Genomic DNA, 139,727 nt, shown 5'->3' on the forward strand with positions numbered 1-139,727 from the left:
CTTAATCCCTCCCTCACCCCAAGACTTCTAGGCTTCTAGGGTCCATTGACATCGTGTTTACATCAAAGACTAAATAAAAAAGGATTGTTGAATTTTGTGAGTCCTGAATAATTGTCTAAGCCCAGCCTCCACCTTGAGGGTGTTTACTAGTGCAGTCAGCGAATATTTCCGGAGAGCTTAGTGTATGCTGAGACTGAATTCGGAGGAAGTCAGGGTTCTAGGGAGAAAGCACACAGACCTTGTATGGTGACAGATGGGGGGGCGGGGAGGCTCTATGAGAACAGTACACATTGAAGGCTGCCTGGAGCCTTTCCCTCCAGGGAGAGTAACTCCATATCTGACAGGAGAAGGCGTGAGGGTGGCAAGGGTGAGAGGGGTCCTGGCCAGATCCTGACAGACACGGAGACTGGCATGAGTGGAGATATGCCAAGCTAAGCCAACACACCCAACACTCTCTGGACAGGGCCATAGAGCTGGGGTGGGGAGAAACTTAATATCCATACAAGGGACCGGTCTGAAGTTTGTGGGTCCACTCCAGACTCCTCCCCCTGAACCCCATTGCCCCAGCTGTGAAGCCTTTCTGTCCCCCATTGTCCCTACCCCATCCCAAGTCTGGATATAGTAAGTCACCCCTTTACACCCAGCCCTTGCCTCCTTGGGGACAGATTGGGACTGGCTGGACTGGAAGGAATGACAGCTGCCTGGCCGCAGGAGCTTGGGCTAGGCAGCAGGGGCTAATTTTACTCGCTGGGAGCAGAGAGAGTAATCCTCCACCCCCACGCTCGCCCTGCCTGGCTGCCTCAGCAGGATTGGCTCAGTCAGGTTCAGTCCCCAAGGTGGGGGCATTGGGGACACAGGGAGGAGAGGGCAGTGGGCTGGGGGAGCGAGGGGAAGGAGGGGTGTCAGGGAAAGCCATGGAGCCGTCCTCACCCCAGGACGAGGGCCCAAGGAAGAAGCAGCCTAAGAAACCTGTTCCTGAGATTCTGCCTAGGCCACCCCGGGCCTTGTTCTGTTTGACTCTCCAGAACCCTCTGAGGAAGGCCTGCATCAGCATTGTGGAATGGAAGTATCCTTTTTAGTGCTTGAGCAAGATGGAGCAGGGAGGGTATGGGAGGCAGGGGTGGGAGGTATGGGGTTGTCACAAAGCTCAGACTTTTAGCATCAGGATGACCCAGGCTCTTGGAAAAGGAGTGAACCTACCCCAGACCAGCATAAGGAACTTTGTGAAAGCAGGAAGGGGGGTCTTTGCCACAATTGAAAGGGGCTTCTTGGAGCCTGGGAACACTTGGGTCATAGGTGACAGCCATTGAGCATCTTGGGGAGGGCCTGTGTTCACAGGAGCCTTTTTAAGTGTATTCTGGTCTCTATCATCATGGGGTTACCACCGAAGGCTTTGAAAAGATGAAGGACGTAGCAGGTCCTGAAGAAATCCTCCACAGAGGGAGGGTGGAGAAGGAGTGACAGTCCAGGGACAACTTCCACTGGCTCAAGTCCCAGTTACAAATGGAAGTGGGGACACGGATTTAAGGGAAGGCTGGCTCTTTTTGGCTCTTGGACGCTGGGGAGCAAACTTGGGTGTTTTAGCCCAGAAGTAGTGCCCTCAGTCTCTCTCTGTGTTTGTTCTGGTAACAACGACAATATCTGGGTTATTTTGGGGGAAAGGAGGGGTTGCAGAGAGGAAGGCCGGTGTTGAGTGGGTTCTGTGAGAGTCGGGAATATTTGAAATATTTTTGACGTGCTCTGGAAGAATAGGATTCCATCAGCTGTTCCTTGGGGGAAAAGGAACAGGGAGTAGCCGGAAGGGTAAGGGAGCCTTGGAGCCATGGAGAGACAGTGGGTCTGGGGGCAGACCTGTTCCTTATTGCTACAGTGTGCTAGGCCTCATCACCTCCAGCCTCCTTCCTCCTTGCCGTTTCCAGAGAGAGCAGTTTCCCCCGGACAGGGTCTCCCTTTTCTCTACTTTCCTGAGCCCACACTCCCCACAGAGCTATCCCATGCCAACCCTGGCCTCTGTCTCTCTTTAAACCCTGAAGGCTTCTGGGAAGAAAACGAGGTTTTCATCTCGATCTATCTACATAGCATGCCTTTGGCTCCCCACCCGACCTGTACACCAAGGACTCTGTCTGGCTGTCCCTCCTCACATTTGCTTTCTAAATGACCAGCCAGGCAGGAAGGGTGGATCCCACAGTGCCCTCTAGAAATGGCTGCTGGGGGGCAAGGAGGGGTAGGCAGGTATATCTGAGAATACAAGCTTGCACATGAGTGTCACATAGCTTTTCTCTCCATTTCCCCTTTCCCAGTCCTATTCATCCTGAACACAATCAAACTCCAGCACCAACACCCCTGAGCCATTTTTGGGTGCAAGCCCCTCCGCAAATCATTGTGTGACCTGACTATCTCTTAGCGTCATAGCGATTGTTCAGTCTGGCCTTTAGGAATTTCTTGCCCTCAGCCCCAGGAATCCTGAGGCTCACTGAGGGCTCTCCTTAACCCTGGTACCAGGCCCTTCGAGACCATCATCTTGTTCACCATCTTTGCCAACTGTGTGGCCCTGGCAGTGTACCTGCCCATGCCAGAGGATGACAACAACACCCTGAACCTTGGCCTGGTAAGAAAGCCTGCCCACCCCCCCAGCCTGGGAGTCACCTTGCACTTGGTTTTGATGGGAGATGCTGCTGTCATGGCTCCCTCGCTGTGCAGACTGCCGAGCTACTAAGTGGCCCTGATGCTTGCCAGACTAAATGTGTTCAGCCCCATTCCATGGTACCTGTCAGGCAGTATTCACCATGCCAAGCGCCCAACAGGTGTAAACTCAGGGAACTTTCTCAGTAACACCCAGACGTAGTACCAAGACAGATGTGGAAGCTGGACCTCAGCAGTAAGAACCAGGGACGCTGAGCACTAACCTCCTTCCCTGGATAGAATCCAGAAGGTTGCCTACATTGAGCTGTTAGCTGCATATGGTATAGAAAGCTGCAGAAAGGGCATCACAGGCCTACTGTGCCACGCTCTCCTGCTCCTCCACCAGCAACACCACAAATTCTGCAGTGAGTGGCTTTCATCTTTGAATGGTTGAATCTTTACAGTGATTTCCGTGGTATAATATTAGATCTCTGAAAAGAAATGATAGATAGATAGATAGATAGATAGATAGATAGATAGATAGATAAAAATAAAATAAAACCCCACCTGAAACCCTCAAGGATTGGAGTCTAGTTGCAGGGTAGCACCCATGTAAGCTTCCAACAGGGCCTCATACCCCGGTCTTACTGTCTTTGGAACTGATTCTTATGTGTATTTTAAAAATATTTTTATTTATTCTTTGTATACATGTGTGACTTTGAGTGGGCACTTATAATGTCCTCAGAGGCTAGAAGATGGCATTGGATCCCCTGGAGCTGGAGTTAAAGGCAGTTATGAGCTTTCCAACATGGGTGCTAGGAACTGAACTCAGGTTCCTTGCAAGAACATTACTCATTCTTAACCACTGAGCCTTCTCTCCAGCCCCTGGACTTTGACCTGTTAGATGCATCCACAGGGTGGCAAACTTCTAGAGAAATCCACTGAGAAACAATGAGCTGACAGGGGATATGACTCAAGGGTAAGATACTTGCTCAGCATCCAGGAGGCCTCAGCTATCTCTCTACTAACACACACACACACACACACACACACACACACACACACACACACACACACACCAGGACAGGACAATGGAGTCCCATTCTCCAGGGCTTTTCTCTGCACTGAAACCACAGAGTTTGGAGAGAGGAGGCCCATCTGCATGTATCCAGGACCAGAGTGTGTATCTCGGCCTCGTCTCAGGCTTGTTTCCATGGTAATCTATTCTGAATTGGGTAGAAGCTGGGTGCTAAATGTGTACTTGCTGGGTATGGAAATAACCGAGTCTTGGCATGGAAGGGGAGTGTGGCTCCACAAAGACAGGGTCAGTGCAGCTTCTGCTGCCAGAGATGCTGCTGTGTGCAACTGGGGCCTTCTACAAAATAGGCTCAGTTACCCATGTCCATGCATTCAGGGAGAACTTGATTCCATGCGTACTTTAAGAAACTGAATGCTTTTGGTATTCTGTGCTTATGATCTTACCCCTGGGAAGGTAGGGACCAAAGGATGTCCAGGGCTCACTGGCCAGCTTTTCCAATGGGATCAGTGAACCCAAGCGCCCAGAGAGAGACTCTAGCTCCAAAAAGAAGGTAGACAGCTCCTGGACAACCTCAGGTTGTCCTGCACAGGCATGTACACACATGTACACATGCACCTACACACACATGCATACACACACACATGCACACACACACACACACACACACACACACACACACACACAGACTCGAAGTTCAGTATTTTGCAAGGAGCTGATTGCTTTTAAGGATATCAAATCACAGCTCAGTAATTATATGGTCTTCCAACTTGAAACCAAAATGGTTTGCTGAGTAGTACTGTGGTGTTTCCCTTTAGTCTGTGGACTGGAGCTGCAGAGCTTCAGTCAAATCTGGAGCTCAGAGACACAACATAGTGAGAGGCCTAGAGAGCAAGCTAGCCAGCATCACCCGGCAAGTCAGCACTCCAGGAGACACTAACTACCTGGGAAGAACTCTAATCTGACCCTGTATTGTTAAGTCCCAAGAGAACTGCCCACACCCAGGATCAAAGGCTGCTTCTGCCTAAAACCCCCTCAGCATCCTGAGGCCTCATCAGCATCCTGGGCCCCCCATAGCATCCTGGGACCCCCTTAGCATCCTGGGGCTCCCACGGCATCCTGAGGCCTCTTCAGCATCCTGGGGCTCCCACAGCATCCTGAGGCCTCTTCAGCATCCTGAGGCCCCCTCAACATCCTGGGGTGTCCTCAGCATCCTAAGCACCACTTGTCCATCATAGTTATCTCCCCAGTACCCAGAAGAGGACGATGAGCAGGGACAGAGCAAAAGGAAAGTAGATTAACCATTTATCTCTCCTTCATCTTTACGGTTACTTTGAACCTACAGAAAATTAGCAATGTTCCAGTTGTCTACAACACTTTTTTTTTTTAAAGGAGAGACACTAGGATAAAGTTTGAATTCGTTTTCTTGTTAATTTTATAAATATTCAGTGCCTGGAACTTCTCCCCAGATGTCATTGTGAACCAAGAGGACAGTTCCCATTTTCACAGAGCTTAATTAATTAAGCCAATTAAGCAACTAATTACAACTTAAGCAGTTAAATGTGTACTTAAAAATGAAATGAGCAACATCTGAGGCCTCAGGAAGAGAATCTAAACTAGTCTTGGGGTGAGAGAGGCTCTCCAAAGGTCAGAAAATTTAACCCAAGGCCTGAAGGGCGCAGGCAGGACCAGTCTGTGACTATGTATCTGCTCAGAGTACCAGTCCTTGGAATGAATGCTCTGGGTTGAAATTTTCTTTTCACCTTTGAATTTGTGTTTTGTAAGTAGAGTCCCCTAGGACAGTGACCCTGGCAGCTTAGAGACTCAACCTTCACAAGTCTTAAATTCTGCCACCTTCTGACTCTAAGCACAGGCTCTTAGATTTTTCCCTCCCTAGGGCCCTGGGCTCCCTGGCAGAAGAAACCTAGGAGTGGGAAGAATGGGCGTGGTTGTAGATGACCCCACCATGGTCTACCATAGCCCACACAGTGAGCTGCTCTGTAGAGCTGAGCCTAAGGAGTGTCTCCTGGAGTGGAGGGCTAGATGCCCTTAGATTTTGCTTGCTCACCATGGTTTGCAATTGCAGGTTTGTGTGATAGAGAAGTGCCTGGCTCCCCTTCTTTATGTCTCTAGTGGGGGTCACAGGATGATGACTGTTGGTGGTGAGGATGGTAGGGGAGGTATTAGCAGAAAGTCTGGCCTTACCCATACAATAGTCCAGTGACAGGTAAAGCCATAGCCATGTCCATTAGAGATGATGTGGGAAAAGATAAATAGATTCTGTTTTGTTTCAGCACCTTTGTGAGGGGGGATTTCCGACTTTTTGAAAAAAAGAACATCTTTCATTTTTATATAAATGGAGTCCCAACCCGTTCCCACTCCCAGTGGTACCTCAGGTGCTTGGTGGGGGGTGAAGGGTGGAGTGGGAGAGTGCGTTCATGGCACTATAGGAAGGCTCAGCAGAAAGAGGGTTTAGGTTGAAGGAACTACATGGGTAAAGGGGTTTTGCATTTTTAAAAATGCATTTATTTTTAATGGTGGTCAGCAGCCATGTGGATGCTGAGAATTGAACCCAGGTCTTCTAGAAGAACAGCCAGTGCTGTTAACCGCTGAGCCATTTCTCCAGCCCGTCAGGGTAGTATTTTCAAAAGCTTTTCAGGCCCTCACGTGGGGTAGGATGGGATCTAGGAAAGGCACACAGCACTGCCCCTGCAGGAACTGTAGCAGGCCCTAGGGATGGAGGTGAATAAGAGGGAGGCCTTGAGAAAGATTTATGGATGACTAACTGAAAGAGAGTAAAGACTGAGCTTGGAGAAGGCAAAATGGCGCTGCGGTTTCAGAGCAGGGGACAGACAGGGGATAGTGTCACTCAGAAAGGCAGCTTGAGGAGTAAGGTACGTTCATAATCAACCATTTGGGTTACAGGTGCCTTGGACACTTGGCTCTGCAGGGTAGAGTGTTTGGTGACAAAACTCTCCTGCTGTAGCATGTGCCAGACAGGCTAGGATGTGGAGCAGGCAAAAATGGCTTCCTGTTAGCGCCTTGCACAAGCTAAGTCTGAGTGTTAGTTAGACCATGGCTGTGACTGAGTGCCTGGGTACTTGCCTGAGGGGCTGGGCTCCATAGACTGTCTGCTTCAAGGTATGGGAGTTATGGGAATACACAATAGGCCAAAGGGTAGCAAGATGAGGACCAGACTGTATGGACAGCCTTATGACCCAGGGATGGATGAGGGTGTGGAGGAGCAGTAAAGCATGGTGGTTAGGGCAATGAATCTGGACTAGAATGGATGCTCTTGATGGTCCCTTCATGGAGATGTGCTCTTGGACATATTGTATAATCTCCATGTTTTCTCAATATCCTTGTTTGTGGTGGAATAACCTTGCATTGCACCTTATATGTCAACAATAGGAACTTTCATGTTGAGGGTCTCTATGTTCCGCAGAATGGATAACCCAGCCACGCAGGCCCTGGTCACTAGATCCCTAGGTTATTCTAGAATCCAAGAATATAATCCCCAGTGGCTGTGCCAAATGGTTATTTCAGATTAAAAAAAAAAATCTTTCCTTCTATTGAGGGAATGTAGTTCAATGGCAATATGCTTGACCAGCATTCATAAGGTCCTAGGTTCGATCCCTGGTAATGGGGGTAAACAAATCCCTCTCTATCCAATCCACCATCCATACCTGTTCACCTCAGCCCTTTGTCTCTCTTTGAGACCCTAGTATGTCTGGCCAGCCTTCCTAATTCCCCACTGTCATCTTGGACAACAGCAACACTGAGTGTTTGCGGAAGGCTCCATTCTATCATTCCATACAGTATAGTTCATATGCTGCTTAGTTTAGTTAGCATCACCCCAGGCAGATACAAAGAGGTTAAATCACGCCTGGCTTCGGACCGTGCCTGTGCCCTTTGCAGACCAGTCAGCACTGAAAGAGAGGGCAGGGGAGAAAGCAATCAGAGCTCTGGCCTCTCACAGTATTCCGGCTTCCCCCGACTGTGAAACTGTTGTTCAGGCCGGAGGAGATGCTTGGAGTGTCTGGTCTGGCCTCCAGGACTGACTTGCCCAGGAGAGAACCTTGATGTGCCTCGGTGCAGAGTGGGGACTGAGAGTCGTGGCTAGTGCAGCCCTGCTCCGCATTCTCCAGGGACAATGCAGACAGAGGGAGAGACCCCGAAGGAATGCCATTGTCAGGGAAGTGAAAAGATGGCACAGACCCTGAGCTGTCCTAACAAGGAAAGCAACACACCTCATGCACCTGAGAAGCAAGATGAATGAATGCCCAGCGTCTGAACCCCAGCCCCAGACTCCTGTCCTGCCCCAAACCCAAGCTTTGAAAGGAGGTCTGCTCCCGGCCTGATTTCAAAGGCACTTTTCCAGAGGGCCATGGCTGTACTTTTGGCCAACCTTAGGGGCTCCATGAGAACCATCTATGATGATCGGAGTCCCTAATTACCAACTACAGACAGATTGCTTTTGCTATAATCTCTTTTTTTCAAAGCAGTCCCGGGTCAAAGTATGACGTTCACAGAGTGAGTAACTGGTTAAGACAGAGAAAGAGCATGTGTCAGCAATGAACCCACTCAGGAGGATGAGCGGGGCGGGGAGGCTGGTTCATGGACAAGTGGAGGAAGGCGGTGAGTGACAGTGGAGAAAGGACACACCAGGACTAGTGGTGTAGCTAATGGGCACGAAAGCCAACCCCTGGGGCTATGCCTCAACGTAGCCCATCTCTATGTAGCCCATCTCTATGGTGAGAATGAAACAGGAACGTTCCTCAAGGCAGTGGTCTCCAAAGGATGGACAAAAGGAGCGTCCCTGCCATCAAGGGACACTTGCAATGTCTAGACCTATGGAGTAGAGGAACAGACACATGTACAGGTAAACATGTACTCATGGTACAAGACAGCCACTGTCTCCATCTTACCCCACTGTCAGTTAGGGCTGAGGTTGAGAGACCCTGCCTTAGACGGTTAAATCACTTATAAAATATTCCATTGTGGGTCTGGCCAGATGGCTCAGTGGGTAGAGGCGCCTGCCACCAGGCATGATGCCCTGAGTCAGATGCCCAGGTCCCATATGGTGAAAGGAGAGAATTAATTCCCACAAGTCATCCTTTGGCCTCTACAATCATATAATGACACACTCACCCTCCTCCAACGAGTAAACAAACTAACAAAATAATAAACGTTAAGAAAAAAAATTAGTAAAATTCCACCTTGACATTTCAGTGGTCTGGCACCATACTTGTAAATTCTGGATGGTTTTTCCTAACAATTTTAGGAGATATTACCTTCTACACGGACACTGTGAGTTACTTTCCATACGGCTATTCAGTCCCTTCTCAGCTCCAGAGCAGCCAATCCTAAGCCATCATAGGACGCTTCAGGCTTCTACCACATTCCTGGGGTTCAGGTTGCTACCCAGCATCCTCCGCTGGCTGGAGGCTAAGCCTGTGGCAGCCAGGGTATTTGTCTTTTTATAGGGTCCAGAATATCCTGCTGATGCCTGCAGCCAGTGGCTTACTCTGCTTCACCATCGGGGAAGCTGGACCTTCGGCAGGGCTCCGCTCTGGCCTTGCTTTCAGAGGGTCAAAACCAGGTTGTTCTAGAACAATCTGGGGATCTAGTGACTAGGTTACTTGGCTGGGTCACCCACTCTGAGGAACAGAGGGGTCTTCAGCACAAAGCTCCCAGTGTTGATGTTTAAGAGAGCTCCCAATAAGGAGCTGTGGAAATAAGACAGACTCCTGGTGTTTGCCCCACCCCAGAACTTTCTCTCTCTCTCTCTCTCTCTCTCTCTCTCTCTCTCTCTCTCTCTCTCTCTCTCTCTCTCCAAGTTAAGGGCTCATGTCCCTTTCTGGACACTCTGTTTCCTGCCAAGTTTGTCTCTCTCCTACCAACACACCAGATGGGGCTGAACAATAAAGCCTTGGGAGAGTCTCTGGGATGCGCCATGCTCGGGAGCCTTTACGGGGCACTAGGGGAAACCAAAGAGATTCCAAGTCAGACAAACCTACACCGTTGTTAGCACATCCCTAAACTGTCTCCATTGCCCCTCTGGTGAGCAAAGGCCATTACCTCCCCTTTCAGAACTGCTAGGTCTCTGTGAAGTGACCTCACACACAACCTGGTACTTAGGTATTGTGCAATGAGTTCATTCCTTCCCTCCTCTGCCATTCCAGCCCTGATAGCTCATAGCCAAAGTCATACTGTGACCAGGCCTTCAGGGACAATGTAGCGCTATGGACAGGATCCAACAAATGTATGCAGTCGTCTCTCCCTCCCCACTGCGACACAGTGGTTGAGACTATGGGGTCCTCGTTTAGACACATACTCATCTACACACGTTTCAGCTCTGCCACTGTGATTCTAGAAAGCAGTGCAACCACTCTGTGCTTTGGCTTACTCATCTGCAGTATGTGAGGGCTCTTACTGCTCAGGGCTTCCATTACTGAAGATCTGTGTGTGTGTGTGTGTGTGTGTGTGTGTGTGTGTGTGTGTGTCTAGAACAGGTCCTGGCATAGACCTGCTACTTACCAGGTTTCATTGTTATCCTCATTATAACACAAGACAGTCCCTTCCCCAGCCCTTCTAGGTTAGGCCTGATGCTTTCCCCACCTTCCCTCCTGTCACTCAGCCCTGTCTCCATAGCTACATGGTCCCAACATATTTGCCCACTTGGCCTGAAGAAGTGGAGGAGGATGAAGACCCACCCTCTCATGTAGCCTGACACAAGTGACCCATCTATGTCATGGCCATTTGAGCAAGGGTTTATCAGGCTAAATATAGCAACTTCCCTCATCTCTCAGCTGGTCATTGTCCATAGCCTCCAGAATCAGGGAGATTCCAGGGCCAGATGTCAGTGGACAGGGTGGCTGAGCCACAGCCCAGCAGGCTGGCTCACCAAAGAAGTGTTGGCAAGGGATGGGGTTGGGGGGAGAAAAGAACCCAGTGCCCCCAGCAAAACTTCTCGTTGCCTCTCTTCTTCCTAAGGGGAAGCAAGAATCTATCTTGCGTCTCTCATACAGGAAATATGGTGACTGCATCCGGACCCAGCCCAAGTTCACACTCTCGTTTCCCTGTGAGCTCCTTTGGGAACCTCCAATTGAATTCTGAGCCCACTCCATGCCTCTCCTGAGCCTGGAGTAGAGAAAGCTCTAGTTACAATTGTTCCTGGTGATTGTGACCCCCTGACTCCCTGTCCGTTCTGAGTTGTGCCTTTTCCAGTGCTAAAGTCACAAGGGTTATGGACATTCTATACTTTTATTGGTGCAGGAACCAGAAAAAAAAACTGAATGGACCCCACTTTCAGGAGCCCTAGGGCCTTCAGACCTTTGTCATTGTGAATCCCACTCTGTGGACCTCTCATCCTGGGTGGATCTCCAGCCATAAGAAACAAATGCAGGACACCATGCCATAGACGTCCCCAACAATAAGCAGGCCTCTCCTGATGTCTACTCCTAAGAGCAAGAAAGAGGGTGAAGTCAGGAGACGGCAGCCATTACTACTGTAGAAGTGTCTTGTGTTGTTTTCAAGTACCTGCTTGGAGAACCCAGGTGGAAAGAGATGTGGGGGGTCACCCAGCTGACCCCCGCTGCACCCTCAGCCTAAGTTCTGCCTGGTACCAAATTCCCATGAAATGATTTCTTTGGCCTCCCAGAAGCAAACAGTGAGTGAACCCTGTAAGTCTAGCACCTCTGGCTCCTATATGCTTCATGTTTGTGCAGATCGCATGCCTGCCCCCTGAGGAAGGAACCCTCTACACCTGAGGCTGCATCTTAGCATCTCCCTGGAAGCTCCACTGGAGTTCTTGTAGAGAACTCTGTTGACGCCAGAGCCCTTCGTGGGGGACATGAAACGCCCCCAGACAGGAGTGCAGGCCACACCATGGTGCTTCAGGTGGGACAAGGGAAGGAGAGATGGAGACAGCTGGCCCTGTGGCAAGTCCCTTTGCAGAGGGGTCTGGCTGGCTGCCAGCATCTTCCCTCAAAGCCCCAAGCATGCCTGGGTGGGAGTCACTGGGCAATGGGGATAGAGGCAGTGCAAATGTTGTGCGTCGAGAGCACTTTGGGCAGGCCTGGCTCTAGCATAACTTGGCACAAATGCAAGGCCTGTGCTCAGAGCTCCATTAGAGGCTTCTCTGTGCGAAGAGAAGACCCTCTTGCCTTTGGTATCTGGTGATAAAGGCCTTTGTAGGTGGGGCCATCTGGATTTCTACCTCACAGGCAGCTTCTTAGTCTTCCCAAAGAGCTCAGGAAGGCAGGAAGGCAAAAAGGCTGACCCAGGATCAAAGACTATCTCCCCTAGTCTGATATCAGAGCCCATTTGTTGCTTATAACTTCCAATCTGCTCTGCTGTGTGACGTCACTTCACTTGTGCCCCATGGACCTTGCTGTGTGACTGAAAACCCACCGCTGTCATGTGACAGCTAGAAGCTGAGCATTGTGGGCTTTTCACAAAGCTTCCCCAAAGCCTGTTGATCTCATCTTGCCTTCGTGGTATCACCTGAGCCCATACTTTGTCTCTTAGGCAGGAGGGCCTCATACTGTCCAAAAACACACATGGGAGGTGACATAGCAGAAAACTGAGCAAACAGCCCTATATTCACATCAAGGGACAGTCAAGTAGATAAACAGGTAGCTGGCAAATTAAGTCTTGAAATCTGCTAAAACAACAATGACAAAACAAAAGCAAAGTAACGTGTCATCAGATACACAGAAGGGATCAATCATAACCTAGGGCCAGAGAGAAATAAAACAGTGAGCCTCAGGAACAGCATTCCAGAAAAGAGGAATGGCAAGGGTCTAGGCCCTGAGCCAAAACTTCTAACTAGGGGAAGTTAGCACCAGCAACCAGTAGGAGTATGCAGTCTTCAAACCCTGCCTTTCCCGGTTCCTAGAACTCACCCTGAGAAGTCCTCTAATAAGGGACCCTAGCATCTTACCCAAATCCTGTTCCAATGGGCAACGTTCCCTCTTGACTGTTTTTGGAGCCACAACCCCTGGACCTCCTACAGTCAGTATACAAAGGAAGATGACATGGGCCCTAGGAGACTGTAACTCAGCAGAGTCACTAGAAAGCAAGCAGGGTCACAGGGAACACAGAGGACATCCCAGGCAGATTCTCCTGGGAGGCAGGCAGAGAAATGAGATCATAGGTAAGTGAAAACTCAGAATCCAAGTTATACAGACAATCTGAAAAACCATCCTGCTTGGCAAGCCAGTGCCCTGCGGGACAATGGTGAGGCCAGCAGTCAAGGTCAGAGGGGTCATTTTGTAAGGGACTACCTCCTCTATGGTTTACCGGATAAACTGCATTGTTGTAGGGGACCAGGAGTAGCTGAAGTGGCCAGTGAAGTGGGAGTAGGGGATCGGGGAGCAGGAAGGGAGCAAGGTGACTGCAGATCAGGGAGTATGAGCAGGCTGCGCCGCAGGCAGGAGCAGCTCCAATGGATGTGAGATGTAGGAATCAGGCATGAGCAACAGAAATGTCTGAATCTGGGTGGGACCCAAGGCCAGAATGACCCCTGCCTTGAGTAAATGGACACCATTGGCCAAGACAGGGACTTACAAGGAAGAACTATTCAAGTGGAAGAGAGGTTCAGGCTCAAACATGTTGAGTTCTTGATTGAATGGAACCACGCCCTGATGTGCCAGTCACTGATGTAGCCCTACCCAGCCCCTCCATGAAGACCAAGAAAGGATGATGAATGCCGTGGTGCAAGCAGAAAGACCCCTCCATAAAGAGCCAGGCATGTAGAAGACCTGTGACCCACCGAGGTATGGGACACCCCCTCTTACAGGATGCCATTAAATTCTCAGTACAGCTCTTTGGAGGAGGAGGGTCAATTAGATCAGTTTTTTAAAAGTATTTATTTTATTTTTACGTATACAGGCATTTAACCTGCACATGTATATGTGTGAACAGTGCCCACTGAGGCCAGAAGAGGGCATTAGATCCCGGAACTTGGGTTATAGGTGATTGTAAGCCACCATAGGGGTGCTAGGTATTAAACTGGGGTTCTCTGGAAGAATAGTCAGTGCTCTTAAATGTTGAATTAGCTCACTTTTACAAACACAAGGAAACTGAAGTTCCTAGAGGAACTTGAGTAAAGAAACAGCCAGTGGGAGTGTGCACCATGCGTCTCCTGCTGTCCGTGATCGACAGCGGGGTCTTCTCCACACACAGTGACAGAAATGATTTAGAGAAGCTATACCTTTGATTACAGGATGCCAGACAGTCTGTGTCTAGGGCTTTAGCCTCAAGCTTAATAATAAATACCTGGGGAGTGAACAGCCCTTGTTCCTCTGTAGGTAACACTGATAACACTGTCCCTATGGAGCAGGAATGGAAATATCTCTGGTCCATGACTATACAGCAAGGGCTGTGTGCTCTCCAGGATTAGGTTGCAGAGTGGTAAACAGAAAGAACTGGTACTTGGAGCTGGTAGGCTATGAGTCCCAAGTGGCTCCCACCTGAGGCCCACGGCCCCTACAAGCTTGCTCTGTGGCCAAGAGATAGACAGACAGGAGCAGGTGTAGGCAGTTCTCTGGTATACATGGCCAGCCGCCCAGCCTATGAGCACCACAACTATTTTGAGTCCTGGTTTTCCTTCCCTCAACAAAACTTCTCTTGTCTGTCCCCTGGGAATTGAATCAGCCTAAAAATTTACATGCTGACTTAACTTCCCTCTCATTATATGGACCTCCCTCTGAGATGAGCTTGATTCTCAGATGCTTACTACACAAAAAGAAGAGTGCTCAGCTGATTTCTAGGAGACCCTCCACAATGTCTTCACCCACCACCACTCTCAGTGGGGATGATATACAGACTGCCCTTGGCACCTCTCTTGGAGAGAGGCAAGATTTGTCTCATAATCCTCCTACCCCATGATACTCAACCTGGGCCTTAACAACAACCCTGTTAACGGAATAGTATGGAGGTTCCATTTAATTGTACACTATAGTTTTGGAAGGAGAAAGCTTTGGGATTCCAGACTGAGGAGCAATTGAGGACAAGACTGAAAAGAAGAGGTCTAGCTCACATATGCCTCTGTTTCTCTTTCTACATCTTCCAAGTCATTCCTGCGGTGACTTGTACCCCACCTGACTGTGCCCACAGTTAAGGAGCAGGAATCATAATAATCACAGGACTAGTGAGCTATGGGTACAGAGCCCTGCTTGTTTAGAACAACTTTATATGCGCCAGTTAAACCACCTGCTGCAAGAGTACAGCCCTGATTCTCCATCAGGAGGCTAGGACGGAGTGAGGAGCCTGGAGATACTCAGGCCTATTGGATGCAGATGGCTGCAAGCAAAGCCATTTTATCCTGGGGCTCAGCCAGGCGGGAACTGTTTTCTCAGTTAGAAATAGCTCTTGCCTGGGCTCTGAGTAGGAAAAGGGTGACCTGGGCAGGCTCAGGGTGACCCAGAGGATCAGGCTACAGAGCAGGGTATGGAAGACTCAGCAAGGCCATCTTCAGGGTGAGGCTGAAACCTTGGCCCTTCACCGGCAGGGCGCCCTCTTACACAGGGTACTGTTTTCTCGGGCCCCTGCCTGGATGTAGCTGTCTGTAGACAGCTGTGTTGGGTGTGAAAAGGGAGATGCCAAAAAAATAAACAAGAACAAAGGACCCTGATTATCAAGAGAGGGTCAATTGGGGTGCTAAATTCACCCTAATTTCTACTATTAGTCCACCGGGTGTCGGGAGAGGGAAAATGTCCGCACTGAAAGCTCCCTGGGATCTTAGTTGGGGGGTTTCTATTGCTGTGAGAAAACACTACCACCAAAAGGGATGTGGAGAAGAAATGGTTCCTCTTTCATCTTACAATGGTCAGATTGTACTCTGTCACTGAAGGAAGTCAATGAAGGACCTTAGAGTGAGATCTCAGGGGCAGGAAGCCATGGAGGAACACTGTTTATCACGTTGCTCCTCATGGCTTGCTCAGCCTACTGTCTTACACATCTCAGGCCCGCCTACTCACAGTTGGCACCACCCACAGTGTGCTGGGCTCTCCCACATTCGTCAAGAAAATGCCTGCTAAGACTGGCCAGACTGTCAGGCATATTCTTTGTTGAGAGTCCCTTTCACCAGATGATTCTAGCTTGTGTCAAGTTGACAATAAAAACTAGCTAGCATATGATCATTTATTCACTCATCCAATTCAAGGTCCTGGAAGCTGGGGGCAAAGGGGAGAATGGGCAGAAATTCCACCCTGCTGTGGAGTTTATATTCTGGTGAGAAAAAGAGTTAAAGAACACGATAGAAGTATACATGTGCTCTTTAGCTGGATGCGAAAAAGACAGAAGGGCTGAAAGGTTGGAAATGGCTTAAACTGTATTCAGTTGCCAGGGAAGACCTTATTGAGGGGGAAAGATTATGGATGAGTTGTTAAAGGAAGTAGGGAGCTGTCAGCGAGGGGGAGCATCTAGGAGTGGCAGAAGCTGGTGGCTGGAGGGCAGATCAAGGCTGGAGCAAGGGGACACTGGGAGTGTACACCACGTTTGACACCACCTTTTCCCCTCCAGGAAAAACTGGAGTACTTCTTCCTCATTGTCTTCTCCGTTGAGGCCGCCATGAAGATTATAGCCTATGGCTTCCTATTCCATCAGGATGCCTACCTGCGAAGTGGCTGGAATGTGTTGGACTTCATCATTGTCTTTCTAGGGTAAGAGCTGGCTGGGGGCTGGGGGCTGGGTTGGGAGCTAAGCACCAGAGTCAGATCTTTCTTGAGGACTCTACCCACAGGCACTACCAGCAGCCCAGAGGCAAGATGAGACCTCAGCATTGTGTTAACCATCCTGGGATGTGGTCAGTGTTGGTGGGAAATGAACCAGTGACCCTAATACCCGTCTGCAGGTCACAAACCTCATCACCACTCAGACACTATAAATTTCTTCATCTTCCCCTGCTGCAGGCAAGAGGCCATATGAATGGCTCCAGTGGTCACCTTTGTCACTTGTACATCAGTTCCACAGATCTAGACAATATACACAATATGGACATCTAGTGCCCTATGTAAATGAGCTGGGATGGCCATCAGACTCTGCAGGCTGGAGGCTTACACAATGCCCAAGAGTTAAAATGTGGGCTGATGTCCCCAGGTCTCTCCCTTTGGCTGTACCTGGCCACCTTCTCCCTGTGTCTTTTTGAACTTCCAGATTTCCCGTATATAAAGCATACCTAGCAAATCGATTGCAGCCCACCTTGATAATCTCATTTTAATAGTGCCATGCCCAGGGCTACTGAGTTCCTGGGTGTCAGAATTTCAAGAAATGAATTTTTGGTAGCCTGTGACATTCTCACTTTATTAACCAAAGCTCATTATAGCAGCCACACATAGCGAGGACTTACTATGTGTTCTACATATAACACTCTTCCACCGCCTCCATTCCATGGGTGGAGAGATTAAGATACAGAGAACTGAGCAACCAGCCCGAAGCCACACAGTGAACAGGATACAAACGGAAGCATCCTTGGCTCCAAGGGCCACATAGTTACCCATTAACTACACGATCCTTCAGCCCAATAACATCATGTTGGTTACCTGCTGGTCCTTCATCACTTCTCTCGCCGCAATCGGGAAAACTGAAGCGTTCCCAGACTCAGCGTGGTCCTTGTGAGGTGCTCGGGTTGGAAATCATGCAGATGAATAGAGCATCAGAGAGCAACATCACTGTGTCACAGAGCGCCATTGTTCTGCAGTGAACTCGGGGTCATTGAGGATGTTCGTAGAAGAGAGTTGAATGGGCTTCGGAGCTGTAAGGGGGTGGGGAGGAGAGCAGGGGCAGATCCAGTGTTGGGAGGAAAACCTAGCAGAGAATTCACACACACACACACACACACACACACACACACACACACACACACACACACACACACACACACTCCGGTCACCAAATGGTTGAGGAGCCATCCTGCAGCTTCCTGTTATGCACTCTGACTTAGGGCCAGGGACTGTGACCGTGACATGCTTGCATCTCCACCTGAAACCTCCCTTTCTGTACTCGGTACCATTCATCACCAATAGAGCAAAGCTGAACTTGGCCTCAGAAACCTAGGTGAAATAAAAATTCTCCAGCACTAACAGTTGGGAGAGCTACATGTGCTCTCTACCCTCACGTGGGAAACAAGGTCTCAGAGCACTGGGGCTGATCTGACTGCTGATCCCTCTTCCCTGCCTCTCTCTGCCTCCAGTGTCTTCACTGTGATTCTGGAACAAGTGAACATTATTCAAACCAACACAGCCCCCATGAGCAGCAAAGGAGCCGGCTTGGACGTGAAGGCCCTGAGAGCTTTCCGCGTGCTCAGACCCCTGCGGCTGGTGTCAGGGGTGCCTAGTGGGTGACAGTGTCTCTTCTCCCAAGCCCTCCTTTTGCCCCTTCGGACATGGGTGTCTGACTGTTCATACAGGGAAGGTCATGAGACAATGGAAAGACAATGACTCCTTTCCCCTCCTTGCTGTTTGCCCAGGCCTTCAGGTAGTACTCAACTCCATCTTCAAGGCCATGCTTCCCCTGTTCCACATCGCCCTGCTCGTCCTCTTCATGGTCATCATTTACGCCATCATTGGGCTGGAGCTCTTCAAGGGCAAGATGCACAAGACTTGCTACTTCATCGGGACAGGTGAGCTGTGTAGGCCTATGGAGGGGAAGAGGTCCCAATTCAACTCTATATGGGGCCATTGCAGCTAATAAAGAAGCCCAGGGTCAAAGCTCCCCTCCTCACGATGCACCTTAGAAACATCTCCTGGGCTCATGAGAGAGGAAGTAATGACACCTCCACCAGGATCAGGGATGAGAGGCCAGCCTTGGCCTAAGCTTGTTCCACCCACCTATACAATTTGGTATGTTCCAGGCTCCCTGAGTCAGATGTGAATTGAAGCATAGGCCTGGGTTTCTCTTCCTACTTCCCTTGTGACCATAGTTTACTTTAGTCAGACCTGTCTCCTAAGTCAGGCCAACAGGATATGTGCTGAATGAGGCTCAGAGGGGACACTCTGTGGGTGTCATAAGCAGCCCACACTGAGGTCCACACAGTTTTCCTAAAGCAGAAGTTCTCACCTGTCTGGTTGTAGGACCCCTTTATATCCTCACAAGGCAACGAAGACAGGGAGAGCGTGGTCTGTATAGGTCTGACCCACTGATAGCCAGGCAGAGACTGGACAAAAATAATGATATCCATTCATTTCTAAGAGCAGCAATAAGCAGATGACATAAAAACAGGGGCTCATTGTTATCAAAACGAATACATTCTCCCAAACAAGATCCCCTTAGTGAGAAGAGCTGCGCTGTGTGGCATTTCCGGTCAGGCTCTTTAATACCTGGCTTTAAGCAAGTGGGCTGGAGTTCACACCTGCTCTGCAGGTGGCTGTTGCTGCATCACATGTCATGTGACTGTTGGACAACTCCACTCTGCATCGAGAGGATGGGAGGCCAAGCGTCCAGCAACATCTTAGCATTGCCACGAAGAGAGTTTGGAGGAGGCAGATGACTCAGAAGGCTCTCTGGCTTTTGCCCTGAACCTTGCTGCTTTACAGATGAATTCTTGGGACCTTCTAAATGTGGCCTATTTCAAGGTCTTCAGTGCAGGGAGGATGAGATGACACAGAGGACAGGCCCTCAGATATTGGAGTCACCAGACTCTGTGCTCAATGCATCTTGGGGAGAGGCTACTTGCTTTCCCAGTCCCATGGGCAACAAGGGTCTGACAATGCAGGATCAAGCCTCACTTCTAAGCATGGGCTCTGATGTGGCTTCAGGGAGCAGCTTTCCTGTCCTCGTCCACAGGAGCCTCTTCCATGGTCAGAAATGTCCGCACCCTGTAACCAACATCAGCATCTTCCACTGCCCTGACTTTCCGTATACTCTAATTAGCACTGTTAGGCAGATGGCAGGGACCATCTAGCATGAGCTTTGGGACAAATTTGGAGGTGCCAAGCCATTAACAAATGATGAGCGGCAACATTTAAATGCCCCTGTCAGGTCAGAGGGACCAGCTTCAGAGAGCCAGGGACCCCAAGCTGACCATCGCTGTCCTCCCTGCCCACGGTTAGAGCTCTGAGCTGACATCACAAGTGTGGTAAGGTAGGGAGCACTGTGTTCAAAGGATAACCTCATCTCAGAACACAACAGGAGGCTGTAAAACATCCTAAGATAAAAGTGCTTTTTTTCCCCCCAAATCAAATCAAAACTGGGGGATTTGAGTGGCTGGAGACATAGTCGGATGGGCAAAATGCTTATTATAGAAGCATGAAGACCCGAGTTTGGGTCCCCAGAGCTAATGTAAAAGCCAGGTGCAGCAGTGGCAAACGGTGAAACCCAGTAGTGAGGATGGAGACACGCAGATCCTACGGGCTTGCCGGGCAGCCAGCACAGCCAAATCACCTACCTCTGCCTTCAGCCAGAGACCCTGCCTCAAAATATAAAGTGGAGGGCAACTGGAGAAGACTCTTAATATAGACCTTTGGCCTTTACCTGCACATGCAGTAGCGCAAGCACACACACACACACACACACACACAGATCTGGCTCTGTGTGCTCCGTGACTTGCACAGCTCAGCTTAGTGGTGCTGGAACAGCTCCACATTGACTCCCTAGATTAAACTTCATGTCAGAACACACACACCCCTGTCCCCAAAACACCCCAGATGAACAATGGCGTCCTCTTTAAATCTCAAAAGTATAGAGGCCCCTCTGGTTGTTCATGCAGCATGAGTTGAGCTTCAAGGGACAGCTCATCTTCAAAGTAGTCCTTCCGAGGTTTTAGTTCTTCGGAACACAGCTGCCGCCATCTGTAGGTGCCGACTACCAGTCTCGGTCCGGGGTTCTTCTCCATGTCCATTACTCTGTCCTTTCAAGTGGCCCTTGAACAGCTTGTCTCCGGTTAGTGTCCACTTGTCTAATGCTACATCTTTCTGCCTCCAGACATCGTGGCCACAGTAGAGAATGAGAAGCCATCACCCTGTGCTAGAACTGGCTCCGGGCGCCCCTGCACCATCAATGGCAGTGAGTGCAGAGGAGGCTGGCCGGGACCCAACCATGGCATCACCCACTTCGACAATTTTGGCTTCTCTATGGTCACTGTGTACCAATGCATCTCCATGGAGGGGTGGACTGATGTCCTTTACTGGGTGAGTCTGGGCTTCTGAAACATCCCTCTCTCCTAAAGGCTTGTAGCGGGGCAGGAAGAAAGGGCTTGTAAGCCCTGCCATTGTCTAGTATTTCCTGGGGCAAGTCCCATGGTGCAAGGTCTACAAGACCCAAGATGGGAGTGAGGGATGGATACTAGGAGCTCCATGAGTTCTAGTCTCCAATGCCTGCATTTTCTCTAGAATTTCAGTGACTCTTAACCAGTGTCCTGTGTCTCGGACACTTGAGGGATGAGGAGCCCTTTAGGGGTTTTTCTTTGTCAGTTGGCAATGGGCTTTCTTAAGTAAATATCACAAGCATCATCACTCTTCTCATCTCTAGAGATAATACCACTTACACCATAGAGCTTACGTTAGAGCTAGGGAGAGAACTAGCAGGACTTCCGGTATGTAATCACCATTGTAGAGGCTTTCTTATGAGAGCAAATTCCTTGTTAGGTCTTTTTTTTTTTTTTTTTAAAGCTCTGTTGCATTTTTTTTTTTTTTTATTTAATGCTCCAACAACAAACAGCATCGGTCCTATTTTACAGGTAAAGAAATCAAGGCTCAGAGAGGTCATCTAACTGTGTCCATGAATCTAATGAGCCACTGAGCCAAGAATTGAGCTCTCACCCATGTGACTCCAATCCAGAACTCTTGAGAACAATGTGGTGCTGCCTAGGATGGCTGTGGGTGGTTGTAAAACTGTTAATGCTTTGCAAACATCAAGGATTAGTATGAACATTTCTCTCAGGCTCACATTAGGGAAGCAGATGATTAAACATGTCAAAGGAATGTCACACATGCTATTTCACCTCTGCGACAAGTCTAGGAGGAGAGAGCGCATATCATATCTTTACTAGAGATGTGGAAAAAGTACCCAGAGATGTCAGGACACCCTGCTAGGGTCGAGGAGGATTGCCACTTTGAAAAGTTTGGCTGTGAAAAACTGACTGTCGATAGGGTCTGAGAGGCAGGTTAGAGACACCCTTGACAGGATGGGCAATGGATCTGCCGAGCTTGGCAGATGGACAGACAGAGCGGCAGACAGAAATTATCCTGCAGGTCAGAGTACTGGACTCATACTTTTGTCTGGACCAGGTCAATGATGCCATCGGGAATGAGTGGCCCTGGATCTACTTTGTCACCCTCATTCTACTGGGCTCCTTCTTCATCCTCAACCTGGTGCTGGGTGTCCTGAGCGGGTAAGGAGGAATGGCAGCTGGTGGGGGTGGGGAGAAATAAGTTGATCCCGATCGATCCTCAGCTCATCTCTCAGCCCTGCCAGGCCAGGCCCACTTCTTCCTGTTTAGCTAAGAAGGCAGAATGCATCCTTCAAGCTCCCTTCAAGCCTTCTCCCCATCCCTCCCTGCCTCCTCCTTTCCTCCAGCATCCACGCTCCTGTGTGAGCCTGTAAGCCCCAGACTCCAGCCCTGGGCGTGTGTTGGCAACGAGAGCAGACCGCCTGTCTGACCCCTGAACTGCTTACTGCTTAGTGTCTTCGAGACGCTGCCTAAATCCCTAACCTCTCAGGGCCTCAGTGTTCTTATCTGTCAAAAGTAGCTCCAGGACCTGCTTCCTATAGATGTTGTGAAAGTTAGATGGGTTTAAAGTACTTAGAACAGGGCCCAGCACATGCAAATCCCTACCATTAATGAGTGCTGTTCTCAGCAGAGTGGCGCTGCTGACTGACATCCACTTCAGCCACAATGGCAGGAATAGCTCTAGCCTCAGCTCCCTTCTGGATTGACATCACCCCATTCCAGAAGCTTCTCCCCAGACAGCCTGTAGACAGAGCTCGGGAGTCGGCTAGGGGAAAACCATCTTTACTTTCTATTGCATTAACCGAAATGTTGCCTTTAATAATGAATGCGGGAGGCTAACCACAGTGGCATTAGCAGTGCCTGTGGATTCTCCTAATGGAAATGATGTCACATGTCTGTCGTTGCATCCCTGTGTACATTCGTTACCGCTTGCAAAGTGGTGATAGCCATTAGACCTGCAACAGGATCCTTGTATCAATGGAGAAGCAGCTGCATCCCTCTGTTGGCATTTGTTCCATGATTAGTTCCTGACTAGTTCCATGTTCTTATCTTGTGGACTTTATGGCATTATTGAGAGGAGCCATCTGTGGGTGGACTTCACTGGACTACCCAAAAACTTCATGCATAAAATGATTAAGAGTGTCTATCTGGACACCACTCTGCCAGGGTGAGGTGACTGTCCTACAAGCAGACACCTCCTGGGTTTAGATCAGTACAAACAACCAACCTGGTGTCAGTGTCCTGCTTGGTGTTGACCTGGTGTTGAGTTCTGCTTGGTGGCCTAGGGCTGCCCTCTTCTGGTCCCAGGATGCCTTTGCACCTTTCAGGTCCTTGATTCCGGTGACACTGCCCTTTCTCCTTGTGCCCAAGAGGATTTTCTCAGTGTTTAAACCTGTAATCAGAAATCATTTGGAGATAATTTAAAAGCCCAGGAAGTATGGCAAACTTGGAATAATGTTGGAATGATGGAATGTCCTGTCATCCAAAGAGATAAACACAAGGAGAAAACGAGAGGCTGAGGAGTCAAGGTGCTTGGAGATGTGCCTGGAGATGGGGCTGGGCAAAGGGAAGAGAGGGAGAAACATCGAGAGTCCCTGGCCCATAGGCAGTGCCCTAAACCAGAAGAAGACACACCTAGATGCGGATGTGTCCCCTGTGCTAAGAAAGCTCAGTGGGTTCTGTCCCTTTTCTTTTTTTTCCCTATGTCCAGAGAATTCACCAAGGAGCGAGAGAAGGCCAAGTCCAGGGGAACCTTCCAAAAGCTCCGGGAGAAGCAGCAGCTGGAGGAGGACCTTCGTGGTTACATGAGCTGGATCACACAGGGAGAGGTCATGGATGTGGACGACTTGAGAGAAGGTAGCTAACACCTCCCCCATGTTGATCTGTTCCCGAGGTCACTCCTGGGAGAGGGCAACCCCAACATAGCTCCCAACAGCCTGGTGTCTTGGTTACAATTGCTATTGCTGTGATGAAACACCACAACCAAAAACAACTTGGGGAGGAAAGGGTTTATTTCGCCCACAGTTTCATGAGGCAGAGGCCATGGAGAGGTGCTGCTTACAGGCTTTCTTTCGTATAGAACCTAGAACCTCCACCAGTCCAGGGATAGCCCCACCCACAATGACCTGGGCCCTCCCACATCAATCAATAATCAATCAATAATTAAGAGAATGCTCTACCAGCTTGCCTACAGCTCAATCTTATGGAAGCATTTTCTGCATCTCCTCTCAGATGCCTCTACCCTGTGTCAAGTTTATATAAAATTCACCACACACCCAGGGACCCACTGAGAAGGGATAGTGCTTGCTTTCAGAGACGGGTGATTTGTGTAAAGCCTCATACCTCAAGGTGATAGAATCTAAGTGCATCCTGTCTTATCTCAAATTATCCCGTGCCCTACCCACGGTGGCCACAGGCCCTGCAGATGGGCACCTCCAGTTCACAAGAATCTGGGTCACAAGAAGTCACAAGAAGAGCCAGGCCCACCAAGAGACCACAGTCATGGGTGTCCTATCCAACAATGCCTAACCCTGCTTGTCTGTCCCCGAGGGACCCTGCAGGCTGCTGACTATAGCAGTATCTGTCCTGTTTCCCAGGCAAGCTGTCTTTGGATGAAGGGGGCTCGGACACAGAGAGCTTATATGAGATTGAGGGCTTGAACAAAATCATCCAATTCATGTGAGTACCTGACCTGGGACCCAGGGCCAGAATCCAGTTTACTGTCCTGTGGTACCTTCTTGAGCCCGTAGGAAGGCACATCTGAGAAAACAGGGCCAATTCTTGCTCTGAGAACTCAGCAGTGGCTAGATGCCCAGGGAATGTGCAATCAGAGAGGACCCTGAGTAAATGACCTATTTATAAACCGTGCAAGGTAAAACGGGAGCCCTTAGAGACAGCAAGCTGATTCGGCTATACCCTCCGAGGGGGTGGAGCTTACAGAAGGGGAAAAGCTTGCAGTGTTGGGTAGCCTGCAGGAAGAGAGTGACCCTAACTAAGGAGTAAGTGGCAAGAGGACGCTCCAAGACCTTAACTTTGTTTTGGAGAGGAAAGCTGTGTTCTTTCCCAAATTCATACATAATCACAACCTTTAAAGGATCCAATAATAGAAAAAAAAAAAAAAAAACAGCAAAGAAAAGATGAAGGTCCCTGATGTCCTTCAAAGAAGTAACCATGGTAACAAATGTGTATTCTGCTAAGCTCCTTTCTGCACTTCCATCTAACACACACACACACACACACGCACACACACACACACACATTCACACTCACACACACACCACATATATACATAGTCACATACACATTCACATACATACGCACAGCAGGATATTTTGTTCTTGTTTTGCTGTTTTTGTTATTTATGTTAATTACTAATACTGACTAAAAGAATGCCCAATCCATAGGAGATACTATTGAAGAATATTTATTGAGTAAATGAGTATATACTATCTCGTGAGTATTTTTCCTAAGCTTTACGGTTAAGGTCAATTTTCACACTTGCATGTTCATGTACATATATAAATACATACAACTTTAAATGTATTTATTTTATATGTATGGGTGCTATGCCTGCATGAATGTCTGTGCACCACATATATGCATAGTACCTACAGAGGTCAGAAGAGGGAATCAGGTCCCCTGGAACTAGAGTTACAGATGGTTGTGATACACCATGTGGGTGTTGAAAATTGAACTGGAAGAACAGATTGTATAAGTTCTAAGCCATTTCCCCAGACACTCACCCCAACACACACACACACACACACACACACACACACACACGTTTTTCAGTACAACTTTGGCTATAAAATCTGTATCATGGCTATCCCATGGTAGAGATGCACCATTTTATAGTTAACCAATTTCTCCTGGTTGACCATGCACCATTCTGGACAGATTTTAGAGGCAGAATTGCTGTGCCAAGGGCAGACAAACCTAAACTTTAGCAAGTGCTGTGACATCACTCACCAAAGGGCTGTGCTAACTATGGAAATACCTTTTCCACACACCCATCTGGAAATCCTGTTTGAGATAGTAAACTGTCCAGTAAAAATGGGTAGAACTGGCAACTCGATGTTCTTTAAGTGGAAATTAAAATGGATGGTGCTCCAGGCCTATGTCTATATCAGGTGCCACGCTAAGCCTTTTGCTTGTATTGTCTCATTTAATTGCTTAGGAGGTTAACATTGTTATCATCCTTATCTGAAAAGCACAACTTGGCTAATAAGAAGCTAGGCTTAAACTGGCCCAGCTCCATGGCCCATGTCCTTCCTTCCTCTTGCATGCCCAGGAAGGAGAGGGAGCAGAAGAGAAGCCGGGCTGGGGTGTGACTACAAGTAACGAATGCCTGTTCTCCTGTCTCTGCAGTCGGCACTGGCGGCAATGGAATCGCGTCTTCCGCTGGAAGTGCCATGACCTAGTGAAATCCAAGGTTTTCTATTGGCTGGTGATACTGATTGTTGCCCTCAACACCTTGTCTATTGCCTCAGAGCACCACAACCAGCCACAATGGCTGACCCATTTGCAAGGTGAGACAGAGGGATGAGCACTCAGGGTATGAAGCCTAAACTTGTCGTGGATGCTACAGGGTATGCAGAAGTCAATGAGACTGACGTCACCTTCTAGAAATTAAATACCATTGGACCATTGGCCCAATTCCTTTCTTCTATAGTGAAGCTGTAGAGACTTCAGAAGGCAAGATGACACACCTACTGTTTTACTCTTGGCATCATTCTGATGTGGGCAGTGCCAATGAAACATAGGGACAATTCTCAGTTGTTTCCTCCGACATATAGGCAAAGTATTCACTTAAGTATCACTACACATAAGACTGTTGACAACTGAGAGCTGCAAATATCCAATTTCAAATCCTATTATGTAATATATGCACACACACACACACACACACACACACACACATATATAGTAATTTTCACCAACTATGCAGGGAGTGTACTGAATGTAGAACACATAAAAAGAATTGTAAATAGAGTTAATTTATTGCTCATTATCTTATGGTGCATATTTTGCCATAGGACAAGTCAGAGGTTGCTTCTACCCCATCTAAGGAAGGCAATGAGAAAGCAAATATAAGATAGTAAAAGAAAGGCTACAAGAAGAGATGCTGATGCCTCACATATCTGAAGGACACTGAGATTAAGCTCAGCTGGTCAAAGGTTGACAGGAATTTCTGCAGAAGATGCAATGCATTCAAACACATGGAATCATCTGGAGAACTAAGAGAGTGACAGAATTTCATATGTGATGGGTAACAGGCACTCTATGTGTTCATAGGAGGCCTTGTATAATACTGTCACAATGTATTAGGACCTTTGGGTACAGGGGAGTCAGTGAAGATATAAGCATAAACAGTGTATGATATGACTGACCAGCCTTGGTAGAAGATGAATGGGTTAGCCTCAACCTGGCATGGATGCCCCACTGTGTGCAGAGCTCTGGACTGTGACCAAACACCAGTTTCCATGGCTAGGTACCCTTCCCACTGAAATACCAAAGTGGCATGAGTTATAATAATGTTTCAAGTAATGATACATCGGGTACTTTTCTCATTGCTATGACAAATACCTAAAAAGCAACTTCAGGAAGAAAGAATTTATTCTGGCTCACCCTTTAAGAAGTGATCTACTCCATTATGACAGGAAAGGCATGGAGGCAGGAGCATGAGGTGAATGGTCACATTGTGTCTACAGCTGGGAAGCAAGAATGGAGAGGAAGTGGAGCCATAAACTTCATGACACAACCCTGATGACCTACTTCCTCCAGTGAAGCTTCACCCCTTAAATATTTGATAACTTTCCAAAACAGCACCACCAGATGAGGACCAATAGTTCAAACACATGAACTTTGTAGGGGGGCATTGCACACTCAAAATGCAATAAATAACAAGAAGGTCTCTGGGTGGTAACAGCAGGAAGTTCATAAATTCATCTGCAGAGACATTTCAGATGCTGATTTGAACCCCCAGAGGTGGTAACTGAGCTCTGTATGCCTATTCGGGGACCAGAGACAGGAAACTAGACCTGCATAAGGTGGGGAACAAAATCCTGCACCCCTGCTTGGAGTCAGGGCCCAGAAATGCTACTTCTGTGTAAGGGGATCTAAAATCTCATTGTCCATTGGGACATGCACAGAGTTTGGAAGTCTGCTGGTGGTTCTTGGAGAAAGGAAACATGCCACAAGTAAGAAATTAAACTCTACCCTATGTCCTGTATAGGTGTGGGGTCCAATGTGCAGTTCTTTTCACACTACAAGGATGGTGAACTGCCAAGAACCAGCTTTGGCTTTGAAAGGGGTTCCTGAGAGAAGGGGTGCTTGAGGACAACTTGAAGTCAAATCATGGGTACAAGCTGACAGCCTGTGTTCTGTTCAAGACAGCTTTCTCTGGAGATCTCCAGATGGTCCCCCAGTTATCTCAGTATCTCAGTTTTTGAAGTCCGAGGCATAGGCTTATTCCAGGTTCCCTCTTGATTATCTCATGAATCAGCATTTCATGACCCTAGTTCCTTGGTTGTTGGAAAGAGACACTTTTATTAACATTGCAAATGAGTTTAGAGATCTGCCTGCCTTTGTAAGCACAGATAATAAACTTGCTGGATGAGATCCCATATTGAGATTACCATTTGCACCTTACCCAAGCCCAAACTATCTCTGTCCCAGGCTGACCTTGAACTCAGGAATCTTCTTACCTTTGTATCTTTCTAACAACCTGGCTCATAGTACAGCTGCCTCTGCTCTCCCAGGTCTGTGAAGCCCCTCATGTAATTCATACTGCATCCTTATATTTTGCATAGTTGAGAAATTATATATATTTTAAACTCATGTTTTCAGAGTTCTTTCCCACAGCCTTAAGGGCTATCCTGAAGGTCACATTGTTTACCATTTTTGCTCCTGGACTCATGTTATTTCTAATTATCATAGTTTCATTAACTTTGGCAGGGAGAACATTCCCCCAGTAACCTTAGCAGGGAGAATATTTCCTAAAAGAAGAACATGAAGATACACACACACACACACACACACACACACAAAGCTTTATGCCCAGCAACGATCAACACTTGTGGTGGCCTGCACCCTGCTGGCTCTGTTCCATGGTGAAAACCATGTCATGCCACCCCTTCCGTGACCACACAGAACTCAGCAGTGAATTAATAAGACAGACTCATAAAACCTTATCAAGACAAATGAGAACCCTAAGGAAACCCAAGAGAAGCAAACACAAGTAGTCTTTTTGGAATATCTTCATGCCAAGGTATATGAATCCCTGGGAGAAAGAGCATCCCCAATGGTGAGCTCCCAGGGCAGGGGAGGATGCAAATCAAGGAGCAGCGTCACTCTAAGTAAGAGTCATCAATCCAATGAACTCAAGTGAGTTGAGCAGAAACATGGCCAAATGAAACACTACAAAAGAGACTAAGTTTAAAATGAATGAGCTAGAGATTAAAGTTTTGAAGAGCAGAAGACAAAACCACCATGCTGATGGATGCAGGTACCCATTCAATCTTTCATTTCTTGCAGCAAGTCTACTTGAGAAGCCCTTGAATGGGCTACACATTATCATGCTGTATTAGTAAACACATGTGAGAATGGAATTCCACCCATCAAGAGGTGAATTTGGGGTTCCTAGAATGAGCAAACAAATAGATGGTAGAGGCTCCAGTTTCTAAAATGGCAAAGATAGTCAGTTGCCAGATAGTTTTGGCAGGTGTAGACTGATAGGGAAGATCCACCCTTGTGGTGCTGGACGTTTTGAGTTGGAAGCCTTTGAGATGTTCTCATGGTGGTGTCAAAGAAACGAATGGGAAATGGGTGTGGGTTGCAGTAGAGAGGTTGTATCTCTGTTGAAGTGCTAAAGATTGGAGTCATCGACAAGAGCAGCATTGGATCACCTGATGGGCGGGGATAGTGCATGGCTCAAGTCTAGCATCTAGTGAGTTGGTAAAGAATACAGTGCAGAAGGAATTAGGAGACTACAGGGGGAGGCTGGGAAGCTCCCTGAGCATTTGGTGTCACAGAAGCTAAGATGTTGGTGGGGAGAGAGCAAGAAGATGATGAACAGAATTGTGGGGAATGCGAGTACTTGAGAGTTTGTGTCTGCTGGATTTGCCATCGCAGAATTTTCCCTAGAGGGAGTGGGATAAACATGAAGAGACCATTTGAAAGGAGGAGGTAAAATAGCCAAGAAAGACAAAAGATGCTGCTAGTGGATGTCTCAGATGGGCCTGGACGAAGTTCACAAGAGCATGTTGCTTTTAGTGAATCCCACCCTCTAGCAGGAAAAGACACTATGTTTAATGAGAAAGGGCAGAAAGTCATGAACTTAAACAACTTTCTTCCTGCTAAATATGGTATGGAAATATAGATTGAGGTTATTTTGATAAGCAAAATTCACCAGATTTCCCCAGGTGTTTTATTGTTGTTTCTTTACATTCATTCATTCATTCATTCATTCATTTATTCATTTATTCATTTATTTATTTATGTATCTATTTATTTATTTATTGTGTGTGTGTGTGTGTGTGTGTGTGTGTGTGTGTGTGTGTGTGTGTGTAACAACTCTGTTCTCTCCTTCCATCATATGGCTTCTGGGAATCGAACTCAGGTCATCAGGCTTAGCAGCAAGCACCTTTATCTACTGAGCCATATTGCTGGCTGCGCCTTGTCTAGACCGTGAAAATTAAAAAGACTTAGTGCCTTGGAAAGGTAGAGAGTGTCCTGGTAGAGAGGCTCCTCTCAGGCAGTGGCTTGGAGGAAGGAGAGAGAAGAGAGGAATGCTCAGGTCCTGGTCCCCTCTGCAGATGTTGCCAACCGCGTGCTGCTGGCCCTCTTCACCATTGAAATGCTCATGAAGATGTACGGGCTGGGCCTGCGCCAGTACTTCATGTCCATCTTCAACCGCTTCGACTGTTTCGTGGTGTGCAGTGGCATCCTGGAGATACTGCTGGTGGAGTCGGGAGCCATGACGCCCCTGGGCATCTCTGTACTCCGCTGCATCCGCCTCCTGAGGCTCTTCAAGATCACCAAGTGAGTGCAGGCAGCTGGACCTCGAAGGTCTGATGCTACAAGGGCTGACAAAATCAGCCTGGTCCAAGCTTCCATTTTTTTTTCTTTCACTGACCACCTTCTGGGGAAGCGAAACCCTGCTTACTCTTTTTGACCGTATTTCCCCTTTTGCCTTGCCGTCATCTATGTCAGGGACAGGGAAGGAGGAGTGGGGAAGAGGAGGGAAGGAGAAAGGGGAAGATGGGAGGAAGAGACATAAAGAAAGAGAAAAGCAGGAGGAAAGGTTATAATCAAGAGAGAATGGGGAGATGAGGGAGGTGGTAAAGGAGGGACTTTATTTGTGCCCCTTCCTCTCTACGGGGGTTTGCCAAGACCCAGTGGATGCTTGAAACTGTAAGCCATGCTACACCTTCAAATATACCATGCCTTTTCCTTAATTACTAACACCAGCACAAAATTACAGTTATAGTAGCTGATAAGTTTCTGTGAGTATGGTCTTTCTGAGAATATATCACAGTACTGCATGTATAGGATACAATGCTGTCCCCCACAGACTCCAGACAACTGAAATTACAGATGGAGGGGTTCTACTGTGTCTCGTGAATTTGCCCAGCTTTGGCAGGAAAACAGGTCTTTTACTCTTACCACATGTTAGTTGTGAGGGCGGAAGTTCACCCTCAGCCTTCTGAAGACTGTGGGATGGAATGTAGGGTAGATGCTCCTCAAGGGGCATGCACCATGAAGCCAGTGATTCAGACTCCGGAAGCCATTTTCTGTTACGCCCAGCCTTGAGCCATTGCCTCCAGCCCTCCTCAACACCTGTGAGAAGACTGACCACTCCCTACCTTTCTGTTCCTCTCTCTCAGGTACTGGACATCGCTGAGCAACCTGGTGGCCTCTCTGCTTAACTCCATCCGCTCCATCGCGTCGCTCTTGTTGCTGCTCTTCCTTTTCATAATCATCTTCGCCCTGCTGGGCATGCAGCTCTTTGGAGGCAGATATGACTTTGAGGACACAGAAGTTCGACGAAGCAACTTTGACAACTTCCCCCAGGCCCTCATCAGTGTCTTCCAGGTAGGCAGCCCTCATTATAGGAGGTTCTTGGATCCTGCTTCAATATCTGGGAAAACATCACCTCCTCCAGGAAGCCTTCTCTGACCTGTTGGTTGAATTCCCATCACCTGTACTTGGGACATTCTAATACTATGATATTTGTCTCTTTCCCCGGAGCTGTGCCTAGTGATGCCTCATTCTGTCTGGTTTCCTTTGGTCTATGGTGATTGGCAGAATGCTATAGCAGCTGATGAGATACTTGAGGTAGACCAGGAGTCAGAGGTGTGCTGCTCACATCTCTAGGGCAGAGTCAGACAAGGTGAATACTCCCCTCTGCAAGCCAAGAAAGCTGCAGGCATCTGAGACCCACACTAGAGGCATCAGGCTACCTGTTTACCAGAAAGGACTCAGAGGGTTGTGGCTATGATTCAAGAGCGACCTTCAGAGCCACAGGCTCTCAGAGGACCTTCCTTAGTGTGGAGCATGGAAATGCTCCCTTTGATGTCACCGGTATCTCACAAGTCACCCCCTATGCCATACTACAGGTGGTAGGAAACAATGAATCACTCCCCTAGATTCATTTAGCAGCTTTAGCCTGCTACTCTCCCGTTCACTACCTCGTGGGCTGATCGGGGACAACGGTGCTTTTCAAGGGACTTGACATTGGTACTGTTTTTTGAAGGGCAGGGTAGCAGAGGCCTGTCTAAGTGTAATCCACTTCAGCCTGAGGAGCAAGACACAGTGATTGCCCCATGACTAAACTCCTTGGCCCTGAAGAGGTTTGATAAGACTTTTCCAACCATTCCAGGCAGCCCTTCAGTCTGTGCTCCTCTCCCAAGCCCTCTCACTCCACCCTAAGCCCTCTCACTCCTTTCTCAAGCCCTCTCACTCCTCCCCCAAGCTCACGCACTCCTCCCCAAGACCTCTCACTCCTCCCCAAGTCCTCTCACTCCTCCTCAAGGCCATCCACACCTTGATAACACTGTAGCTCACTGAAAGAGGAGCAAAGAGGACAGCAGGGTGTGGTCACCTGGTCCATGGGGGCGGGAAGAGTTGACAGGTGACAAAGATCCTCTGGATGATGCATCCTCCCAACTTATGCTCTCTCCAACTAGGTCCTGACAGGTGAAGACTGGAACTCTGTGATGTACAATGGGATCATGGCCTATGGAGGCCCGTCCTACCCTGGTGTGCTCGTGTGCATTTATTTCATCATCCTTTTTGTCTGTGGCAACTGTATCCCCTTTGGGTTGTAGTGCAAAGAACTTGGGGGAGTTATAAAAGATAATCAGGGTTCCTCATGTAGCAGCATTCAGTCCCTTTGGGCTCCCAGGCTGATGGAGTGGGGAACGGGATACAGTAAAGGCAACTGCAGCAACAGTATAATTCTTTCACCCAGAAATGTTGGAGAGTATTGGGAACAATTGGTTGTGAGGTTGGTGTGTCTAAGTCAGGTGGGAAGAAGCCCAAGGCTTAGCAGAGAAACGGTGGAGATGGTAGGGAAGCCTGGTCCAGAAGCTCAGAGGCAGGCAGGTGCCCTCTAACTTGAAAGAGAGAAGGGTTTTTGTTTGTTTGTTTGGTTGGTTGGTTGGTTTTAAGGGTTTTTTGTTTGTTTGTTTGTTTGTTGGCTTTTACTTCCATATCATGGCCCATCATTGAGGGGAGTCAGGACAGTAACTCAAGCAGGACAGAAACCAGGACCTGAATCAGAGAACATGGAGGAATGCTGCTTATTGGCTCTATCCTTCTGGTTTGTTTAGCCACCTTCTTTTTATCATCCAGGGTGGACTGGACCCTCCTACATCAACTAACAGTTCAGGGAAGGCCACAGAACTACATCTGTAAGCACAATCCAATGGAGGAAATTCTTTTTTTTTAATTTATTTATAAAATATTTATTTATTTATTTATTATATATAGGTACACTGTCACTGTCTTCAGACACACCAGAAGAGGGCATCAGATCCCATTACAGATGGTTGTGAGCCACCATGTGGTTGTTGGGATTTGAACTCAGGACCTCTGGAAGAGCAGTCAGTGCTCTTAACTACTGAGCCATCTCTCCAGTCCATGGAGGAAATTCCTAAATGAAAGTCCCCTAGTTTCAGCTGTGGCAGGTTGACATCTTAAGCTAACACAAAGCTATGCCCAGAAATAAATCTGAGTTTGGGGACCAGGAGATTACCCTAGGATAGGCCAAAAGTGAGACAGCTCAACGCAATGGGAGAGTCAAGAGGATGGGCAGAGAGATGCTGATGGTGTCCGAAAGGTCCTGGTGCTGGGCTGTGGAATCTGATACCATGAAGAGAGAGTGGGGATGAAGTCAGCATCCCTAGTTTCCCCTCACTCCCAGGGATTCCTGTTGGGAACCAGTGTCTGTTTTGGCAGAAAACAAATAAGTCTCAAAGGCATGGTTGATCTAGGTACCATTGTACTTTCTACGGGCAAGCTTCCCCAAGGGCTTGCCTATGTTTCTTGGCTTGTACTCTCCCGAGGGTTTTAACTCTAGCAAGAAACTGCCCCCTTAGGGATTCAGGCTTGGAAACACACATGCAGGCAAAACTCTTGCCCCAGAAACTGACTTCCACCAGTAGCTCATGACTCCTTAGCTGACCTGTAGACATCCTTCTCAATGTCTTCCTGGCTATCGCTGTGGACAACCTGGCAGAGGCCGAGAGTCTGACATCTGCCCAGAAGGCCAAGGCTGAGGAGAGAAAGCGCAGGAAGATGTCTAAGTGAGTGTTGCCCCTCTTGGTAAGAGATGGAGTGTTGGACCATGGCTATGGCCCCTAGGCTGTAGGCGATGTTCCTCCTTAAGCCAGGGGAGCCGGGGCCATGTTAGACCCGTTCCCATGGGCAGTCTTCTCCAAACAGGACCTGCTATTGAGTCACTGTTCCTCTTGGAGGTGGCCATTTATTTCTCAACTCTCCATCTGTGACTGGCCATGCTACTGTGTGGCTGGTGCCGCTAGGAGTAGACGTAGGATAGGTTTCCTAAATGGTATTTCTCAAATTCAAGCTGAAAATGAACAACCTGGGAGTCTCTGAGAAATGTAGAGTCCCTGCCAACTGGCCCAAACCAGCTGGGATAGAAGAAGGTTTGAATATTCTAGCCAGTCCCCAGGTAGCGCTAATGCTGTTTGGGTTTGGAGGATCACAGTTTAGGCAACTGAGTCTCAGTTTGGAGCCTGCTTCTTTGGATGCACATGCCTGCAGGAATGGGATGCCCAATTTTTGGAAGCAAGATGGAAAGAGTTAGAAATAGAAGGACCAGCAAAGTCCCCAGGTATTTCTAGGGTTGGAACTGTCTTACACAAGCTGTAATTCCATCCTGAATCCTACATAGAGCAGGTGCAAAGCGCACACTGACTATGGATGACCCCTGAGAGTCTAGCTTGAGTAGAGCATCATACCCTCTACCACAGGGAACAGGCTTGCCCAGGTCTACGGCTCTTCCCATCTGATGGCCAGAGCTGCATCTTCTTCCATAGATCCCTTGAGCCCTCGGTGTGAGAAGCTCCTGAGGGTGTTGTCAGGTCTTGTTGGCTAACCTCCCCTTGGATTTCCTTGGTTTTTCACTTTAGAGGGCTCCCAGACAAGTCAGAAGAGGAGAGGTCCACAATGACGAAGAAGCTGGAGCAGAAGTCCAAGGGTGAAGGCATCCCCACCACGGCCAAGGTGAGGACTAGCATGGGGAATGTCACAGGCTAGCTGGAGGGTCTCTGAGAGTCCCCTAACTTCTCAATGTCACTCGGGGAAAGAAAGTGGAGACAACATCACCTGGCTTCTGAAGGAGGGAGAGTCGACGTCTACGTCTCCTCTAGGGACTCAACCTGGGAGCCAGACTTCCTTAGAATCCTGTGCAGAGCAGGAAGGCACCCCACCTGCCCACCCCAGATACTCTACTAAGAGCCTGGCTTTCCACTCTTGCTAGCCCTGCCCTGCGTGTTTCAGCCTGGCCCTGCTCACCATTGTGGAGAATGAGGAGAGAGAGTTTGTGAGCCAGGAGAGTCCTAGGCTGCAGAGAAGCTTCACAGCGTAGCCTGAGGAGCTTCATTCTTTGTAGAGAGCTAAGGGAGCACACAGCGAGGACAGGCTAAGACTGGCAAAAGCCTTGGTTTTGCCCAGCACAAGTTTGGACAAGTATACCTTGCAGGACCTGGCTTCTTATTTGTAAGACATAATAATCCACTACTACCTGCCTCGGATTGTAGGGAACATTGAGAAAGTTGCACAACGGCTCCCCAGAGCATGCCACGTAAGTTCAAGCATCCGTCTTCCTCACCCCCATCACTGTTCCTTTCTACAGCTGAAAATTGATGAGTTTGAATCAAACGTCAATGAGGTGAAAGACCCCTACCCTTCGGCTGACTTCCCAGGTAAGGATCCCAAGCCTGGGCTGAAGCACCGTGTCGGTGAAGGATCCGTGTGCTGATGCTGAATTCTCTGTGTTGGTGTCTTTTGTGTGGACCTCTCCATGTGGAGCCCAGGACCCTGAAGACATTCGTTTTGCCTGGCAAAGAATTAACCTGCATGCAAGCTTGCCTCTCGCTGCCATATATACACAGCAACAACGCTATTCCACACATGCTTTTAATTTACTTGATTGAGTTCCAGCTATAGGCTGGAGTAGCGAACACTCAGTTTTCGAAGATCATGGGACTGCCAGACATATAACTCCTTCCTGCCTAGTAGGATATATCCAAAGAAAGATATTTTCGTTAATATAGTGATGGGGCCAATTGCTCCTCCCTATCCTATATCTCAGACAAAACCATGACTGCCAGACTGTCACTGAGTGAAAATCCACGAGGGCCGCATGGGAAGGAAGTCATAGAAAGCAGACCACCTGCACGCATCTCCTGAGTGCACGTGGCCGCTGACTGCTGTGTGAACCATACGTATCTGGGCCAGGGGCACCATGCATGGTGGATGCAGAGCCCAGCTGGGTTAGTACTACACAGCCTGTCAGCTCCCTCGCGGGTCCTTCTGAGCCTTTCACTTCTTACTGTGGAACCGGCTGGTTAGCTTCCGTGTCTCTGAGCTCCACTTGGACTTTCTGGGTTCTGGACGGCGGTATTTGGCACATGGCTGGCCTTCCACAAATCAAACAGGTGACCGCATGAAATGATTTTGCAAAGTGTTGGGAGGTGAGTGAGGCTGGAGACAACTCTTCAACCTACCTAGCAGGAATGAGCTCGGAGAACACTTCCTATGGACTGGTGTCCTCTAATGGCTGTCCTTTCCTGGTGCTCGCGGCTGGTGTGCAGATGGGAGCCTGCCAACTATGGGAAATCTGATGTGAGCTCAGGGAGAATGGGCCAGAGAGAAATGAGAGCAAAAGGTACAGAGTGTGTGCGCTGTAGAGAGGTCTCACCAAGGCCAGCAAATAGATTTATATCTAACCTCTTTCCAAAAATAATTCTGGTGGCTTATGACAAACCTTCTGCACCATCTGGGCTTAATGCACAGTCCTATAGTCCGGGTTCTCCTAGAGGCTGAGGCATGGGAACATAGGTCAGCGGCAGAGCGCTCGCCTAGTGTATGGGAGACCTCAGGTTCGATAGCCAGCACTGAGGGAAAAGGAAAGGAAAGAAAAGAAAAGAGAAATGTGTAGCAAACTAACAAAACAAACATAGGCAAAGGAATAAAGAATTAGGGGAGCCGCAAAAATATAAATGTTGGGCTGGAGAGATGGCTCAGCAGTAAAGAGCACTGGCTGCTCTTCCAGAGATCCTGAGTTCCATTTTCAGCAACCACATGGTGGCTCACAACCATCTGTAATGGGATCTGATGCTCTCTTCTGGTGTGTCTGAATATATTTATATATAATTAATTAATTAATTAATCAATCATTAAAATAAATATATATATAAATGATAAGAATGAACCCTCTCTGCTTGGACTACCTCTGCTCTCTGCTTCATCTCGGTGGTCACTTTCCTGGCCAAGCTCAAGAGATAATGGCAGCCAGGCAGTGGTGGCACATGCCTTTAATCCTAGTACTCAGGAGGCACAGGTAGTTGGATCTTTGTGAGTTCGAGGCCAGCCTGGTCGAGGAGAAGGGGAATAAGAATGGGTCTATTTTATGGACTCTAGAAATTCTTTAAAGATACTGTATTTTTGAATCCTAGTCCAGGAAGGAAGCTCAAACTCTGTTTTTCCAAAATCCTTTTCTCCTCGGTCAGTGTTAGGAATCAGGGAGGAAAATCTAAGACGGAATAATGCTCCACGAGGCAGTGGCAGAGCCAGGCCCAGAGACCATCTCTCTGTAGCAACTAACTACTGTTTAAGATGTTGTGAGTCTAGCCCTGAGACAGAACTCCTTAACCTTGCTCCTGGCCCTACTTGCAGAAGGTCTGGGGGGACTTTCGAGCTAGATTCTGCACTATGCACCAAAAGGTAAAGACCCCAGCTGCACCCTAATACCTGGTGTCCCAAATTAGCCTTTGCTTAGCAGCTTCGGAGGCTCCCAGGAGGACTCTGAACACAGAAGCCAAGGGCCTACAAAGTTTGGGGAAACCCCTTATTTCTTTCTCTCTGCACAGGGGACGATGAGGAAGATGAGCCAGAGATCCCAGTGAGCCCCCGACCACGCCCTCTGGCTGAGCTGCAGCTGAAGGAGAAAGCAGTGCCCATCCCAGAGGCTAGCTCCTTCTTCATCTTCAGCCCCACCAATAAGTAGGTAGTGCTTTGACAGCCAGAAGAGCTGTTGAGGCTCTCAAAGACAGTGACTTCCCTCCCTGAAGAGATCCACTCTGGATTCTCCCTGTCTTTGGCTCACAGTTCCTTCCTTTATGTTATAGTCTTGAGCAATGTCTAAAATGTTACCAGTGAATTGGGGTGAAGTATCACGACAGAGGGTTTGCCTAACACACACGAGGCATTGGATTCGATGTCTGGCACTTAACAGGATTATAATACCTCTGAAATGAATAAAATGGTAGTATCCATGTGAGGAAGAATACCTTTAGGTTTTATCAGATACTTACAGCTAAGAGGGACTGTGATTGCTAGTTCCCTTCTAAGGGCAGTTTTAGGCAGGGCCAGGAGAGGTCTGGGGAGAGCTGGAGTTGTTGATAGAATTATAATCTTCAGCTCTGGAATAAACAGATTTTGTGGAGTTTCTTCTGTCTCAGAGAAGAAGATCAACCTGCCCCAGTCTTGGCTGGGGACTCTTCATGGTGGTGGGTATTGGCGGAGAGGACAAGTGATAGAGATGTGACTAAAACTAAAGGAGCAAAATGGGGGCTGAGTCATGCGTGTCCAGTCAGGGGATCACACAGCTGCAAGGTTACACTCACTCCCAGACGGTTGGGGGACAGCAAGTGGGTTCAGGGCCCCGCTACAGGACAGAAGTTAGAGAGGCCCGAACTTCCTACAACTCTCAGCTTCCATCCTCCCAACCCATCCCACCAGGATCCGTGTCCTATGTCACCGCATTGTCAACGCCACCTGGTTCACCAACTTTATCCTGCTCTTCATCCTGCTCAGCAGTGCAGCCCTGGCCGCTGAGGACCCCATCCGGGCAGACTCCATGAGGAATCAGGTGACAGCAGTCCCCTCAGCTGCTTCAGCACCTACCCCACTCTGGGTCTCAAGTTCAGTTATACCCCCTATGTGCTCTCCGACATCAGAGTTTCCGTTTCTGGAGAGCAGGGAACTCCTGCTGCAGTTTCAGAATAGCACTACCATAGCAGAAGCAAGATAGGCCGATTTGCCTGGCTGACCTGCACAGTGATGGTGTCTGCAATTATGGTGGTGGTGACAATGGTGATAATGATGGTGTTAACGATGGTGATATTAGTGGTGGTAGGGATTGTCATGGCAATGGTAGTGACAGTGGTGATTATAGCGATGATGGTGGTAGCAGGTGGTGTTGATAATGATGGTAATATTGATGTGATGAGGTAGTGATGTTAACAGTAGTGGTGGTAGTGATGATGGTGGTGGTTGTCATGGTAATTGATGGTGACAATGGTGGTGATGACAGCTGTGGTGACACCATTACTTTGCCAATTCTCTCACTGGTTGCCTCTACCTTGTCCCATCTCCAGATCCTTGAGTATTTTGATTATGTGTTCACTGCTGTTTTCACTGTGGAGATTGTCCTTAAGGTGAGTGAGGGCTACAGGACTCACATCTCTGAGGGTAAAGCTTCTCTGCACAGAGTGGCTCCAATTTCCACACAAGAATTCACTTGGGGGCACTGTGAAGGAATGGGGGAGAAAAAGATAGAGATGAATAATGGTAGGAAAGACTCACCAAATCCAGGAGACTACACAGGTCTTCCGCTTCTAGGCAAAGGAGATCCGGGCAAGGGAGCAGGTGACTGGGTGGAAGGCTAGAAATATGGCCCACTTGTGGCTGCCACCTCAAAGAAGAGCATGGGTCTTCTGCATGGAAGACACAATTAACCTAAATGTGGGCCTGGGGGTTGCGATTTACCCCTACACCTTTACCCCATGAACCTGACAAGTTCTTGTTCTCAAAGAAATAACCAGTGGGGAGTGTTCTAGGGAGTTCAGGAGCCTAGTATAGCCTTTGCTGCAGCAGCTATGGTTTGTAAGCATCTTGGTCTCATGTTATGAAGTCTAGCTGTTTGAGAAGTAAGATAGAGGTCTGGAAATGCCCTCTAACTTCAGGACGGAGTTCTCAAGGCCAGACCTTGCTCTGCCACATAATGGGCAAATGGTTTTACAAATCAGGATTTCCAAGCATTTGAAAATTTGTTAAAAGTTTAATCTCACATGGGCTGGGAATGTGGGTCCATTAATAGAGTGCTTGCCTAATATGCCTAAAGAGCCGACCTGGCTTCTGTACACTGCATAAAAGCAGACCTGGTGGTATATGCCTGTAATCTGTTCAGCTGAAAGGCAGGACGATCAGAAGTTTAAGTTCATCTTGACCTACATAGTAAATAAAAGGAATCCCGGGTTATTAACTAAGAAAACACGGTTTTCTTATCTAAAGAAAGGATCACTGCCCTACTCTGGCTGTTCCTGAGGTGGGTATACTGGGCTCAGGCTATCAAAACAGCAGGCTCTGAGGAGGGGTTGGGGGTAGAGGCTCTACCTCTGACTGGAACCCAGAATCGCATGCCTTTATCTCTTCCAATAGAAGAGGAGAAGGGTGACTGCATATAAGGACCAAGGCAGAGCAGAGGGAAGAATGTTCCCTTTTCAAAGCTTCAGCCATTGACAGTGGAGCAGAGGGAGAAGGCGGCTGCCCTGAGTTCAAGGATTTCAGAAGTGGAGTGTTGTTAGCATTAGGCCTTTAAATAAAGCTACCCCCAGCAAGGCAGTGGATATGAAAAACTTCTAGCCTGCCCCTCAGCACATGAAAAGCATCTGGACAAAAGGATGACTCTGAGGGCAGAGACTGGCACAGGTACTCCTGGAGTCCTGGAGTGCCCAGGGCTTGTCTGAAGTCAAGAACAGAGGGAGCACCCTTGAGCCTGAGAACAGAGGGAGCACCCCTAAGCCTAGGGAGTTGAGTAACATGACGTTCCCCTAGCAGACTGAGATAAGGAGCTCTCCTTGAGGAGGGGCAAGTCTGCTCCTCCAGCTGCTTGCTCTAGATGTTGCCTCTCTCCCTAGATGACCACCTATGGAGCCTTCCTGCACAAAGGCTCCTTCTGCCGCAACTACTTCAACATCCTGGACCTGCTGGTGGTGGCTGTGTCTCTCATCTCCATGGGCCTGGAGTAAGCAGTGACAGGGCCCAGGTCCTGTGCATAGGTTCTCTGTGCCTGTACCTTAGATCAGGAGTCCTGGCTCTGTGGGTGGCTGGGCTCCTGCTGAAACATGACGGTGGCCAAAGGCTGTGGTTAGGAGCATGTTTGGGTGGTCCCCAGCTGGGCTAAAGTGGCAATACTAAAATGTGCAGAGGCTTATCTTGGAGACCAGGAGGGGAAGCAAAGAGGAGAAGACAGCCAGGCCCCTGGAGTGGAGCGTGGAGGCCCAGCTGCAGGTCATCTCTAGTCTGATGGAAAAGGCAGAGTCTGTGTCCACCGAGAAGAATTAAGCCAATGAGACCATTGCAATGATTAGGGATCAGCTTGACCCATGGCCAGGGGAGGGAGGGGCACATGTAGAAAGCTCCAGGTAGGAGCTGACAAAGCCCCTGGCTGCAACCCTCTGGCTGGAACATACCACACTAGGCCTCACAGCAACTTGTTTCCTGCAGGTCTAGCGCCATCTCTGTGGTGAAAATCTTGAGAGTTCTGAGGGTGCTGCGACCACTCCGGGCCATCAACAGAGCCAAAGGGTTGAAGGTGAGAGAGGGGCCCCAATATGGGAGAGACTGGCAGTCCTGACTCCAGGTCCTCAATTTAGGTGCTTGTGAAAACGAGGCAGGCCAGCCAGCTTTCCCCAGGGGGCCTAGCTCTACTAGCAGGCAGAGTCTTGAATTCCCTGGGCAGGATGGTGGGATGCAGTGTGGCGAGCTCAGCACCCACCACACTCTCCCTACCTCTCCAGCACGTTGTGCAGTGTGTGTTTGTTGCCATCCGCACCATCGGGAACATTGTGCTGGTCACCACACTCCTGCAGTTCATGTTCGCGTGCATCGGAGTGCAGCTTTTCAAGGTGAGGCTCTGCCTGGCCAGCATCCCTTCCCTCCCCACCAGGGTCGGCTCAAAGGCCATTGACAAAAGCTGGTCACTTCTTCTTAAGCAAGAGAGCCCCAGACTGTGAGAGTAACTGACCCTGAATCTATGGTTTCAAAACGAGAAAACCCATATCCTGTTTGCTAGGTGATGCCTGTTGCTAGCCTCTGGTTCTCGGGCCAGTTTCACCATTGTGCCTACTCTTTACCTAGAGACCCTGTAGTTGGATTTTCTCTCACCAGCTTGCCAACCTCCACCTACTCTGTCAGGTCTGCCCACAGCATCCCTAGCCCAGCTACCTTCTTTGCACTCTGCAATCCAAGGTCCTGGCTGGGATGGCTGGCATCATCCTTGCCACGTAGGCACCTCTGCAGAAGCAGTCTTCACTGAGAACTCACAGTTGACTTGTCCTACTGATACCTCCCTGGGAGAACACAACTCTTCAGTCTCTCTAGGAACTTCCTCCCACAGAATGGAACTCCCGGATGCCCCTGTCTCTTATGTCTTCTGTAAGACACTGACATTGGCACTAGAGTGACATAATCTCAGGCAGCTTTGGACACACATTGGTATCATCACACTACCATCCATTCAACCAACACGTAGGACTCACTTTCTCTGTAGATGGACCAGGGCCTTGGCTAAAGCCAAGGGGCTCAAAGGCTCAAAGGCAAATCCGTGATCCCTCATGAGGACATGGTATAGGTTTTGAGGAAAGTGTTCAGTATCCGTATTCTCAAGGTCCCGCAGCGGGAAGGGGGACTGTTGGCCACTGCCGTGGAGTAGCCAAAACACTTACCACATTTGAACATCCTACCAGCCAAGTGGACCCAGCAAAAGAATGCCCACCATTCCCACCATCTTCTCTGTCAGGCCTGCAACCCTAGAGTCCCTAAGGGAACTGTCTGTGTATTACTTATCTCCTTCCCAAACACCAGATCTAGGGCCTGGCATGCATGGAGCCCATTAATGCAAGCCCTAAAGCAACCAATGAGGATCCTCCTTTCCTTTGACTTCCATGTTCTCTCTGTGCAAGAGCAACATACCACATCTGTGCTCTAGTTTCAGCCAAAGCCCTCGGGCTCTACCCATCTGACAGCTACAAGCACTTGTGGTATGATTGGCCTTTCCTATCACGCCCTACTCATCAAGTGTGTCACATACAATCCACACGGCACTGCTTCTGTGTACCTGGGAGCTGGTTTTCAGTACCTAGAACCCTGGCCGCACCACCTACACCTAATCTCTACTTCTCCTCCATGGTCTTGACCCTCATCTCCACCTTCTGCTCTGGCAACCTTAGAGGAGGAGCACCCTGAAGAAATGACAGAGTCCTGGGAGGCAGGGAAGCTGGGCCCCTTGACTGAGGCATTTCCCTCTCTGGGCCTTCCAAGGAGCTAGACCAGAATTCACACATTTCAAACCTCACTTAGTCTTAGGGTGACCCCGCATCCAACTCTTTGTCAGACAAAACCTTCTGCAGGTCTTCAGTATGTGAAAAAGACAAAAGGAAATCGTGCTCTTGACGAAGCTGAGTCAGTTTAGGCTTTGTCTGGGATGTGCTGGGACCCCTATCTAACTCTGAGGACAAATTTAATTCTCAGAGCCCCTACTGGGAGGATCCATCTGTATAGCTCTTGTTTCCTTAGCGGCCTTGGGCTTCCCAGGGGCAGGAGAAAAACAGTGAGGGAGGGGCAAGCCTTGCCTTTTGTAAACCAGGGGCTGCCATGGGAGGAGCCTCAGTGGCCACAGGGTCAAAGGAGCTGGGCTGTATGTACTCGGGTCCAGCCTTGGCAACTCCACAAATGCCCATCTAAGGCAGTAGCCAGGCTGGGTGGAGGGCAGTTGGGAAGAATGGATAACGGTGGCCTTGTCTTCGGGGTATGTAAGAGAGGAGAGGTCTCTTCCCTCCAGACAGACAGCCTGCCCTTCTTCTTCCAACCAAATACCCACATAGCCCCTTTTCCCTATCCTATTTTTGTGACCATGTTTCCTCGCCTTCTTTGCCGTCCTGGATGCAGGGGAAATTCTACAGTTGCAATGACTTATCCAAGATGACTGAAGAGGAGTGCAGGTACCCCAGGCTTTGCCAGTCAAAGGATGTGGGAGGCTCCCATGAGAAGCAGAGTGACCTTCAGGATGGAAAGCCTTCCACAGCTGTGGGGAGGGAATGCCTAACACCACCCTTCATGTCTGTCCTGTGCCACACTCACTATCCAGAGCAGGGGCATGTGGGTGGAGTTGAGTTATCCCAGTCACACAGTGGAGTGACTGGGCCTCTCTGTGTCAGGGGCTACTACTACATATACAAGGATGGAGACCCCACGCAGATAGAGCTGCGTCCCCGCCAGTGGATACACAATGACTTCCACTTCGACAATGTCCTCTCCGCGATGATGTCACTCTTCACGGTCTCCACCTTCGAGGGTTGGCCTCAGTGAGTAAGGTCCAGCATGGGCACAGTTAAGGTGGCGCCAAGAAACCAGCAGGCCCCAGTGCCTTTGACAGCGCTCAACAAATGACTCACACCTCTCCTAAGTGAGCCCAGCCAAAGGACTCTGACAAAGTGTGCCCAGTCTCTCCTCCCACAAATGCATGTCTTCCTTTACATCCCTCTCACTGCTCCCACTTCCAGTTAGCCCTCCCACAATCCCTCTCCCCATCCCTCATCCCCTTCTTCTCTAAGGGGGTGAGCTCCCCTAGGAATCCCCCAACCCTGGCACATCAAGTTTCTGCAGGGCTTAAACCCATCCTTTCCACTGAGGCCAGACAAGGCAGCCTAGCTAGAAGAACGTATCCCATAGACAGGCAACAGCTTTTGGGACAGCCCCTGCTCCAGTTGTTCAGGACCCACATGAAGACCAAACCTCACATCTGCTACACATGCTCAGGGAGGCACAGTGGAGTCTTAGTGGTTGACTGGGGTAGATGAGATGCCCCTTGGAAAGGCAGGAGCACGGCTGGGTGGGCTCTAACCGTCCCTAGACTAGTTCTGCCTTCTCTCCCCTTGCTTGGCTGTTTATCCTCTCCTATCTGCCCATCCCAAGGCTATTGTACAAGGCCATAGATTCAAACGAGGAGGACACAGGCCCCATCTACAACAACCGAGTGGAGATGGCCATCTTCTTTATCATCTACATCATCCTCATCGCCTTCTTTATGATGAACATCTTTGTGGGGTTTGTCATCGTCACCTTCCAGGAGCAGGGAGAGACTGAGTATAAGAACTGTGAACTGGACAAGAACCAGGTACTGAGCCACCTGCCAAAGATGGGAAACAGAGCCCCACAGGCCTGTGAAGAGAACCTCCATTGAGGTCCAGGCCTATTCTATATACCCCATTCATCTCCAACCCGAAGCAGTTCACATCTGTACTGAACTATCCTGTTTTTCATTTTTTTGTTGTTGTTGTTTTATTTGTGTGTGTGTGTGTGTATGTGTGTCCTAGCGACAATGTGTACAGTATGCCCTGAAGGCCCGCCCACTGAGGTGTTACATCCCCAAAAACCCATACCAGTATCAGGTGTGGTACATCGTCACTTCCTCCTACTTCGAATACCTGATGTTTGCTCTCATCATGCTCAATACTATCTGCCTAGGCATGCAGGTAAGGAAACACGGGACTGGCCATAGTAAGACCTAGGGCCTGGGCAGGGCAGAGACATAGAGAAGTCCCCAGTTCATCCCGGTAGGTATCTCAAGAGCAACTGCTGCATGCCAGCCACAGGACACAGGAGTGAACTAATCCCAGCCCAGTCCCTTATGGCTTCTTTGTTAAGGAGATAATTCAAACCTCCAGAGAGTTGGGATTGCAGTTCTCCAAACAGGAGATAGCTGCTGCAGGAGAGGAAGACGTGCAGGAAGCAGAGTACATGTTCTGTTTCCCCTTCACTGTTGAAACCTGGATAGCTGGGTTGTCCCTCTTAGGAGAGGAGCAACCTCCCATAGATCATATCACAGCTAGTAGGTAGCATGCTTTAATTAAACATCTGCTCCCTTAAACCCTATATCATATAATGTCACAGCTAGGTGCCCTGCTCCTGGGAGCTCGAGACACACTCAATATGCATTAGTTGAAACATTTAAGAAAAGAGTGGTTTATTTTGCCTCATGATTGGAGGGGATACAATACAGTCTGACACGGTGAGGAAAGGCACAATGGCGGGCTGCTACGTGGGCATGGGAACCTGTGTCAGTGCTTCCATCTCAGCAGGACAGGAAGCAGAGACGAGGTAAGAAGCAACGCTTAGCTATAAGCCTCAAGGTCTACCCCAGTGACCTACTTTTTCTCAAACCACAGCCTGGGGACCAAGGGTTCAAATCATGAGCCTATGGGTGATAATTCTCATCCAAATGATAGCACAGTGAGAAAACTACACCCTGTAGGTTGGTGAACTCATGGGAGGAGTCTCACTGAACCACAGATACTGGTCATGTAGAATATAAGCAATGATTTCTTTGGGACTGAGTCAGGCAACAGACATGGCCCAATTGCTGAGGGCTAAGGCAGTTAGTAGGCCTTTTTCACCTACATGGGAAGGTTCTGTAGAAGACAGTTGGGATTTTACCAACAAAAAGAATGAGAGGCCTAGGTGATCCATAGTGGTGGTCACAAAAGCCCAGGCTGTTGCCTGAAGGGTCTCTCCATCCTACTACTGCATGTCTTAGGGTTTTATTGATGTGAAAAGACACCATGACCAAGGCAACTCTTATGAAAAACATTTAATTGGGACTGGCTTACAGTTTCAGAGGTCTAGTCTATTATCATTATGGCAGGAAGCAGGGCAGCATGCAGGCAGACGTAGGGCTGGAGAAACTGAGAGTTCTGCATCCTGATCCAAAGGCAGCAGGAGACTGGAATTCCACGTTGGGTGGAGCTTGAGCATAGGACCTCAAAGCCCACCCCTACAAGTGACATTTCCTCCAACAAGGTTACACCTAATCCAACAAGGTCACACCTCCTTCAACAAGGCAATACCTCTTAACAGCAGCACTAACTGGGCCAAGCATATTCAAACCACTACACTGGGGCAGGTAGTGTATAGAAAATTTAGCTAGCTTTGTTTCCCACCAAACAGATGCCAACCCTAGAACCCCAGGGTCTTCTCCTTAATCCTGTTCCATAATGACTATGCCAAATCCTGCCTAGGAGACTCAGTTTTGATTATTCAGGGCCAATATACAAATAATATTTGTAGCCCTGGGCCATTATTGGTCAGACCTGTGGTTGTTGAACCGCCATGCTCCCCTCTTCCACTACCTGTTATGGATGGAACAGGTATGAAAAATATCCTTGAGTCTGGTAGAAGTCAAGAGATCACTAATCTAGCTTGCTGAGATAAAACATGGGCCCAAGGACAGTAGGAGCTGGCCCACAGAAAGGATGGATCGGGATTGTGATCTGTAGCTGGTAAACTTCTCCCTACCCGCCTACCTCACCCATGTTGCCTCTTCAGCATTACAATCAGTCGGAACAGATGAACCACATATCAGACATCCTCAACGTGGCTTTCACCATCATCTTCACCCTGGAGATGGTCCTCAAGCTCATAGCTTTCAAGCCCAGGGTAAGTGACTGGGCCATGGGGACAGAGAAACAGCAGTGCCCTCCCTCTACCCGAGGCCCTTCCATCTTTTGCTCTCAGGTTGCTTCCCGTCAGATGCAGGCCTAGCGAGAATTCCAGAAGCCAGAATGGAGCCTAGCATCCAGATGTTTGACACTGTGTCTATGAAGCTGCTCACATCCCACGCTTCCCTTTCTGGAGTGCAGGCCTCACACTAGGAGAGGATCTTGTTTCATGTCGTAGGCTCTCAAATCTAGTCCCACAGTTCCATCTTAGTACAACCGAGTCCTGTTCTGTTGAGCTCTGGGCAGACGTTTTAAATGGAACTCTGGGGGTAAAAGCCCTAGACTAAGCTCCCAGCGAACCTCTTACTGTGGATGCTGCAGAACAGCACTTCTCAACCTGTGGGTCTCGACCCCTTTGGGGTCGGGGGGGTCACAAATCAGATTTTTTTGACATTACAATTTATAACAGCAGTAAAGTCACAGATATGAAATAGAAACAAAATAATCTTATGATAAGGGCGTCACCACAGCATAAGGAACTCTATTATAGGTTGCATTGTTAGAAAGGTTGAGGCCACAGGTCAGAGGATGAGAATTAAAACCAGAAAGATGAGGATTGGGATGCTGGAACCCTTGATGGGTGCCCCCATCCCCGCTGGTTGTTACAGCTGTTTTCGTCCACAGTTAAACCTTGTTTTTTGTTGTTGTTGTTTTTTCCTGATCTCCCTTCCCAGGGCTATTTTGGAGATCCCTGGAATGTGTTTGACTTCCTCATCGTCATCGGCAGCATCATTGATGTCATCCTGAGTGAGATCGATGTGAGTACGATGGGCAGAGCCCCCACTGGGGCAGGGCTCTTGTTCATGCTGTATTTGTTTATGGAGCACCCATGGCGAGTACATGGTACCCCGGGGTTAGAACAGGACAAGCCTTCTGACATCCTTTAGAGCAGAATGATGCCTGCCTGGGGTGCCAGGCTCATATCAGTGTGCCAATCAATACAGCAGAAATCAAGAGCGAGAGTTGTAAGCAGAGGTCACCAGTGGCTAAGTCGGGGAAGATGTACGAGGTGGCAGTGGAGAGGGAGGGGAGCAAGTTTAAGGGAGGGAACCTTCTGGATATGTGTGGGGGAGAATGTGCAGACGACAGGCACGCTGAGGTGTCTCAGGAGGTCCATATGGACAGGCAGAAGAGGGAAGGGATCCGAGCCTGGCTGGGGAGGGTGTGAACTTCATGAGCCCGCTCAGTAGTAAAAAGTCACCAAAGATTTTGAACAAGTCGGGGAAGGGGTAGGTCTCTACTTTTGAGATGTTAATATAACGACTGAAAAGGTAGATCTTCTCTGGGGATTTAGCCATTTGCACTTATTAAGCACCTACTAAATACCAGCAGGTTCCTTGTAAGGCTCTGAGTGCTCAAGGCAGAATGGGAACAAATTGTAGGGGCAGCAGACAATAAATATTGCTGTTAGGCTCTGTGAAGATCAGGAGGGTAGAGGTGACATGGAAGGGAACGAGAAAGTGCTATCAAGAGCACAATGGAATAAAGCAGGGGTAAGCCATGCAGCTATGGGAGACACCGCTGTAGAGCAAAGCGGGAGTGTGCAAAGGCCGGTGAGAGGAGCGTGTCTGCTGCATGCTTAGAAAAGCAGGAGGCCCTTGCTGCTGAGGCAGGAAACAAAGATAAAGACAAACACTGGACACTGTGGCCAGATCTTCTTGAAGGCCATAGTTACACATTGGATTCTGTTCTGAGATAGTGAAGAACCCTTTGGAAGGTGGAAACACTGTCTGACATTAGTTCTGATGGGATCACTGGGGAACCCTGTTTAACGAGCACTGGGAGGGACCAGGGCTGACCCAGGGACAGCAGCCAGAAAACACTTGTAGTGATCCATATGGCAGAACGGAGATTTGGTTGTAGGGATGGTGAGAGGCAGTCACCTGGCACGTGTTTTGAAGGCTGAGCAGGAGGAGAGAGGGGAGGCTGAAGGAGGAGACCCAAAGATCAGAGGCAGAAAGCAGAAAACAACAGGGGGGAAAACAGAAAAGAAAAAACCCTTGGGTCATCACCGAGGCACACCCTGGAGCCAGGCAAGGGAGGAAGCCAGAAGGAAGAAGAGACTGAGAAGGAAGGACATTCATCTGCCTAAGCTGCTCTAGCTAGGGAATAGTGGAATCCTAAGGGTTAGCTCATTCGAGGCAAGAAACTCATAGGATGGGCCTCCTTCTGAATTTCCCTGGCCCAGAGCAGTAAGTTGATGGGAGAAACAGATATCAAGCCTAGAGATGCCTGAGAAAGGGGCCCAGCTGAGAAAAACCTTAGTCTATGAGGAATGGGCCCTCCAAAAGCCCAGCCCTCGGGGGAAATGACACCTTCTGGGGACTTGGCTGCCACACCAACTGTCTGTTGTACTAGGGGAGGATCCCGGAAACCCTGTTCACCTCATCACAAGATAGTGACAGACAGCTCCATCTGCTCAGGGCTAACTGGGGGTGGGCTTTGGGCAAAAGCAGAGGTGGGGGGAGGGAGGAAGGAAGGTGAGAGAAAGGGAGGGAGGGAGGAAGGGAAAGAGAGAGAGAAGGAAGGAGGGTGAGAGAGGGGAGGGGAGGGGAGGGAGAGAGGGAGAGATGTGTAGTGTGTGTATGTGCTGTGCATTTCTATTCATACTCAGTGTTTGCCAGGAAAACATTTATTTGTGGTCTGAGAGCCCCACTTGTCACAAGCATCCAGAAGAGAGAACACTGAACAGTCAGAATAAATAGCCCCGATTCAAATAGTTACTTCCCCAAATCTGAGGCCCACGTGCCAGAGGCTGTTGTTCTCTTGGCTGTGGAGGCTGCCATGGTCTTTCTTCGGTTTTCAGAAATGGAAAGTTTCCCTTGCCAGGAATATGCTTTTGAGACAATAAGACTGGTTTACATTCCCAACACAACAAACTAGGGAAAGGCCTTGCCTGTCGGTCAGAACTTCACACTTCACGGCCAGTCCTACACACTGTCCTGTCACATGCTCCTCCTGGTCCTTTGAAATGTGACTGATGTCACTGAAGGATTAGTTTCCAGTTTTATTTGGTTCTTGTCTCAATTCAAGTAGCCAGCTGTGCTGAGCGGCTACTGGTCAGACTATACAAGTAAAGGACACATTCGTCACCCGGCTGCACATGAGACTCTCCTGATGTGTACTGAAACCTCTGAAACCAGGCCCTGTCCCATAGTCACTGGCTTCACTGGCTGGGGGGGGAGGGGTCCAGCAATGGCATACATACAGTACGACTCTCCACATGAATCTGACTTGATGGAAGCTGGTGGTACAGGGAGCCTGGATGCTGAGACCAGTCTATCTGCAGGTGCACAGGAGCCTGGTGATTTGCTTTTTTCACCAACCCAGGGCTCTGGAAGACGGGCAGCTCAAAATGTGGCCAGGGAAAAGATAGACACTTCCACACACCTAATCATGGGCTCTTAAGAACCAGGCTAATGAGATCTGAGCCCTTAATCTTGGCTCCAGTCCTGAGCCAGGGGATACCTGGTGGGAGGAGGGGTCTCTAGTCTCCTCCACCCCCATCCACTGTGCCCTGGAAGGTGGACCTCTGTGAGGGCATCAGCTCTGGTTACAGGGGGCAGGGGAGAATTTACTTATAATGACAAGAAATATTTTCCAGTGTGCCCTTGGCCAGGATGTTCCCTGCACCACATAAGCCAGACCCAGGAAGAACCCAAGCCCTTGCCACAGATGCATCTCAAAGATGAGATGGGACCTGTCTCTGTCCAGTCTTCCCTCCCCTCATGTTCCCTTGCCCAGGTCTCTCGCCCTCTCCACCCCTGACTGCGGCCACGCGAGGTCTCCATCCTTTGCCTGTCTTTTTCTCTCTTTAACTCTCCTTGTGTCCGTCCTTCCTGACAGCTCTCTTCACCTCCCTCCCATGTGTTTCTCTCCCCTCGTCTCTTTTCTCCACAGACTTTCCTGGCCTCCAGCGGGGGACTGTATTGCCTGGGTGGAGGCTGCGGGACCGTTGTAATTTCAGGCTGCATGAGCCTGTTTCACCCTGCCCTGCAGCTTGCATGCCGAGCTGGCTGCATGGATCGCTTGGGGTGCCCCCAGAAGTCAGGGCTCCTCTTCTTAGAGCAGGCGCAGTGAGGGCTGGGGTTTGGGTAGAGGTCGGGGCTCTGCGGGATATGCATGAATGTAATGGCTTCCTTGGAGCCCTGAGAAATGGGTTGAGGATTCTCCCCACACATTATAGATGAAAGGACAGTCTGTCTGTCACCAGATCTCCATGACAGTTTAGCAGGAACAGGAAACAGGGCTAAAACAGTCACGTAAGAGACAGGACTAAAGTTGGCACGGGGCAGAAGCTTGCCCATTTTCCAGCACTCAAGAGCAGTGCGGGGCAGGTGGGAGTGGCCGCACTGAGTGTGTGGCGAACAGCTTGATAAAGCTACTGGCCACTTCTGGCAGACATAGGCCACCAGATACGTAGCTTGGTGACAGTTTACACAGGAGAGATGAACAGGAAGCCAGCAGTGGGACTTGCTGCAGCGTCACCCCAGGAAGAATCCCTGCTCTGCTCCCAAGCACGGGCTTACTGCATAGCTTGGACCCCACACTCAGCCTTCTCGAGACACATGACCCCCAGAGCCCTGAATCCCAGGATAGTCCAAGGCTATGAGACAATCAGGGCTCTGAAGTGGGTATGAAACCCTCCTGCTATGAACATCACACACACACACACACACACACAATGAGCGAATGCACTGCATTTCCTGCCTGCTCTGCCCCTTGTCCCTGAGTGTCACCCCAGACTGACCTCTGGGGCCACTGCCCCACAGGACCCAGATGAGAGCGCTCGCATCTCCAGTGCCTTCTTCCGCCTGTTCCGAGTCATGAGACTGATCAAGCTTCTGAGTCGGGCAGAGGGTGTGCGCACCCTGCTGTGGACATTCATCAAGTCCTTCCAGGTAGGAGTGCCCAACAGGCCAGGACCAGGGATCCTAAAAACGAACCCAAAGCCACTAAGCCCAAGATGGGATCCCGAGGTCCCAGAGCCAGACAGATCCCTGGTGAGCCAAGGGAGGCCAGGCTGCAGGACCAAGGGATGTATGTGGTTCTGTGGGCTGCGGAGAAGGCAGGTGAAATACTTAGCTGTTGCTGCATCCTGTCCCCACAGGCCCTGCCGTATGTGGCTTTGCTGATTGTCATGCTCTTTTTCATCTATGCGGTCATCGGCATGCAGGTGAGAGGCACACGGGCTCAAGCCAGGGGATGAGTCTTAGCCAAGCTGGAGGGTGTATCTGTGGACCCGGAAAGGCCTCCCAACATGCAACTGAAAGCTGAGCCTTCTCTTCCTTCCCCATCACAGCAACCAAGGGGTCAGTTTCAGTCTGACAGAGGGGTAGATCTGAGACCCAGAAGCTCTGGTGTTAGAAGCTAGGCGGTGGCCTGGGAAAGACATGAAGGCTATCAAGGTCCAGATTTGGTCTCCAAGGCCTTAGCTAGAGGCCTTCCCCCAAAACCCCTCTCCATTTCTTGACTAACTTAGTGCATGCTGGAGAGAAATCGTCTACTGGCTTGAGAGGAAGAATGTTCCGTGACCTAGAAAGGAATGTGATGCGTCTGGCTTCAGCTCCGCCATGGCTTGAAGTGAAAGGCGTTGAAATGAAATAAGGGTCAAGGTGGGAAGCAGGTCAAGCAGGAGATGTGTCAGGAGACGAGCTGAGGAAACGCTCGTATCCTGGTTGTTTGTGCTTTGCAGATGTTCGGGAAGATCGCCATGGTGGATGGGACACAAATAAACCGGAACAACAACTTCCAGACTTTCCCGCAAGCTGTGCTGCTGCTCTTTAGGTGCGAGAGGCCCCTGGCTTCGCTGAGTTTTCCTCTGCAGTCCGTGCAGTGCTGGTCCCACACAGGCCTCGTACCGGAGGGGTCCCTGCCTGGCATAATGCCCTGCTGTCACCATTACAAAAACCTCGCACTGATGTTTAGCACTGAATCCCTCCTAAGTCTCAGAATGCTGCCTATTCACCCGACTGAAGCAGAGTTCAAAGGTCAAATGTCCCTCAGAGAGTGATGAGACCTCAGTGACCCTTGACATTGGTCTATGACACTCATTTTTGTTGTTACGGTCCTGATCATGGGTGAAAGACACCCCCACTCCGAAACAGATGTTCATAGAGCTCAGCTCTACTTTAGCCCTGCATTTTAAAACGGCAGGGGGTAGGGGAACAGAGGAGAAACAGCAAAGAGGGGACACTGTAATTGAGCTTATGGGGACCCTACCTCGGGGAGCAGCCCGGTTCTGTACATCCCACTGGCTGTTCCTGAGGAGCCAGCCAACATGCACAGGCTGACAGCGTCTCTCTGTTCAGGTGTGCCACAGGGGAAGCCTGGCAAGAGATCCTGCTGGCCTGCAGCTACGGGAAGCTGTGTGACCCAGAGTCTGACTATGCGCCCGGGGAGGAGTATACCTGTGGCACCAACTTTGCCTACTACTACTTCATCAGTTTCTATATGCTCTGCGCCTTTCTGGTGAGAAGTCCTAGCCAGGGCAGGACTTGGGGGGTGAGGTGGGGTGGAGACATCTTAGAGGTACTAGAAACTCTTGTTAGACTGTTTCTTGTTCTAATCTCTTGGGGTGTCTTTGTTTGGTAAGCTCTTTTGTTCTTGATCCAAACAGACCATAAGACATTGTTGCTGTGTATTTGATGTCCTTAATATATATTTTTGCATATATAGTTTTCAGTCAGGACTGTGATGAGGCTGGTTCTTAAGATCAAGAACCTTCCAGTAGAGACATTTAAACCTAACTATTCCTCAACATGGAAAGATGCTATGTCAGAAGATAACTGGGACTCTAAAATGAGTCTCCCAAGAGAACCTGGCTAGGGTAAAAAATAGCACCAGAGCCCTTGGAGGCAGCAGGGCTGTCCATGAGGAAGACATGCACGGGCCCCTCACGCTGCTGTTCCTTTTTATTCCCTATATTCACCCAAAACCTTTAAGTGAATAATGTTTGCCAGCCACAGGGCCAGGTTCGGGATGTAAAAACATGAATGAGACCTAGTACTGGCTCTGATGGAGTGAGTTCATGTGTGAGGGAGCATGACAAAGGACCCCCAGTGTAGACAGGAAAAGTAAGAGGGGCATCAGCCATGCCCAGAAGAGGCAGGTAGCTCTCAGAGATCAGAATAGCTCCCAAAGGGGCACCCTAGTACAGTTTTAACAAATGGTCACCAGTACCAGAGCACATCCTGGCCAAGAGCAGAGGCAGGGCTCAGCCTTACTTGTGTGCAGAATGTGGAATGTGCTGGAGGTCTGGATTGAGGGAGGAGACCTATGGCCAGTCTGTCCCTGTTCCCCACCCCACCCTGACACTGGTCCCTGCATCACCTGCTTGTGCTGTGGGAACCCCTGTCTTTTTTGCAGATCATCAACCTCTTTGTAGCTGTCATCATGGACAACTTTGACTACCTCACAAGGGACTGGTCCATTCTGGGTCCTCACCACCTGGATGAGTTCAAGGCCATCTGGGCTGAGTACGACCCAGAGGCTAAGTGAGTCTTTGTGCTGTGCGGGGTCCCTACCTAACTGCCCACCCTCCCATCCTAGTGTTCACTCTAGTGTCTCTCTGATCTCCCTTCATATATCCAAGGTTCCAGCCTGGGGAAACAGCATGTCTCAGAGATGGAAGGGGTCCCTCAAAAGAGTAACTTCCTGATTTTCTGAGGAAGGGGTCACCCAACTTCTAGTTGGCCACTGAGTACTTAGGAGAGAGGACTGAGATCTCAGGACATCACAGACACACAGGGCCTGGATGCTCACTGTGGGCTGGTCACAATGCAGAGTCCCAGGCCATACTCAGACTGTCTGAATGAGAGTCCCCACTGCTGTTAACCTGATTCTTGGGCCATCTGCCTGCACCTCAAAGCATGGGGAGCACTCTCCTACTCCTCTTGATAGAAGAAGTAGTAAGATCACATTTACTGAAGGCTTCCCAGGACTGTGTATGTTGGCTCATCTGATTCTTCTAACAACCTCCGGCATAGATCCTCTGGTCATTCCAGAGTCACAAATGGGCAAATTGAGGTGTAGAGAGATTAAGTTGTCCTGGCTCACACATTAAGTGAGGGCACCAAAATTCAAGGCAAGTCTGTCCAGAATTCTTGCCAACTGCCCTCTAAAATGCTTCCAATGGGGTCAGTAAAAACTCCTGGGGGTTGAGTGTTGGAGAGCTTGTTCAGATTAAGAGCACTTGCTGCTCTTCCAGAGGACCCAGGTTTAATTTTCAGCTCCCACATGGCAGTTCACAACCATCCATAACTCCAGTTCTAGAGGATCTGACATCCTCTTCTGGACTCTGGAATACTTTATACATGTGGTGCACAGACATATACGCAGGCAAAACAATCTACACATAAACTAGAAGAACAAAAACCCACCTAGGGGCTGGAGAGATGGCTCAGAAATTAAGAACACGTATTACTTCTGTAAAAACTTCAACTTTGGTTTCCAGTATCCAGGTCTAATGACTCACACTGTAGCCCCAGTTCCAAGATATCTGTCACCTTCTGACTTCCATGGGTACCTGCACACATAAGATACACACACACACACACACACACACACACACACACACTGGGGAGCTGGGATGTGGCTCAGTGACAGAGTACTTGCCTGTCATGTGAGAAACCCTGGGTTCAATTCTAAGTACCAAATGCACATGCGTGTACACGTGTGTGTGTGTGTGTGTGTGTGTGTGTGTGTGTGTGTACACGTGCTTGCATGCATGCATGCAGGTGTTTGTCTGTCTGACTGACTGTCTCACTCAGCACTTAGTTTATAGACAGTGTGGGGTCCACAATGCCAGGACCACCAGTCTCATGATCCACGTGAGGGAAGAAGAAAATCCTGTTCAACATGACACAGCAGCTAGTGCTATTTCTAACTTAAGAGTCTGACACTGGGCAGTTTATTTTAGGCATATTAAGTAAAATACAATTTGGGAAGAAAGTTTTCCTGGTGTAACATAATCCCATGTGCACAGCAAGACATAATTACATCATAACTCTTCTCAAAGGACATGTCACATGATCTCTGAAAGTGGGTTCTATAGACAGGCTGCACGTATCATCTTTTAAGGGCCTACAGGGAGGACCTGGTGTGGTCTTAGGTAGGTCATACAGGTACCTACATTATTAACTACCTCTGGTTCCCCCTGGCCATACAAATGTGCACAGGTCATCTAGACTATTGGCAAGCTCTGGTCTCAGTGTGGGAGATTGGGGGACCGGGTACAACCTGGCTGTATAGATGACACAGAGGGGTCACTGAGGCTTTTAGGGACCTCCAGTCTCAGTTTTCTGGGCAGAGAAAAGGTTACACATTTTTGTTTTTCATTGAAAAGACCAAGAACCTTTGTGCTCTCAAGAAGAAGAAATGTCATTCGCAGCCAGCTGTGAGGATGAGGCAGTCTATAAAACCCCCAAATGAGTGTTCTTAGGGCAATTTCCCACTGCCAGTGCCTTGGTAATGGTCCTGGTCGCTGTGCTTTGTGCCTATCCCGGTGGTCACTGTTACCTTGCCGTAGTGTTCCCAGCTCTGGGAGAGTCTCTGGAGTAGGCTGCTACTAACTCTCTTGATCTATGTACACAATACAATCTAAGAGCCTCCATTTCAGCTTGATCAAAACTGAAGGAATGTCTTAGCATGGGAGGAAATGAAATCTAGATTCCCTGGCCTAGAGGATCAATCCATGAAAAGGAGTGTGTATCTGCACAATAGATAGAGCCCTATTCTGTGGTGTGCGCCCATGAACACAAACCTCCTCTCTTCTTTAAGGGTATAGGGGGCAGTGTAAGAAGGGTTGGGGGAGGCAGAGGCAGGGGTGAAGATGATCAAAGTCCATTGTATGGAATTTACAATATGTTTTTTTTACTAATAATATAGATTTAAAATAATATACTAGGCTGCTAGGCCTTTTAAACAAGGTTAGAAACTAGGAAATGTTCCTGGTCTCCTGGCCCCCTGGCTCCCTTCCCTCTTTGTCTTTTCTCTGAGTTAGGAACAGGGGTGCTCTGAGTAATATCCCCAGATGTACTTTTCTCTGTGATCCCACAGGGGCAGGATCAAGCACCTGGATGTGGTGACCCTGCTGAGGAGGATCCAGCCCCCTCTGGGCTTTGGGAAATTCTGCCCACACAGGGTAGCATGTAAGGTAAAGTCTCCCAGGACAATCCCTGACCTCCCTTACTGAAACACCCAGCCAAGAGGGACACTGTCTTAGTTAGGGTTTTACTGCTGTGAACAGATACCATGACCAAGGCAAGTCTTATAAACGATAACATTTAATTGGGGCTGGCTTACAGGTTCACAGGTTCAGTCCAGTGTCATCAAGGTGAGAGCATGGCAGCATCCAGGCAGGCATGGTGCAGGAGTAGCTGAGAGTTCTACATCTTCATCTGAAGGAAGCCAGGAACAGACTGAGCATCCTCGGAAGCTAGGAGGAGTGTCTCCAAGCCCAAGTGGTTCTTCAACAAGGCCACACTAATAGTACCACTCCCTGGACCAAGCATATGCAAACCATCATAGATAGATATAATCAAGGAACCCCTGAACCTCAGAGATGCTTCCAAACCCCCTCCTGCCTCTGCTTCAGCCTCAGATTCAGCCTAAAACCCGTTCTCTGGTTATCTCTCTCCGTCAAGCTCTATTCCTATGTGGCTTTGGGAGAGGGTTGGCTTGGTCTTCTCACTCCCCTCCTTCAGGTGACCACCTGTGATGGTTAAGAACCACATCCACACATGAGCCAGGCTAAGCAGCTGCGGCTCAGGAAAGGAAGATCAGCAGGTGCTGTGGGGCGGGGTGATGTCAGAGCCTGATAGGAGGAGACGTTTTACAGCAGTGGTTTCCAGGCATGCTGTGTCAGTCCGCCAGTCATTACAGTAACAAGGACTCGAGACAAGTCACTAGTTCTCAACCTGGGGGGTGTCCAATCCAGAGATCAAGCAAACTCTTTGCATTTAGGCCTCTGGTTATGGGTGATGTGTGTAACACGTCATAGAAGGAATCATGGTGGAGCAAAACCACTCATCTCATGGCCCAGACCCAAGGAGAAAAGAAGGCCTGCCCCTCAGTTACCCCCAAACTTCCCTCTAAGTCTATCCCTTACAGTTGATACCACCTCCCCACAGCACCACCCTAGGGTCCAAACCTTTAATACATGGGCGGACATTCCAAATCCTAAGTACAGCAGTCCCCAAGTCCCGCCCTGCTGACCTCAAGTCTCACAGATATGTTCCAGTTAGCCCACAGCCCAGTTCTTACAGCTATCTCTCACCGGGTAAGGGTGAGCGCATGCGTTGTGCTTCTTGCCAGTGCGTCAGCGAGCCCTACCTCTCTCCATACAGAGGCTGGTGGGCATGAACATGCCCCTGAACAGCGATGGCACAGTCACCTTCAACGCCACACTCTTTGCCCTGGTGCGCACAGCCCTCAAGATCAAGACGGAAGGTGAGGGGTCTTCCTGCGGGCGCCCCTTTTCTCTGGGAGGGTGGATTCTTGCGCAGATTCCCAGAGACATGGACAGGAACAGAAGAAACCCAGATTACGGTCACCAAGTGTCACGTCATTCAGGTCTCGCAGGAAGTCTGAGTCTGCTCCATGCGGAAAGGTCATAAGATTATGTTTCATATTCCTCAGTTGGGTCAGAGCCAGAGGCGTGACAGTGCTCAATGGGGGCTGGGGTCCCCTCCACCCCTTGAGTGGCTCTGGGTGGGACAGAAGCAAGACTCAGTCCTGGGCAGGTGTGAGAGCCCACACTTGACTCCACTACAGCCCTCCAAAATTAGGAATACCCACGTGGTGGGAACAGGGGGAGAAGTGGGGTTGAGGCTAAGGTCAGGGTTCCAGAGGCTTCAGGGTCATCCCCTTACTTGGGCCAATGATGTGTGAGGCAGCCACGGACAGGGTACTTGAGATGACAAGAAGGAAACCAGGATTCAGGAAGGAGCAAGATAGAGAAGCAAGAGGATTTCTTGGGGACCTCAGGACAGACTGGAGTATGTAGGGACTTGAAATGTTTACAGAGAGAACAGGAGACCACAGCCTACAGTCTGACCCTTGTAAGGCACGGGAAGTAAGTAGAGGATCCAGGCATTGGGCTGCCCATGAGCTCATCCCATTGCCAGTGTAGAGTGCAGCAGCTACCACAAAAGAGCACTGAGCCAGGGCGTGCTGAAGAAATGTCTGCTCTCTAAGCTTTTTCAAGTTCAGTCACTTTAGGGCCCCTATTACCTTTCTCACCGCCAACCCTCACCGCAGGCAATTTCGAACAAGCCAATGAGGAGCTAAGAGCCATCATCAAGAAGATCTGGAAGAGAACCAGCATGAAGCTCCTGGACCAAGTCATCCCTCCAATAGGAGGTGGGCACTCCTATGAGAGAACAGAGTCTAGGACAGACACATAAAGGTCAAGAAGCTTCCTCATGAAGCCTGTTAAGAATCTGACATCCAGATACCATTAATACCATAGGCACATGCCACAAACATCTAACAGAGACACACTAACTTAGGGTGAAAGGTGCCCACTCACAACCTCAGCAGGACGGGTTGAGAGCCCCAGGTCCCTCTTCTGAATCTACTGTGAGTCTTCCACTGGCCTTCATTACCTCCCTTTTGGCTGCCTACAGATGACGAAGTAACAGTGGGGAAGTTCTACGCCACATTCCTCATCCAGGAGCACTTCCGGAAGTTCATGAAGCGACAGGAGGAATATTATGGGTATCGACCCAAAAAGGACACAGTTCAGATACAGGTAAGTCTAATCTAGGTGGGTTCCAAGAGACAGCCATGCTGACTCAAGTCCCTCTCTTGGTCCCTCACTGACAGGAATGGAAGCAAAGGGAAGGGAGCCCAGATGAATGGAATGAGAAGATAGTTTAGGTTGGTCCATGGTGGAGGGTGTTTGGTCTCTGGAGAAAGTCTAGGAGCTCCTCATCTCTGAGTAACTGAACAGGGGAAAAATGATTTCTTTTAACAGGAGACCACTGGAGCAGTGGTCTCTGAAGAAAGCAGAACCCCTGCCTCCAGGTCTGCTCCCCTGTGAAAGAGAAGAAGGTTTAAACCTTTATGCTTTATCTCATGGGCTTTAGATTTCTCTTCCCTCCTTCCTCCTCCCTTCTCTTCCCTCCTCCTCTTCCTCTTCCTCCTCCTCTTCCTCTTCCTCCTCCTCCTCCTTTTTTCTCTTTCTCCTCCTCTTCTTCCTTTTCTTCTGTGTTCATTGTAATGCACATGATTTAAAAATTCAAGAGCAGACATGTAGGGCTTGAGAGATGGCTCATGGGTTAAAAGCACTTGTTGCTCCAACAGAGGACCTGAGTTCAGTTCCCTGTATCCACAGGGCAGCTAACAACCATCTGTAACTTCAGTGCCACAAGATCTGATGCCCTCTTCTGGTCTGTGCGGGCACTGCACACACATGGTACACAGACATAATATGCAGGCAAAGGACCCAAACATACAAAGTTAAAATAAAGAAACATTTAAAAACAACAACAACACACACACAAACACATTCGGGCCACATGTTAAATGATGTATTTGAATTGCCTTTATGGTTTTGAAATAACTTTATCTTTTACATAATTGCAAATTTTTATATGAGCCATTTAAGAACAACTCACATGGGCTGGAGAGAGAGCTCAGTGGTTAAGAGCACTGGCTGCTCTTCTAGAGGTCCTGAGTTCAAATCCCAGAAACCACATGATAGCTCACAACCATCTGTAATGGGATCTGATGCCCTCTTCTGGTGTGTCTGAAGACAGCTACAGTGTGCTTATATATAATAAATAAATCTTTTGTTTTTTAAGAATGACTCACATGATACTCCATCGGCTCAGAATACTTTAGTGTAAATTTCCAGAAAACTTGGCTTTGCCCTACATAATTCTCCTAAGTAGCTACAATACAACCACTGAAAGGAGTTTAGTGTTGATACATAGCTGCTCTCCACTACTCACCTCAGTGAGGCTCGTGACAGAAAAAGAATCTAACTCAGGATCACACACCTTGCATGCACAGCATCTCGCCTCAGGATCTCGCTTTCTGGAATCAATCACTTGGCAGCCTTTCCTTAACATGACCTTGACCCTCTTGAGGACACAGGCCAGATATCCCTCAGTCTGAGTTGGTATAATGTTTCCTCATATAAGACAGAAAATGTGTATTTTAGGTAAGAATGTCACAGAAAATTATCAGGTGGCATTCATTTGAATTTGTTTTATTGCTTGTGATATAAAGCTTCATTGGCTAGAAAACACATATCAGTAAAAATGTCTCTACCTACACAATTACAGAGAAGCCCTTAGAAACTTTTCAGAATGCAAATTGTCTCTCCGAGGCCAGAGCAGGATTATGGGACCTCATAACCCTGTGATATTGGTCCAAGATAGAGAACAGGTTTCAGAGGAGCTATAGGTTCAAAACAAGTGGGGGCAGGGAAAGCATTTCTGGTCTCCACTCCTGAGCCACAAGATCACCCTGACTTTGTCACCTCTAGGCTGGATTACGGACCATAGAGGAAGAAGCGGCTCCTGAAATCCACCGTGCCATCTCTGGAGACCTCACAGCAGAGGAGGAACTGGAGAGAGCCATGGAAGAGGCAGCCATGGAGGAAGGGATATTCCGGGTGAGTGAGGGACTAGGCACAGGAGGCAGCAAGACAGAGAAAGGCTGGAAGCCAGGCTGCACAGAAGATGGATTTGGGAACTGAAGTTACCACCTACACCTTGCTGCCCGTGTGTTTCGAGACTCAGAATCTATGGCCTAAAAGTATTAAATACGATGCACCCTTGCCTACATCTAATTACACAGCCCAAGAATCTCCCTCCATTCAAGCTAGCCCTGAGTTTTAGTTTTATGGAGAGTTGTAAGCCATGAGATCACTGTGATCCTTCATGGACACCCCATTCAACTCTACTGGATTTTGTGAAATGGTGGCCCAAATAGATGAAATGCAACGTACCATATCACTCAGAGGGGAGCCAGAACACAGCTTGGCAGTGTACCATGTCACATTGTGTGTCACTGGTACGGTTCCTTAGGTACGTCCTGTGTGTCCATCAAAGTTAGACCTTGCTGAGGGTGGATATATTCCTGTATCATCTCTCAGTCCATTCTCTTCTGGCCTTATAGATTGCTTGTTCCTAACACTATCTTCCCAAGTTGTCAGCCAACCACCCAATCCCAAGGAATTCCATCTCCCCACGCCCAGCCATTGCTCCCTCACTCTCCCCCTTGCCTATAGAGAACTGGAGGCCTGTTTGGTCAAGTGGACAACTTCCTGGAAAGGACCAACTCTCTACCCCCTGTCATGGCCAACCAAAGACCCCTCCAATTTGCTGAAATAGAAATGGAAGAGCTGGAGTCACCAGTCTTCTTGGAGGACTTCCCTCAGAACCCAAGCACCCACCCTCTTGCTCGTGCCAATACCAACAACGCCAACGCCAATGTTGCCTATGGCAACAGCAGCCATAGAAACAGCCCGGTGTTTTCCAGGTAACAATGGAACTGCCAGCCATGGGCATATGAGTTCTGAGATATGTTTGAGAGGGAAAGAGGTATACTATCCTTCATTTACTGTGTGCCCTTGGGGACCACTCTACACCCGTAACATAGGAGGCAAACCTGGCCTGAAAAGGTGTCTTTGGCCAGCAGGGGGCAACCTCTTGTCAACATTGGCCACAAACTGGAGCCAGCCTTTCTGTGATTTCTCTGAAGAGAGGCACTGAAATGTATTGGTTACATAACACAATTTAAGAAAGGGCCTCCAGCAGCAGCATGTACTATAGGAAACTGAACGATAAAGACAGTTGCTGGATTTTGGGTAGTTCTGTCTTAGGTTTCCATTGCTCTAAAGAGACATCACAACCAAGGCAGCTCTTATAAGAACAACATTTAATTGGGGCTGGCTTACAGGTGCAGAGGTTCAGTCCATTGTCATAGTAGAGAGTATGGCAGTGTCCAGACAGACATGGAGAAGGAGCTGAGAGTTCTACATCTGACTCCGGAGGCAAACGGAAGACTGCTATCTTCCAGGCAACTAGGAGGAGGGTCTCAAAGCCCACCCCCCATAGTGACACACTTCCTCCAAGGCCACACCTCCTCCAACAAGGCCACTCCCCAGGTTAAGCCCATTCAAACCACCACATTCCCAATCAGGCCCTGTGATTTTAGTGGCATAAAATGTGATGGTACACGCAACAAAACCACTTAGCTATCATAACACCCAGGCTGGGTTCCCCTTGGGGTTTCCTCTCTGGACAGGCCAGCTGAGCAGCAGTCTCGCTGGGAAGACAGGGCAGAAGCCAGTTGAACATCTACTTCCTTAGTCAGAACTGCCAACACCTCACTCCAGTCCAAAGAGGCCTCTTGAACGCAGCCCAGATTGCTTAAAGGGTACCCATGTCTTTGGGTCACCATGGTGCTAGGTGGTGTGAAAATACAGAGCATCAGACCTGGGCTCTGCTATTGGAGGTGTGTCATGTGGTACAACTGTGACCAATTAGGACCCATTAAGAGTACCGAGAATACAGAAGTGTTACTAATGACCGTGGGCTGGAAAGATCCAGAACGATTCTCGGTCTCAGTAGAATATAAGCAATATCTGGAGCTTTCAAAACTGCCTGCATCTAGAGTGGGCCACAGCCAGTGGTCTTTACAGCTTCCCAGGTGAGCCTGTGTGTCATCAGAATTGAGAACTAGGGTCCCAGGAGTGCTGAGGCCATGCAGAACGTGAGAAGGGTAGGGAAAGCATTGAGCAGGAGTGGAGGCAGCGGTGAGTCAGGCTTGCTCCCCCAGAGTTAAGGACAGCTAGAGAGTCAAGCTCTGGCAGGTGAAGACTCCTGCACTTCTGGATGTTTACTGGTACCTCTGTGAGTGGGTCTCAGCCTGTTCTGCTTCCCTTTCAGTGTCTGCTATGAAGGAGAGTTCCTGGAAGAAGCAAACAAGCCTGTTACCAGAGAAGGACGCTTCAATCAGCCCTGCAGGGTCTCTGGTCAGTCTTTTCTGTGACTAAGAAGCTGAGCCTTTTCCTAGAGGGATTTGGGGGTGCTCCCTCTTTCCTCTTTCTGATGGGATGGGCTCTGGAAGGAGGAACATTACCAGGCTCCGGGTAGGAGCTGAATGGAATGGGGAATGGGTGGGAAACTCTTGTTCACTCTAAAGAGCCTTGTGCAGGCCTATACTCCCCTTCTGTGTAGCCTAGCCTGGAGTTCCCTTTCACTAGGCCCCCGGAAGGACAACCCTGACACAACTGATCCCTGGGTTGTGGAGTCCTCAGCAGGTGGCCATACAGTCTCCCTGTGAGTGTAGAGTCACTGTGTAACAGTAGCATCTTCAAGATTTCTGGAGTTCAGTTAACAGTGAGGGTACTTCCCTGCTCTCCAACACACCTTAATACGCATGTGCATGGCCATACTGAAGAAAAGCTTGCTAGTGACTCTAGCCCTCAGCTTGTCCTGAACCATAAGGACAAAGTGCTGAGCAGGGAGAGCTGAACAGTTCTGTCTGGCCTGGAGTTACTTACGTTTCAACTCATGTCTACCTTCTAAGCTACCTTCTGTAGCTGCCCCAGCAAGGCTCCGATGACTAGGCCCATCAGGAGTCGGCAGCCCCACTGACCTTGTCTTACTTTGCCCACAGGACCTCACAGCAAATCCCGTCTGGACAAACTGACAAGACAGATGGTCCAAAGAATGCCTGAAGGCCAGATGTCTCCTTCCCCATGCCAGGTAACAGAGGAAAAGGCCTAGGAGAAAGTGCCATATAGACCCCACCTGGCCTGGCAGGGGAAGGGCCCAGCCATAACAGAAGGGTCCAGTGTTCCTGCATCTTCCCCAGTCCGTGGGTCCTGGTGGAGACTCCCTTGGATGAGCTATGGGCTCCAGTATATCTCTGGACTCCACTGTATCTGTTGGTCCTAGCATGTCTGGTTTTTTTTCTTGGTGGGGGGTGTCTTTGACTTTCCATGTTTGAGACAGCTCTCCCAGGCAGAGCATCCTGTGCAGGAAGAGGGAAAGGGCCCCACATCATGGTCTCCGGAAACACACGACAGCAGGAACTTGGAGGATCGTGTTTCCAGGAATTCGTCTCACAGGCGCACAACTCCGGCTACGGCCATGCTGATCCAGGAGGTGAGGTGGGGCTGGGACAGAGCAGCACACTGAGGGATAGCCTTGTAATCGTCTGTCATGGGAAGAGAGTAGGACCAATGGTGGGGGAAGGGCCCAGAAGGCAATTTGCCTGGAAGACCCACCCAAAATCCTCTCCCTCACTGCAGGCTCTGGTTCGAGGAGGACTAGACTCCTTAGCAGCAGATGCTAACTTCGTCATGGCAACAGGCCAGGCCCTGGCAGACGCCTGCCAGATGGAACCAGAGGAAGTCGAGGTGGCAGCAACAGAGCTACTGAAGCGAGAATCCTCAGAGGGCGGGGCCATGCCCTGGGAGCCTTGAGCCTCAGGTCTTCCCTGGGCAGCCCGAACCAACATTGGGGCTCCCAAAAGACCCTTATTGCTCCCAGATGTGAGGCCTATACAGGACAACACAAGCTTAGGACTGCCATGACCAAAAGCCAGAAAGCCCCGGAGTGTAGAAGGGTTAGTCCAGCTCAGCGGTCTCCCCTCCCCCGTCAGTAGCCAGCTGCACGGACTGAGGAACTGGTCAGGGACCACCTCAACCAGGCAGGAGGCCACGGATGGGCAGGACTGGCCCTTCTCATCAGCAAGCAGCAGGATTTGGCAGGGCTTCTGTGGCCATTTGCAAAGACCTGATCGGTGTCAGGGTGTGTGTGTCACAAAAGACACCCCAACGAGCTGGACATTAAAGTCTCCAGGCCTGGCTTAGGCACCTGGCTTCTGCTTGCCTGAGTTATTTTATTGTTTTAGAACATTTGCAACTCCCTCTACCCTGTTTCTCAGAGAGCCTGGGCCTTGCAGAAGAGTACCAGGCCGTCTCCACGTTCCCTCTGATGGCATTAGAAGCAACGCCACACCCTGCTTACACCAGGGCCAACCTGTTTCGAAGCTGTCACCCTGTAACTTTGGCCAGAGTCCACTGCCAACACCAACGTCAGCCTTGGTAGCAGTAGCTTATAGCCATGTGTTCCCATGGCTCCTCTTCCGTACCACCTAACAATGACTAACAGCTGCCATCTCCGGCCAAGGGCCTCGAGTGTACCCCTTGCATTTACTCACTTCTCACCATAGTCATGTTCAAGATGAGAAAACGGGGGTGCAGGGAGATGAGAAGACATACCTGTAATGTATAGCTAGTATGAGGCAAAGCTGGGTCTGCTTTGCCCTGTCTTTCCCCCTTCACAGGACACTCTTTTCTTCTGCCCGTTCTCCATTAAGTGTGGGCTAAGTGCCTGCTCCATGGCCGTTGCTGTGGTAACAAGGCTGCCCTTCTCTGCAGCCTCCTGGCAAACCCCACAATGGATTTCTGAGCTTCTGGGGCCTGCCCCAGGATGTACATAGCACAGGGCAGAGGTGATTTGGTGACCTATTAATCTGGGCCCTATCTCCAACTAGGTCCCAAAGCTTCCTGGTAGCCTGTCAGTGAAGCAGTTTTACACACACACACACACACACACACACACACCATACACACACACACACCATACACACACACATACATACCATACACATTCACATCATACACACACACATAGATGCCAAACACACACACACATCATACACATACATATATATATATACATCATACTCACACGTACATACCTTACACAAAAACATACACATGCATACATACCATACACACACATATATACTATACACACACATACAATCATATACATATATGTGCATACCATACACATAAACACCCACATACATACCATACACACACACATCATACACATACATACATTATACACACATATATACCATGCACACAAACACACACCATACACACACACACACACACACACACACACACACACCATGTGCCCTTTTCCTCCTGGTACCCTGTCAGTGAAACAGTTTCAACTCCTCCTTTCCACAACCTTAGCACCAATAGCTTCTCTTGTCACCGCACTGATAAACAGAGGCCACTGGAAGGTCCTTCCTCTCAGTTCTGACCACTGAAAGCTGAGTCTTTGCTCCAGACCTTCCCACCCCAGCCATTCTACCCTGTCCCTGTCTCTGTACTAGAGCTGTTTGTGTCGTCTTCCAAGTGTGGCTCAGAACTACCACACACTGCCCTCTGAGCTCCTGTGTGGGTCGCTAGAATCTTCCTGAGCCTCTACCTGACCGACCTCTAACCATCCTTCAAACCTCTTTTGCTGTCATGTCCCGGGACATGGCTAAGCTATTTACAGCCTGGCTCCCAGGATGTGCCCCAGGACACACCCCCAAACATAGACATCCCTGAACATCTTTCCCATCCCAGAAGGCCTAGCAGCACTGTTGTGGTGCATTTTACCCCAACTAGAGGCTAAGTTCCCTGAAATCTGGAGCTGGGCCCGCCGTGTTCACAGCTGCCCTCTAGGGCCTGGAACTCCGTTGGCCCAGACACTGCTTGTTGAGCAGATGTTATAAACAGTTAAGAAGCACAAACCCTTCCCACTCTGAGTTACCAGCTTAGCTGGCACTTCAGCCACCTTGGCTATCCGGCTTGGCCAGAACCAGGTGAGAGGAAAAATCTCTGCCTCATCAGTCATGGTGTCTCACCCCTTTAGTCCCAGTCTTCCAAAGGCAGCAGATGTGGCTCTGAGTTCAAGCCCAGCTGAGACCGAGTTTCAGGACAGCCAGGGATACATAGTGAGGTTCTGTCTCAAGCAAAAGAAAAAAAGAAACAAAACAAAACAAAACAAAACAAAAAAAAACCCCTCTGTCTCCAAATGTGCCAGGTGGGCTTCTACACTGTGGCCTCCAGGAAGCAGGAAGCACCTAACATACCCACAATGTCTCCCATTCACCTGACTCATGGCTCGTGAGGTAATAGCAGCCTACATAAAGACACACACATGTAGCCCACATACATTCCCTTTGCTATAAAATAATATCAAACGGTGCTGTACTTCGATGAAGCAGCTGAGTATCTTGTATGGCATTTAGCATGTACAAAATGCTAACTATATAACAAAGCTTGTTTCAATGGGTTTCGACTACGCGTTAATGTAGCTAACCCTTTTAGCAATTAAAAAAGAGATCATTCTCTTTGATTTTGATTTTGCAAGGAGATTGCTATTCTAAGTCCGTGCACCTAATAAGAGGCCCAGAAGGGAGCTAAACCTAGGCAGTTTGGCACTGCATTCCACATTCTTAACGGATACACTATTTGTCAGGTCCCCCTGTCCTGACGGACAGGTACAAATGCACAACATGGGCCCTGAGAAACTAAGTCTTCATCCCTTTGAAAAGTTCAAGCAACTTGCTATGTGAGACGTACAATGTTCTAATTCTTCGTGTGCAAAATCTGGTCCTCCACCTGGCTTCAGCCTACCTAATGGTTTCAATCATCGGTCCGCTCAAAGAAAGCCCAGGAGGAAAGGATGATGGAGAAGGAACAGGGCTGAGGAGTGAGCAGGTTTCAGATGAGACAGATGGCCCCTCAGGACCACCTAACAGAATCCATGTACCATAGAGGTGGGTGGGTCCTCCTTCTGCCACTGGGAGACACCAAGGTTCCAGACAGTTCCATGCAGATTTGGAAGCTAACTGCTGGGTGGGGTCTGTGCCAAGGAGAAGGAGTGTGGTTCGCAGAAGGGGTAGGCACACAATGCACACAAAGACTGCAGAGATGGGGAGCCTCTTCCATCGGACTGTGCAAAGCTCAGAGCCATTCCATCGAAGTCACAAGAACTCTCAGCTCTAGCTCGGGGACTTCACAGGGCCTGCCCTGAATAGGGCTGGCCTTTCAAGATTTTATTATGGTGTCAGGGATTGAATCCAGGGCCCTGAACATGTTAAGAACGTGTTCTACCGCCGAATAGCATGTCAGACCCTCCCCCGCTTTTTGTAAAGCAGAGAAATGGCTACACGGCAGTTATGAGAGCAGCCCCGGGAACTGAATCATATCCCCTGACTGCTATGTCACATGAGTGTCAGCGATTTCACATTGCTCTGTAAGTCTGTTTCTGTTCAACCTTAGGGTACAGATGTAATGACATAAGGGGTCATGTTCTAGTGAGGGTTTCCGTTGTCGTGGTGAAACGCCATGACCAAAGCAACTTAGGGAGGAAGGAGTTTATTTGGCTTATGCTTCCAAATATAGGAGATGCTGGTTCCCAGAGCTGATCTTGACTCCCCACCTGGTGTCTTACAGAGACTGGCCCCTGCTCTTCCTAACCTTGGGGCTACTCGGTGACATGACATCAGGTTCTTGTCCCTGGCCCTCATGTTAAAGCTGTTTACACCTGTTCTGACCACACGAAATTACTTGATTGCCAGCTCACCAAGATGGACGTCCATTCTGTGCAAAGCATTCTGATTGTTCTGATTGGACTTGATTTTTGAGACAAGGTCTGGCTACGCCACACCTCCCTGTTTTCAAACCCATTTAACTCCTTTCCCTCCGTGTCCAAGAACTGGGATTGCAGGAATGCGCCTCTCTCTGTCTCTTCTGTGTGGGGAGAAATCAAAGACTCACTGACATTAGCCACGCCCTGCCCCCATCACCCACCGCTAGCACAGGGGAGCTAGACGCAGGGCATGGGCTTCTTTCTCTGGTTTCTTCTTTCTTTCTTTCTTTCTTTCTTTCTTTCTTTCTTTCTTTCTTTCTTTCTTTCTTTCTTTCTTTCTGTGTACCTAATAAGAGGCCCAGGGCATGGGCTTCTTCTTCTGGGCTTTTCTTTCTTTCTCTTTCTCTTTCTTTTTCTTTTTTCTTTTTTTTTTTTTTAAAAAAAAGATTTGTTTATCTATTTCATGTGTGTGGGTACACTGTTGCTATCTTCAGACATACCAGAAGAGGGCATTGGATCCCATCACAGATGGATGTGAGCCACCATGTGGTTTCTGGGAATTGAGCTCAGGATCTCTGGAAGAATAGTCAGTAGGTGCTCTTAACCTCTGAGCTATCTCTCCAGCCCCTCTGGGCCTTTTTGTTGTTGTTTTCTTATTTATTCATTTATTTTGTTTGTTTAAGACAGAGTTTCATTGTGTATATAGTGCTGGCTGTCTTGGAACTCACTCTATAATCCAGTCTGACCTTGAACTCAGAGACCCTCCTGCCTCTTCTGCCTCCCAAGTACTGGGATTAAAGGCCTGCACCATTGCCACTAGCCCTCTGGGCTTTTTCTAATTTTGGAGCAACGAGTGCTCCACCCAGTCTGAGCCTTCCTTTTGGGTCCTCCAACTTACTTTGGAGATTCCAGAGAAGAGAGGAGAAAAAAGGTCTTTTCAGACTTCTCTGCATCCTCCCCTGGCCTTCCTGACACTGATTCTACTGAAGGCAAAGTATTCTCTCTGCCCACTTCTTCGTGACAGAAAAGATGAAGATAAGGAAGGACACAGGCAAACTTTTTACAAGGATGTCACTTCAGGCCAACTAGACTGATGCAGTCAAAAGGGCCCTTGAACTGTTCCTAGCATGGGCCACAAGAGCCAGCATACACTAATTGGAGACTGGCATCCACTGTAACCCAGTAACATCCCCAGACTTGCTGGGTTTCTGGCATCATCAAGGTCAACCTAGAATGTCAAGTGTTAAGAGCTCCTTTGCTGAAAATTTGCTGGGTAGGACCTGGCTCAGGCAAATGTCTCCCAGAGCTAAGGAAATGATGTATCTGGGAAAATCAATAACTCAAGGACAGGAGTGGCCTTTGTGAACTTCATCAGAGGAAAAAGTGCTATCGACAGAGGAGGGGCTAGCTTCTCTGGAGATAAATCTCGGAGGCTTGCTGTTCATTCTTGGGTCTAGGGGCCTTTGTTACCTCTCTCGTCTGCTTTTACTTTCCTCTTCCCTTCCGGGTTTGCACTGACTTACCTCCTCTTGGGATCCCTCTCCTGTCTATGCCATGTACTCTGTCTGAGTTTCCTAATTCCTTGGAGCCCTTACACCATGTGGTGCACGGGGAGAGTTCCTAGGAGGTCGGGAACTGCCGTTCTCGGTGGTCTCCATGACCCCAGATAAGCCATCCAATCTGCACCTCTGTGCAAAGGGGAAGCTGAAGTAAGCTACCCTTTTAAAAATAGCTCCATTGGGCTGTAGAGATGGCTTCGTTGCTAAAGTGCTTGCATAAGCATGAAGATTTGAGTTTAGAATTACAGCAACCATGTAAAAAGCTGGGCGCTACGACTGTGACACATGTAGGTGATCCCAGCTCACGGGGTGGAATAGGAAGGGGACGGTGATCACAGGCGAGTTCCTGTGGCTCACTGGCCAACAGCCTAGATGAATCGGTGACCTCAGTTCAGTGAGAGACTCTGAGAGTAATTAAGGAAAATACCAGATGATGACCTTTGACCTTCACACACAAAGCAGTGTTGCTGAGGTAAGATTAATATATCCGACATGCCTTGAGAAATGCATATGCCAGTCAGGCCATCTTTGCCTTACTGACCACCTGAAAGACTTTCTTTGTGCCCTTTCGTAGCCCCTCCTGACCTCTTCAGGCTTCCTACCACTCCTACATCTCTCCTTTTGCCAGGTGGCTACTGATCTGTTTTCTGACACTTGAGGGTCACTATACTTTCATGTCTGTTCCCACCAGCGGGACTAGACAGCACAGGCTGTTTGCTCTGCTTCTTCCACTGCGTGCAGTTGAGGTTCATCTACTCTGCATCAGAAATGTACCAGCGACTCATCCCTTCTCCCCCCCCCCCACAAGTAGGATCCCACCGAGAGTAGGCTCGTTTCTGTACCTATTCCCCACTAGTGAGCATTCGGGCCTGCAGCAAAAGCTGTTGTCACCATCCTCATACACACCCAAAGCAGGCTCTGCTCAATTTCTTAGCCTAGCAGCTGTCAAGGGGGGCAGATCCAGCCTCTTCCTTCAGGGCAGCACAACACAAGATGAGGTCACCGTCCGCTTGCTTGGGTTTGGATCCTGCTCTGTGAGCTGTGGCCTGACTTTACTGGTTTGTTTTGTGGGGATAATTACTCCTCCTTCCTAGAGCTGTGAGCATTCCACTGCAGCATGGGCCTCAGACACTTAGCACCTGCTCGGCACAGCATTCAGAAAGAGTGCCTCTGGGGCGTTTATGCTCTGGAATGGGTTAGTCCTGGGATATCAGAGCAGCCACCATAACCCTTTTTAGTGGCTCCATTTCACTGAAGAGCAGCTAAGTTCCAAGGGAATGAGGGGCCTGAACAGGGCCAGTCTTTGAGCTCGAGACAGGTGCAGATATGTCCTGAGATCCAACCTGGGAATGGTTGCCACAGAAATGAGATGAGGCTTAGACAGAGGACGGCCCTTAGTGTTTTTCAGTGACTTCTCAGAGTGGTTCCCAAAGACTCCTGGGTAGCAGAACTGCACAGCCAGTGGGACAATGGGACCCCAAAGGGTTAATATTCAGCCACACATTTCTTTAGCCACCACAACCCAGTGACCAGGAATTTTAGTAAAATCTTAGTCAAATCAGGACGCCTAGAGAGAGCTGGTGAAAGATGTCTGTTTTCTTCCAGCCACCTCTAAGTAGCCCCCAATCCAAAAGGGGCTTCTACCTGTTTGTGGGCTAGGGGCCAGGAAATCACTTACACTGGAAATCTCTTTACAGATGGGAGATCTCCAGCCTCTGGGTCTGTGTTTACTAACCGCATCAGAGAAGGTTCGGCTATGCCAGGACCACACACAACCTGCAAGTTCGGCAGCTGATCACAATAAAACTTTATGTCTCATGTACGGTCTGTGAACAGCACAGTTGTGACAGTGGCAATGGATCCCTAAGCTTCACTTTTTATTGCTCAAAGTCACATGGTCAATCATTATCAAAGGAATAAGGACATATAGTCCTGCCCTATGCTGGAAGGCAGAGTTCGGGACATACACGGACAGCCCTAGTGACGACTACCCTAGTCAGGTGACCTTTGAACCCACTTCCTCTTTTGAAAAACAGGCGTGATAAACGTATAACTCGGAGAAGATTGTGAGGGTTCAGTGATAATGCATGTAACACAGTCCAATGTGGTTACAGGGTGAGTGAGAACTCTCCAGGGTTACCTCTGTGTGGAAGAGTGGATAAGGCTAAGGAACTTCTAAGGTGCTGCCATGTCTGTCATAAGCAGAAGGTAGATAAGTCCATGCAGATCTGCCTATCCACCCAGAACATCTCACACTGACTGGTTAGATAATGAACCTATGATCCCACGAACTCAGGGCAAGCCTTCTACCACTGAACTCTACCTCAGTCCCACACTAATGATGCCTCATCCTCACCGCCTGTCCCCTCTCAGCCCTGTTCTTGCTCACTCCTGAGAGTTCCTCTCCATCCTGGTATTCTTTTTTGGTAAACTCACCCCCCTGTCCAGACAGAGGTAGAGTCTGTTGGAGAAAAGATGGAGAACCTGCAGATAATGTGAAGGACTGACGTCTATTTTGGGGCAAGCGCTGGGTGGAATTCTGGGTGCAGGACCACTCACTGCAGTTCCACAATGGTCCTGAGATGAAAATGTGATCCGTCTCGCTTTGAGATGTGGGAGCTGATGCTGGGCATGGTTACATCACCGGCTCAGGGTTACATAGCTCATAATGTGGATGTGAGCTCTGGACGCGAGCCCAGACCTCAGTGACTCAGAAGATCACAACTCAGCCTCTGGGCTGTCTTTCGTTATTTCACTCAGACCAAAGTTTTGTCGGGACTATAAACTCTCGACAGTCTGATTTCAGATGTTTAGCCTTGGGGTCCTTATCATACAGCCAGGGGACAGCACAGCCACCAAACTTCCAGCCTTGCAGCTCAGCCCTTCCTTTACCATCCTATGCAACTTTGGGCAAATCTCTTTATCTCTCTGGACCTCGGGTTCTCCATTTGAAAATAAGATGGCTGAATGATGTGACCTGGGGGTTCTTTTTGAGTCTAGACACTGACACAGTAACTACGAGAGTTGCCCTATAGATACTGTTAGCAGTATAGATACTGTTAGCAGTATAGATACTGTTAGCAGGCATAGATACTGTTAGCAGGCAAAACAAAGCAGAAGGTAAAAATCACCATGTCTAAGAACCATGTCCAGTCAGGAGGTGGGGGTGCATGCTTTTAACTGAGGGATTTAGGAGGCAGAGGCAGGTAGATCTTTGAGTTTGACCCTAGCTTGGTCTAAGGAGTGACTTGCAGGGTAGCCAGGGTGAAACAGAAGAAATCCTGTCTCAAAAAACCAAAACAACCAAACAAAAACATATACAATGGGGTATGTCTAATTCCAGTGCTCTGGAGGCTGAGGCAGGAGGATCATGAGTTTCAGTGCTAGCCTGTGCTTCATAGGAAGGCTTTGCTTTTAAAAAGAAAGAAAGAAAGATGTTTGAGGTTACATAGAACATTAATTAAATCCTAATTATTATCTGAAGCCAAAAATAGAGTTTGTTTTAAGAGTGATGTATGTTTGAAATCCATGGGCAGCTCTCTGCCTTCCTTGCTATTTATAACAGGCTCTGGTTTCCTCTGTGGCCAAGTCTGTCTCCTTCTAAACACAGGAAGTGAGGCTCAGTTCACGTCTGCACTCAGATCTCCTGAGTCTGCAGCTCAATAGATCTTCCCTGGGGTTCCGAGCTTCTTGCTGGTGGGAAGAACTGGGCCCTGCCTCTGGTTGGACATTGGAGTTTGGCGCTAAACATTTGCTTAGGACACCGTTAGAGGATAGGTTGAGGCCTGCTCCCCCGGACCCAAGCACAGATGCTGGGATGGGCCTCGGGGCTCGATGCTCTTGAGTGCTGTAGCCACCACCATTTCCACTAAGGCTTATTTAGATTTTGCAATCCTGTCCCTGAAGGGGGGGGGGGGCACAGAAAGAAGACACAAGTTCAGACTTCCTTTGGGGACATTTCTGGTACCTATGGGGATCCCTTTTTTGTTTTTATTTGTTCCCATAGCACTACTGTTCAAAAAAGTGCAATGTGTCTAAGAGAGCTCAGACCAGATGGCTGCCCTAAGTCACTGCTGGAGTATTTTAACTTTGCGTGGGAGCTTCCTGATTTGGAGGGGCCTCCCCACACCTCCCCTAGGTTCCCATCTGCCCAGACGCCCACAGCTCCTGTCAGGAAAAATGATGGAGGACCTAAGATGCTTGGGGGAAGGAACTCAGCTCAGAAGAGGGGTTGGGACTTATATTCTAGTCCAGATAGAAGCTCATCCCCTTCCCCTGCTCTCTCTCTCTCTCTCTCTCTCTCTCTCTCTCTCTCTCTCTCTCTCTCTCTGTGTGTGTGTGTGTGTGTGTGTGTGTGTGTGTGTGTGTGTGTGTGCAGCATTGAGGGCTTCATGCAGTAGCTGATTCTGAGAAATGTCAGGGTTCTGGAAACAGCAGCTGAGAAGAGGTGGGAACACAGTGAAGAAGCTGTGTTGAGGCTGGATAGAGCTCAAAAAGGGCAGAGATGGTCTTATCCTTCTCTGGACTAATCTAAATCTCTCCAAAAGGCAGCTTAAGCCTCTTTCTCACCTTGGATCCCCATATGACCTCAGCCCAGTTAGTCTCTCACTCCTGAACAGCAGAGCCCAGGAGTCAGGGTCTGTACCTCAGCTACCCAGCTGCTGCTTGGTGGTCCCACAGGGAGCTGTTGGGGCAGCCGGTGCAACTGGGACCTTGAAACCCTGGAAGCTAGGCCTGAGTCCTCGGCCATGTGTCTTTTTGCTTACCCTAGCTGCACACCCTGGACATCTAGGGATGTAAAGAGGAGAGCTCTGGCAGAATTTCTCAGCAGTAGAATTAGGAGCTAAAAGGGTCACCTACTGTTGGAAGTCTGAGCAGGCCTGTGGCAAACAGGATACCAGAGTTAAGTACCAAAGAAGTTTAGGGATGGAGGAGAGGGGAAACATTTTTGGTAAAAAACACAGTATCATCCAGGAGAACTAAACCTGTTGCTTGTGGCACCCTCAAGGAAAGCTGGGCCAGTCCAGTCCCCTTTCCCATAGGCACACCCTTAGAGGACTTGGGAAGCCTTAAACCACATACATGAGTCCAAATCCTTTGTGTGTTGCTTATGAGAACACTAGACCCTAGCCCATGCAGTGAAGAGAGTAAACAGGAGCATGAACGAAGTACCCACCTGTCCAGGTGATCTATGAGCATCACCGAGCTCTCTGAGACCTGGTTTTGTTAGAAGACAGGGAGGGTCTCAATTCCTCAACACTGCCTCTTGCTCTAAGGGATAGAATTCACTGGCTTCGGGTTTCAGATGCTAATATTAATAAAATATGTAGGATCCTACTAGGATTCCTTCCACACCACCACCACTCTGGGGCCATGGTTATCCTCCTGTTTGCTATGAAGGTAGAAAGAATAAACTAACATTACTTTCCAATTTTCCCTTAAAATTATTCCAAACAGGGGTCTGCGCTCCCGAGTGGAAGCAGTCACAAATGGGGGTGGGTGTGAGGAAGGGTGGCACCAAGAAGTGGATCCTCAAGACCCTAAATATACACCCTTGCCAAAATGTCTCACAGGGTTTCATCATCTGAGGCTGATGCAAGACACTCAGAGTCAGACTCCCCTGCCTCCCCTCCCCCAGAGGTCTTCATCCACATCCTGAGCTGCAGCTGGGTCCTCCTCTTGGGCCTTTTCCAGAGGAAGGAGCTGGGTGAAGCCTGGGAAGGGAAGGCAGCTGCTGAGGGGCCCTGTGAATAGCCTTAATGTTGGGAGTTGGAGGGGGGGCAGGGAGAAACTGGGACTGGGGAGGGGGTGTGAAGGGAATTGACTTCGCATCAGTGGTCTCCTTTCTCGGGGCCCTGTGTTGAAGTCTCCTGGGCTAATCCTTTATATATATTTGTGATGGCAGCGGCCGGCTTCTCCTTCCCTTCCCTCCCACTTGGGCATCTAGCATCTCCCAGGTATCTGGAGTTAACTGTTCCTTTGTTCCTACAACCTCCCAAGCAGATATGGGCCTCCCACATTGACCCTCTGCCCCAACTGTCACAAAGAGTGTGAACCAGGCCCCGTGGGTCATAAAGGTTAGTGGGAGCCTTGTCCAGTAAGAAAAGGCTGAGCTGGCCAGCCGTTGAAGCAAAATATGAACATAATGATATTGCAGGGTGGAGGTGGGGAAATTTACTTAGACATTAACAAGAATCCCCTTCAATAAAGGTTGGCGGATTTACCAAAATAAATGCAGAAGGAACACTTCGCTGGCTCTTGCAAATTGCTAATCTCTGTGGGATGCTTTGAGGTGCAGCACACTGCCCAAAGGCTAGGTCCTTACCCATTCCTAGCCACAGATTCGCTGTATGACCTTGGAGTGTTCCTCTTTGAGTCCCGTTCCTCATTTGGGAAACGAAGGTCCCACTGAGGCTGAAGTGCCATGACTTCGAGGGCCGCGGTTCCCGAATGGTCAACTTCCCAGGGATGAGTCCATCAGGCCACTCCTGCTCGCCGCCCCCCCCCCCCAACCTCCAATCCTACCCCACCCCTCCCAGCAACCCGATGGACGTGAGCCAAGAGGTCTCTTTAAAGGCTTAAGTCCCGCCTCAGCTGCTCGTTGGGGCCTTCTATTGGCGGCTCTGGGGAGGGGCGGGGCCCTGCGCGGCTCTGAGGGGCTGTGGGTGGGTCCTGAGGCGGCTCGGCCCCCGCCCCCTTTGTTCGCGCTGCGGCGGGAGGTGGCGGTCCGGGTGGGAGGTGTGTGCGCGCGCGTGTGCCGCGCTGTAGGGAGCTGCGGGTCTCACTGCCCGCTGTCAACGAGCTCAGCACCTCCGCGCGATGGCTGGAGGAGACGCATGGGACCAGCCCCGTGGGGCCGGCCGCGGGTGAGCCCCTCTGCCGCCTCCTGCGAGCATGTCACCTCCAGCCTGCGAGGTCGCTTTCGCTAGCTGCGTCCGTGCCTCCGCCTTCTGCAGCCGCAGCCGCTGCCGGGAGCAGTGGCCCCCGGACCCCCGCCCCTGATCCGCGCCCAGACCCTGGTGCCAGAGAACCATGGCTGGCCAGGGCGACTGCTGTGTCAAAGTGGCCGTCAGGTGAGGGTCGATGGCGGGGAAGGGGCGTGCGAGGAGGGGTTCGAGCTTTGTCTCGCGTGTTCTCGGGGCGGGGGGCGCGGGCACCGCTCGAGCAGGAGCCTGCAGTCCAGGAGGAGGGGCCGACGCGCGCTGGCCCGGCTGCCGCAGGGGAGCGGCGGCCCTGCGGACTGATGGAAGGTGGCTTTGTTTGGGTGGTAATTTCTGGCCCCTCTTGGGAGCCCTTAATGATCAGAAAATCGAATAAACAAGGAAATCCGGTATTTCACACCCAGCTTTGGCCCAGGCCAGAGCTTCTGTGTGTTTCCTCTTGTCCTCCCCATGAGGCTACCGTCTCATTCTGGGGTATAGGAGGGAATGCCCCCTCCCCCTATCTACCCCAGTTAGTTAGTTCTATGCTCTCGATCCAGCTCACCATCCTGGGAGCGGATACAACAGACAAAGATCGGCTGTGGGACCCATGAAAGGGCTGGAATGGTGCCTTGGTTTTCCACAGGATGCCAATGGTTTTTGGAGAAAGCCCTGCTGGTCCTGCCCCAAGAGGAGATGGAGCTAGGGAGAAAGAAAAAGGTGTATCTGAGGGACTAATCCAGAAGAGGTGTAAGGGGGGGTGACAGGACCCTAATGCTACATTCACAGGCACATAGGTGAAACTGAGCAACGGGAAAGAGCCCTTAGATTTATCTGGAGTCCCCTTCCCAATATCTGCAGGTACTAGAAATAATCTGGCAGACATTAAGAGGAAAGAGGACGTAACTGAGTCGGGTTTTTTTTTCCATAGGGGCACACAGGTGTAGGGACAGGAAATGCTACAAAGTTGAGCTATCTGTTCTCTGTGGTGGGTGAAGGTGCCTTCCACCAGCTCTCCTGGTTTTGTTTTGTGACCTTCTCTATAAGAACATATTGGGAAGGAACCAATGTAGGAGCTGGTCACCAACTCAGGGATACACAGAGGAGCATATGTCTCTGGAGTGGAGCAGTCAAAGTCTAGGGTGGGTCCCTGAGACAAATGTCCAAATCCCATGGGTCAGAGATGACCCAGATTCCAGGGATCCTGGGAAGTGGCTTCTAGACAAGATGAAAGAAATCGATTGGATAGGTTCTCTCTTTCTGCCCCTCCAACCTGACCAACTCTGTGCAACCCAGAGAGAAGGCACAGAGGCTTAGTATAATAGCTCAGGTGCTGAGGGAGGGGGATTGAGGGCTGCCTACGGTCCAGCAGCTCCTACCGCACTCAGAACGTCACTTGTACGCACTCTTCCTGGCACTGAACAGCCAGAGACAAAGAGGAGCCCTGCAGGTGCCTGGTGGGCTGGTGGGGCGGAGCCAGGCTGCTACTGAGGCTGACATTGCCTCAGGAACCCTTGGGGGTCGAGGGATGCGAATGGCCCGGGTGGGAGTGAGAAATATCAGTATGGCATCTACAGCAGTTGGGGAGCCACCTATCATAAAAGAAAACGGAAACCCAACCTCCAACCAGCGTGAACCAGGATGGACAGGGCAGGAGATGGGGTGCCCTATCCATGGGGGCTTTCCTTTAGACTCCATTTTACAGGAGAGAGCCAAACAAAGGCCTTCCTTCTTGATTCAGACTCCCCAGTATGGGCCTGGCATGGTAAAATATTGGGGTTCCCACTTCAAGAGCCTAGGTGCACGGGCACCTGTGTAGAGAGTAAAGGGATAGCTAGTGTTCTCTTTCCACAACCACCAGGACATTTCTGGGACTTTTACCACAGAGAGGGATGGTGGCTGCCTTCTGCACCCAGGGCTTTGGGATGCTTTTCTCAACCGGAGTCAGCATGTATATGAAGTTGTGTGGAAATTAAACATCTGAAGAGCTAGCCTTTCCCAGGGCTCCAAGAAGGTGAGAGCCCCTCCCACTCATCCCGTCTGGCTCTAGACCAGCCAGCCCGGCACACGCCAGACCTCAATGGGCAGCCGGCCGTGCAGGCAGACAATGCCTGGACAGAGCCCAGGTTCTAATCAGAGAACTGAGGGTGGGACTGAGTTGGAAGAAGGAGCAGATGGTGCCAGTGATGTGCTTTAGGGGGCATTCTGCTTGGTTCCGGGTCTCTTTTCATGTCTCACCTCCAGTGTCACCACCCGTGTGTGTGACGGAAGGGACTGGGTGTGAGGCTGCATTTATGAGCAGCAAGGATTTCGGGTTGCCTAGACCTACCCATGACTGTAAGTTTCCTAGCTGCTGACAAAGAGAGCTGTCTTCCTGACTTCCTGGAAGTCCTCTCTGAATTCTCATGAGAGTCACTTATGGTGAAGTCCTGAGGTCTGGCCCTATGAACAGAGAGTAAGACGGAGCTGATCAGAGGCATGTGTGGGAAGACGGCCTGGGTGTTAGAAAGGGGACCCCAGGACTGTTGATTCACAACCAGGACTGTCTGTGTACAAAAGTACTGCTTGAGGGCCAGAACTCCTAGAGTCAGAAAGAGGGAACTTTCAGGATGTGGGGGACAGGGCCAGATGTGACCAGGTCCCCAAATCCTCACCCTGTGGTTTTCCCCAACTAGGCAGAGTTAGACCCATCTGTGCCTGAACCCTGAACCCAGGCCAGTCAACCTCACACTGGAGATTACCAACTGGTCCATCACCTGCCTGGGATCCTTTTATCCACTAATCCCTGTACTCCAAAGGCCTTTACCTGGGGTGAGGGATAAGGGTGTGCAGCCAAGCCAGAGAGGGAGAAGGCTGAGCTGTACCCATCTGTGCTGCAGAAAGAGGCCTGGCAAATGGGGGCCGTAAGTGGAGTAGCCAAGAAACCTAAGTTTGCAAGGTTGAAATTAGGGCAGGAAGCCAGGATACAGGACAAGTTTATTTAAGACCCTTTCAGCCCCCCACTCCTCCCAGCCCACTCCCCGCACCCCTGCTCTGCTCTTCACCATAAAGAGAGTCCTTGGTGTTGCCTAGCCCCTTCCCCTTATCTCTGCCTGACTTTGCTCAGCTTCCTTCCTTCAGTGGGATGGGGAGGGGGAGGTGCCTAGCTAGGGACTCAAGGGACCATAGATTCCATTTCTGCCCTCTCCTAGCTGGGACATCTCACTTCATCGACTTCCCAAGTATATTAGTCTTTCTGGGAATCTTGCTCAATGACTGCCTAAATTTTTTAATTAGGATTTTTGTCAGGACAGGAAGGAGAGTAAAGACAGAAGAAACTGTGGGGTGGCTATGTGGGGGTGCCTCCAGGGTCTCAAAGCTAAGCAGTGCTATCTGGCTGTGTCCTGTGCTGTCTAATTTATAGATCTGGGAAACTGAGCCCTCTATGGGATGTGTAGAGACTTGAGAATCTTGCTAGTGCCCTCCTGTTTGAGAAATGGGGCTTATATCATCACAAGGAAGTGGAGTGTTGTAACCACAGGCCCCGGAAATTGGCCCCTCCGCTACGCTACCCAGCCAGCCAGTTTGATTGGCTCTTAGCTTTTGAAAACAACCAAGCAGTGGTAGGGTGGGGCTGGGGCCAGGGAACCAGCAGAGGTGACACAAGGCTGACACCCTTATTATAGCTCTGGGGACAAAGGGCAGGGCTGAACCCATGTAATTGTTTACCTCTCTTGTCTTTCTGGACCTCATTTTACCCATCAGAGACTGGGAACTCTTGGCTGGTTCCGATTAGCAGCACCTTGTAGTACCTCGTAGAACTGAGTAGTGCCTTGTAGGAAACAAAGCTCAAGAGGACTCCTGGGTCATTGAGGATGAATAAAATGTTTAAACAAATATCCTAAATTAAGTGTGCTTAAGAGGTGTTTGTCTCTCTAGTTTAAATGATCGTATCTAGTAAAAGTGGATTGATTTGCAGCCAATCTATTCATCTTCTGATTGTGACCCAATACCATAATTGTTAAAGTTTTCGCCCAGAGCTGGGCACTAGGTCTGTCCTCTCATGCTCAGCTGACCAAATAATCGATGCTTCTCTCATGAGCAAACCCAGGGGAGCAGGGATGAGAGAGGCTGGATCTGAACTCAGGGCTCTGTGGTTTGCAACACATGCAACCTGCCCTAACCGGATTCCCCCTGTCTGGCTGCTAATTGGCTGAGAGCCCCGGTCTTTGCTTCAGATGTTTTATTGCCCTGCCCTGCCGTGGTGAAAGGGGATGAGGGAAATACATAGAGCACCCGGGCAGATGCGTGGCAAAGGGTGACATTCTCCAAGTGTGCCTTAGTGGCTACTGGCATAGCTGCCTGTCACCACCCAGGCCTGAGCTCCCACAACCTTGCTGTTTTCTTTTGGGTTTGAGAAGCTGTTGTTCTCTTCTGAGGTCCTTGTGACTGTCTCCTTCCTCATGCTGCAACCCGTTAATACAGTTCATTGTGTTGTGGGGACCCCCAACCATGAAATTACTTTCATTGCTACTTCATAACTGTAATTTTGCTACTGTTTTGAATCGTGATGCAAATATCTGTGTTTTCTGGTCGTCTTTTTAGGGTCCCAACTCCCAACTCCTATAGGGTAGCCACACTAGTCAAAGGCAGAGCCCCAGGTGTCTTGGGTTCCCAGGCCTCTCGTGTCCTCTGGACATTAGTGTCTTGAGGTCATTGAAGAAAGCAGTGCCTCTTGTCCTTCCAACTCACTCTGTGAATCAGCTGCTTCAGCTAAGATTGGGGGTTGGGGCTCTGAGGGTTCAGAAGCCCTGGGGCAGTCAGTGGCCTAATGGATGCATTGTCCCCATCACTGGTGGGCTCCTTCTTTTGCCTCCAGATTCTCTGGGATATGGGAAGGAGATGTGCTGTGGTCCCTGTCCCCAAATGCCTGGCTCTCTACCTTGGTGGCATGGCAGTGTGGGCAAGCTACCTGTCCTTTCTCTATTCGGAGTTGCCCCATTTCAACGAGGTGCACTCATTAGAGAGCCTGCAGACTTGCTACAGGGAATTGCAACTGGTCCAGTGTGCTGGAGGGAGGCTGGCCGCCCTCCGCGCCATCCAGCCAGCTGCCTGTTGCTCTGCATTCCTCAGCCGGGGAGTGTCCCCTGGGCCCAGCCCCTACTGAGCTGCCCCCCTACCAGATGCAGATGCCAGCACAGCTCTGGGATCTGGGCTAAGCCTGATGCTGCAGTGTCTCCTGTCTCTTGGGAGGTTATGGAAAACCCCTACCAGATGCCCTGAGATGGGGGTAGGACTGAGGAAGCATAGCTGAGTGGCAGTTCCCTGAGATGGACTTGCCTTTTTTTTCACAGGCTCCAAAGACAGAGAGGGGTCAGACCCACCTCCATCTTAGGAAGCGCCTGGTGCTGCTCACAGCCTGGCTGCTTGGCTGGCCAATCACAGGCTGGGGTACCGCCCTCAGACAGGGGCTAGCCTTCTCCCAGCCTCCTGTGGTCTATCTCCTGACATGTCATTCATCTGCTTGCTGCCTCCACCCCAGCCTGCTGTCGGTCCTGGGGTGTGGCCTTGACTCAAGGCTACAGACAACGAGGTTCTAAGGTCCGGGGTGTCTCAGAGAAGGTGTCCTCTCTGTTTCTGCTTCTAGGTGTGACTCAGAACTCTGCTGCCAGAGCTCTAGAATGAACTGAAAGTAAAGTTGAGGACATCCCCTTTGAAGGGGGTGGAGTTAGAGCCCTAGACACCCCAGTGCCTCCTGAGGTTGTTGTGGAGTGTCACATCCCCTCCCCATGATCTCAGAGGCAGAAGTCAAGCAGAGAGTGTTGACCAGGCCCTTTTCGCCAGGTCTGCCAGGGCCTCATAAATCCATGCCCTTTGACCCCACAATACAAAGCCTTCTTGTTTGGGGGGTGCAGAACCAGCCCCATCTTTTCCTGAGGGTAACCACAAGAGGGCTGGGCTCCAGATGCCTATAAAAAGCCAAGGGAGGTTCCAATAGGCAAATGGTGATATGGTCCTGGTGGTTCTGCTCCTAGTACAGCTGGATTTCCCCTCACTCTGATTCAGAGTTAGCACCCTGAATTAGGTCTTGCCAACCTGATGGAGAGAAGACCAGGGCCTGTGGAGAGATGCCTTGTCTCGGCTAAGTCAGCTAAAAGCCCCTCGGGCGTCTGAAAGCCAGACTCCCCTGAGAGAGTAAGGATTTTGCTTCTAGCAGCTGGCAGGTTGCCAGGCTGCCTAAGAGAAGTGTGTGTGTGTGTGTGTGTGTGTGTGTGTGTGTGTGTGTGTGTGTGTGTGCTCTCGAGCGTTGTGTGTACAAGCACGTGTGTTGGGGGGAAGGGGGTACTACAGAGGGCAAAGGAAGCCTGCTTTCTACTAATGGCCCAGTTCAGCCTCCATAGCTACAAAGCTTGGGAAATGCTTTCTTTCCCTCCAGGCAGGCAGGCAGCTGCTGGTGGGATCAGCAGGGATTCTAAAGGGTTCATTTTTCTCCAGCCTGACCCTTCTGTCCCTGTTTAGGGGTGGCCCAGTGACTACAGCAGGATTGGGCACACATGAGACTGCTTTAAATTTTGTCTGCATCATTATACATTGTTGGGGGGAGGGGGGCTTCCAGCTTGTGAAATGTCACCTCCCGGATTTCAGGAAAATGGGGCATGTGTCCCTTGCTCCATAGTTTTGTGACAACACATAGAGTGCTCGTGGCGCCCAGGTTCTCAGATGAGGCTAGGGACTGGGAGAAGGCTTGAAGGACGGGCAAACCTGCTACCCCCAAGGATAATTTCTGCCGCTTTCAGGCTTCCCTTTCCAGGATTTAACCATCTTTACAGGCAGGAAGTTCTTTTTGCTAGCTTATCTAAATCCCTCTGGCTGTAGCTAAGTTCCCCTTTGATCTTGCCCAGTCTCTGATGAGGAAGAGTGTGTCCTTGGCAGGTCACATAGCATAGTAAAGTGAGTGTGTGAGAGGCAGACTGGAGACCATGAGGCCTCTGTGTCCCTTTTGTGTCTCTTGCATACATGAGCCCAACGCACACCGTAAAGAACACAGCAGCTGGTCCTTCACTTTGCCCCACCTCCTGTGGTTGGAACTAGGCATGTGGATTCAGGGCATGAGGAGGAGCCAATGGGTCTAAGCTGCCTTTGGTACCTATCAAGCCTGGATACAGCCCAGCCAGATGTTGGGCGATAGGGCTCCTTTATAGTCCCTCTGAAGCTCCACCCCCTCCGCCCCGCCAAGAGCTCCCTTTCAAGACTCCAGAAAAGACTCCTTACAACAAAACAGACATGCTTTTAGCCCCATGAAAGTTCTTCCGAAGGGTCTATGTTGATTACTGATTACCATCTGAGTTCAGGTCTCTGGTTCCTAGGTCTCTAGTCCAGGTATCTAGTTCTTAAGTTTGGAGGTAGGTCTGGGAAGGGAGTATCTCTCAGTCTAGAATTCCTCAAGTGCAAATCTTACACAAGTGAGTGTGTGCATGCTAATTTGCTCAAACCTCTGGAAAAAGCAGCCTTGTTCCTTATCAGTCAAGTGACCTTGAGCTCCGGCCAGCTTAGAGATAAATTGCTCATCTTAAACCGTGTGCGTGCGTGTGTGTGTGTGTGTGTGTGTGTGTGTGTGTGTGTGTGTGTGTGCGTGTGTGTGTGTGTGTGTGATGACCCACTATGGGCAAAGTGATGGATAGCATCTAGCAAGAAGCTCTCTTGCCCCTGAGTACTGAAGTTTACTGTACTAGGTGAAATGAGTTGCAGGTAAAGTCTCAGCAAAGAAAAGATATCAGGGATCAGACTCAGTACCATCTTTAGCTTTTAAGGGTTTGGTTTGGTTTGGATCCTGCCTGGGACAAGGGACCCAAGTGCTCATTTTAGATATTAAAGCAGACCTGGCTTCCAAGTTCTTCCACCATCTCTCAGTCCCTATCTGGCATACCCTGACCCCCAACCCTGAACTTTTCAGACCCTTCCCGAAGAGGATCTTAATCTAGACATTTTGTTCTCTCTCTCTCTCTCTCTCTCTCTCTCTCTCTCTCTCTCTCTCTCTCTCTCCCTCTCTCTCTCTCCCTCCCTCCCTCCCCCTCCCTCCCTCCCTCCCTCCCTCCCTCCCTCCCTCTCTCTCTCTCTCTCTCTCTCTCTCTGTCTCCTCTCTCCCCCTTCCATCCCTCTCCCTCTTTCCTCTTCTCCTGCCCTGTCTTCCCCCCACCCCTGCCTTGGTCCTTGGGGACAGTAAACTCACCTGAGAGCAGCTTCCCAATAGACCTGACTTTAATATATCCTAATCCAGCTTGAACTGTCTCATTTCACTGTCAGAAAAATAATCCATCACTAAGGAACTAAGGAACAGAGAGACGGCTCGGCCTGTAAAAGTATTTGATGCTAAGCCCTGATAACATAAATTCAATTCCCAGGACCCAAATAGTGGAAGAAAGAGATTCCAGTGCTTGTCCTCTGGCCTCCACATGTGTATTCTGCCATACATGCACCCACACATGTTTATTACATGTATGCATACACACATACAAACACAAATGCTTTTTTTTAAGCTTTTGGCTTGTTTAAAGCTCTGGATTGTTTTAATATCACCGCCTGTTCTTTCTCATCAGTGGAAAGTCTTTAAGTGTAAAACACTGCACCCTTGTAGGCCTTGGGTGAAGACTAAGGGAGAGTAGGTTAGGAGCTCTGGCCTAGTAGAGTAGCTGAGTAGATGGGACAAGTTTTACCAAAAAAAAAAAAAAAAAAAAAAAAACAGCCAACCCCCTAGGAACCCAAAGTCACTGGGCGGAGCTTCTGGGAAGGGCGATTGGCCGCCTTTGTGTGATGTCACTGGAGGCCCTAAGGTGAGGCTCCTCCTAAACTTTGGTGGTGGCTGTTGGGTCTCAGGCACGTACCCAGGTCCACCTAGCCTTTATGCTCTGCAGAAAGCGAGTTTTGCCCTTGGCAGTCTCTCAGCAGCCCCTGGCCTGCGCTCCTCTGTGTCCTCTGCCCTTCACTTGCTACCGCCCAGTCCTGCTCCTGACGAGCCGAAGAACCGCTGAGCTCAGCTCTTCCCGCGGCCCTAGGCTCCGGCTGGCAGCCTTTGTCCCCTGACTCGCCCGCCTTTAAGTCTCTCTGCTGTGGCTCAGCGCTGCGGGGGTGGGGGCAGCCGCCCACATCAGGCCAGCCACTGTTCGTTTGTGAGCGGAGGAAGCATGGTGACCTCAGCTGCGGTGCCAGATCCTGCTTCTGAAAAGCCTTGGCTGCGCCACCCTGCCAGCCGTTTGTCAAATGGCGAATAGGGCCGCTCTGTTCAGCAAGATTCCGGGGGCCTTTCGGAGAGGGGCCCTCGGTCATCCTTCCCAACAGGGTGGAGAGGAAGGATAGAAAGATAGTCTGCAGATTCACACTCTCCCTGGGCAAAAATGTCACAAGATCTTCGGGCTGCCAGCTTCTTTGATAATAATAGTCAACTAATGGGCTTGCAAGCCATAATGTGCCAGTTTGTTTTAAATGTTGTATCTTTCCACTTCCAGATTTTCTATTTTAGGATATATTCTAATCATTCAGTGATGGGTTTCAATATGCCTGTCTCATGTACTCTGGTCTCAACACCCACCTCCCTTTTACGTTCCTGTTTCCGCCTGACTTCTGGTCTCCCTTTCCCCTTCAAGTCTTACTTTTAAATACTACATATGAGAGAAAAACGTGATTACGGTTTCCAAGAGGCAACTTAGCAACCTCTTGGATCATTAGCCTATTTCCTGCAAATAACACAACTCGCTCTTTGGCAATGGCAAAATAGTATTTTATTGTGCTATACATTTTTTAAGCTATTGATTCACTAATGAACGCATGGGCTAATTTCCATAACTGCCATTTTGAAAAAAGACTCCATAGTGAACGTGGGTGTGCAGGCGTCTCCGTGGTCTACTGCATTTGATTCCTTCTGGAATCTACCTAGGCATATCCAGTTCCTAAGATCTTGTCTTCTCACCTTCTGTGCTTAAGGTGCACACCCCCACTTGCCACTTCACAGTCCTGGGACAGTCGTATCTCTCAGGGACCCATTGGTGCAGTTGGAAGAACTGACTCCTGGCCCCTCCTTCCATACCACTGGGAAGGATGCAGCTTCCAGTGGTTGCCATCTATGCCTATCCTGCTGTACAGAGACATTTCCCCCTTCTGTGGGTCACTGCTACTTGGAGAACAACCCACAGAGTGGGGACCAATGGAAGAGGCTACCGGAGGGGAGGATGGTGTCATTCTTAAAAAGCTAAAACCATATAGATCTATATAACCCAAGTGCAGGCTGAGGCTTGGGCCGTGGGAGGCAGGACGGACTCTCCTGAAGGGCTCGGAATCTCCACAGGCACCAGAGATAAGCTCAGCTGTCACAATACATTGTGCCCACCAAGGCAGGGCAGCCCTGCTTGGTGCTGCCTGATTGCACATGGGATGTGCAATCCAGCCTTGATGGTAGCACCGGAAGGAAGTGTGTAGCAATGTGGGGGTGGAGTTTTTAGAGGAAGCATCGAGGGAGATAGGAGAGTGCCCAGAGTCTCAGCCTTGTTCCTTCCTACCTGAGTGACTTAGGCATGGCTCCTGCTGGGAAGTGGAAATTGATACTCTAGCTCATACACCACCAAGGTCACGTAATGGCGGGTGCTGGCTAGCCCACTACCCACACATGGGAATGTCTGTGAGACTGTCAGCCTTTGCTCGACCCCACAGCCCCTCATCCACATGACACGCTGGGTCTCGTCCAGATCAGTTGTTCTGAGAATTAGTGACTCACCACTCCTCACGAATTGCATCCTGGTGTTCTTTGAATAGGCTAGCTAGAAGCTAGATGGCTCTCTGATGTTTCAGGATGTGTGGGAATGAAAAAAAGAATCCCAGGGAGACTCCCACAGCTCTTTGGTACCTAAAGCCCTGAGTGACCCTAAGTATACCTTCTCAAGCTGCTCTCCCTGACTCTCTTCTTTTTCTGCCCCCTTGGAAGCTCTGGGAACTGGCTGCTGAAGACCTTGTGAGGGCTCTGATAACAGGCCTGCTCCCTCTGCCTCTGGGGACGTTGATTCAATCTTCTCCAATCGCCGGCATTGCCATCTGCCCGCAGTAATTAAATGGTATTTGAACTGGATCCAGAAATCCCATCACAGGCCGCCACGTGGTGGGGAGGGTGTCTTCAGGAGCTCATGCTGTCTACGCAGTTGGAGGGTCTTCCCGGGTTGCTGCGATGATCCCTCAGTTCACCAGAGAGCACCCACGTGCTCTGGGAGGAAGTATCCAGTTTTAGGCCCCACAGCTCCAGGACAGAGCCAAAGCTCTGATTTCTATGCTGTGCCGTGCCTCACTCTCTGCAGTGAGGCTGAGGTGTCGGAGGCTTCCCTCTGCTCTCTGAGCTCTCTCTGGTCCTCAGTAGTAAATGTGTGTACTGCAGGGTTGAGGAAGGGCTAGTGCATTCAGCCTGCCTGGGCTTGGAATGGCTCCTCACTGTCTGTGACTCTGAATGACACCATCCCAGCTTCCTTATCTGTCCACTAGTAAAGACCTCCCAGGGGTTGTTGTGAGGTCAAGAGTCAAAGATGCATCAGTTCATAGGCCTTGCCTGGCCATGCGGTGGTGAGCCCTGTGTGTGTGTCCGCAGCAGGGGGTAGGGCAGAAATGGAAGTCTGCTGAGGAGCCTGGGGTTGAGGGGAGAGAGAAAAGCTTCTGGTCTGGAGGTCCAGAGAAAATGAATAAGGATCAGTTTTTCTTTTTCTGTCAGAAACCAGTTCAGGAGAACAGGTGAAAGGCTCTTTCACCTTTGGCTCTTAACAGTTATGTAAGGGTGGGGCCTTCCTTGGGTTTCCATTTCTTTCTGGAGAGAGTCACTCACTAAAGTGACTGTTTACACCTTCAAGGAAACACTCCTAAAGGAAGGCAAACTCCCACATTTGTATAGAGACTTGCCCAAGTACCCACCCTTCATACAGTCTACCTGCCCCTCTCCGGTCCTTATCCCTAGCAGAGTGCAGCGACAGGTTTGGGCACTCCTCACCCAGCTGACAGCTCTCATTGGGTCTTTGGGGGGTGGAAGCAATTGGGGCAAGGACATGATGGTGATTTGGAGGTGCTGGGATCTGCAGCTAGGAGCCTCTGGGCCATCAGTGGGTGCTGGCCCGGCCCCTGGTGTTGCTTTCTTCTCTGGTAAATGTTGGCTTAGAGAGAGGGGCCTGACAAGCAGTTCATTGTAAGTGCACAGCTGATGGGGCCACTAGTGTGAGCCCATGGCAGTGGAGCCTACCCCCACTCTTGCTTTGGGATGTCTGAAGGGCACTTTCTGCCAGTCCTTGCGCGCACATGCTTACTGACTCATTCTTGGTTGCCATGGGAACCTCATCCCAGTGATGAGCTTAGAAAAGGGAATGAGGGGTGGCTGGATGGAGACGGTTTTGCCCATGGCTGGCTCCCCACTCAGTACTGATATCACTTACCCTTTACATAGGGACTCCTCTGAGCCAGTGTCTGGGATGTGGGGAAACCCTGTTGCCTCTCTACATGACCTAGGCTGCCTTGGTTGTGTTTGGGCTGGCCCTTCAGTTCCTGGAAAGAACCAGCACTCGTGTCTGAGAGTACCACCAAGGCCTGGCACCTGGGAAGGCGGTTGCTGCATTAAAGGCCCTTGTAGCCTCCACAAGCCTCAGCCATGGTCCTAGCTTTCTCCCAGACTGGCTCAGAAGAATGTGGTCCAGAGTTGTGGGGTGCTGCCTGTCCTGTCCTTCTCTTTCCAGCCTTGGCCCTAAGCTTTATCTCTCCAGAATGGGCTAGCTATCCTCTCCTTGCAAGAGAGATACTGACTTTCAGACCTCTGGGGGTTAGGGGTTGTGTTGGTGGTATGCGTTCGCTCAGGTTTGGCCCCTTCGCTCTGTTTTAGAACCGTGGGCTATGGACAACCAGGCAGATAGATACCTCGTAGGTTTACAGTGAAGAACACATGACTTACTTTTATACACAACATACATTCGGGTTACCAAGCATTCAATCAATGTTAGCTACTACTGGTTTGGGCAATACACATATGAAGCCATTCCCTGGGCCTTCCGACCTTCCTTCCTTTCCTGGCTTGCGGGGTAAACAGACTTATGTCTGGTAACGTGAGAGGGTGGTCTGTCTCTTCTACCCAGATGGACCTGACTCAGGGCTCTTTCCACCCTGAGCAGGATCCGGCCCCAGCTATCAAAGGAGAAGATTGAAGGCTGTCACATCTGTACCTCTGTTACCCCTGGGGAGCCCCAGGTCCTGCTGGGGAAGGACAAGGCCTTCACCTATGACTTTGTCTTTGACTTGGACACCTGGCAGGAGCAAATCTATTCGACCTGTGTGAGCAAACTCATCGAAGGCTGCTTTGAGGGCTATAATGCCACAGTGCTGGCCTATGGACAGGTAAGCCACTCCTACCCAAACCAGCGAGCATTTCAACCTCAGTCTCTCCACCCAGTTGGGGAGATAAGGCCCACAAGAGAGCAGTCACTCAAGACCCAGTTGTGTGGTTTTGTCTGGCATCTGAGTTACCAGCATGTCTGGTTAGCAGAGGCAGGCTTTCATCAGGGAATTCTATAGGGTTTGTCTCTGAGGTAAAAAAGGTTCACTGGTCCAGAGGTAATGGGTAAGAGGATTTGTCCCAGGCCCAGGCTTGCTGGTACCAGCTTTACTGTGTCTTTGCCCATGCAGACAGGGGCTGGAAAGACATACACTATGGGCACCGGCTTCGACACAGTGACATCAGAAGAGGAGCAGGGCATCATCCCAAGGGCCATTGCGCATCTCTTCAAGGGCATCGACGAACGCAAGCGGCGGGCACAGGAGCAGGGTGTAACTGGGCCTGAGTTCAAAGTCAGTGCCCAATTCCTGGAGGTACTGTGGTCTTGGAGGGTGGTTGGGGGGTGGTGGAGATGTGCTGGAACCTAAGACCATGGAAGCTGGGGAGCCCCCACCAGTGTAGAGAAATAAGCCTAGGGAACCTGGAGATACTTACAGAGGATGTGTTTCCCTGATACTCAGAGTCCAAGCTAGGGTTAGAGAAACACTTGGTGCGGGTAGCTGATCTCAGACTTGGCTGATTCTGGTCTTGGCCTGGTCAAGTCACCAATCTGAGCTTCTTCAAAGTGGGTTTGACATCTCTCTTTCCTTAGGGACTAGAAGCACATGGACATGTACCCGGTCCATGGTGAAAACCCTGCTTCTGTCTCTATCATCTGGTCCTCATGAGGTCGTTTCTCTGCCCCGACTCCCATCCCCCCAAGTACCTACCTGTATCTTTTGAGCTGAGATGTGTCCTGGCCTCTCAGTACAGCAGGGTCTCCAGCAGGGGTTTTCCTTCATCTCTGGTCAGCCAGCTTTGGGAGAATTCACAGCCAGGAGCTTCGGGGAGTACACAAGGGGCTCTCTGGGCTCCTTAACCTTTAGGCCTTGCTGCAAACTCAGTAGTTCTGTAAACAGAGGAGAAGGCTCTAGAAAGATGAGTCACCTTGGCATTCATTTCTCACAAGAACCTGGCCAGGCTCCTCTGAAACATGTGGTCGTGAGTTTTGATTCCTAGCACCTAGATTCCTCTACCAAGGAGCCCTGCTCGGGTGTGTTTCGTGGGTTTGGAACCACCCTGCTCTCTCACCTCCCAACTCTGATGCTTTTCCTGGATCTTATTGGCCCTCAGAGGGATGGGCAGGGCTTGGGCTTGTCCCTGTATACTGCCCCGGTGTCTTTCCTGGGTACCCATGTCTGCTGCTTTCCCAGTAAGGGACCTGTATTTTAGACCACTGGGTTACATCTGTGTATGTATGCACATAAGTTTGTACACGTGTTGTTTAAGTGTGTGTGTTAATATGCATGTATGTGTGTTGGTGTGCGTGAGCATGTGTGTTTCTTGCTGTCTGTATATCATTGAGCTTTTCCCTGCTTTCTTCCCTTTGTCATTCTGTTGCCATGGAGAGCTTCAAAGAGCAGGCTGGCAAATCTAGGCCAAAGAGTGGACCACAAGGGGTCAACTGATACAGTGTGTCTACACCAATACAAGACACACAGACACCATGAAACTCTGTCTCCTCCATCTCTTCCTTCTGTTTCCTCTTCCCTTTCCTGTGGGATATTTTTGTCCCCTTAAGGCCATCAAAGCATCGGATGTCTAAGGGCTGCAGTGCCCTCTTTCTGTCTCCATAGGCCTTGGTTGCTGCCCTTCTTCCACCCCCCTACCCTACCCCACCCCTGGCTTTTGACATCACAGCCTTTCTGCTGTTGGATTTCCCACAGTTCCAATGTCCTACCTCCAGGAACTGCCTCGGCAGATACCATCTGAAATGGACTGGCATGATGGTGCTCCAGAGGGCTGGGCCATGTTGCCCAATCTTGCTCCCTCTGCTCCTGGGCATCGGGCAAGGCACACAGCCATTCCTTCCCCCATCTGAAGTCTCCATCACCTCTACTACAGGCACCATGGCGTTCAGAGCTTCAGAGCTCAGGGCACTGTCTCCTTGGTCTCCTCAAGCTATGTCTTTCTTCCTCTGGAATCATGGCCTTGTGCCATCTCTGCCAGCCTGGCAACCATGGCGAGGTCTTTCAATTCAGGCTCATGGCTTCCTCATCCCTTAACAGCTAGGACCTGCATCCTTTATCCTTGTCCTCATCTTCCCCTTGGAGCTGAGAGCTGCTGGATGTTGTTCTTCAGGGGCAGAGCAGCATCGGGATAGCACCGTTCGTAGGACCAGGGTTCAGCCAGTTAAATTTCAGAGCTTGTTTCCAACTTTAGCAAATCGAGATGCCCTCAGGGCTCTGGACATGCACCGTATTAACCCAGCCATGGTTTCCTCCCCATCACAGCTCTACAACGAAGAGATCCTTGACCTGTTTGATAGCACCCGTGACCCTGATGCCCGCCACCGCAGGTCCAACATCAAGATCCACGAGGATGCCAATGGTGGCATCTATACCACGGGTGTCACCTCTCGCCTGATCAACTCCCAGGAGGAGGTGAGCATCTCATACATGGGCATCTTTAAAGGCCAGAACCCTACAGTCCATCTCTGATGGAGAAGCCTGAGTCCTCTCTCCTGTATCTGTCCCCAGCTGATCCAGTCCCTGAAGCAGGGCGCCCTGTCACGCACCACAGCCAGCACCCAGATGAATGTACAGAGCTCCCGATCCCACGCCATCTTCACCATCCACCTGTGCCAGATGCGCGTGTGTGCCCAGCCTGACCCGGTGAGGTGCTCTTGGGGGCCCAGGAGCTCCATGCTCTAGGGATGTCTCAGGGGTAGGACGAACAAACTTGGGTACAGGCTAGGACTCCAGAGGTGGGGTTTGCCCCTATCACTCAGTTTTTATTTCTCTTCAACCTTTTACCCCATGTATGCATTGTAGTGAGACGGAGTAATGTTAGCGTGTCCAAGCAGTGTTTGCTTTGAGCACATGTGAGGGTTGCTGCTGTGCAACCTACCCTCACTCTTGTGGATGGATGGTGGTACTTTGAGGGTGGAAGGCTAGCAGAGGAACAGGAAGGAGGGTATGAGTGAGCCGAATTTCACCCTCTGCTACAGGTGAACGAGACGGTGACTGGGCTTCCGGATGGAGCGGCTCCCACGGGCACGGAGTATGAGACACTCACTGCTAAATTTCACTTTGTGGACTTGGCCGGCTCAGAGCGGCTGAAGCGGACAGGGGCCACCGGCGAACGAGCCAAAGAGGGCATCTCTATCAACTGTGGCCTGGTAGGCACACTGAGAGTCACTAGCCCCAGGAGTCAGATGGCACAGACTAAGACAGGCTATATGTGTCAATGGTTGCCCAGTCTCTTGGGGCTTCTAGCTTTTGACTGGAGCATCCCAAGGGCCCTGTCGGCTCCTCCCTTCACCTTCAGGCCTCAGTTTGCCACATCGACCCACCCAGGAGCCTGAGTGTTGTTCTCGATGCCTTCCTTGTGTGACTCCTGAGCTCAGGTTGTTTCTCCCACAGCTGGCCTTGGGCAATGTGATCAGCGCCTTGGGGGACCAGAGCAAGAAGGTGGTGCACGTGCCCTACAGGGACTCCAAGCTCACCCGGCTGCTCCAGGACTCTCTTGGAGGCAACAGGTATCTGATGACAGAGTCCAGGGGGGTGGGGAAGTTCCTGGATGCAGAACCAGGACATAGGTTTGGTTCCGACTCTCAGGAGAAGGGGAACTTCTCAGCCGAGGCTGCAGACTCGGAGGCACGAACCGTGAGGGGTTCGGTGACGTGTGGCTAGGTAGACTCGGTTTCCTTGTTTCTCAGAAGTAAGAGGCAATCCTTAAAGTCAGCCATCTAGTCCAATGAGATGAGAAGTGGAAAATTCCAGGCCATCAGAGGCCATGACACACTTTTGTCACCAAGCAGAGGATTCTGTAGTTAGGATTCTGTAACCTGTATTAACCGTTTTCAAGGGTCTTCCTCTCTTGCTGTGGGAGATCTTGGTTAGCCAGATGGTCCAGGGTTCCACATCCCAGGTTCTAGGTCCTTTAAGCTTTAGATTGTGGGGAGGAGTGTCAGGGTGAAACCTCAGCTGTGGAACAGCGCTTCTATCTGGGCCTGGCTTTGTCCTTCCTACTCACCCGGCCTGCTTTCGCTCTTAGCCAGACCATCATGATCGCCTGTGTGAGCCCCTCGGATCGGGACTTCATGGAGACGCTTAACACTCTCAAATATGCCAACCGGGCTCGAAACATCAAAAACAAAGTGATAGTGAACCAGGACAAGACCAGCCAGCAGATCAGCGCACTGCGAGCGGAGATCGCACGTCTGCAGATGGAGCTGATGGAATACAAAGCGGTAAGCATTCCCCTGCCTCAGGCACGCCGCCCAGGAGGAGCCGATGCCCTGCTCCACACCCTGCCCTATAGCATCAGACAAACAGATTCTGAGCCGTCTCCCACCTCTGCAGCACCCACCCACCCTCACGTCTGCAAGACATCGACCTGTATCAGATGTGGTTCCCAGTACTGGTGCAAAACCAGTTCAGGCTGAGCTGTCTAGGCTTAGAGCATACTATGTAAGAATTAGAACACCCTAGATTTGTAGCATGGGTGTTTGGTTGAGGAAAGGTGCTTCCCAGGTGGGTTTTGTGTGTGTGTGTGTGTGTGTGTGTGTGTGTGTGTGTCCACAGTATTGCGTTGGAATAGATGAGACTGCCTCATTGTAGTGGAGTCATTGACATTGGGGACACAGGAGGTGCCCTGTGTGCTGCAGGGGCAGAGGAGCCGTCCTACTTTTGTGGTGATGGCGTTGGGGGGAAGGGAGGAGCATTATGAATTTAAAAAAAAAAAAAGAGAAATCAGCAGAAAGGAGGCCAGTAGGCATTCTGGGTAGAGAGAAAACCACAAGAACGTATAGCAGAAAGCAGGAAAACAGATGCTTTGAGGGGTGTGTCTAATTCTAATATCCAAGGCTGACGTCACCGGCTGGTAGCGCAGTCTGAATCCAGCACACAGATGGGTGGGTTCGTACTCGGTTTCAGAGGAAAGCAACCTATTTGGCAACTTTTCGGGAAGTCAGGAAATCTCAACATCTGTGGAAAATTTGTCCCTGCCAGCAACATGCACAAAGTTGGCTGGAGTGAGTGGTAACGTCGGGATTTATTATATGAAGACATTTCACAGTTCACACACAAACTACATTTACAGCCATGACCTGTTGGTAAGCAGTTAAGAGCCACTGACCTCCACTGGTATCTCAGAACACAGACCAGCAAGGAGAAGTAGGTGGTGGCCAATTCTGTTCCGCTAAGATTTTACCCTTATGATAGTCTCTCTTCTTTGACTAAGCAGGGAGTATACTAACATCTGCGGGTAAAAAATAGAGGGCGATTTTAAAAGGTGGAACTCATCAGTTTATGACATTTAACTTTTTAATGATACAATGTACAACTCTGTAAGCCCAATGTCTTGGCATGCACGGTTACTGTTTCAGCTTCACTGTCTTGGTGATGTCATGCACAGTTACTGTTTCAGCTTCACTGTCTTGGTGAAGTCATGCACAGTTACTGTTTCAGCTTCACTGTCTTGGTGACATCATGCAGTTACTGTCTCAGCTTTAAGGTAGACAGTTAAACATGAGAGATCAGGGATATCAAAAGACTGGCTGCCTCTTTTACACTGTCTAACTTTTCTCCGCTGTAGTCCCCACCACTCCTTGCTGTCTTCCACCCAGGCTGACTCACCCATGTATGCCAGTTGACAGGCCCGGGTAGGGTTTGTCACTCGGACTAGCGTTCCAGGATAATGAGAGTGATTGATATCCAGATAAGTCAAGAATCTGGGCTTTTTTTGTTGTCAGGGAGAGAACCATTTGTTCGTTTGTTTGGTTTGGTGTTGCTTTTGGGAGGAAACTTTTTTATGTAGTCTGGGTTTGCCTGGAACTCATTTTGCCCAGGCTGGCATTGAATTTGTGATCCTCGTGCCTCAAACTTCCAGACACTGAGATTATAAGGCGTGGGCTCCCAGTGAGCCCTCAGTGAGCGCCCATATCCAGTGCTATGTAAGGCCTTTGGGCCTTCGGAGACAGGAGCTACATTAGGGTCCCACCCTGTCCTGGAGAAGGCTGAAGGCATGTGGAAGAGGATTGTCACTGTATTGTCACTGTGTCCTCCCATGAGATTTATCACCTGACTGTCCCTTGCCTGTCTCCATCCTAGGGCAAGCGAGTCATCGGGGAAGACGGTGTGGAGGGCTACAGCGACCTGTTCCGGGAGAATGCCATGCTACAGAAGGAGAACGGGGCACTGCGGCTCCGAGTGAAGGCCATGCAGGAAGCCATTGATGCCATCAACAACCGGGTCACACAACTCATGAGTCAAGAGGCCAACCTGCTTCTGGCCAAGGCTGGTGAGTCGGGGTACAGAAGACCAGCTCAGTGCAACCGGCCAACACACAGATTACCAGTTCATTTCTACATTTCTCCAGCAATCTAGCATCACACACACACACACACACACACACACACAGACAGCTTATTCTTAAACATGTAGGAGACACACAGCACATTAAGCAAAGGTTGAAATGCCCCCCCAGCAGACTCTCCACCCACATCCTCTCTGCTTACAGAAGAATCCTTCCTGAGCAGCTGAGTGTGTGTGTTTTCCCACACTTTCTCAGCGCATTTGTCTTGAGTTAAAAAAAAACCGCATTTAGATATATCATGTGTATGTGTGTGAATATGCATTGCATTTTCTTTATATGAGATCATACTTTCTATTTTATGGCTTCCTTTTCTCATTTAGCAGCATGTCTGATAAATCTTCATATCCAAAGCCACTTAATTTTTAAATGATTGCATGATGGTCCATCTGTGATGTTGAATAATTTATTGAACAGTCTCTATTGATGGATGGTTAGATTGTTTCCAATGTCGTGCCATTATCCCGCAGCGCTTGGACACAACTCTGATCATGTTCAAGTATTTCCTTCACGTAGATTCCCTTATGGAGAGGCCAGTGTGAGCTAGCACGCTGGAGGTTTGTGCAAGTCCTAGAGCCACGCCCTGGTCCTTGCTGTGGTCACTTGCTACCTTTATCATACCTGTCTGTCTTCTCCACCCAGGTGATGGCAATGAAGCCATTGGTGCTCTGATCCAAAACTACATCCGGGAGATTGAGGAGCTCCGGTGAGTAAGCCCGTCCAGTAGAGCAGGTCTTGGTCAGGCCAGTTTTAGGTGACTCACCTGGCCCCGCTCCCCCACTTTGTCCACACAGAACAAAGCTTCTAGAGAGTGAGGCTATGAATGAGTCCCTCCGCAGAAGCCTCTCCCGGGCTTCCGCTCGGAATCCCTACTCCCTGGGAGCATCTCCAGCAGGGCCAGCCTTTGGGGGCAGCCCGGCCAGCTCCATGGAAGATGCTTCCGAAGTGATCCGCAAGGCCAAGCAAGACCTGGAGCGGCTGAAAAAGAAAGAGGTCAGGCATCGGAGAAAGAGGTGAGTGGAATATTACCACCTTCCCTGACAGCCAGAACATTCAAAGGTGGACTCCCAACACCATGCAGGAAGACTGCTTCCCACCCCGTGTACAGGGAGAACCACTCCTACCCAGCCTTACCCCACTCCCGGGCATCACCAGTAATGTTTGGGAATTTCTCAAGCATTTGCACAGTTTGGAGGAAAGATACCTCTCCAGCCTTTTTTGTGTGTGCATCTTCACCAAGGTCAATTTCAGGGGATAGAGCAGGGGAGTGGGGTGGGTGCTGGAGAAGAAGAGCCGTTCTCTACAAGGCAAGAACCTCCCACCAGCATCCTGTGGTATCGATCCCTAATCTGGCTTCATTTTCCTTCCAAAAGCAGCCCGGAGAAAGAAGCCTTCAAAAAGAGGGCAAAACTCCAGCAGGAAAACAGTGAGGAGACAGACGAGAACGAGGCTGAGGAGGTAAGAACTACCCTGGCCTTCCATGGGCTCACCAGCATGTCCCTGTTGGGGTGGAGACTCTATCAGTGTTATTGAGGGTGGGGCAGGAGTTGCCTTTAGTCAGTCCTTGAGTTTCTTGGGAATGCTCACTTGTTGCCATGGTGATCTTCATCCCTTGGGCCTTTGCCTCATCCCAAATGGATGATGCTAGACAGAGCATCCTCCACAAGGGCTGTGCCCAGGCTACTAGGAGTGGACAGTCTCCCAGAGGGGGGTATGGCTAGCTCCCACCCCTGAGGGCTATGTCTGTCCCAGACTTTGCCTCAGGGCTCCCATCTCAGTAGGCCAGTGCAGCCCTGATGGTGTTTTGTGCCTAGGAGGAGGAAGAACGAGACGAGAGTGGCTGTGAGGAGGAGGAAGGGCGTGAGGATGAGGATGAAGACTCCGGCAGTGAAGAGAGCCTGGTAGACTCAGACTCCGACCCTGAAGAAAAGGGTGCGTGGGCTGGGGAGATGTGTTGTTTGTGGCCAGCCCCCATGGTGGGACTGTTGATCAGAACTGGGCTTCCCGAGAAAAAATTCAGGGCCAGGGTGCGGGGTCAGGCCTTTGAGAGTGCTCAGAAACTGCCTGTCTAGACAGGGCTAGACTTCTGAATGAGAAGCCAAGAGAAGCAATAGTAAAGACAAACAATGGGAGGGGACCATTAGCTCTTCTTACCCACGGCTGTGCTTAGTCTGACCCTTCAGAAAGCTTGGAGAATCCAGTGCTCAGTACTACCTTGGACAAAGGTATTAGGCTCCCCCTGAATCACCACTGAGCATGCTCAGAGAGATCCCTGACCCACTTGGGTGGATACAGAGACAGGCGTTTGAATGACTTTGGCTGGTGTCAAGACCCCCTCCTTCATGTGGAGACATCTGTCCTTCAGCTCTGTCTTGTTGTCCTCTCTCACCCACAGCCCTACAAGGTGTTCTGAACAACTTTACCCTCCTCCACCCAAGCAAAGTCCCATGTCATCAGACTTGGTGATGTAGGTCTATGGGCCCGTCAGGGTAGGGAGGGAGTTAGACTCCCTCCAAGCTCCTGAGCCCAGATGGGCACTTCTGAGGCTGCTCATTAAATATATTGCTCCACCTGGCAGTAATCTGCCTCCTTGCCTGATTGGTCACTGTTGACAAAAGGATGCCCCACCCACCACACTGGAACCATCAAGGCTGCTCCTTTGCCCCTACACCTGGCATGGAGCTCAGTCTGGCTCTGTCTGACTCTGCAGAAGTAAACTTCCAAGCAGACCTGGCGGACTTGACGTGTGAGATTGAGATCAAGCAGAAGCTCATCGATGAGTTGGAGAACAGCCAGCGGAGGCTGCAGACGCTCAAGCACCAGTATGAGGAGAAACTCATTCTGCTTCAGAACAAGATCCGAGATACACAGCTGGAGCGTGACCGCGTGCTGCAGAACCTCAGTGAGGCCAGAGTCATGCATCTCTTCCCTGACCCCCCTGTCTTGCCAAAAGACACCCACCATTGTTCTAATAATGCCTGACCTAGTGCACAGGGACCTCTGAGCAAACTACTGTGACCTTTGCCCATAGTTAAAGAGTTCTTGTGTCTCAACCAGTTTCTCTGATACTTTTGTTTTTAAATTATATTTGGGGCATGTGTGCATGTGTGTATGTCTGTGTGTCTGTGTGTGTGTGTGTGTGTGTGTGTGTGTGTGTGTGTGTGCATGTATACTTATGTGATGTGGCACACATGTAGAGGCCAGAGGACAACTTACAGAAGAATTCTGTTCTCTCCTTTCACCATCTGGGTAGACTTTGACCATCAGACTTGGCAGCAAATGCCTTTATATGCTGAGCCATCTTGACAGCTTAGCCACTCCTTTTTAGGTACAGAATCTTATATAGCCCAGGCTGGTCTCAAACTTATAGCAGTCTTTCTGCCTCAGCCTCTCTGGTGATAGAACCATAGATAGGTGCCATCATGCCCCCCCCCATGTATATTAAAATCGCTAATCCTTTATCTCTCTAGGCTTGTGTGCTAAGATACCCCCAACCCCCCACTTACTATATTCAGCTTATAAGACTTCTCAAAATGTGTCTTTCTATTGTTCTACTTCTCTCTCGGCCAGTGATTCATTTCCTCATCCACTTATTAAGCAAATGTTAGCTGACTGTGTGTTACAGAGCAGGTGTTATTCTAGGAACTAGTGTTGCCTTGGGGTGTAAAATCCCTCTCCTGGAGTGTTCACCCTGGCGGGTGTGACAGCCAGCAGGGATGGTGCTTCTGAGGAGATTGGGAGCTTAGGGGTGAGGTAGCCACAGTATGGGAGGCTGGCTACAGAGAAGGTGACCTTGGAGTAAGGCTTGAAAGAGTAAGTAGGTAAGGCTTTCTTGGTGTATCACAAGAGCAGAGTAGCAATGGAAAGAACATTCCAGACAGAGGGAATGGAAGCTGTTAAGGCCCCGAAGCAGCTATGTACCTAGTATGTCGGTAGAATGGTGGTCTAGACTAATGACAGAAGAGGCCATGTCTGTCACTGTAATGTGTCACCTTTCCTCAGAGAGTTGAGATCACCAGGCTTGGCGAGTGAGTAAGGGGTGGGGGGAATACAAGCCCCTTAAAAGCATTTTTAAACACCATTTTTGCTGTTGTATAGAAAGATTCAACCAGAGGCTTAGGAGGCAGGATGGGCAGGTGGTAAGATGTGGTTGGGCTCAGGTGTCTTAGAGGTTGAGCTCAAGACTCTTTGATGTGTGTGGACAGGAGGCCGGGGGATAAGGGAGCCAAGTCTCAGGATGTGATTCTCTGGGCAGGAGCCAGTGAGGTTCTCTAAGATGGAGTGAGAGGTGGAGGTTGAGTTGGTCTTGGACCTGCTCGGGGCAGGATTTCTGTTCACAGTTCAGGTGGGAGAGTCTAGGTGAGGAACCAGCTTCCTCCTGCTATAGTCACATCATGGTGGCTCTTGTCAATGCTTTGCTTCTTGCTGGCACCACCTTAACAGGGACCGAGGCCTCAGTCTGAAAACACTAAGTTGAATGTCAGAGCAGGAAAGTTAGGGCAGCATTGCTCAAATGAAGAAGCAGACTCAGAGAGGGCGTCAACTGTAAAATCAGAGCCCAGCGCCTGTCTCCCCATTGAGCCCATATTTAACGGGAACCATGGAGCCTCTGACCCTGCTTTCCACCGTCCTCAGGTACTATGGAGTGTTACACAGAGGAGAAGGCCAACAAGATAAAGGCAGATTATGAGAAGAGGCTCCGGGAGATGAACCGGGACCTGCAGAAGCTACAGGCTGCTCAAAAAGAGCATGCCAGGTTACTCAAGAACCAGTCTCGCTATGAAAGGGAGCTGAAGAAACTGCAAGCGGAGGTGGCCGAGATGAAGAAGGCCAAGGTAAGAGGATGGGCCTAGGAACTTATACCGAGTCTTAGAATCCACATTCCTCCTTAATCCGCATTATCACTGCTGTTAAGTGAGGCTTGTCCGCTGAACACACAGCATCACCCGATTCAATCTGCCCCAGCCATGTACACCCACCCTCCTTGCAGCCTCATCCCAGCACCGGGTCCATTGCAGGCACCCTGCTCATTGCTGCCCCTGTGTTGGGAAGCTGTACTACAGTTGCCTCCAGTCTGCATAAGGAAGCCTTGAAGCCTCCCTCATTTGGTAAAACCCTAACCTCTAATCCTAGAAATAACCAGCACCAGGGCCAGCACTTAGCTAACATATTATATACCCAGTTACATCCTTAGGAAGGGAGACGGCCATTCTCATTGTGTTTGCGGAGAGTCGAGGCTCAGGGAAGGTAGTTCCTGCTAACAGGATATCGTTCTGGGTGTTCCAAGCTGATGGGTGTTACTGGTGGCTCTGGGCTCCCTTTTCTACTTTGGCATAGTCCACAGTGCACAGTCTGTAGGGTCTGCTTTCTTGATGTCAGCAGCTCAGGTCTTGAACTGCTTGTATCTGGTATCTGGGTTTGTTTTAGCTCCTGCCCGGGGCTTGCAGATTTTTGCTCTGTGAATATCCTTTATCACCCTCAGACGTTTCTTCCCTGACCCTTAGCTTCTGTTGTCTCTCAGTTCTCCGCAGCGCTGGGCTACGCTCTGGGGCTAGACCCCTAACAAAGTCTGGCAAAGGCTGTGTTCCCCTTGGAGACTTGGGAGCCATTGGTAACTGTCTTCACCGCTGTCCCGACTCATGCTGACCAGTGTGCACAGGAAAGAGGCAGTTGTCTATTTTAGAGGAAATGGAACTGTACCTAGGCAGGCTGTGTCCCCAAGCAGGTCCAGAGCCTTTATCTGCTGAAGTCTCAACCTTGCTGAGATCAGCCCAGCATGACCCCAAAGAGTCCCATATTTCCTTTCTACTTCAGTGTTTCCGCCCTGTAGACATGAAAACACTGACAGTAAATCACACTGGGATTCAAACACCCACAGATCCTCCCAGAGTCCCCGGAGCCCTTGGGTAATACAAACAGAGGGCCTAGTGAGCTTTATCCCTAGGCCGTCTGTAGTTTTGTGACCTGGGCCTTCAACAGCTACTGCTGAGGCAACTTTGACATGGTTGTCTGTTTATGTCCCATTGTCCATCCTTCCATTCATTCATCCATCCATCCATCCATCCATCCATCCATCCATGTCTCCTGAGACCCCCACTCCCCATCTTCTTACTGGTGCCTCTTCAGGGTAGTAACCTCTTCTTAACCAGCTCTCATCTTAAGTGGATGTGACCCTAGAAAAAGCTCACAAGGGAACACCCTCATGGAGTTCTGAAACTTAAAAAAAAAAAAAAAAAAACCAAATAAACAAACAAAAAAACAACCAAATGCCCAGGATGTGGTACAAAAGACAGAAGAATTCTCACATGCGCATGTTCTTTGTTCTTGGACTGAGACCCTTCATCTAGGACTTAGTTCTGTCCACCTGACTACATTCTCCCAGGTCTGCAAATGATAAAGAAGAACCTGGAATTATCTCAGAGGATCCCTAAGAGGGCCCCAATTCTTTACTAGATGGGTAGAAAAAAGACCAGCCAAAGACTGCAAGCAGAGCCTATGTCTTGAGGATCTCAACTGGGTGAGGCCTAGCTTCAGGGTCTGCTGGCAGAAGAGCGTAGTGATGTCAGATGTCTTAGAACATCTGAGCAATGCTGTCTCAGTCCTGAGACTCATTTCAGCAGTCTCCTGTGTCTGGAGAGCACTCACCCTCCTCCCTGGACCGAGGGATGCAGCCACACTTGCTGGTCATACAGATGAGCCTGGAGTTGGGAAGTTAAGATGACCCAGGCTTCAGGTCTAGCCAGCCATTCCTAGCTCTACGACTGTTAGTCATTTTATCTGAAGGCTCGTGTCTTTCTTCATAAAGCAGGAGAGGTGTCATTCTCATGTGTATGTCATAAAAGTGGGGCCTGCCACGTGGGCAGCTCTCATTATGTCGCTGTTTAGAGCGGGCCCTGGGATCTTCAGTCAGGCTGAGGACGGTGGTTAGGGTAGATCGACTCTAAGTGGTAAGTCTTTAGCAGCTTGTCAGTGTATAATAAACCCTAGCCTCTGGGGATGAGTGGGAAGGAAACCTTATGTTTCAGATCCCCCCAGTCAGTGCTGCCTAGAAGACCACTCCCCTGGCCAGTGCCCCCGCTACCATGACTGAGGCACATGGGCCATGCCTGCCTGGCCCTGCCTCACCTCCGTTACCTCTGCCATCCCAGGTAGCCCTCATGAAGCAGATGCGTGAGGAGCAGCAACGGCGGCGAGTGGTGGAGACCAAGAGGAACCGGGAGATCGCTCAGCTCAAGAAGGAACAAAGGAGACAGGAGGTGAGAGCCGTCCAGGAGCAGTCAGCCCCCTTCTCTAACGATTACCCTTCCCCCTCTAGTCCCTACTGTTTCAAGTGACAGGACCCATGCTTGTTGCAAAGTATAGCCCATCAGAAAGGCAGAGCCACTGTTGACTTCCGTCCCAACTCCTACAAGTCCAAGAAGATAACTCAAGTCCAGAAAAGGGCAAGAATTTGCCCAAGGTCACCAGCAAAATCAAACACATGGCCCAGAAGAAATAGCCCAGGAGAACAGGGCCTCTAATTTAGATTCATGTTCGTGGTAGGAGATAAGACCAAGAGAATGAATTGTCTTTGTGGGCAGGAATTTCTCATGGCCATCTCTGGTAGAAGGGTGTGACTCTGGCTACCATTTCTTCTACAGTTTGGCTGTGTGAGAATCAACCCACACAAGAAATCTTGAGCCTTTGGCTGCAGAGCTGCCCTCCTGTCTGTCTGGACAGAAAGTGGTGGCACACACCTTTACTCCCAGCAGTTTAGAGGCAGAGGCAGGGGAACCTTTGAGTTCAAGGCCAGCCTCTTTTACAGAGTGAGTTCTAGGACAGCCAGGGCTACACCAAGAAACCCAGCCTCAAACCTCACCCTCCTACCCCCTCAAAAATATTGCTGTTGGTGGCTGAATGTGACCCAACCCTTTCCTCTCAGTTTCAGATACGGGCCCTGGAATCTCAGAAGCGCCAGCAGGAAATAGTTCTGAGGAGGAAAACCCAGGAGGTATGTGCTCTCAACAGGCAACCTGGTTGTCCAGGACTAGCCCTGGCTCTTATGTTTGCTCTCCCCTGAAGAAGTTGTGGGGGGCACCCCATGCTACTTGTAGCCTGGGTCTCCTTTCATTCAGTGAGCACCGCCTTGCCAATGTGTAGCACCTTTGAGAAATGGCTTCTCAACCAGTGAGCTGAGCCTGGAGGCAGAATCCACATCCCATTCTCAGTGCCTAGCTGGTCATTTTCAGAAGAGCGAAAAGGGCTAGAGAGGTGGCCCAGTCAGTAAATTACTCACTGCATAAGCGTAAGGATCTGCGTTTGAACCCCAGTACCCACATTAACAACTGGGGCACAATCAAGACAGGTGGACCCCAGAGCTTGCTGGCCAGCCAGTCTAGCTAATTGGCAAGCTCTAGGATCATTGAGAGACACTGTCCCAGAACGTAAGAGGGACAATAGTAAAGCAAGAAACTCAATGTCCACCTTTGGCCTCCACACCCTTGGGAACACATGTACACGTTTATCTGGATGCACACATGCACACACACATGTATATGTATGTGTATGTGTATATGTATATGTATGTGTGTATGTGTATATGTATATGTATATGTATATTATATGTGTATGTGTATGTGTATGTATATGTATATGTATATTATATGTGTATGTATATGTATATGTATATGTATATGATGTATATGTATATGTATACTGAGAGAGAATTTTATGTTTATTTTACATCACAGACATCTTAACCCTTTATAGCCGAAAGCTGAGGTCTGCACAAAGCTTTTCTCCCCAAGACCTCATTCCAGGCTTTCTGACCCTCCAGGCTTCCTTGCTCACCGATTCCCCCTCTTCCAGTTCCTCCAGGCTTCCTTACTCATTGGGTTCCCCTCTTCTTGTCCCCACTTTGCCCAGGTTTCTGCACTGAGACGCTTAGCAAAGCCCATGTCTGAGCGAGTGGCCGGGCGTGTAGGATTGAAGCACCCCAATATGGATTCTGGGGCGGAGGTGTCTGCCAGCACTACCTCATCTGAGGCCGAATCGGGAGCTCGCTCTGTCTCCAGCATAGTGCGTCAGTGGAACCGAAAAATCAACCACTTCCTGGGAGACCACCCTACAGCCACAGCCAATGGCACCCGCCCAGCCAGGTGAGGAGTCTGAGTGCTCTGGTGCCTGGGCTGTCTGCTTCCAGCATTGGGGAGGGGCCTCAACAGAGCTGCAGAGAGAGATTCAGAGCAGCCAGCCAAAGCCCCTTTGGCTCTGCCTCCCAGGAAAAAGTTCCAAAAGAAGGGAGCCAGCCAAAGCTTCAGTAAGGCAGCGAGGCTCAAATGGCAGTCCCTGGAACGGAGGATCATTGACATTGTCATGCAGAGAATGACCATTGTCAACCTGGAGGCTGATATGGAGCGGCTTATAAAGGTGGGACCTACCTCCCCTCCTCTCCCACCCCGTGTTCCGTGTGTCCGTTCACTCCCCACTTCTCTGGCTCCTTCCCGTCTCCCACCCTCTGCTCCTCTGGACAGCCCCAGACAGGTGGGTGGCTTGGTGTGGGAGCTGCGGGCAGCCCCTCAGCCTGAGGTGCATCTTCCAACCCTATCCCCTCTCCTACCCCATTCCCAGAAAAGGGAGGAGCTCTTCCTCCTACAGGAGGCGCTACGGAGGAAGCGGGAGCGCCTGCAGGCTGAGAGCCCAGAGGAGGAGAAGGGACTACAGGAGCTGGCTGAGGAGATCGAAGTGTTGGCAGCCAATATCGACTACATCAATGACAGCATCACTGACAGCCAAGCCACCATCATGCAGCTAGAGGAAACCAAGGTGCCCATAGGACCCAGCCTGGCTGGGTTGGGGTGGTAGCAATGAGTGGGCTTGGACAGCTCTGTCTGATGTGATTTCTGTTTCCCGGTCTCTTATAGGAGGAGCTGGACTCAACAGACACATCGGTGGTCATCAGCTCCTGCTCTCTGGCTGAAGCCCGCCTACTGCTAGACAACTTCCTCAAGGCTTCCATTGACAAGGTGAGCTGGCAGCTTCGCTGGCACAAGACAGGCATCGCATACCCTGGTGGTGAAGTCCATGGGTTTGGCTCCCTCCCACCTGCGTCATTCACAGGCTAGGACAAGCTACTGCATCTGCAAGCCTCGGGTTCTGTGGCTATAAAACCCAAACTTTGACAATACAGAACTTGTAGCTGGTTGTACGGAATGCTACACGTAGGGGGCCTGGAACACTACAGAGCTTCAATTAAAGGTGTCCTGGCCCAGACCTGTCCGCACCAGGACTAGGCTTGGGTCTGTTGAAGACAGAGGGAGAAGTGTGTGTGCATTAGGAATTGGGGAGCAGGGAACAAACATTGCATTCCACCCTCTGCCTACCAGAACATCAGTCTTTTGGGCCCCTCTCCTTAATCAATGGCCAGAGAATATGTTTCCTTCTGTCCTAGGACCCAGGTCCTGGGGACAGACACCAACCAGTATACATATAGTTAACTGGAAAGAGGATGGGAGGCTACCCTGCCCGACTCTTAGCCAGACCCTCAGTGGCTCCTCAGTGATGCTTCGTGTCTTAGGGGACTGTGTTAGTGTTCGAGGGTTGCCGTTGACAAAATGTCACAAATTGGCAGCTGGTGCAATAAAGTTTTACTACATCTAAGACCCAGGTGTCAGCAGGGTGCTTTTCTCTGGAGCCTCCTTCCATGGCCATTGTTTTCTCCCCATTTCTTCACATGATCTGTGTGGCTTGTCATGATCTATTATTATAAGGACACCAGCCACACTGTATTAGGGACCATCCTATGACCACATATCATCCGGTTCTCACTCTGAAGGACCTGTCTCCAAGTACAGTCACATTTTGAGGTAGCAGGGGTTGGGGCTTCTGTATTTGAATGAGGGGTCACAAGTCCACCCATAACAGAGTATATGCTAAGGTGAGCATCACTAACATGTATATAGAGCGACAGCATCAACCACAGGCCAGAAAGTGCTCAACCTGGTTCTCTGCCTCCAGGGACTTCAAGTAGCACAGAAGGAGGCCCAGATCCGGCTGCTGGAAGGACGCCTAAGACAAACAGACATGGCAGGCTCTTCCCAGAACCACCTGCTCCTAGATGCTTTGCGTGAGAAGGCCGAGGCGCACCCCGAGCTGCAGGCCCTCATTTACAATGTGCAGCATGGTATGCATAAGGGTAGGGGAGGCCTTCCATCTCCCAAGGCTCTCCTGCCTCGGGATTCCCTCAGAAGCCTTGGTCTGATCCTAGTGGGTGATGCTGGAGAGAGGCCCTGTCTCCTTTCCCCATACTCTGATAGAGTCTCTCACCCTCCGTCCCTTCTTCCCTCCCTCAGAGAATGGCTATGCGAGTACTGATGAGGAAGTTTCAGAGTTCTCTGAGGGGAGGTGAGTTTTCAAGCAGGGAGTCAGGGGTTGCCTCCCAGCATGCACCTGGTGGGTGGAGAAGGGGTCTCCACAGGGCCCCGGGGCTGGGCTTAGATTTGCAGGCTCTTTGGGGCCCAGATGTCTAAGTCCTAGAGAGAAACCAGCATGGAAATAAACCATTTTGGCTTCTTCCCTAGCTTTTCCCAGTCATTCACCATGAAAGGCTCCACCAGTCATGATGACTTCAAGTTCAAGGTAAGCCCTGCTGGAAAACAGGCTATGGGCTAATCAGCCCACCTCCCAGCCTGCTGGAAAACAGGCTATGGGCCTATCAGCCCACCTCCCAGCCTGCTGGAAAACAGGCTATGGGCTTATCAGGCCCACCTCCCAGCCTGGTCTCCAAGCCCCAATTCAATTTTATCCTCATCAGGAATGGAGGTGCCCAGAGGGGAAGGAGGGACTAACCTGAAATTTGTTATGTAGATCAGGAAAAATGACTAGGACAACTAAAAGTCTCTTTCTTCTACCTTTTGACATGACAGTCCCCAGGGACCCTGCTTTCCAGAATGTCTCCTCCCACACTGAAGACTCAGGGTCAAAGCTGCCTCCAGATCCCTGCTTCTCTTTCCTGCAGCTGTTTGTTCAGCCGCATGAAAGTCAACAGGAAGAGAGTTTTTTCCTTAACAGCAAGGGGTTAGTGATTAGAAAGAACCAGCACTCAGGGCTTATTAAAGTCAGACTCAGGAAACCTCAGGCTGTGTGGTGAGCGGTGAGCTGTGCCTAGTGCTAGGTGAGTGCCCGTCAGCTCCTCCCTCAGGCCAGGCAGGATCTTTTCCTTATACTCCTTATACTCCGCTCTGCTTGCTTTCTTCCCCTAGAATCTCAGCCTCCTGTGTACCTGGGGTTGCAGGTCTGCGTCATCAGGCCGGACTCACTTTCTCTTTATTGGTCTGTCCATCAGTTGGGCAAATTGGTCCACTCATCCTTCCTTTCCTAGGGTGAGCCCAAGCTGTCTGCACAAATGAAGGCCGTGTCTGCGGAGTGCCTAGGACCCCCGCTGGACATCTCCACCAAGAACATCACCAAGTCCCTGGCCTCCCTCGTTGAGATCAAAGAGGATGGGGTGGGCTTCTCTATCCGGGACCCCTACTACCGGGACAAGGTCTCACGCACCGTCAGCCTGCCCACCCGGGGCAGCACTTTGTAAGGAGGGGGACCCAGGTACACGGACGGGGTCAAGGAGGGCAGAAAGTTAGGTCTCAGATTCACCGGAACCTTCTTTTCTAGCCCTCGGCAGTCTCGAGGGGCCACGGACACATCCCCTCTGACCCGAAGGAAGTCTTATGACCGGGGACAACCCATCAGGTAAGAGCATCTACTCCAGAGTCACTGCCAGCCCAGGCCTTAGGTGCATGGATGGCTATGAGACTCACCTCTGTGGACCATCATACACACTCGCCACGGCCCCTTGGCCTCCGTCATTCAGCTTTGCCATGAACCCCTGCCAACCACGTCAGGTGTGGGCTCAAGAGTAGCCATGTCCATGAGGCACCTGAAAGCACACAGCTAAACCATGGGCTGAAAACTCCCGATGTGCACGCCACCTAGACGGCTCGCAGGAGCTTTGCCTGGTATTGTCCGAATGTGCTTTAACCTCTCTTTGTGGCCTTAAATCCTTTATAGTTTCAGTTTTTTCAAAGGCTTCCTCCTATGAGGGAAGCTCAGACTATAAGAGAAGTCATGTAGGTCGGGCACACATGGGACCAGCTCTGCACTTTGCACATATATGACCCTTTATAGCCCAATGGTCATACACTTGATCTTAAGAGGTTTGGTGGTTTTCCCAGCTACATCGGCACTGGGCTCAGAGTAACCATTGCAGCCTGCCTTGCTAAGAGGCAGGAAAAGACACCAGCCTCCCATCTTTACCGAAGTAGATGCTCATAGCACTGACATGCATGTGGTGCTGGTGGACAGGAGTTGAACAGACATTTGTACACTTGGACCCTGACAGACTTCATCCTCAGAGAACTCAATGATGCTGTGGTCTAAGGGTGGAGCTGAAATCAGGAAGCTGATCCAAAGAGAGGGGAATGTAAGCACAGCTTCCCAAAGAGGAATAAGCAGGCCAGCGAAGGCACAGGCTCTTCCTTAAAGGAACTGTCCGTTCTCCTGGTTCAGTGTTCTGAGTCACTGGTCCCACTGAGGATGGAGGGCCGGGTTCCTGTGAGGAGATGACTGATTCCGCATCACCATCACCTTTTATTAGGTCCTTCTCTAGTTAAAGGAAGCTTAGTTACTGTATGCTGTCTCTTGATGGAACCAAGGAAGCTTGTGTAATCTTTCCCAGCTTTCTGAAGCTTAGCAACATCCAAGAGCACTGTCACATGCCTTGGAACCATTTCAGTAACCAAACCCACCATGCAGCCCACACCTATAATCTTAGCACCCAGGAAATAGAGGTTGGCGGATCCTTTGCAAAGTCAGAGCCAGCCTGGTCTACATGGTGAGATCATGTCACAACAGACAAATAAAAGGGAGGAACGTCGTTGAGAAGCCACTGACGAACAGAGAGCACCGATAAATAAAAACTGTAACCAAGGCATTGTCAGGACACTTGCTTCCCAGGGTCAGGGTGGAAATGGCCTGTGCAGGAAGCACGCGTGGGAGTCACTCAGAATTCTCACTGCACTGCTTTTCACAAGTCTGAGATCCACACAGAAAATGACTGTGGGGTTACAAATAGGTTTCAGAAAGTAGGTGAATATCCAAATATGCCATGAGGGAATTATTTTTAAGAACAGCATCTAGGGGCTGAGGCGATGTCTCTGTGGTTAAGAGCACACTCTGTTCTTCCAAAGGACCGGGGTTCAACTCCCAGCTCTCCTAGGGGCTCAGCGGCTGTAACTCGCATACTAGGGTGTTTGGCGCCCTCTTCTGGCTGACACAGGCACTGCAACACACATTGTGCATTGGCACGAATGCAGCCGGTACACAAACCACATTAAACCAAATCAAATCAATATTTAAAAGGAAGCTCGGTCCTCTGGGGCTCTGTGGTGGGACAGAAGCCAGGCAGACTTACGGGTGACGGCATGATCGCCGTTGACTCTCTGTGCCCCTATTTACCAGATCCACGGACATGGGATTCACACCTCCCTCATCACCTCCTACTCGGCCCCGCAACGACCGCAATGTCTTCTCTCGTCTCAGCAGCAATCAGAGCCAGGGCTCAGCACTGGACAAGTAAGGGCCTTTGGGGAGCCAGGGAAGGCACTGGGTCTGGGAGGGAGCCTGTGGGGCGGGTTAAGTGGGGAGATGCCAGCCCTACTGTTCCGGCTCCTCTGAGCCACGAGGCCCTGACACTCGCAGAAAAGTGGGGGCACTTTTCTGTACTGACTAAGGGTCTCTCCTTCCCTTCGAGCATGCTGGGATGCCAGGAAAAAAAAAAGAGAGAACTTACCTCACGAAGGTGGGACAGTCATTAGCGGTGGCCCTGTGGGGCAAGCATGCCAGAGAGTACTCTAAAGTGCCCCTTTTATCTGCTTCTGTCTTTGCTGTTCTTGGAAGCCCTTCCTTTCTTAAGCTCCAAATACTACCTGATTGCCAAAGCTTCACACAAGGCCCCATGATCCTTGAGCACTGCCCAGCAGACAGAGACCTCTGAGGTCCCCATGTGGCAGCCTCACCTGCAACTGTGCTGAAGCTCTGGTTGCTATGCTCTGGTTGCTATGGGGCCATTCTGTTCTCAGCCATCCCTATATTCAGAAGGTGCTTAACGTTGCTTTGCAGTCTGCTGCATATGCATAATTCCATTTGAACTGTCAGCCAGCCCAAGAATTGTCTGTCCTCCCAGCTTTGCATAAGGATATGGTCCAAAGCAGAGCCCAAGGGCTCTTGCCTAGAAAGTGGCCCAGAACCTAGGGCTGCTGACTCGGTCCTGACAGCTTAATCTTGCCTTGGTGCAAACAAACCCCATCACTCCTGATTTTATCTCTGTGCTCCCCCAAGCCCACTGTGATCATCTTCAGTTCCGTAGTTGCCCAAAGGGTACCCCCTAAAAGTTTTTTTCCCCATGAGAAGCATTGATGTTGAGACCTTGAGGGGAGCCCAGATTGTATACTGCTTGCTGTACATGATACAAGCTCTATCCAGCGTCTCCCATAAGTATCCCCTTCTGCCTCAAAATGCTGCTCCCTAGATGATAAGATCGTGAAGGCAGGTCAGCATGCTGGACACTGTCCTTCCCCAGGCTTGCTTCAGCTCAGCTCCTACTGAAGGAGCTGTGGACATTTCTGGCTGTCCTTATCATAATCCATACATCTACCCCAGTGCTATGCAATTGACTTGGCGGGTCACTTTTTTACTATTTATTTCTTTATTCTGTTTTTAAAACAGGGTCTTGCCATGTGGCTAGACTATCAAACCCTTACTCTTCTGCTTTAGCATCTTGGGTGCTAGGATTACAGGCATGTGCAACTACATCTGGCTTAAACCTGTCTGTCTTTCATCTCTCCTTCCTTCCTTCCTTCTTTTTTTTTTTTCTTCCCAAGAATTGGGCTAGGATCCTGCCCATCCTAGCCTGGTCTACAGGCTTTGGTCCTATCCACTGCTCCTGTCTTGGGACCCACATGAAACAGAGTTAGCTTCTAGACATGGTCTCAGTGAGGAAAAGAGCAGTGGGGTCTTCTTGTGAGCTTGGACAGGCTTGAGCACTGCTGGGGTGATGCGGTTGGCCCCAGCTTATGCAGTGTGGACCAACCAGAGAGCTTGGAACTAGCAAAGAGACCTGGAACCATCTCCCCAAGAGTGGGCTGGCCCCCCACACCTCCTGTGGCCCCCTCCTCACCCCTACCCTGTTAGCTGAGAGACCCCCTGGTGGTCCACTGCTGGAGGACTCTCCCAGCTTTCAGGCCAGTTTGTCCCCACCCCGACCCCACCACCCTCCTCGAAGGCCTTCTTCCTCTGCCTCTCTCTGCCTTCCCTGAAGAAAATAACCACCCTCCGACCTCCCTGCGCTGTTGCTGCCGCTGCCCCCCACCATTCCTGTGTGTGTTTTCCTCTCTCCCCTAATCCGGCTAATTTTCTGCCCTTCCCAGGTCTGATGACAGCGACTCCTCTTTGTCGGAGGTCCTGAGGTACACACAGATGTCTCTCGTGTTTGATTCCCCTTCTGCTCTCTTCTTTTTCTCTCTGCCTCATGCTACACCAGCCCCCTCCTGCCTGTGCACCTGTCCTCCGCATGCAGCCCCTCCTCTCCTAGCCCCTGCCTCTTCCATATCCGTGTCCCTCCTGAGATCACTTCTCCCCCACATGGTTCCTCCCTCTCATGGTGACCTCATGGCCTCAGACTATGCAATGCCTGGCTAGAGCTAAGGGCTTGCGGCGGGGGAGGGTGCAGTTGCTTGTGGCTAGCCCTGTTCTCTTCACCCTCCTGCCCTGGGCAAGGTGGGGAGGGACATGGAAGCCTGGGGTTGGGATGGAGTTGAAGCAGAGCTTTGCAGAGCAAGAGGTACCTACCATAAGGACAGTGTCAGCCTACTAGTCTCTTGTTGCTGTGCTTGAGGTTCTTGTAGGTTAGCTTGTGTTGGTGGGTGAATCTTGCAAACCTCGGCTCCAAGGGAAGCAGTGCCCTTGCTTATATAGCTTATATAGCATGCAGTTTGTGGGTGTCTCCTCCCCAGCCCATGGGGCAACCAGAGGCTTGTCCTCAAGGCTCCTGAGCACAGATCTCCCATGGCAAGAGTAGACCTGGGACCCTGGCAGCAGAAAGCTCTCTTCTAAAGGACGAGAGCTCCCTCTAGCTCTCCACCAAAGCTCTCTGCTCACCATGCTCTGCCCTGTGGTTAGCACCACTGGTTCAGCCTCCTGTGCCCTGAAGCCTTGCCCGTAGCTGTTACCTGTAGCAAGCCAGCCTCTTCAGGATGCAGGCTCCTTGTGATACGTTTTCATAGAGACATTGGCCTAACTCAGCCCAAACCAGCATCACAAGCTAGGAGCAAAGCAGCTCTTCTACATGTGTTTATCTGGCAAGTCGGCATGCCTGGCTAGTATTCTGGTGATGCACCTAGCCAACGAGCAAGCCTGCTGGGCTGTGCAAGAGTGCCCCACGTGGGATATCAGTCATCTGGTAAACCCCCAGCCACTGAGCTCCTGTCAGCAACAGCGTTATCTTTTGAACAGCTTAAATATGGTTTTAGATGTAACCTGGCTGGCTCTCATCCCGAAAGACCTTCGTGAGAAAGACAAAACCATCCTCAGAACCCCAAGAGGTAGATAGAGCAAACCCCTCATGCTCACTTGGCCTTATTCCTGCTCATGGAGTGCTGTGCAGAACAAGTAGGTACCATTCTGGGTCCAGGCAGGCTAGTTCAAGAGAGACCCAAACATCCCAGCCCCAAGCGGGGTTGTGGTCCCCTAAGGTTATCTGTCCTTTTCAGATTTTGGAGGGGTTGTTATTTGTTGGTTGGTTTGTGTTTGATAAGATTTTCCTATATGGCCAGGCTGGCCTTTGAGTTCCTTTTGTAGACCAGTCTGCCCTCAAATTCCCAGCAATCCTCCTATTTAAGCCTACAAAGTGCCGGAATAACAGCATTTATTCCTTTGTAAGTAATAGCACAGGTTTGTCTATGCTGGTCCAGCTGGGGCTCTGTGTAGATATCCATCTGCCTCACGGCTGGAAGGTGCCATCCCCAGAACGTTGAAGTACTGGGAGGGCAACAGCCTGGACATCCTTCCCACTCTCCTTTTAGTCCCCCAGTTTTGATTACCAAAGAAGCATGTAGGCTAATGGGAACGACAGAGGCCAATTCTAATACTTGCCTCTGCCCTGCCCCACCAGAGCTGGCTGCATGCTTATCTCCAGCTTCAAGTCACGTAGGCTTCCCCTACCCTGTTCCTTCCAGCTTGCCTGGCATGGGCTAAGAATGGCAACCACAGCTCTTTCTGGCTCTCGGACATTGGTGAAGTTTTGCTAGCAGCCTCAGAATCTCTCATTCTTCATTGTCCCCTCTCAACCCACACCCCCTTTCTTCCACGTGCCTCAGTCATCCTGGTCCCAATCTCCGTGGCTAACCGGCACATCCTCTCTCCCTCTCTCCTGGGAAGGGGCGTCATCACCCCCACTGGCGGAGCAAAGGGAGCGCGGACGGCCCCGCTGCAGTGTGTCTCCATGGCTGAGGGCCACACCAAGCCCATCCTCTGTCTGGATGCCACTGACGAGTTACTTTTCACGGGATCCAAAGGTTCGTGGAGACTTGAGGGGCCAGCAGGGTTCGGCTCAGAGCTCACACACCCAACACACCCCTGGTTGAGCCTTCCCTCCCATGTTGATTCTACCACTACCCACCCCTCCAGGCCAACATCTCAACTCTCTAAAACCATCACTTCCTCCCCAGTATTCCCCAACACCCACGTCATCTCTGCCGCTGCATCCAGCCAGTCCCTCTGGTCTCAGCAGCACAAGTTTATAGCCCTACATCTCAGTCACAAAAAAAAGAAGAAAAAAAATTAAAGCTTTGACCAGAGGAAAGAACAAGTTCGTATCAGGCATTCATAATAGGAAACCTGTATATGCATATATGGATATATGTATGCGGCATATGCATACATTTATACACAAAGGGACAAGTGGTTAGCTGTCAACTGAAGTATGATTGACTGGCTCCAAGCTTCTTCCTGTTTTCTTGATGCTTGGTCACTTAATAAGCAGTAGATTTGTAGAAATTTTATTTCAGCCCAGGACACCTCACAAGGATCGGAGAATTCACCATTGTTTAAAGCTCTCGGCCCTTTCTCGGTCTCCTGAGTTTTTATGAGACTGCACATGCGTGCATGCTTCTTCCTCAGACTTGTTTCCTTGTCTCTGGCAGACCGTAGTTGCAAGATGTGGAACCTAGTGACAGGGCAGGAGATTGCAGCTCTCAAGGGCCACCCCAACAACGTGGTTTCTATCAAATACTGTAGCCACTCGGGGCTGGTGTTCTCTGTGTCCAGCTCCTACATCAAGGTGTGGGACATCCGGGACTCAGCCAAGTGTATTCGGACACTCACGTAAGTGTACCACTACTTGAGAATAGCATTTCTCTGCTTAGGTGACCATTAAGCACAGGACAGCCTGACTATGTGGGCACGAAGGTTCTTACTAGCTCATAGAGTTGCTTTGACTCCAGGGGGGAAAGGCACCTTGGGGGACAGTTTCTGAACAGCAAGTTAGCGAGCCTTTGGTCTACCTTTGTCTCTGTCCTCTGAGCTCTACCATTTGAGATGGACTGCACAAATCCCAAGGATTCCAAAAGACCAGCAGGTGGCAGCAGCCCCCAAAGCCAGGCCTCACAGATGGGCCACCCAGCATTGTCCTGCTTGTAAGGACACAGACCCTCCTGAAGTCAGGTTCTGTCCTTACACGTACAGTATAAATCACGAATTGTTTAATCTGACATCTGGAAAGCAAACACAAAGGATATTTAGGGCCCTGAACTTATTCTGCACGATGCAGTTGTCACAGGTAACGTCACACATTTGACTGAAGCTACAGGATCTACAACACCCAGGATGAGCCCGATGAGGTTGGGTGAGGATGTGTCCATTATAGATCAGCCTGCTGTAGCAAAGGCTGGGCTGTGGGGTGTTGACAGTGGGGGAGGCTGTACACGTTGGGAAAGAACGAGGTATATAGGAAAACTGCCTTCCACTCAGTTTTGCTGTAAGCCTAAAGCTGTCCTTACTTATATATATTGTCTGTTTGGTATTTATTTATTTATTTATTTATTTATTTATTCATATGAAGTCTGGGGGCGGGGATGAGGAAACAGAGGCTCAGAAGTTAAGTGATATCTACATGAACCAGCCAGCTTCAGAGTCTGACCCTGGACTCTTAAAAGTCTATTCAAACCCACCCATGCACACCAACAGGTGATAGAGACATGTTGGATTGAGTGTGGCTCTCCTCCTGGCCCGGCTTCTAGGCAAAGCTGTTCTACCCAGATAGGGAGAGAGGCATCATGGGAGAAGTGGCTTTTCTGAGCTGGTCTGAGTGAAGTTGCTTTGTTTCCTGGCCTTTGTGGGTAGACTCTTCTGACCTCTGGCTTTGCTTTTTTTCCCCCCTCTGGGTAGGTCCTCTGGCCAGGTGATCTCAGGAGATGCTTGCATGGCCACATCTACCCGCGCCATCACCAGTGCCCAGGGAGAGCATCAGATTAACCAGATGGCCCTCAGCCCCTCAGGCACCATGCTATACGTTGCCTCTGGCAACGCTGTCCGCATCTGGGAGCTCAACAGGTGACCTACGTAAAATATCTGGAGAAGAGGCCCAGGGGAGGTCCATAGGCTTTTGCATGGTGTGGCCCACTCCAGGGTGGGCAGGACCTCAACTGTGCCTCTAGTCCCCCACTCTATGAACTTGTCCCCTGCCTCTGAAAATTTTGGTCCTTGATCTTGCTTTGGAGGGGAGACAGAGTAGACTGGCCAGGTCTATCTAATCCAGATCAGGTTCCCTCCAGTCCCCTGATCCAATGTGAGTGCCCTGCATCCGACCCACTATCCCTGCCTGGGCCTCTCTCCCCACTGCAGGTTCCAGCCCATTGGCAAACTGACCGGCCACATTGGCCCAGTGATGTGCCTGACAGTCACCCAGACTTCAAACCAGCATGACCTCGTGGTGACTGGCTCCAAGGACCACTATGTGAAGGTACCTACTGCCTTGACACGAGCCGTGGTCTCCTCTGCCCTGAGGCCTGAGTGGTGCTGTTTACTGGGAACAGAGAAAACCCAGTGAGACTTCTAGGAACTGCTACTGGAGAGGGCGTCTTGGACAAGACAGGAAGATGTATGTAGATAGAATTATTCTGTAGATGTGAAAAAAATAACAGCCTCAGTGTGTGAGGAATGCAGGTAGAGCCTCTGAATGGGAGATGGTGCGACCATTAAAATGATAAATAGGGGGGAAACACAAAGTACCTAGAACCCAGTGATTCGGTTTGCCCTCTGTGGATACGGTTGGACACTTTGGTGGCCTGAAAATAGAAAGCAGCAGAGAAAAGGAGAAGGAGGCCATGGGACCATGTTCTTCCGACAGTGCTGCAGGCCTGTCCCGATTGGTCATGCCCCTGTCTGAGCTCTGCTCCTCTCCGTCCGCAGATGTTCCAGCTGGGTGACTGTGTGACCGGCACCATTGGCCCAACTCACAACTTTGAGCCCCCTCACTACGATGGCATTGAATGCCTGGCCATCCAAGGAGACATACTGTTCAGTGGCTCCAGAGACAACGGCATCAAGAAGTGGGACCTAGAACAGCAGGAGCTCATTCAGGTTCGGGGAAGGGAGGGAAGGGACGTGCCCAGATCCTAACAGAGCCCCTCCGAGACTGCTGTCCCCCACGCCCCTCCCCCTGCAGCCTGTGGTGATTCCGTTGGGGCCCTTGCTCCCGGTTCTCTGTGGGAACACTTGACTTTGGACTAGCTCCTTCACCAGGAGCACAGAGTCAGAGTGCGGGAACTGGGGAGAAGAACACATCTGGGCTTTGGAAGCCCCTCCCAGGAATGGTGGAGTCTAATCTTCATGAGAGCAAGAGCTGCCAGGAACCGGGGCGGCATCCCTCCACCACCAGCAGGAGGGGTGTGTGTGTTCCTAGGACCCTGGGGCGGGCCTTCCCTTCCCTACACCTTATCAGTCCTGGTCTTTCTACAGCAAATCCCCAATGCTCACAAGGACTGGGTGTGTGCCCTGGCCTTTGTACCCGGCCGGCCCATGCTGCTGAGTGCCTGCCGGGCAGGCTTCATCAAGGTCTGGAATGTGGACAACTTCACACCCATTGGTGAGATCAAGGGCCATGACAGCCCCATCAACGCCATCTGCACCAACAGCAAGCACATCTTCACGGCCTCCAGGTAGGCGCTAGGCAGAGAGAGCTGCTTTGCTCCCCTCCTAGAGTGACTGGGTTGACAACTGGCTCAGGGCTCTGAGGTGCCCCCCATACACAGATCCCATTCACAGAGCAGAACCCCACAAAGAACTCCTCTCTGTGCCTACTGTGCACTGAGCACTAAGCACCCTATGTCCTGGGTGCTGCACTAGGCAGGACACCAGGAAACCACTGCACCTCAGGCCAGGACTTACCCCTGCAGTGATGCCAGTCACTGTCACCCCTACACAGGAGCTAAGGACTGCCCTGCCATCCCCACACCTCTGCCCTTCCAGCTGCATCTCTGGCCCCTGGACAGGCAGTGCCAGGCCCTCTATCCCAGGGACACTACTCAGCCGGGTTTCTTCTTTTCTCTCCTTGTTCCCACCTTCTCTCCCCTCCCGTCTCTTCCTACCTCTCTTCTCTCCCTCCCTCCCACCCCCAATAGTGACTGCAGGGTGAAGCTATGGAATTACATCCCTGGACTCACCCCCTGCCTTCCTCGACGAGTCCTGGCCATAAAGGGCCGCGCCACCACCCTGCCCTGACCCTCCCCCGTCCTCTCTCTCTCTTCCCCTCTTGCCTTTTCCTGTCTTTCCCCACCTCGATCTGAGCTGCTTCTTCACGGTATGAAACTGTTTTACTCTTAACCTTCTTACTTCATGCCCTGCCTGGCCCCACAGATCACCCCCCCCCCACTCTGACCCTCTTGCAAGCATGAGCAATGGGCCAGAACCCTAGGTGTCAGAGAGCACAGGGAAGGCACTCAGGCCCAGACAAAGCAAACCGGGAATGCCAGTCTTGCAGGGTCTTTGAGACTGTGACCTGGGCCCTCCCTCTGCCCAGTACCCTTCCCTGTGTGGTCCCCACTGGTCCTAAGCAGCATCTGCCTTAGCCCAGCCATATGTAAGGGAGGTGGGAAATCTGCCCAACCTTTACTTTTGGAGGCAACCAGCTGAGCAGCCCCACTCTGTCCTCCCCCAGTGACCTGACAGTGAAGTTCTGGAGCATGCGGCGGCTACCAGCAGCCCACCCTTGAAGTTAGGACTGAAGGTGGCCAGACATCAGCCTACCCAGCATGGGAAGGAAGCTGTGGCCTGACCTTACCAGACAGCCAGGTTCACCAAGGACAGAGGGTGTGGCTCTTCTCTCTCTCTCTCTGCTTCCTCCACCCCCTCGGTCCCTCCTCAGCCTCTCAGGAGGCTGGGGAGGGAGACAAGCTGTGAAGCCAAAGGGCATGGTCCCCTCACTACCCTCCTGTTCCCTGCCTTTCTCTCAGCCAGCCACATTGTCTCCTGCTGAGCCAGCCCTGCCCCTCCTCCAGGTCCTCAGCCTAGGGTGAGACTGAGAAGCAGGGAGAAGCCCCCCATCTATCTCCTAGTGAGCTAGCCTCTCTGTGTCTCCTAGCCCCACCTCTGGAGCCACTGCACCTGCCTCTGAGCCCACCAAGGTAGTTCTCAGGTAACCATGGAAACCAGATGTAAGCAGCTGAGTCCTGCAGCTGACCCTAAACCCTACAGCCACCTACATCCAGTCCCATGGGACCCAGTCATTCCTTGAGGTTCTCCTCTGCAGGGGCCTCAGCGGAGCTGCTTGAACAGTTCCTTTGGGGAGGTCAGCAATGTCACTGTCATTTAATACATTGGTTTTTATTTTTATGTTTTGCTGTTGCCTTCTGGAAACTGACTTGAAGTTTCTTCCCCTTCTTCCCTCCGCTCCTGGCAGGGGTCTTCTCTCTGGCACGCTGGGGGCCCTCCCTCTGCTTGCTCTGCAGACGAGGCAAAGCCCTCTCCACCTTTGCAGCTCTGACCATTGTTCTAGTCCTGCCCATCCCAGCATACCTTCTAGGATAGACCAGGTCTCTAGGCCGCCTGATGCCACAGTGCCTTTCTCCATCCTGAGGCCTGGCATCACGCTGGGCAGCCTTATTCTAGCCATGCCTGCAGCCCACATGTGTCTTCTGCACCTGGGCCTTGTGCCCACAGCCCCTGAAGGTCAGAGTGTCCACCCCAACAACCCAGGACCCAGGAAGCCCATGCTCCCAAGAGTCCTGTGTGTCCCAGTGGGATGTAGCTTGGTGAACTGTCCACTAGGTAGGCTTTGGTAGTAAGGGTACCAAGTCCTTTGCCTAACCCCCCACCCCCAGCTAGTTATGTTTCCACTCCCAAGGGGACAAGGAGTACCCTTAGCTTCTTTAGTTGTTCCAGAAACAGGTTTTGAAGCCTTAAAACCAGCCTGGGCCAAAGGCCCTCCCTTTCAATTAGTGTGAGGAGGAACTGACTCCTTGCTTCTCCCCTTGGTACTGTGGACTCAGCTGCTGGGATGAAGGGACATCAGTGTCTAGCGCCCCCTACTGGAACAACTCTGAATTTATAGGACTGGGCCACGAGAGGGACCAGCTTCATTCCTCACCCCTGGCTTCCCCTGCCCTTCAACTGGCCCGCACTTACTCTATTGCTTCACTGGTCTTGTGTTTCCTGGTCCCGTGCTGGGATCCACGAACCCCAGCGTGGATCCATTCAGCAGACATGGTGACTTGCGGACGTTGGAGAGCTAGCATAGCGCCTCTCGGCTTAGCTCTTCTCCCTCTAGGGCGAGTACATCAGTGCTTGTTCATGAGGCCTAGGATGAGAGAGTTAGGAACCGGTAAGGACAGACCTTCTCTGAACCATCCCAGAGCTGTGTCTGAGGCTGAAACTAAGAAGTGTCCGGCTTGTCTGTGGCCCCTGCCAGACACGGTGCTAAGTCTGGGTAAGTGGATATTTAGGACGACGCACCTGGAAAGCCGGTCATCTGGAACTTGGACCGTCTGTCTGCAATGACCAGGAATCCTTCCTCTGCTCATCCTGGGAGTGTTAAAGAACACTTAGCGCTCAGAAGTGACCACATCTTCTCCTTCACCCCTCTCCACCTGAATGGAATGCCTGGACCCACACCCTCCTGTAAGAAAACCCAGAACCCATCTGTATGACTGTTTACAAACTACAGAAACACGTGACTTATGTCCTGCCCCCCACAGGCTGGGCCGCCCCAGCCTGGGGTGCCTGTACTGTATATTCGAGGCCAGTTCTTGCACAAAGTGCATGAGGTCTCAGCCCCCGTGAGAGGTGCTCACCGGCATTGCCCCTTCTGCCATTTCTGATGGGTCGCTACCTCATGGCGGGGCTGCTATGCTGTCCCAGCGAGTGTCATTGACTAAACTTGAAATCGGAGCTCTGAGCTCTTCCGTCCCCGAGCCATTCTGAGCTGTGTTCTGGGAACGTTGGAGTCCCTGCCCACCCACGCTTTCAGGGATGTCCAAGGTACATAGTCAGGGGCAGGCCCCCAGCTGCACTCATTGCACAAGCATCCTACTTGTTGAAAGCACAGACTGGTTGTGACTCAAGCACAGTAGTAGGTCTCTGGGTAGACAGAATCAGCAAACTTGGGCCCAGGAGGTCTCTCCCAGATGGGCTGTGTCTTAGGCTGGATGAGAGCTGCCCATGTCTGTGGCTGACTCACCGTGTACTTGTGGGAATTATTATTTAACTCCTCGTGCCCATCTTAGGACTTGAGGCCCAGGCTACATCTGTATGCTGTGGGGGTCCACCCTAAGCCCCCACACCCTAAGCCTTTAACAACCAGAGTATAGCTGGTACCCCACCATACTGAGTCTGAAGAGCCTGGACCCAGACTCCCATCTCTTGAGCTAAGCCCCAACATCCATGCTTCTGAAACTGATCAGCTTGCATCTGGATGGAAAGTGTCTACCGTCCCCACTCTCTTAGGCCTTTTCTGTGCACAATCCTGGACCAGGACCTATTCCAGTATTAACCGATTCAGTGTTTGGTCTTGTTGGAGAGACTTGATTCCACAGCAGCCGGCCCATGGAGAGGCTGGAGCATCCTTAAAGACTGCAGAGGAGAGAGAGAACGCAAAGAATAAGAGGCTGACCCAGCGCAGCCCTTGATGTGGTCACAGTGCCACCGCAGCTACTTGAAAAGGGACAGCTACGGATCTGGGTGTAGCCTCCCACCGTTGCCCCGGCTGCAGGCTTGGGATTGTCTTAGGCTGTGTGGCTTGGGCAACGGGCAGTTTAAAGCACAAAACCACATGGAGAAGATGCTGCCTTGCTGGCGATTCTCATGCTGCCCGTTGTTATGGCACATTCAGGAAGCTGCTGTGAGGCAGGACATTACACCTCTGCCCTGCCCTCTCCCAGTTCCTGGAGGCCTCCCCTGGAGTCTGGGCTGGGTGCAGCAGGCACGCCCCCTTGGCTGTGCCTGGTATGTTTGTGTGGGCAGGGCCTGCCCTGAAGGAGCGGTGAATTCCTTTCCACCATGTGGCATGTGGCCCAAACCTGCCACATCTGTCCCTTTGTCCTTTCAAACAAGAAACCGCTTGCTGCTCCCTTTGCTGAGCGCAGTGGCCAGTGCTCCCACAGACCTTCCTGAGGCCAGCCTGTCACCTCCTGACTCGAAGCTGGCCTCTCCCTAACCCCTCCCCTTCCACCTTCAATCCTGTGTCCCGAAGGCTGTGTCAGAAAGTGGGAAGTCGGTACAGCTGAGAGTCAGGAAAGACCACCGATGTCTTAGTGCCCTGCCCTGCCATCAGCTCGTACAGCGGTTGCCCCCACCTAGGCTGCAGGGCCCCATTCGCTCATACGCTCTCTTGTGATGTGGTAGCACATGGTGTGTATATGTTTTGTACCTCTGCTGACGACTGTACATAGTGTATGAAAGTTATTTAAACCTCATGCTGTACATTTCTGTTCTGGAATCGGATGTGTGTGTGTGTGTGTTCTAAGAGCTTGTCATAAATAAAACCATTGTCCACAGAGGTGTGGCTAGTGTGCTGTTGACCTGTGGCTGGTGTCTCTTTCTTAGGCGTGGGAGGTTGTTTGCGGTATATGAGACCGGCCTTTGTGACTGAACCCCATAGCTGTACTGAGCTTAAGGTTCCTTGGAGTATATCACCTCCTCCCAACCCTCCGTGTGGCCTGTAGGGTTCAAGGCAGGTACAGCCATTGAAGAGCAGGTATGAGCAGTGAGCACACACTACCCAGGTACTGTTCTGGGTGCTCTTTGCTAGATCATCCCTGCCCTGGTAATAGGTGATGGTCTCTTTATGAATCGAGAACAGTCATGATGCCTGAGTCACTCACCAGGACAGAGCTGGGGTTTGATCAGCCTGCTCCTCCAAATGCCCCCACTGTCCTTCTGTAACATAGCACATGCCTTCTCTAGGACTTGGGACCCCCTGTGTGGACATGTTTCCTTGCCACTTACGGAAAGAAGACCAGTGTAAATATCCTGGTACACAAAGCTAGCTCTGGCGTGGCTGTGATTGTATTACTAGATCAGCACTTTTCCGTCTTCGGAAAGCTGAATTCTCCACCGTCCTTTGTCATCTTTAGGGTTAGAACTGGAACCCAGAGCCTCATGTATGCTAAGCACATGGCCTACAGCCGATTTGCCCTTCCAGCCCCACTGTCCGCTCTGGTGTAACTGGCCCACTCCTTAACACCATCTGAGGCTAGAAGGTTCTGTTTTGTGACTTCTGTACAGCCGGGAAGCCGGGAGCATCTTTAGTTGCTTTGGTTTCCAAGTGGAAAACCATGCAGCTTCTGAACCCCTGACGCTTATACTGACCTTACAAGCCAGAGTCCCATGCTGGGTGGGGAGGGATGCTCAGAGAGATTCTGCTACAGCAGAAGAGCAAGTGACAGGGACCCTTAGCCACAAAAGGGGAACACTGTGCGCAGTCTTGCCTCATGTCCCTAGCCTCTTGGGCAGAGACAGAGCCTCCTGCCTTGGAGAATGGGGTGGCTTCCAGCAGATCATTGATTTTGGCTGGGCAACTGAGTCCCAACCCATGCCAGTCTCCTGCCCCACCCCTGCTCTCCAAAGCTGATGTTTTACACAAGATCCTCTTCTACTCCACTGCAAACTGTGGGAAGTGACAACTGGGCGTGGCCAACTGTTGCTGGGATGGGCAGATAGATGGCCATGAGGCGGGAGGAGGCCTTCAACAGTTTCCTCCTGGCACTGACTCCCTCCCCTCAGGTCCCAGAGGGTTGGCAACAACAGTTTCTCAAATTCAAGTCAGCCTCTGGGGATACCAACACCTTTGGCAAATAATCCAAAGTTGACAGATTCTTAAATTGGAGGGGGTGGGGGGTAGAGAGTAGGCCAGTGTTCAAGAACACTTGCTATCTTTCTAAAAATATTGATTTAAAAAAAAAGATGTATTCATTTATTTTATGTATAAGAACACTGTTGTTGTCTTCAGACACACCAGAAGAGGGCACCGGATCCCATCACAGATGTTTGTGAGCCACCATGTGGTTGCTGGGATTTGAACTCAGGACCTCTGGAAAAGCAGCCAGTGCTCTTAGCCGCTGAGCCATCTCTCCAGTCCTAAAATGTTTATTTAAAGCTGGGCATGATGGCGCATGCCTTTAGTCCCAGCACTTGGGAGGCAGAGAAGCGTGTGAATCCCTGAGCTCGAGGGCAGCCCGGTACAGAGCAAGTTTCTGGTCAGCCAGGGCTGCACAGAAATCCTGTCACAAATAAAGTAGATAATTTTACCAAGTAAGTATAAAAATAAGGTTTACTTAAAGATTTAGTAATTGAGTATGTGTCTCTGTCCTGCACATATGTGTGCAGGTATGCATGCCTGTGTATGTATGTGCACAAACATGGAGGTCAGAAGTTGATACCAAATGTCTTCCTCTAGCACCTTGTTTATTTATGCACTGGTATTTCAGAGCTTCACTCTATAGACCAGGCTGACCTCAAGTTCACAAAGTAGTACTTGCCTCTGTCTCCCAAGTGCTGAGATTAAAAAGCATGTGCCACCATGCCTGGCTTCCAATGTACTTTTTAAATAGATCTCACTGAATTGAGAGCTTGCAGATTCAGTGTGGCCAAAAGTCCTGGGGTCCTCCTGTCTCTGCACCCCCACACTCTACTTTCTCCTATGGGTCCTGAGAGGATGAACCAGATGGTCATGTTTGTGCAACAGACAGTAGTGACTGAACCCCTTGTGAGAAGTTGGTGCCGTTCGCTGCCTAAGCTCAACGGTACCACAAAGACACAGTCTTCCAAATCCCCCACTTCATACACAGAGGGAACTGACAGCCAGAGAGGCCAATAGCATTAGCCAAAGGGGTGGTAGAAGAGAAGTTTCTAGAACCAACTCTTTTATACATCCATCTCCACAAAAATCACGATTTCTCTTTTAATTAGCAGAGTTCTTCGGGGACACACCATTTCTAGTACAGGACTCAAGGGTTTGATGAAAGAGAAGGGGTGATGTGGGGACACCCAGTCTGGGTGGAGGTTTTATTCCCTAAACCTGTTATTGGTTGTTTTGTTTTTAGCATAAGACATAGTATCCTTACTTATAGCAAGGCATATTTGCCCTTTGGGGGCAAGGAAAAGGCTACGAGTTGTTTCTGAGTCTTGGGTATTTCTACTTCCTTCCATGTATAAAAAGTGTTCAGCTCAGAAAGTTTCCTAATGGTAACTGGTGGCAGCTAATGATGAGCCAGGAAAAAGACCAAGGGGAACTGAGAGACAAGCCTCCTATCCAATGCAGAGCTTAGTGGGGGGCCTCAACTGCCACCTCTGGGCTTGTTTGCAGGCAGGTGAACTCCCAAGATAATGCAAGAAAGATGCAGGCCTGGGTGGGCATCATCCCAGGTTCCTGAAGCCTTGTGTAGGAGACAACTGGGAACTTTGAGGCCTGAGCCTGTGATGCCAGGCCCTGCTCCACAGTGGACAGGACTCCAGCCAAGCCTGAGCATACTTGCACATTGAAGGAGCTTGCATTTGTGTGTGTTCTATGAGCTTTCCCCAGTGACTAAAAGTCAGGGTTCTAGACATAATGGTGAGGTGAAGACACAGATGACTCCATATAGACCCAGCATCAAAGGACTCTGCCGGACAGATCTCAGTGAGACATTCCACAAGGGGCATGAGAAAGAGCCTGGTCCCCTTAGCATGCACAGCAGGGAAAAAACACTCTGGCTCCTTGGCAGAACAGTGAATAGACTTCTGATATCCAGGCCCAGAGGTCCTTCGGGCCACAGCCAACTGTTTGGGCAAGGCCCAGGTGCAGCCACAGTGCTGTTTTTATAAGAATAATCTCACCTACAATGATTAATCACACTTTCTGTGAACTGCCTCCCTCTCACAAACACACACACACACACACACACACACACACAAACAAATTCTAAATCACTTATCTGCTTCACCTATGCAGAAGGGACACTGTTGTCTATCAGCAAAAACACTGCCCAGCCACTAGGAGAGTTCAAAGCCAGCCCGGGCCACATAGCTAGCAAGTATCTCAAAATAAAGGCTGGATATTGCGAGACACACCTATAATCCCAGCACTTGGGAGGCTGTGGAGAACATAAATTTGAAGCCAGCCAGAGCACCTGGCAAGTCCCTGTGTAAAAGCAAAACAGCTGCTTAGTACAAGTGAATTCTAGATTCCCTGTGTGTTTAACACGAAGTCTGTAATTCAAAAAAACCCCACTTACTCCTACTTTAGGCCACATGGCTGAATGGGAGAGGGTACAAGGCAGCAGGGCCAGAGAAGCCAGCCTGCCCCAGATGTTTTTACATACAAGGCGGATCATGCCCACAAATTACATCCGTCTCCACAAAAAAATCATGGTTTCTCTTTTTATTAGCAGAGTTCCGCAGGGACACACCATTTCCAGTACAGGACTCAAGGGTTAGCCTGCTGTCACAGTGTTGATGGTGCGCCTTCATCTTGGACCCTAGCGTGCAGGCTCAGTAGTATCTCCTTTTGTTCTTCCTCAAGCAGAGGCAGGAGGAAGGGGTTTGAGCCAGCATCGCCTTCTCCTTGGCTTCTAAGATGTAGAAAGTCTGCACAGTGAGGCAGCTGACTATGGGGTCCGGGTCTCTCTGCATATACCTGAGGGCTTTAACAAAGACAGGGGATGGTACGGTAAACAGAAAAAGTGGAAAACTGGCAATTTTTACCGTGGTAGCAATGATCTCTTCTGCAAGTCCACACTATTAATGACAACCAAGACTCCAAACTTGCCCCAGGCTCAGGGAGACAGACAACAGGCTGCTCTTTTGGTCCCTCCCCAGCTCTGCCTTCTCCATTCTGTGTGGAGTCTTCTGAACACTCAGGAAAACTGCAGCCCAGTACAGAGCCACACCTGGGAGTCCCTGTGTCATGAATACAATGTGGAGGGGGCGGAGGGAGGCACAGTGTGCAGAGGACATGTCTCAGGGGCAGTGAGAACACAGGTTCCCTCACTATAACCTGAGCAGTAACGAAGCTCCTGAGGAAAGAGGATGGGGACACTATGGCACCCCAGGGAAGAAGGCGGAGTTTAAAGAACAGGCCTGGCTGACCAACAGCCTCAGGAAAGACCGAATGAGTGTGTGGAGCAGAGTTCTGACTGATAAGCCTCTTTATGAACCCTCCTGCCTTCACTTCCAAGACAACCCTCTGACTGACACCAGTACCCCTAAAAGATTCAAGCACTGGGCAATGGGGTGATCACCCACCTGCGTATTCCTCTTCACTTTCCTGTTCCTCAGCTCGATTAAGGTCCCAGAGGATCTGACCTACAGGGGCACATAGGCACTCAGTGGCTCCACAAGAAGCCAATGGGCTCTAACTGTAAGTTAGCTGATGAAAGTCATCATCCTGACCCCGTCTTTCCCACCCCTAGGGCTGGACTTGCTTCATGAGTTCAAAGTGCTTCTCCAACTCTGTGAAGGGTTCTTCTAGACAGCCGGACCAGGTAGAGACTTAATAAACACCACTTTGAAGGTGCTCGTCCAAGGGATGACAGGTGGTAGCATCCACCTGTCCTTGAACTTCCTCCACTAAGGACAAGCTTGGTGCTCCACCCTTTGGAAACTATGCTGCTCCGGTTTCTTAGACACGCCATCCCTATCCAACCAGGGGCTCCCTGTGGTGGGAGCAGATGGGAGTCCTTACCGGGGACTCTTTAATTACCTTGGGTCCTGTAATTAACTTCTCACATGCCTAGCACTCAATCCGTTTGAAAAACCCAACTACTAGGAGCCGGTGGCTCCGAGAAGATAGAGGGCCATCATACCTGCAAACCACACAGCCACCTGGCGGATGGTGCCCTGGGGACTCTTGAAGAGGGCCACAGTCTGCTTCAGGAACCAGAGCGCTTTGCTCCTTTCCTGCTTTAACTGGAAGAAACAGCATTAGGTGCTGCCGCTAATTCTCTTGCCTCTCAAGCTAAGCAGGATGGTAGACAGATACAATCCCAACCTCAAAAAGATCTTTCAGAACCTCCAATAAATTCACCCCTCGTGCTCCAGCTTCTGAAACCTTATTTCTTCCACGAAGTCTTCCTGTATTGACCGAGCCATAGGAATGACAACATATACAAAGACCCTGACACACCGAGTCTTCAGTTTCCTGGGGTCTAGGTTTACATGTAACCATAGTCTCGGGCATTTGAGTACTTGGTCCCTAATTGATGGCACTTTTGGAGAGGTTTGGATGAAGTATGTCACTGGGGGGCAGACTTTTAGTTTAAGAACTTGTGCCATTTTGAGTTTGAGCTCTCAACTTCTCGGATCCCTGCTTCTGCCGCCACACCTTTTTCTCCACCACCATGAACTCTAAGCCCCTGGAACCGTAGTGGAAATAAATGCTTCTCGATGTTTAATCAAAAAAAAAAAAAAAAAAAAAAAAAAAAACTAATCCACTAAGCATCACCCTCTTCCGTTTCCCCTGGGAAGATGACATCATCCAGGAAGCCTTTCTTCAAGCCCACCCTGGGCCAAGTTCCCTGCCTTTGTATTAGAAGCTTTGTCCCCCCACTTTACCCTTCTCCAGAATACTCCAAAGTCACCAACTCATATCCCTATCTCTGCGGGGTTAGCAACACAAGGAAAGCAGAGAGCACAGTAGGTGGCCTGCGAGAAGTAGCTAGTCTGTTGACTCAGATGGAGGGGTCGGCGGCTGATTCCCTTTCATGGGCAGAATGACACATCAGCTGCTGGCTTACCAGGGCACTGAGAATGGTGAATGCGTCTTTCTTGGCAAAGACCACTTTAAGTCTGGACCAGTACAGGATGGTAGCTATGTTGCAAAGGCTGAGCCTACAGACCTGAGGAGAGAAGAGACTCAGCATGTGAAACCACGGGAATGAGGTTGGACAAAGATGAAGAGGGGCCCCAGGAGGGAGACAGGGAGCCGCTCGTTTGGTCTTTGGTGGATTGGAGAAAGGTAGAGCCTGTCTAGCAACTGGCTCCACTGAAAACCTTTCTTCCCCCATGAAGAAGCTGGAGTGACGGTTCAAATGTTTTTTCCAGTAGTAATGCTGAGTCCCACAGCAATGACTCGACAGCACAGCCTTTAGCACCATGGCTTTCCAACCCAAGGCGGTCTCTCTGAAAACTAATGTCCCTATTTTTAATCTCCCTTGGAACATGCTTTCACTATGCATCCCAGGCTAGCCCCAACTGGCTGATTAGCATCTTGAATACTCGGTTCACCGACGTATAGCACCTCACCCAGGTCTTTCAGAGTCCTAGCACTCCATCTGGGTGGTCCCTGCTTTTACAGAAAAGTTGACTTAGCCAAAATATCACTGAGTTCATGAGGGAGGAGCCATCCATTTCTGTCATGTGCTCAGCAGCCTTGGATGTATCTGGGGGGTCTCCTGTTACAAACCAAGTCAGCGGTTTCCAAGTGTCTAACTGTGGTAAGTGCTTCTAGGCTCCTGAGCTCAGAGAGCCTGTCCTAGTCCAGGTCTCTGTGCTCTGCCCAGCATTTAACCCACAACTGGAGCTCTCCCATCTTGAAAGCCTCATTTTTTCTCATTGGTAGGGCAAGAGCAGAAAATAGTCTAGAGGAAGATTAAAGGGGCCAAGGCGACGCAGCAGAGATAGAGGAGTTGGTACCACCGTGAGACCTCCTGCCTCGGAGTTTGTGTATCCACAAACGTCTACAGGAATTGGTAACTAGCTGGATCAAACTGGAGCTGGCGGAGACTCAGCACAACAGCCAATCAATCATCGCGACTCAACCTCCCCAACGTCACAGGTCTAGTGGCCCCCCTCAGTGTCACATGATCCTGTCACAGCCCTGTCCAAGGGCTTACCATGTTCTGCATTAACTTCCAGTGAGAACTGAATGCCAGGCTCCACGGTCCGGCTTCTCACCTCCACCACGGCGGCATTTACATCCTTCAGGTGTGACACAAGGAGGATTAGCAAGCTGAGGATCTGGTGCCTCAAGGGAAAGACCAGGGTCATCCTCGAGACCTTAGCCAGGATACTTGCGTAGATCTCGAAGACTACCAGGCGCAGCTGCTCTGACTCCTGGGTAAGAAGATACACACTCAGGAAGACACAGACACCTTGTACCTGCACTGGTCACCCAAGTCAGACGAACTCTGAGCTCCCACCAGCCACGTCCCTGTGTGTGTCACCTATCTACCCTGACTACTCATTGGCACAGCTCTCATGCACTTGCCCTCATCGACCCTCCTCTTTTGACTATAATACAGCAAGAGGGCAGGTGCAATCAGTCCCCAAGTCACCACTGAGGTCAAGAAAAGGGCTTTTTACAATCGCTCTATCCTTCTCCACTGGGTCACAGCAACCTCTTGATCCGTTGGGCGCCTTACCTCCTCGAAGAAGTGTACCAGAGTGAAGGTCAGCCGAGTGATGAAGGAGGAGGAGTGATGCCAGGTGAGGTCCTTGAGGATGCGCTGCAGCATGCGGAAGGTCTCCAGCACCAGATCACTGCTGGAAGAGTAGCAGCAGCTCAGCACGAAGGGCTGCAGGACATTGAGGTGCCTTATCTACAGAAGAAGAGCCGCTCAGAAAGACGGTCAGGAAACATTCCTCGCCAGCATTTCCCGGTGAGCCTGGCCCTCAAGCAGACCAATGGGCACAGGTTCTCATACAGTTCCCTCTGGAAGTAGAAACTCCCCCATGATTGGATGGTGTCAAACTGGGCTGCCACTAGGGTACCTGGCCAGGAAGGAGCCTTCCGTCCTTCATGGGTAGGGGTGAGAAGACTGGGGTTTTCTGTCTTCTCTGCACCATAAATTTTCACTCCTTATTGCTCTCCTCACCCCTGACGATGCCCCCAGAGACCTGCATGATACCTCCCGGATCCTGGGATTGACTGGGCCTGTTTTCTGAAGTGACTTATGGAGCGACTTCCTTAGGGACTTTTCCTGGAGGGATGTGTGAACGTCTCCAGCCAACCCGGATCCTGTGCTTAGGGAACTGGCCTCAAGAGGACCTCTATTTTAACCCCAAGGGTGTGTCACACTCTATAACTGGACACACTAGCTCCACAGGTCCACCTATCCCTTCTCTGTGATACGTCCTTTGCCCCTGTTCCATTGTCACCGTGTTTTTGTGCTTTGTGAAGACTTCTGTGATCTGCAGGAATTGATGTGCCGTGGCCATCTCGTCACAGTTGAACCAGTTTGTCAGAATCTTGGTGGCACCTTCATCCACAACAGAGGCCACATCCGGACAGCAGAGCAACTGGCGAGCAGAAATCGAGAATGACAGAAAGGTAGGCAAAGGGACAACTGGGTCCAGATCCCGCCTGGGGCCTTGGCCAAGCTTAAAGGACAGTTCACTTGTGGTGCAAGGCTTCCATAGGAACCCTTGAGAGGTGGTGAGAGACAGACGTGAGGATGCACGCAGCTGTTGTGTATCCTAGCTCTTTGGTTGGGAAGACGTTAAAAGCATGACCATGAGCTGCCTGGGGAATAGTTCAGGCAAGGAATAAAGTGCCACGGGCTGAAAGCAGCTACAGCGCACTGTGAATGGAGTTCATTAGGAGGCAGAACTTGAAATAGATTTGGCGATAAGGAGGACCTCATGAAGCCCCAAGTCTTCAGACAAGACAAACAATGTAATAGGATAATAGGCAAAAAACACGGAAAGAATTCCCAGAGAACAGAGAACTATGCATGCTTCTGTGTGCACGAGCAAGTGTGTGTATGTGCATGTGTGAGTGTGTGTGTATGTGTGTGTGAGTTCCCAGAGAACAGAGGACTGTACATGCCTCTGTGTGTGTGTCTGTGTGTGTGCGTGTCTGTGTGTGTGTTTGTGTGTGTGCGGATGTCTGTGTGTGACTGTGTGTATGTGTATGTGTGTGAGTTCCCAGAGAACAGAGGACTGTGCATGCCTCTGTGTGTGTGTGTGTGTGTGTGTGTATTCACAGAGAACAGAGGACTGTGCATGCCTCTGTGTGTGTGTCTGTGTGTGTGTGTATTCACAGAGAACAGAGGACTGTGCTTGCCTCTGTGTGTGTGCGTGTGCATGTGTGTGTGCGTGTGCGTGTGCGTGTGCGTGTGTGTGTGTGTGTGTGTGTGTCTATGTGGGTTAGCATGTAGACCTCAAGGTGGCCCATTCTTGTCAGGCCACCAGGCAGGTCTACCATCAATGACTCAGAATTTCTTAAGTTCTCTACAAAAGGAGAATAAAATACCAGGGCTCAGTTTTGCAGCTACTGTGAATTAAAGCACACACCCCTGACAGTTTTAAATTCTTCTGCCTGTGACTGCCCGTGGATGGAGGTAACGGTGAACAAGGACCTTGAAGAGACCGTAAAATGTTCCTGAGTGTTCACAGACATGACTCTCACCAACACGTCTGCACCCATTTTCTCAGCTAGCTCCTAAACCCCACTTGTCCCCCCACTTTAAAACTGTCACGCCCCCTCCAGTTGCTAAGAATGGGCCCCACCCATCTCTACCCCTGAAAGCCCAAATATGCTAACTCCACTCTAGTCTGAGGGTGGCAGCTGTACACGTGCTTATGTGAGTGTCTCTTCATTTCAGCTGGGCACCAGCATTGAGGGACCTTCTAGAGTATTCAACAGTACCAGCTGTTTCTAGATCATCGCTGTAAACTAGAGAGCTTCGAGGAAACAAATGCCTGTGCCCACCCTGGAGCAGTTCTGAAGAAATAGGCAGGAGAATGTGGTGTGGGGTTTAGCACCCCCAAAGCAGCAGTTCTCAACCTGTAGATCACAACCTCTTTGGGGGGCTGGGGAGGTCACACATCAGATATCCTGCAAATCAGATATCCACAATATGATTCATAACAATTGTGAAATTACAGCTATGACGTAGCAACAAAACAAATCTATGGTTGGGGTTCACCACAGCAGGAGGAGCCGTGTTAAAGAGCCACAGCATTAGGAAGGCTGAGAACTGCCCTAGGAGGTTCTAATATGAAGTCAGTGCTCAGAACGGCTGCACTAGGAGATCAGCCTCTGGCAGCGCATGCTACTCTCAGCCCAGGGACCACCTACCTACACAGCCAGCAGAATACTTTAGAAGACAAAGGCTCCTGTGGACCCCATGTCTGTTGAGCTAAGCCTCTCGGGAGAGAAAGGACCCGGGTGTTTGTCTGCCTTGTGCTCAACAACTGCTGAGACGGCTTTGTGAACGCACACACAGCTAGTCAGACCTCTGCATGCTCCAAGGGGGGAATCCTTATCAAGTGTCTGCTGGCATCTTAGAATGAAGACCACTGTTTATATCCTAGAACTGTTGCTCTTGTTTTATCTTCTGTCAGGATTTTAAAGTAATTTTCTCTTCTTTTTAGTAAGCTGGGACCAGTGAGCTGGACCGGTGGATAAAGGTGCTTGCTGCCCAGGTTGAGACCTGAGCTCAGTCTCTGGGACCCACATGATGGAAGCACATGAACAGACTATTGCATGTTGGTGTCTGACTTCCACATGTGCACACGAACATGCACATGCACACATACATACGTGTAATAACTTTTAAATGGGTAGTTTGGATTTTTAAAGAAGCTGATCTGAAATCATGGCAAGACAGACCTCAAAAAACTGCCCAGTCCCCTGTGGTGGAGCCAAAGCTCTTCAGCACCACGGAAGAGCGTCTGAGCATCAGAATTGGAAGGCAGAAGAGCCAAGCACACTTCAAACTCGGACTTCCGTACCTTATGGTCAACAGTTAAGGCAACAGTCTGGAATATGGGGAAGGATTTGCAAAGGGGTGTTTATTACAGTATTGTTTATACATGTGTTAAACCAGAGACAGAGAACTCCGTTAATTATAGAGCATTTGTGTTAAACATTCATCACAAAGAAACCTATTTCCTTATAGGCTGACCAAAAAGTTCATTTAAAAACAAATATATATATATATATATATATATATATATATATATATATATATATATATATATATATATATATATATAGTGGAAAAAGCCAAACAGAATATTTGAGAGTGATTTCAACCTTACACACACACACACACACACACACATACATACACACACATACACACATGTATACACATGCACACACACATATTCACACAAACACACACACACACACACACAGAGACACACACACACGCACGAACACACACAAGCATGCTCCTTCGTACAAGAAAAAGCATGAGAGTGGTTCCTTTTAACCACTGTAAAAATTAATAGTTTTATAAAATATATATATATATACATTTCTAAATTCTCTACACATTTCCCCCTGTCCAGTGACTGGATTATAGGGTGGATTAGGGTGGCTAGTCAAAGCTGAAGTAACAACAAGAGAGAAAACTAGTGCCCCACAAAGTCAGGGCAGTCAAAGCCCTGAGATTGAGGAGTACAAAGGCTTGTGAATCAAAGAAACCTAATCAAGAATTCTTACCCATGTTCCCCGGGCCATCTGTGGGCTGGGATAGACCAGGCCACTTCTCTCCCGGAGCCTTCTAGAGGAGCTCCGTGGGTGCAGTTGCTTTCTGGGAAGCTGACCCTCTACTTTCTCCACTCACCTCTGTCAGGAACACCAGGGCTGTGAAGTAATTTGTACAGCCTGGGCTCTGGAGGGTCCTAATGAAGAAGCTGAAGACAGGACGATTATGCCAACAGTTCTTGGCGACCAGGGATCTAGGATGACAACCGAGAGCTCAGAGTAAGACCCTGGCCACAGGAGAGACCAAAGCACAGAAGGGTCTCCACCCAGGGACTGGACACAGCTTACCTGGCCAGCAGTGTGACCCCGTCATAATGTCTTTCAGGGCTGACAAGCAGTTCCCAGACCCCAAGTGTCTGAATATAAGACATGTGGTCTATGTACCCCGAGCTGCGCATTAAGGTCTTCAATGCCTCTACAGAAGAACTGGGGACACAGCAGGAGGCAGAGAGTCACAGTCAGCCCAGCTCTCCTAACCGGTGTGACCCCTACCCATCCTGTGAATCGAGAACCTGGCCAGGGAGCGCTTACAGACCAAGTACACTTCACAGCTGAAATAGACAAGGGTTATGAGGGTCTCCTGGGAAGCGCAGGAAGCCTGCAGAGACTAGAGAAATAGAATCTAGATTGTCTTTGAAGTCCTTTCAAGAAAGTCTGGGAAGGCTTATTGAGTGGATATGTGTGTGTAATAAGTAAGTGTGGAGGGTGTGAAAAGACCAAGTTAGTAAGTGTGCCAAGGCGCTGGTACATAGGGCATAGCCCTAGCACACTGACCCAAGAGCCCAAGGTACCTCACGGGGTCCACGAATTCAGCTTCATGCAGCTCATCCTGGGCCACAGTGCTGCCTTTAGTCACCAGGGAAGAGATCTGGAAAAGCAGCGCCACAAACAGGGAAGCGAAGAAGGTCTGCACTTCCGACTGCTGACTCGGTACCAGCAGCAGCTCATGGATGGCCCTGGTAGCCTGGAGTGAGGAGCAGGCCACTTTTACCATCACTCATGGTCCCTATGGCCTGTCCAATGAAGTCACTGATGTTGCCAGCAAGCGAAGGCTGGGCACAAGGCAGACTGCTTCTAGAACACATTTATGTGCTCTTGTAACTATGGGTCTGCTTTGGCCTCCGAGTGTCTTTCAGCTTTCAGACAGGCTTGGGGGTGATTGTCTTACAACACTGCACCTCCACCTCTAGTACCAAAATCTGGTTCATCTGTTCTAAGCAAGTCAGTTGCCTGGAAAGCCTCTTTCTAACCCAGCCTGGAGACTCTATTAGGACTCCGCTATTAGAATGCCCAACTAAACATGGGCCCCATAACGGTACTAGTCCATAGAACCCGAGCTAGCCCAACAGAAACCCCAGTGTGTCTCCTTCCCAGCTCCCCGACCCGCCATACAATCAGTGTTGAGAACTCTGTTTTATGGTCAGCCTCCTGGTCCTCGGCTCCCTGGGGGAAGATTATCTTCTGCATCAGGTACTCCATGATCACTTGGTAGCCTTTCGGAAAGGAAGCCAGGATTTCCCAGGATTTGTGTGTCCCACTGTGGAGTCAGAAACCACCAATAGTTATGGCGAGGCAACCGCTGTTCTACAGTGCTTTCCGGAAGGCACTTGACTTCCATAGGCCCGTCCTGGCTTCCTGCCATCCTTCTTCCCCATGTCTCCTCTTCCATTATCCTAATTCTTTTCACTATCCCATCACCTCCGGGGCTCTGCTGCCCCATTATATTGCATATAAACAAATAGGAAAATGTTCCCTGAGCGCTTGGGCCTGAAAATATCTAAGACCAGCCCTTTGTT

At 50.1% G+C, this 139,727-nt stretch overlaps 3 protein-coding genes across 5 annotated transcripts in view; 2 read left to right on the plus strand and 1 right to left on the minus strand.

Annotated features, from left to right (window-relative positions):
- The first annotated feature begins 835 nt into the window (after nt 1-835).
- Nucleotides 836-66,995, plus strand: CACNA1S (calcium voltage-gated channel subunit alpha1 S). The gene is given in 45 exon segments (XM_080917788.1): nt 836-1,066; nt 2,503-2,608; nt 16,190-16,329; nt 17,859-18,001; nt 18,135-18,287; nt 20,588-20,793; nt 21,892-21,995; nt 23,545-23,690; nt 24,431-24,512; nt 26,202-26,362; nt 30,650-30,875; nt 31,721-31,928; nt 33,023-33,143; nt 34,528-34,642; nt 35,492-35,585; nt 36,217-36,286; nt 38,456-38,588; nt 39,327-39,456; nt 39,965-40,024; nt 41,507-41,613; nt 42,096-42,183; nt 42,389-42,496; nt 44,538-44,590; nt 44,807-44,953; nt 45,564-45,765; nt 45,965-46,123; nt 47,973-48,083; nt 48,820-48,903; nt 52,046-52,102; nt 52,918-53,046; nt 53,256-53,321; nt 53,841-53,932; nt 54,457-54,616; nt 55,514-55,641; nt 58,205-58,301; nt 59,494-59,596; nt 60,407-60,508; nt 60,775-60,899; nt 62,643-62,771; nt 63,390-63,640; nt 65,053-65,138; nt 65,786-65,874; nt 66,124-66,276; nt 66,423-66,576; nt 66,579-66,995. Coding segments are annotated over 45 exon segments (5,730 nt in total). The 5' UTR covers nt 836-914; the 3' UTR covers nt 66,779-66,995.
- Nucleotides 66,996-79,154: 12,159 nt separating this feature from the next.
- On the plus strand, nt 79,155-122,233 carry KIF21B (kinesin family member 21B; the record flags this gene model as incomplete). Of its 3 annotated transcripts, none has more annotated exons than XM_080917639.1 (35): nt 79,155-79,195; nt 92,197-92,419; nt 92,708-92,890; nt 94,850-94,999; nt 95,096-95,230; nt 95,566-95,736; nt 95,981-96,096; nt 96,615-96,810; nt 98,672-98,861; nt 99,576-99,639; nt 99,728-99,946; nt 100,310-100,391; nt 100,748-100,865; nt 101,644-101,835; nt 103,569-103,768; nt 106,082-106,189; nt 106,855-106,923; nt 107,838-108,070; nt 108,194-108,341; nt 108,543-108,737; nt 108,836-108,937; nt 109,929-110,094; nt 110,264-110,315; nt 110,492-110,549; nt 111,292-111,497; nt 111,582-111,659; nt 113,427-113,540; nt 115,394-115,432; nt 117,402-117,538; nt 118,166-118,346; nt 119,409-119,573; nt 119,865-119,982; nt 120,432-120,602; nt 120,981-121,180; nt 122,179-122,233. In XM_080917639.1, 35 exons carry the CDS (start codon nt 79,155-79,157, stop codon nt 122,231-122,233), a joined length of 4,875 nt encoding a protein of 1,624 aa, XP_080773765.1. The 3 variants fall into 3 exon arrangements, with proteins under 3 accessions (XP_080773765.1, XP_080773763.1, XP_080773764.1); XM_080917637.1 differs by lacking the exon at nt 122,179-122,233 and adding an exon at nt 121,643-121,742; XM_080917638.1 differs by lacking the exons at nt 115,394-115,432; nt 122,179-122,233 and adding an exon at nt 121,643-121,742.
- Nucleotides 122,234-129,983: 7,750 nt separating this feature from the next.
- The window catches only part of LOC308421737 (maestro heat-like repeat-containing protein family member 7), a gene marked incomplete at both ends in the record, with an annotated part of 32,967 nt that continues 23,223 nt past the window's right edge, over nt 129,984-139,727 (minus strand). Inside the window, 11 exons of the mRNA XM_080918153.1 lie at nt 129,984-130,135; nt 130,737-130,796; nt 131,297-131,399; nt 132,227-132,328; nt 133,386-133,544; nt 133,853-134,029; nt 134,589-134,729; nt 138,011-138,125; nt 138,220-138,357; nt 138,723-138,895; nt 139,324-139,468. Coding sequence (XP_080774279.1) covers nt 129,984-130,135; nt 130,737-130,796; nt 131,297-131,399; nt 132,227-132,328; nt 133,386-133,544; nt 133,853-134,029; nt 134,589-134,729; nt 138,011-138,125; nt 138,220-138,357; nt 138,723-138,895; nt 139,324-139,468 — 1,465 coding nt within the window. The remainder of the gene's footprint in view (nt 130,136-130,736; nt 130,797-131,296; nt 131,400-132,226; nt 132,329-133,385; nt 133,545-133,852; nt 134,030-134,588; nt 134,730-138,010; nt 138,126-138,219; nt 138,358-138,722; nt 138,896-139,323; nt 139,469-139,727) is intronic.

This window comes from Micromys minutus, assembly GCF_963924665.1.
Source record: "Micromys minutus genome assembly, chromosome: 6".
Lineage (NCBI taxonomy): Eukaryota > Metazoa > Chordata > Mammalia > Rodentia > Muridae > Micromys > Micromys minutus.